We start from the raw sequence: 117735 nt of genomic DNA, 5'->3' as shown, positions 1-117735 counted from the left end.
GCTGGAGTTGGGGTTGTGTCTCCCACTCCAGAGACATGTTAGAGAAGTGACCCCACAGGACCCTACATCACGCTGGCATACATATCCCATGAGATAGCAGTCATTTAGGTTTATGTCCAACAAGGGCACTGCCAGCAGGGTTGTATTAACCAGAGAAGCAATCATGGCTACCAGAGAATTGAAGTTGTACTTCCAGAAAAAGAAAAACATTTGCCCTGCTTCCCTTCCCTCCCTGAGCGTCTGTTACTGATGCAGATAGAACCAGAAAAGGCAGGAGAGGAAGAAAAAAACACAGACACTGTCCTGCTTCTCACTTTGAGCTCTTTAGGCCAAGGAGCTTTTTCTAAGTACCTGATTTGTGCTTAGAAAAAGGGAACTAGAGCTTTCAGTTGCATACAAAAGCCAGGTCTATAAATTGGACTAGACTGGCTGGAGATTTTAGTAACAAAAGTGATCAGAAACTGTGGAATCTGCCCTAGATTCATAACAGAGTGGCAGAAAAGAGAGTTGACAGAACACAGTTGGTCTAGTAATTGAAGAAATTTAAAAATGCGTTATATTTTTGCTTGCCTCATGTAGTTTGGATTAATAAACGCTTTATACTTAAAAGTTGACTGCCAAGAAAATGCTTCCTTGTTCAATTTTCCTGGGGAGTTGGAGCAAGATGGGGATGGGGGGATGAGAGAGAAAGATAGAGAACCTTCTATATGATGCTTTCCCTTCAGATTGAGCCAATTTAGGTCCCATGTCTATTTCTGAACTAAGTGCTCTAAAAGGGAAAACCAAACTCTAATGGGCATAGTCTAGTCTGTGTGCACCCTGGGAGCTGGGATGGAGTCAGCTTCTCTTATGTCACATTGGTTATGTGGAGGAAGGTAGATTCCTACCAAAAAATCAGGTAAAGAGGAGAGGGGGAAGGCATGCTGCTGACTAGGCACCAAAGCTCTACACTACATGGGGCCACCATATGTGATAGTCATCTGCTTTCATCTTGGCAATGACCCATGTGGCCCCGGGTAGTGTTGACTTATTTCCTTTGGGTTACTTCATGCCAAAGAACTCCTCCATTACTCACATTCACTATCTATGCCCAGATTGGGATAGGACAGTTGTCAGTTCCAGCATGTAACCGATGACCAACAGTGGCATTGTGGTCACTTCATCATCCACAGTCCTCTCCCCACTGGCTTGCCTCAAGGGAAGGTTCCTCTAACTCTCAGATCCATAATGAATCAAACTCGGCATTTGTTACTTTGTAAATAACCTCCTGTTATTTTTTTTCCTCTTTTTTGCTGTCTCCTGGAGTCAAATTCTAAAAACAGAATTTAAAATTCATCTCCCAGGGTGTTTATGATTTGTTCATTCTTCCCATGCTGAAAATGTGGCTGATGCACACTTCCTCTGTGATCCACTCAACAATTCTGCTTTTGAGTTTGCTGCTTAATTTTTCATTTTGAACAGATGAATGGCACGGCATTATTGGTTGAGTATTTAATATAATATTTTTAAAAGTTAAACATAATGTAATATTTAAAAAATTATAAAATAAGCCAAACTTTTTTTTGGCACTTTAAGAGGAAACTTATATTGAAATTTTAAGGTTTTGGAAAATATCTTATGACGTGGTGTTCTTCCAGATTGAGGGCATTTTACATGTTGCAGTAAAATGTAGTATTTGTCTAGAGGCAACTTCTATGAATGATCTGGAAGTATGGGTTCCTTCCCTGGGTGTGCTTTCAAACTGTTAACCCAGCCTTATAAATAGTCGTCAGTCCCACTTTCTCAGATTTAATTGCTCTTAATGTCAAGTAAATAACACAGAATTTTGATCATTGTTCTCTCCTCTTACTTTGGAAGTGTCATGATAGCTGAGGACATATATGGTTGAATTGATCAAATGACTTGTGGTTTGTGGTGCTACTTCTTTTTCCCTCTGCATGTCTAGCTTTGACCTCTTTTGCTTCTCATGCCTCCAACTGATGCCAACTTAAAACCTTGCAGCAGAAGTTAAGAGTGCAGGCTCTGGAGTTAATCTGCCTGGGATAAATCTTACTCTGCCTGTTTCTAGCTCTGTGACCTTAAGCTCCTTAACTCTCTTTGTACTTCAAATTCTTCAATAATAAAGTGATAATAGTAACATCTATTTTAGAGGGCTATTGTGGAGATTCAACATATGTAAAGTCAACATATGTAAAGCATTTAAAATAGCATCCAGAACATAAAGTGCTCAAACAAATGTTAGTTATTTTGTCTTTGTTGCATTACTCAGATCCCCTCACACCTCTGAATCTTGATGTTCTTACCTATAATATTAAGTTCACAATTTCTTCTCATATTTAAATAAACTACATGGACCTGAACAAGGAGCACAGAGGATGAAATCATTAATAAAATGTTGGCTAATTAGCATCAGGGAGCTTCTTGCCAAGACTGTCCTGCAATTCCAGAAGCATCAGAAGGTGACCCTCCTCGGACTTCTGTGAGATGTTCATTAGCAGCTGTCTCTATCTTTCAACTAAAAGGGCTCGCCCAAACCTCCAGCTGAGTCGGGAAACTGCATTTTCTTCCAGGAACAAATTCACTTGTTATTAAATGTTATTTATTCATCAGTCCGGGGAGTTGCAATGATGACAGCATTGCCCTTGACATTCTGAAAGACAAGACCCCATGACTCAGGGAGCAGTCTGCTCGTGTGTCACCCACTCAAGTGCTCAGGCAGGGCAAGTCTAAACGCAGCTTGTGGGGACAGTGAGAGCTGGAGAACTCAGAAAATGTCATAAGGAAACGCGTTGGCATCTTCGTTGAGGGTGGGTCAGATATATCGCCCGAGAGAAGTGAAGGCAAGAGGAAAAACTGCCAAAGAGTAGGGATGTGTTGGCTCCGTGCAACTTCTGTCCTTTCACACAGTTTACTCTTTCATCTCTGTTCTCGCCATTGTGCTTGGGACATTTGTAAAGTTGCACTTGTGACCAGCAAGCTCAGACCCCCTTAGCTGCTGAAGTGCAGACTGTAGCTGACTTTATCACCACTTCTTATTTGGTAACAAAAATCACGTTTAGATTAATGAATGCATAAGTAGTCAGGGACCATTTCAAGTGATGTTTTTTGATTTCTTGAGAAACTTTCAAATTTACCTAAAGATGCACTTGGAAGCACTGAGGGGAGGCAGGGTCTAAATGAACACTTCCCACCACTCTTTAATCCTTGCTTTGTTTTTTAGTTACGTTTTTCCAGCACTTTTCACTGATGCTCTGTGTTCTATTAAGATTTATATATTCTATTTTTGTTATGGCTCATCATCTGTATCCCTTACTAGCGTGAAAATTCTGAAACGTCAAAGACCTTGTCTGCTCTCTGCTGCATTTTCTCGTGTCACATGGGACGGCGCTTGGCCTGCCCGGTGTTGACCCAATACCGCGGCATGAGTGGCTAACTGTGAGGGCCCATCAGAGCGCCAGGCGTTCTGCTAGTTCCCTTTCTTGGCTCTCTTCTCTGCAAGTTGGTTACTGGGCCTGCTATCATGCCAAGGCCTGTGCTTTAATGCAAAAACTGCTTAGCCAGACATGAACAGGCTGTTTAGGGCATAAGTTACAGCTTCTTATTTCTTCAGAGGTATATTTATGAAAGTTGTTTTGCAACTGGTGCATGTTTAACTGAAAGTAATACATTTCATCTGCTTTGAGTGGCAGGTGGTTAGAACTGTTATCTCTGTTTTCAGCAAATGTAGAGGAAGGAAAAATAAATGCACGGGGTTTGACTGGGAGCGCAACATCAGGACCTCACCCCCCAGCAAGTGAGGAGAACTAGATGTCCTTGATGTTGAATGGAAGCCTCTTTAGGGGTCATGAATGGGGCCCAGTGCTTTGACTGAAGCAAGAAGTAGCCCATGTGGGAATTTTATCTTGGCATGTATTAGCTGTGGCTTGTAGTATAAACTAAATTCTGTACTTCTACTGGATTTACAATCATCATAATAATTAAAAATAAAAAAAAATATTTCTTCAAGGATTACATTTTTATTTTCTCTTGCTTTCTTTCTTCATGAGGACACGTTCTGTTAAAAAATATCTTTAAAATAACCCTCTTTTTGGTCATATCTGACCCTTTTGACATACTTTCCTTATAAACATATGAGTCTCAGGAGGGTAGGATTTCTTTAAGCCAATGTGTATGGGAGGATCCACTAGGCACCAGGATAGTGCTGGGGGAAGGTCTAGGTGTGAGAGTAAATGAAGGAGACATGCGCTCTACTTTCCAGAAACTGGAGCTGAATTATGAAAAATGAAGGAACCAGCCCCTGAAACTATCCGGACAGTCCAAGAATTGTATGTGTGCAGCTTTTCTCAGGTTTTCAAAAGAGGCTACATCACAAACATGTTAAGAATTGTAGCTACGTTTTTTTCTTTGTCTCACTGAGCACTCCCAAACATTTCCTCACCTTTTTAGCCAGAGTTGTCCAAAATTCGGTTTCTCTGTACCTTTTCCCAGGTACCCGTAGGAAGCAAATAGACAAACTGCTGCCGGATGCTTAACGGGAAGCCTCTTCTGATCTTCACTTCCCTGAGATACTGAACCCCATTCAATTGCTTTGCTCCCCACTTGCTGTCCCCTTTATCCTCCTCTCTGCTGAACAGCAATTTGTAAAATGTTCCATTGGAAGTAGCCTCATATATCATGTTATCCACACATTTTAATTGTTATATTAAAAAAATTTTAAACCTCTAAGTTTCAGAAACATTTGGTAATATGCTGGAGAGTCCCCATAGCTGGGACTGTGAGTTATTGCCTTTTGTACTTTATCCCCGAACTCAAAGTTTAAAAGAAAATTCTGCTGTCAAATATACAGAAAGAAAGAATTGATCTAATTTAGTGAGGAATTTTTTTTTTTTGACATTTCTGTGAGTTTCATAAAAGGTCAGTATGTGGTGTACCGACTTTATGGCAAAACATCGCTAGGTTTAAAATAATTGTCCTGTTGCTTGAAATAGTAGGCAAGAGTACCCTTCACAAATGTCACACATGGGCGCGGAGAAGAATCCAGGGCACTGAAGACTAGACACTCTCTTGGTTTTATCTACCTTCCTTCCATCTCAACAAACGGCAGCCCATTCTGCTCTCCTTTGTAGAGAAGAGAAAGGCTTGTTTCTGTTTTATCTGTGCTGCGTGCTGTTGTTTGTGATTTGACACGAGAAAGATATGTTGTGTGTGTGCACGGATCTGGGGGCCAGGTGTTCCGCCCAAGGACAACACAATTTGCCATGAAACAATCTTTGCACCTGGGCTTTGTGTTCTCAGAGCGTCACAGTAGAATCTGGAGTTCCTGCCACGTTCTGGGCCAGAAATAGACAGAGTGAAAAGTGTTGTAATAAGTGGAATAGAGTCCAACTAAACAGTGGATTCTTCCTAAGGCAAATAATAAATGTTGGTAAGTGCATAAAGAAAGGCCATTTCCAAAGAACGAAAGGGCTTCCCTTCTGCTTTCGTGGGAAGGAGCTGTGGAAACTGAAAAGAAAAATGTGAGCCTGAACAGAGGACTTTAAGGAGGGCATTTCTGAAGAGACTATTTAGGAAAATTTTAGATGGTTGAAGGATCTTTGTAACAATAAAAGTGGATGAACAAAGAAAATGGTAATCCTTCGACCTTCTAGATTCCCTTTTTTTACCTCATAAATGATCAGTCGAACTGTTCCCACTGACCAACTGGAGCAAACTTGTTAACCAAACTTTAGCTACATTTCTTTTTTTTTCCCTGAGGCCCGTGAGCTTTGGCCCATCCTCAGCCAGATCCAGCGTTCAGCAGCCCTCCTGCAGGGCCCTCCTGAGGCTGGGCTGACCTCAGCCTAAACCTTCTCTGTCTACTGTCTGGCTACGCCACCTCACTGGTCCATCTTGTCCCCCCATTTCCCCACACTTGGTTCTGTCTAGCTGTGTTTACTCCTCTTTCTAGAAGAAAACCCCTCTGTGCCTAGGCCTTGGCACACTTGCAGATCTCCTGGTCAGAGTGTTCTTGTTATTGCAATGGCTCCACCCTCCACTGAAATAGTCTTCCCCCGGCCCTTGCAATTATCCTTTTAAATAAAGCCTCTCCTTACCAATGTCTACATTCTGTTTTTATTTGATAATATCCTCTGGCTGACTGGAAAATTCTTTGTATATAAGCATGTTCATGCCTCCTTATTCTTGAATAAAATAAAGTACCTGTGATTCTCAGTGCCTTGTTTGCATAAATGCTAATAATCCATTTCCTGAATTCAAAGAGCATTCATCCATTTACCCCTAACCCTGATGAGTTTACTTGAGTCTAGGTTGGTTTATTCCCAGGTTTGAAGGGTCCTTGTGTGTCTTGTGCCTCTTTTTCCTGTCCCCCTGACTTAATGTAAAGGCCACATGCCATGGGCCCCAGGAGGGGATGCCTGGTTTTCAGACTCCTACTGGGATTCTCTAGACTAGAGGCTCCAGGCTCCTCCTTCTGTGCACTGACAACTCATGAGCCTCAGGTCCCGTTTCTTCAGTGCATTATTTACACCCGTGCTCCTCAACCAGTGATGATTTTGCCCCTTATAGGACATTTGGCAACACGGGGAGATATATTTTTGGTGGCCACACTGGGAGGAGGCAGTTATTGCATCTGGTGGGTAGTGGCAAGGATGCTGCCAGGCACCCTGCAATGCACAGGACAGTCCCCTGCAACAGAGCATTGTCTGATCCCAAATGTCAATAGTGCCAAGGTTGGGAAATAGTGTTTTTCAAGAATACTACAAACTTAGTAAGTCTTAACAAACCTAGTCAAAGAAAATTTACTTATTCAAAAATTGAAAGCAGAACAGCAAAACCTGTCTAAGGGATTTATCTATCCTCCTCTAATCACACTGTGACTATTTTTTCTATCAGGTGCTTAAAGCTCTTGGAGAAAAAATGATCAACAGTTTGGCAACAGAAATTTATTGATTAGTTTGCAACGTTAGGTACAACATAGATAACTTCATCACATGGTTACAATCCAGTATTTGTGCTTTGTAAGATAAGTAAACATTTATTCGAGCACAAGAAAACTTTAAACACAATATTCTGGGACTGTTTAAAAAATAAATATATCATTTCCCATTTTTTTAGCACAAAGAAGCACATTTTAGCTTGAGATGATGGATATATTTTAAAATTTGACATTTGGTTAATGTGTCAAATTAAACACAAAAGCTAAATTTTGACTATTTGTGTCATAAATGACTAATGAGCACTGGGAAAGATTCCTGGGGTGGGTGGAGGGAGGAAGTATAGCTTAGGAGGGAGCTTTCTCGGCATTTCAAGATTTGGATGCTAGATCAGATGAGGCCAGCATTGACGGTGTGGGGTCTTGTTCACATTTAAAATTACTTCATGGTCTTTAAAAACAGAATAAAAGTATGGTATTTCTGGAAATCCTTAATAAACACATCTTTGATCAAGAAAATAAAAGTCAGTGTAGTTCATTTAGTTGGAAGGAAAGAAGACTTATTAGGGATACATTTAGATACCTTTGTTTTCCAAAAGAGTAAATCTCTATTATTAAAATACTTAAAATATGATAAAGTCTTCTTTCCCCCAAATTGAACACTAATAACTTTGAGTCAGGGACAGTCTGTGATCCTAACTGGTCATGTCAAACACAAGGCTATTACCCGGCTTCCATCACCATAAATGTCGTTGGAGTGGCACGTCTGCCGTTCAGGAACCAACACATTCATAAAGAAACAAACCACTGAGCTCAGTGTCAACATAGGACTTTAGACCTCAATCTCTTCATATTTTGTGAAACTCTAAGCTAACTCAATATATTATTTAAGATAACAATCTCTTCATAATTTACAATAAAATAAAGTGAAAGTTTATATTTTATATATTTCAAGACACAAGCAGATTTAATCTCAAAAGATTTTTTTTTTTTTTTAAGTAATAAAGCTTTCTGTTAGGGTAAGAATTCCGTAATCACGTTACCCAAGTAATATAGTGATGGAAACAAGACAACCTTCGATATCCCTCTCCCTCAGCTGAATGCCAACAGGTTTCTGGCTAAATAGGAGCCCAGATATTGTAGGGGAGAAGTGGGATGTTTATCAGCAGGTTGCAGTGTATAAATAAAATCACCTCCATAGAGGACACTGATATCCGTTTATCAATATCCACTGATACTGGTCTGAAAGTGGAAATCTTTTCTATAAAGGCCTGGGGATTTCTTACCCATATCTTAAGTGTTTCTCTGGGCTGGCAGCCCCTTAATATGCTCAGAAAAGTAAAATATAGGCTACAGCATAGTTTATAAATTATTTTGACCAATCTGTTTATTTCCAGTTAATTTGCCTAATTGGAGACATTACAGATCATTTTATATGATTAAACATAAGTGAGTGTAGCTTTCCTGGAGTTTGGGCCTCATGATGAGCAAATTTCTCTTTTTCCAGCCCCTCTAATGCAAGCTCTTTGGAACTCACCCATGAGTTGTATGGGTTTTGACGGACCTATATTTTGTTTTTCCTTAGATTTATTCTGTGTGCAGTGAACTTGAGTAGCAGATTTTTTTTTTATAGCTCTGCTAATGTGATGTGATGTTTTGAGAACATTTAGAGCATCTAGAACAAACCACTGTAATATAAGCTGGAACAAAGGGAAGGAATGCTCTACAGGGTGGCCTGCCTTATCCCAGTTCCAAGAGCCAGTCAAAGAGACTCAGGCTCCCATCCTTCCGCTCCTCATGCATTTTGCAGTACTGGACAACTGCGTGAAAGATATCCCCCACTTTCCAGGACTTCTGATGAACCAGCCGCACGACATCTAGAAACTAAAATAAAGCACAGAGTTAGGACTCACGGATCACAGAGGGTCTTCAAAGTCATCTCATTCAACCACCCTTCCAAAGCTGATGGCTCTCCAGCCTATGTTTGACCATCTCTGGTGTCAGGGGACTATTTTCCAGGATAATCTATTTTCTTTTTAGACATTTTAGATCATTAAAAAGTTCCTTGAAAGGAACTGGAATCTTCTTCACAGTAGTTGCCATTCATTGATTCCAGGGGACTACATGGAATGAGACTAATTCTTCCTTCAACAGTCTTTTAGATATTTAGTGTTTTCTCGGGTCTGCTTTTCATACACCACGGGTCGCAATCCCTTCTGTCTCTATCACAAATAATGTTTCATTGTATGTGTGCATTTAGGCCAAATAAATCAAGTGCTGAACTTTTAGGGAGGGCCACCTATTGGCTTCTCATTCCCTCTTGAGAAGCAGCTCCCTTGCCTTCCATGCTAAGATCAAGCACCAAGAGAGGCTGACTTTCCACAAAATAGGAGCAAGAAAAATCAAGGGAACACCCCAAATTTGTCACCTGGCTATTGACATCAGCTTCAACTGGCCCTGGAGAGAAAGTTCTGGACTACAAGTGAATTGTGGGCTTTGAGGAATAGAAGATGGGGGACATCATTATAGAGATTATTCTCGTCATGAAACTGTGCGATGAAGTCCAGCATGAAGGCCTCTCAAACTCCTTAGGTACTTTTTAAGGAAAGTAACAACTAATGAGAGCTAGAGACCGCAGGAAGTTCTTTCGCACGTGGAATCTCATTCAATTCTGTCACAACCCCGTGAAGTGGGCATTTGCAGATGCAAAAGTCGTGGGCTTGAGAGATGATAAATTGACAATAGGGTCATGGTGTTCTAATACTCCAGCCCAGTGCTCTTTCCAATGCAATACCTTTCTACGCTTTGGTGGCAGGAGAACATAGAATTGATACTCATTTGGAACACTGCAAGAAAGAATAGGCTGGGAATCTGGTATCGTTTTACAAAGAAGAAAATTCTTATTTGTTAAAAACACGAGGACTGTATTTCTTCATTGTTTCCTTCTATGATATTTTTAAATCTAAGATTTTATTTTTCTTTTAAATCAAGCGTTCTTATTGCATTTGTTTGCTGAGACGTTCCCGATCAGCCAGAAACTGGAAAGCTAACGTCTTTCCAGTTTGAATTTGTTAATTCGTTTCAATTATGGAGAAGTTGTCTTACAGAGATCCACTGTTAAATTATGTTTCTTCTCCCAGCTGTGATGGTACCAACTATTCGCACAATTACAGAAATCAGTGCGTTATTGTACTCGCTTGCCTTGTATTGACTTAATCAAAATGAAGTAATTTTCTAGGCTGGAAAATGACATACTTAACTTTTAATACCTAGAAACATAAACATTGTCTTAAGGAGTTTTAGGATGCTGTGAAAAGGGAGCCAGATGGAAGGCAGATGGCAACCATAGATAGTAATCTCTGCAGGGAAGGACAACGTCTTAGCCATCTTTTCATATCTTGTGCCTGCACATAGTAAGTGCTCAATGAATATTTGCTGAATAACAGAATGGATGGGAGACCAAATGTGAGTCAAATACATTCAAAGTTCTCAAGAGGCCTATTTGAAACGTGGATGGACATCTAGTATCATTGAGGATGAACCTTCACTAAGTACTCATTTTTGAGTTTTAGGTTATATATTTGTGCATAGGGCAGTCTCTCACTGTGGTGATGACCACAGGATGGTGCCAATTGACCCAAAGTCGTCAAAACCCCCACCACGTAGGCCACTGTTCCAGGAGTTTGTGGTATGATCACAAGCCAGAATCTGTCATGATTGCTAAGTCCAGGCTGATACTCTAATGAAGTGGCATTTAAAAATCATCTGGCCCTACTGAACAGAGCCTGCTCTGAGGCTGTGATGACTTAATCTTGGATAGTGAGACCTTGAAATATCTTTGAAGGTGATGAGCAGGAAGGTTTCATGTTTTCTTTTCTTCCTTCATTAAAAAAATAGATAAAAATGAAAAAGAATTGTGAAGAAGCGAGAAAAGGACATTTCTAGTTCATTACTATAGACAGACTTTCAAAACCAGATTGTGGTTAGCACCAGGCCCTAGAGCTATTCTCATGCCTGCCCATGCTATCGTCTTGGTATTTAATCAGTTTTAGCATGTCAGGGATCTGGGTTTTTCTTTCCACTGCATGGAAAGATAAAAAAGAAAAATTTTCATTTACTGCCATGTCACAATCAGTAATAATTAGGTTCCCTTCCTATAGATCATACTTGGCATTTCTTTGAGCAAGTGTTTTATTTTAGGAAACTAGAAGGATTTACAATCTGTTGTGATATATCACCTGTAGACTCATTTGAAGAAAGACTATCACATAGGAGATGAGTTTATATTCACAAGTGCATCTAATAAATTAGATTCATTGTTCACAAAATTATATTGTGGAGTCTATGGGAGATGTTGCGAGCTGTGCAATTTTTTGGAAACATTCAACTTAGATTTCTGAAAACCACCACCTTCTTTTGCTCCAAGACAGAATTAGATTTCATTAAAGTGAGTTGGTCCCCATGTTATTCCTGGAATTATGGCCTGTAGAGCCACGATTCTCAGCCTTGGCTGCACCCTGGAATTCTGGGCACCTTTATAAAACCCTGATGCCTGGGCCTCATCGTCAGAGAAAATTCTGATATAATTGGTTCGAGGGTCGGAGTTTGTAAAAGCTCCCCAGGTGGTTCTAACACACACTAAATGTGAGAATCCTGACTCAGTTCAAGACACTATGTTTACAAATGAAGAGCCTTAATATCTAATTCTTCCTAATTTTCCCCTTTGCTGGTGACATATTTCTTTGAAACTTATACTTTCACTGTAAATATTTTGGATACTTAAGTTACCACACAATATCATCAACATTCTTCTCTCTCATTCTCCTTCCACCACTTTGCATGCAGAATACAATAAGAAATTAGAGGGGAGACCCCTTCTGTCTTCTGACTCTTGCTTTCATAAGAATGTAAGCATATATGTTTCCTCTTCCTGCACATTTCTTTCTATGCACTCCCTCCATAAAAAAGAAATAATTCTCAATGCAGGCTCAGAGATGACAAGGGCACCAGTTTATTGTGAGAAGCCAGTCATCAGCTACTCCAGCTAACAGAACCTCCTGGAATTTAAACAGAAGAGAAGGAGCTGGAGAGCAATGATCTTTGCATCTAAAAACTGGGATGATTAGCCCATTATGTGCCTTTCATTTGGTAACCAATTGCTCTCATGATTTTTATTTTTTGCCCTTAACTAGATTAAATTGCACTGGTATCCAGGCTTACAGACTGTTTTAGATTATTGAGTGTAGGGTTACCAGCAATCTTTCCCCTAGAATTTAGCATGCTTTAAGGCCACTTCAAATTCCGGCACTCCTTCGTGATGTTTCTTCTGGAAGGGAATCTCAAGCTTTAGTGCTCATTAGACTCGTGCACTTGAGAGAAATTGTTAAAAATGCATATTTCTGGGTCCTCTTCCCAGAAAGCGATCAGGGCCCAAAAGGGGCTTAGGAATCTGAATTATGGGTAAGTGTCCCAAGCCATTCTGTTTCATGCCCATTTGGCTCATGTTTGAGAAATACTCATTTCTCTCTGTTCCTTATCTCCCCGGTCCAGAATAGGTTCCCATCATATCTCAAGATCGCTATTTATAGCCTGAGCCTCTCTTGGTTTACATTCTTTTTTCCTCGGCTTCATCCTAAACTAGAATGTAAATTCCAAGAGGGTAGGAAATTTTGTCTCTTTTGCTCACTGTATCTCCAGAGCCTACTACAGTGCCTGGCACGTTATAGATATTCAATTGACTCTTGAGGAATGTTTTGAACTTACGACTTTTAAGTGCACTTAGCATTTTAATCATTAGACAAAACACAAATGAAAGAGAAAGTTTCAAAATGAAGATGCCATTTGCCAGGAGAGGAGTGACAGTACCTTGGGCACCCAGAATATTTCGAATTTGCCTTTGGAGTTGAACTAAGGCTACAATTAGCTGTAAGTTGTCGTTAAGTGGCCTCCAACCCCAAGGCCAAGTTTGCAGGCAGTGATGGGAGGGTGAGCCTCCTCATGATGAACTCACGACTTCCTCTTCCCCTTCAACACAATCCTCTATTTTCCCAAGGCAGGAAGGTGAGTAAGTTGGGAACACCATAGAGGGAAACATGTTGACTCAACTAATTTGTCCAAAAAAATTTCAGAATTCACACAAATAGGAACTCAGGGTATTTATCTGTGAATGTTGTTCAATATCCAAGTGACAGTGGGAAGATGACATTTTCTGAACTTAACGGAGACATTTCTTCAACCTTGTTCAAGCTGATAAGGAGCTAAGGAGACACAGCCTCTGTGAAAAGACACACTTTCTCTCTTTTCTACACCACTTAAAAATAGCCACTTAACTAACTGGCTAATTAAAAAACAACCAGAATGAGGTCCCCCAAAGGCACTGCTGATAGAAAGAATATCAGAATGTCGCTTAAGAGTTTTCTTTATTTAACCAGTTTAGTCATAGACATCAAATGGTGCATATTTATGGAAAAGCCACTACATGCAAAAAAGCCTTAACTGACTCTGAAAAAAAATGAGGTTTTTTTTTTCCTAAAATTACATTATTTAGAATTACGGTCCTTGAGGTGATGCTAGTGGAATAAGCAAAACATCATTTAATAATGTCTTTCCTGATAACACTAGCGGAATGTTTATTTTTCTCAGAAAAATAGTTATGAGCAAAGGCAAGTGTTCTCTCTGAGAACTGAAAACCAGGTAGGGATAAACAAATATCAAGTCAGGGCATGATTTACGCAATCAAGATGTTAGTGAAATACCCTTGTACCTAATGACGATTTATGATATATTCACATGACATTATTGTTTCCTCAAAAAGGCGAATTGTATAAAAATCTATTCTAAAAATGTAGCATGGGGAGTGGCTACAGATGAAGTCATCTTTCATTTTCCCATGAACCTGGGAATCCACTCCTTCTGAGATTGTGCTTGTCCTCTCCCCATGGCAGGGCGTCTTTGGGACAGTGTATGGCATGGGGTGGGTCCAACTGCAATTATGCCCGTTCTCTCTGCCCTTTGCACTGGGCAGCGGGGTGGTAAGGCTGGAGGAGAATCACTTAGTGAACCACTCATCACCTGGCTAACAACAATATGACAAGTACAGGAGGGTACCTAGAATTCACTGGGGCAGGACAGTAGGAGGCCTAGACGTGAAGAGAAATGCAAATTACTTGTTGGAGAAAGGCTGAAGTGGGAGAAGGCATGAAAAATGAATTAGGACTCCTCTTCAATTTTTCCAGTAGCCAATCTCATTGCCTGGTGATACAGAATGGGGAAGCTGTTTTAATTACCACGAGCATGGCAAGAAGGTGAAGGACATTTCATTTCAGGCTGCTAGAGTTTGGCACAGAGAATTAAAATGCAATTACATGTTAAAAAAATCCAGATTGTAACCCCAATTCATTTAACTTGACAGAGACGCTTTTTAACTAAAGAACCCTAGAGAAAGTAGGGCTCCAGGGACTAGGCTCAGGTATTGCTACCTGAGGAATCTCTCCAAGTCCCAATTTACTCATTCGTAAAAAAGGGGCAATAATACCCATTTTACTTTTCTCTAAGGACTGTTGAGAAACAAGTCTGATGCGGTACATGGAGGCACCTTGTGACAAGCAGACATGAAAGAGCTGCCCCATGGCTGTGACAGGCGGGATCCTAAAACAGCCCCCAGGATTTTTCACCTAATCCTGGGACCATGAATAGGATGAGATGTCCTGCCCTGCCTTACATGGCAAAAGAGATTCATCAATTAGCTTTGCGTTGATCGAAAGAGAGACTATCAAGTGATCTTGACCTGATCACAGGAACTCTTTAAAAGCTGAGTTTACTCTGGCTGGTGGCAGAGACATCAGAGAGATTGACAGCAAGAGCATGAGGGGGCCGTGTGGCGAGGGATGTCGGGCAGCCTCTAGAAGCTGAGACTGGCTCTGGGCTGACAGCCAGTAAGAAACGGGACCTCAGTCCTACAACTGCAAGGAACTGAATTATGACAACAAGCTGACTGAGCTTGGATGCTTATTCTTCCTTGGAACTTCCAGATGAGAGCCCGGTCAGGCCGATACTTTAATTTCTGCCCTGTAACACCTGAGCAGAGATCACAGTCAAACTCACCCTAACTTCTGACCTACAGAGCTGTGTGTTGTTTTAAGCTGGTAAATTTGTGGCAGTCTGTTACGTGGCAATAGAAAATGAACACAGCAACATTATCATTAGTTTGAAATCATTTAAAAGGAGTATACTTATAAACTATGGGAAATTGATCTTGAAAACATTGGTAGACAGATTCATGCCTCGATACCTGAGATTCTATCATAACTAATGGGAGGTCCTAGAGACAGGGAATGAGAGTGATAGTTGCTATTAATTTTAACATTCACCAAGGATTTCTTCCCAGCTTTATATTTCTGGTAGGTGGAGAAGGACAATGAGAAAGTCTCCCTGATGCAAACACATTTGGCAGGAAATTAAAAATGCCTTTTCTTGGATACCAAGCCACAGCCTGTTTTAAATATCAATGTGGCCTCACTTTGGTTTCTTTTATATATCAAGTCCTTTCCTTCCATCTTTTATTTAATGAAATGTTATGAAGAAGTTTGTCCCGGAGCAAGAAAACACCAAAAAATAAAAGACTCTGAAAAAAAGTTCCCATTTCCTCAATTTGCTTTCCTCACCACCACCAACAATCCAAGACAAACTGAGGATCAAAGAAATAGTGATTATGATTAGATTTTTGCAGGTGGAAGATTCCAAGCTTCTAGCCACAATTTTGAGGTCAAGAAAAATCAGGATCACATAATTTAAATTCAGATAAAGTGGACATTTACTGAGTTTCTAGCAGTGATAAAAACACAAAGCTTTATAGATATCCCACCCAAACACAGAACATGGTACCTTTTCAATTCTGTTTTCCTGAGATTTCTTAAAGTAGATGGTGGGAATCCCAAGTTCGGAGGCAGCTATCCACTGCAGAGTGGCTCGAAGCTCAGCATCCGGACACTCTGGCTCCAGGTCAAAGTTGATCACCAGCAGACTCCTCTGGGGGCTGGCTGGTCCCACAGGCAGATTGGAGGCACGTTCTGAGCACAGACACAACCACAGCCTTACTCCCCTTTCCAAAGGGATATATCCCAAGCAATTGTGTGTCAAAATTATGGGAATGTGGCTTACCCTCTATGTTTTCTGACTGTCCTTTAAGAATCTCCTTTTCTTCTACTAATTCACTTTGGGAGAAAACAACAGTATATGGTTGGTAATATTTAGGAAGAGTAAGCTGTAAATGGAAGATGAGGTGATGGGTCTTACTGATCTAAAGGCTTCTGAAGTTCTGGATTTATGGTTCATGTGATGTAATGCGGGGGAAATACCAGTGTGGCTGTTACGTAGCATTACTGGGTCTGCAATAAACATCCCCCTCCACCAGCAACAAGAAAGGCCAGAGAGCCTGAATGATTTTAGTTGGGATAATTGTTGTGGGAAACTGAGAGATGATTCTTCTCTTCTCTTCAACCTCCCTTCCATAAACCTTCACAGGTGTGAACAGTCAAGGAGAGATTTTTGTAGGTAACTAGTTCTGATTTGGAGATTTATCCTTCTCCTGCATTTTACTTGTCATTTAATGGATTATACGTTTCTATCTTTTCACAATATTTTTTTCCTATATTGTGATAGCAACATAAGCTTGAATTTTAATATAGAAAATATATTTTGCATGCATATGGTTCTTTGATCTGAAATAAGAGAAAAGACAGTCAATGAATTGCAGAAATTAAATTGTACAGCAAAATATCTCAATTAAAATTTTTCTTCTCTTTATTGGGGAAAAGTGTAGTAGGTTGAGGGTGGTCTAGAACAAGGGACTTGTAATGGAAGTATTTCATTAGATACAGTAATGTTTAATGTTAGAGGTGTTTGCATATAGTATATACTTATTACGGAGCCTTGTACCTTGGTGGGAGGACTCAGTAAATGCTTCCAAAGTGAGAACATATGGCCAACTGCTCAAAGGATGTGACAATCTTGAGAAGCCTGTGGTTGTCCTATACTTTTATCCTGTATAGAAATCAGAGTACAGATGCCCTTCAAAAATGTGTCTTTTGATGATAGAGGATTCTTTCTTATTCTCTGCTACTGCTAAGATCTGGCTGATAAATTCCATGGAATTCCTGATGTTGAGAGAAAGAATACAGTCACTCTTTCATTCATACCTAAGTATTTGTAGACATGATAGTTTTTTAGGGCCTAGATTTTGTTCTAGATCTCTGTGTGAGTGACATAAGTGATATGACAAATGGCAGGTACAGTTTCTTCTATTAAGGAGCTACAGGATCGTGAGTATGGGAGGTAGTAGTCTTGGCTCCCCCTAAATACAGGTTTTCCCTGGGGTCATAGGCTCATACTGCAGAGAAAGTTAGAAAAAGTAGCTACACAAATGTTTATTGGAGGAAAAAAATAGATTTACCTTAAAGTAGTTTTTGTTTATTATTCGGTCCCCTTTAAAAACAAAACAAAACTAAACTAAAAACAAGATAATATGTACGTTCATCTCTGCTTGTGAATAATAGGTGTGTGAAACAACAAAGGCTGCGTTGCAACCTTCAATCACTGAGGAATATACCTGATTAAATGGTGATATAAAAATGCTTTCAATACGGAAAGTGGTCAAGGAAATAGGTCAGAGAGTAACTTTAATCTTATACCTATTTATTATTTTTCTGAAATTTCAGAAATTTCCAAATCGTAAGCTATGTCATAATAATAAAAAATATATTTCAACTCATTTAATTTTCCAGAGTAATCACAAGTTCTAGAAGTAGTCCTGACCTCATGTTGCCCTCTTTTTTGTGCTGTAGTTTATGAAGTACCTGTCTTGCTTCTCTAAGTGCTTTCTTCCTTTGGTATTTCAGAAGCCCCCAGATTACGGGAAGTGTAGTTGCTGAGTGACAATGACACATCTCCATCATGGCGGCTATTTGAGATTTGACGTATTTCATGGTAATAACCCCACGTGTCTACATGTAAAGGAAAAGCTGTTCACACTTAATTCTATTGAAGTGACTACATTCTATAGTGAAGACTACGGAATAGTCTCCTTTGATTGGCATGGTACAATTTAAATGGATTTTTGCTTCTTTGTGTCCAAGTAGGTAAAATGACATACACCTCTGTTCTATTGATAAGCTTTATCTAAAGTGATTATTCAATAGGGTGCAGATTTTTTTTTTTTTTTTTTTTTTTTTTTTTGAGACAGAGTCTCACTCTGTTGCCCAGGCTAGAGTGAGTGCCATGGCGTCAGCCTAGCTCACAGCAACCTCAAACTCCTGAGCTCAAGGGATCCTCCTGTCTCAGCCTCCCGAGTAGCTGGGACTACAGGCATGCACCACCATGCCCGGCTAATTTTTTCTATATATATTTTTAGCTGTCCATATAATTTCTTTCTATTTTTAGTAGAGATGGGGTCTCGCTCTTGCTCAGGCTGGAGGGTGCAGATTTGAAAAGCAGAAAGCAGGTGGTGGCAGGGTGGGGCCTATTCTAGGCCTGCAATCTTGCTCCAGTGACATGGAACCGCGGCAGTACAGACATGATGAATCTGGTGGTTGGGCACAACCTGAATGACCAAAATGGATTGCCAGATGGAATTGGAGTAGTGGTCTCACAATCACTGCATCTCAGTGGCTACTTACTTAATCATGGGAGGAGATGGCATGTTTTCCTGATAAATGTCCAGGTCCATAGTGCCAAGACTGCTAGTGGCACTACTGTTGCCATTGCTGACAAAGCAAAAGTTTACACATTAATGCCCGTCTCCACCCCCTGGCCATGCTGCCGCTGACACTGATGTTCCACTGTTGTACCCGGTCTTTCCTTTGGTCCCCAGAAGAATATTGCTTTGTGTTTGGGACTCCTAAATTCATATTTATTTCTGACCAAATCAGGGGAAGACATAACAAGACACAAATTTAATAGGCTAAGCCAATAATAATAATAACAAATAAAAATTTGTAGTTTCTGAAGCTATGTCACAACTGGTGGATCATATTTAATGGGTAGTAATCAACATGCCTTTTTTTCTTCCTCATTCAGTTACAGTGAAGACATTTAACTATCGGCAAGAGGCTTCTTGCTGTTGGTACACCTGCAGAGATGAAGAAGCTTCTGAATATGCTGACTGGGGAGATACCAGAATTCTTATCTACCTGTTTCTTGGATTTTGATAGAAACCAGTGGGCTCATGGTCTCCGTTTGCCATTCATGGAATTTTTCTCAGGGACATTCCATAGGACTTCATAGCATGTGCATCTGGCTTGTTGTTTTTCTGTGAGACTATCGAATTTACAAGTACAAAGATGGGTAATATCAAAGTTTTACCATGCCTTTATATTACTATCTTCAACAGAGCAACACTTGATACCTTTTGTATTGTAGAGAAGGAGGACCACATATGGCATCATTTTTGGAGGCTGCATGATCAACATATGGTCTAGTTACTAGCCTAGAACTTACTCACTGACAAACAGTAGAGTTGAGCCAAGTTTTAGTGGCTCTATCTGTGTTGTAAAATGGAATGTACCCAATTTTACCAAACCCACCAAGTCTCCTCATATCTTTTCTATTTTCAAAGGTGTCTCTTCCAAGCAAGATTTTCAAAGGGTGGGCAGTGGTATGTCTTGTAATGGGACAGTCTTCCCTTAAAAATACCATGAGTAATCAACTAGACTCCCTCAGTGTTAAATTATTGTCTTAGGTTTTGGGTGGGGCATTGAATATATTGAAAGATTAAAACATGATGACTCTAAATTGTACTGGAGATAATTAACTCTATAAACCTCTGCTGTGAAGTCCAAAGATTCAAGTTCTCTTTGCTTTTTGTTTCTATCTTGTAACATTTACCACTAGTTTTTGGGATTTAAGACAAATTGTTTAACATTGTGAAATGTTCTTAAATATAAACAGACTAAACTGCCAGGGATAAAACTTTCAAAGAATCATACATACACCCAGATGATTCCGAATTTCATTTTCTAATTGGTCTCTCTGGATTGTCCATGGACTTGTTGGTCTAATATCAAAGAAAACTTTGGGCAGAAACATACAGATTCTTTTAGAAGTTCCACCTCACAGAGAAATAATTTTTAGTTCATGTCTCCTGATTGTCTTAAGTCTTTCCAAATCTGATCTCTCCTAAGCTTCCCCTCCAGCATTTCCAGAGGAACAGTACAGAGGCCAGGGGAGATACCGGTTAGGAACAGCCAGGCCAAACAATACAACACAGTGTGGAAACACTTGCCTCGTGTAAACCCAGCCTGTGTTACATCGGAAATACAAATGAACCAGGAAGTATAAAACACACCAGGTGCAATAGCAGCTCTCCATTAAAAAAAATCGCCATTGTCATCATTGAATGCACTAGCTGCGGCTTGCAGGGAAGGGAAAACACAGCTAATTCTTAACCTTGGCCAAGGTAATTTAAGCCATAACTGGATATTACGATACCTCTCAGCACAAATCATGACAAGCTGGGACTTTGACCTAGCGGCAGCTTTCCTTTTGGTTCGCTCTCCCCCTATTAGAGACCCTTTGTAGAGAACCACTAAAATGCGTTTTTGGAATCTGTGTTAAGACCAATTTCCCTGGAAGTGAAGTGAAGAGCAGGTACCTCAGGGATCGCTCGCTGAGCTGCAGAAAGCTACTTGTGTCATCTGGGTTGTCATCCTCGTTGGCCAGCTGGGACCAGCTGCCTGTGCTCTCCTCGCTGCTGCTGGGAGGGTTGGGGAACTCGTCAGGGGCTCTGGCATCTGTAGACACTTCTGCCTCTGGTACGTCTCTGGCATCAAGGCTGTGACTGTGGACAGCAAGATACTATTACCAAGAGGGGAGGCACAAAACCAGACTTTTTACGGAGGTCGCTCTGTTGAGCCCAGATAAGCAGGATGTTGTTGGACACAGGTGGAGTCTTTCTTTAGGCTGACCCTTCTGCTGATGCCCCAGGTCCCAGTTTGCCTTTTGGGGATACTCTCCATCAGCCAGGTTCTTATCTCTTCTATGGATCTCTTTCTACTGACTCTCTCCATGCATTTGAAAAACAGGTTTGCAAGCATCCTGGCTTGCAAAAATAAGAACTATTGAGGGACAGTGATGTTTAAAAAGAAGATATGCAAAGTATTTCCCCCAGAGATGATGATTCAGAGGTTCCTGGGAGAGAAGCCCAGAAATCTGCATTTTTAATCAACCACCCCTGGTGATTCTAAAGCAAGCGGTGGTATGTGGGAATGCCCTGTCCAGTTTGGGTGCTTTACCAAGTCACTTTTCCTACAAAGTCCTCTTTATTTTGAACTTGCAGCCACCTTTTACTCCTTCCCCTCCCTCTGAAACCAGTGATTTATATTAGCACCACCTTTCTGAATTAGTGCTTCATTTTTAGACCAAGTAGCTGTCCAGTGCTGTTTAACCCTTGATCTGACAGGCCTTTTTCTTTCTCGATCTCCTCCGTGGCTGCCCTGGGAATTTCTGCCTCTCTGGTCCCCTCCTTGCCTGGAATCTGGTTCTCCATTTTTCCTTTAAGTGTAGCTACAGCCAGCTCCGATTCCCTGCCCTCCTTTCCACAGTCTGTCTCTAAGTGCTCACATCTACTCACCTGTCTATAAAAATAGCTTCCCAATCTGGGCCTCAGCCAGGACCCTCCTTTTTCAGTTAGTCTTCTGCATCTCTCCAGTCTGTCTCATTAACATCTCAAGATCAATAGATCTAACGTGAGTTCTAATCGCCCTCGCACCCTCTTCCTGATATTAAGGTGTGGCTACGTCCAGCAGGCTGTGCTGCTGACACTTCATGAAAGAAGGCCCTTAATAAGCTTGGTTTTCCTTTCTGAAATGTTGAGATTTTTTTCCAACATGGGCAGGCAAGAAGCGGGGGAATAAATGCCATCAAAGACAGTAGTTACTTAAATTCAGAGGAAAGAAAGTTCATTGGTAACAAATGGAAACAATATACGTATTCCCCCAAATTCTGTTAACACCAAAAGTATAATGAGGTTCATAATTTGGAAAGGAGAGCTGTATTGCTCATAAAGGGTCGCTGCCTGGGGTGGCCGTTCCCGCAGGCTGGAAAGCAGAGCCCCGGGCCACAAGCCAGGAACATGTTGTTAGAGGCAGAGACAACGGGAACAGGAATTTACACTGAGTAGGGTGGCCAACTATACATATTTAACAAGCCATAGGAGCTATGGGGGGGTTATGAATATTTATGAAAAGAAGAACACGGGCCTGTGCAGTCATGCTTTATACCCCTTTATGGGGTCCATTCACCTAGCAGGGGGCTTAGGATTTTATTTTTAGTTTACAAAGTATAAGTGAACCAAGGCCTGGACACAAAAAAGAGGGTTCCAACGTCATTTGTTTGCCTAGTTAAAAAGTAATTTTCTGGACTAATTCCTTACTAAATTAGAACCTTCTGTTATTACAAAAATTTGTTCCAAGATATTTCTTACTAAAGAAGTTAAATCTCAGTGATTGACATTGAACATTCCGATTCAAAAATGAGTCTGTCAGTGTATTTTACTTTATCTCAATTTCATGCTCTATTTAAAGTAAATCTCATGTTCCATGTCACATAACTTGGAATTGAGAATGAATAATCATTATCTGAAACACCAGTTTTCATTTTCTTTTGAGAGAAATTTATAGTTTTGCTCATTTATTTATGAATAATGCACAGATTTGATATGCAGATGTATGCAGATGGCTTCCTACTTCTTACTTTACAGTTCATACACAGAGATTTAGAGGACCTTATATCCTGTCAAATTCAACTGTATTATCTCTCACTGGCAGGGACTTCAGCAGTTATCTAGTCTATAGTTTACATTAGGGTTCACTTTTTCCATGTTCTATGGGTTTTGACAAATGTGTAATGACATATATCCACCATCATGGTATCACACAGAACAGTTTCACTGCCCTGAAAATCTTCTGTGCTTCACCTATTCATCCCTCCTACCCCAACCTCTGGCAACCATTGATCTGTTTTTGCTGTCTCCATAGTTTTGCCTTTTTCGAGAATGTCGTATAGTTGGAATCATACAGCATGTAGACTCTAAAGATTGGCTATTCTTAATAATATGCATTTAAGGTTCTTCTGTGTCCTTTCATTGCTTGATATCTCATTTTTAATTTTTTTTTAGTGCTGAATAAAATACATTGCTCGGATGTACCATAGTTTATCCATTTGCCTACTGAAGAATATCTTGGTTGCTTCCAATTTCTGGCAATTATTAATAAGGGTGTTATAAACACCTGTATTCAGATTTTTGTGTAGACGTAAGTTTTCATGTATTTGGGTAAATATTAAGGAGCATGATTGCTGGATTGTATGGTAAAAGTCTGTTTAATATTTCAAATAACTGCTATACTGTCTTCCAAAGTAGCTGCTTCATTTTGCATTCTCACCAGCAATGAATGAAAGTTCCTATTGCTCCACCTCACTGTCAGCATTTGGTGTTGACAATGTTTTGGATTTTGGGCATTCTAATAGGTATGTAGTGGTATCTTATTGTTGTTTTGATTTACAATTCCCTAATGACCTATAATGTTGAACATCTTTTCATATGTTTATTTGCTCTGCGTGTGTGTGTGTATGTGTGTGTGTGTGTGTGTGTGTATATATGTATATATATTTGATGAAATGTCTGTTCACCTCTTTGGCTGATTTTAAAGTTTTATTTATAATTGACAAAAAATAATTGCATATACTTATGGGGTACAATGTGATGTTTTAATACATGTATACATTGTGGAATGATCAAATCAGGGAAATAGCATATCCATCACCTCAAATATGTGTCATTTCTTTGTTATAAGAACATTTAAAATTTTCTCTTCTAGCTATTTTGAAATATACAGTACATTAACAATAGTCACCTTGTCGTGCAATAGAACACTAGAACTGATTCCCTCGTCTAACTGTAACTTTGCACCCATTGACCAACATCTCTCCTTTCCCCATCCCTCATCCCCCAGCTGTTGGTAACCAATTCTACTCTCTACTTCTATGAGTTTGACTTTTTTTAGATTCCACATATAAGTGAGATTATACAATAATTGTCTCTCTGTCCCTGACCTATTTCTCTTAACATGATGTCTTCTAAGTTCATCCATATTGTTACAAATGACAGAATTTCCTGTTTTAAAAATATATTAGAAAGCTATACATGAGTGGATTAATAAAATGTGGTATATGTATACCATGGAGTACTACTCAGCTATAAGAAACAATGGTGATATAGCACCTCTTGTATTTTCCTGGATAGAGCTGGAACCCACTCTACTAAGTGAAGTATCCCAGGAATGGAAAAATAAGCACCACATGTACTCACCATCAAATTGGTTTCACTGATCAACACCTAAGAGCACATATATGAATAACATTAATTGGGTGTCAGGCAGATGGGAGGGAGGGGAGTATACATTCATAATGAGTGTGATGTGCACCATCTGGGGGATGGACACACTTGAAGCTCTGACTCGGTGGGGGGGCAAGGGCAATATACGTAACCTAAACTTTTGTACTCCCATAATACGATGAAACAAAAAAATATATTAGAAAGCTATAATAATTAAAACAGCATGGTACTGGCATAAAAACAAATACATTGACCAATGGAATAGGATACAGAACCAAGAAGTAAACCTACACACCTATAGTCAACTAATTTTTGACAAAAGTGTGAAGAACACACAATGGGAAAGGATAGTTTCTTCAATACATAGCATTGGGGAAACTAGATATCTACATCTAGAAGAATGAGAATGGACCCTTATCTCACCCCTTATGCAAGGATCAATTAAAATGGATTAAAGATTTAAATGTAAGATTTGAAACTATAAAAATACTAGAAGAAATCATAGCTGAAAAGGCCCACAATGTTGCCCAGTTTTTAATCAGGTTGTTTATTTTTTTAATTGTTAAATTTTAAGAGTTCTTCATATATTTTGGATACTAGTCCTTTGTCAGATATATCTTTTAGAAATATTTTCTCCCAGTCTGTGGCTTGTCTTCTCATTCTCTTGACAGTGTCTTTCACAGAGCAAAATTTTTAATTTTAATTAAGTCTAGCTTATGAATTCTTTCTTTCATGGATTGTGTCTTTGTTGTATCTAAAATGTCATCACTATACCCAAGGTCATCTACATTTTCTCCTACATTATCTTCTAGGAATTTTTTAGTTTTGTGTTTTACTTTCAGGTCTGTGTTCTGTTTTGGGTTAATTTTTGTGAAGAATGTAAAGTCCGTGTCTAGATTCATTCTTTTGCATATGAATGTTCAGTTATTCCAGCACCATTTGTCAAAGAGACTATCTTTTCCCCATTGTATTGCCTTTGCTGCTTTGTCAGAGGTCAGTTGCCTCTATTTGTGTAGGTCTATTGTTCGGCTCTCTATTCTGTTCCACTGATCTACTTGTTTTTTCTTTTGCCAATACCACAATGTCTTTATTACTACATCTGTATAGAAAGTCACGAAGTCAGGTAGTGTCAATTTTCTGACTTAGTTCTTTTTCTTCAATCTTGTGTTGATTATTCTGGGTGTTTTGCCTCTCCATACTTTAGAATCAGTTTGTTGATATATGCAAAATAACTTGCAGGGATTTTGATTGCGATTATGTTGGACCTTAGTTCAAGTTGGGAAGAATTGATATCTTGACAATATTGAGTCTTCCTATCCATGAATAACCTTTATTTTTAAAAAAATATTTTTGCTGGATAAAGTATACTAGGTCAACAATTTTTTTCCTTCAGCATAGTAAAAACGTCATTTGTCTTATAGCTTATATTATTTTATTTTTTTATTAATTTTTTTTATTTCATCTTATTATAGGGGGTACAAAAAGTTCAGGTTATATACGTTGCCCATGTACCGCCTTTCCCCCCAAGTCAGAGCTCCAGGCGTGTCCATTCTCCAGACAGTTTGCATTGCACTCATCATGTAGGTATACACCCATCCTCTCCTCACACCCCCCCTCCCCGAGTCAGTATCTTCAAGCGTGACCATTCCCCAGACGGTGCACAATGCACTCATCATGTAGGCATACACCCATCCCCTCCCCCCACCCCCCACCTCAGTCTGATATCCGATTGGTATCATTCCCAGATGTGAATTTAGGTGATGATCAGGGAAACCAATTTTCTGGTGAGTACATGTGATGCTTGTTTTTCCATTCTTGGGATACTTCACTTAGTATAATGGGTTCCAACTCTCTCCGGGAGAACCAAAGAGATGTCGTATCACTGTTTTTTCTTATAGCTGAGTAATACTCCATGGTATACATATACCGTAAGTTACTAATCCAATCATGAATTGATGGGCATTTGGGTTGTTTCCATATCTTTGCGATTGTGAATTGTGCTGCTATAAACATTCGGGTACAGGTGTCTTTGTAGGAAAGACTCTTACAGACATTGGCCTAGGCAAAGAATTTATGAGGAAGACCCCTAAGGCAACCACAGCAACAACAAAAATAAATGAATGGGACCTGATTAAATTAAAAAGCTTCTGCACAGCCAAAGAAACAGTCACGAGAATAAACAGACTACCTACAGAATGGGAAAAAATTTTCGCATACTACACATCGGATAAAGGACTGATAACAAGAATCTATTTAGAACTCAGGAAAATCAGCAAGAAAAAAATCAAACAACCCTATCAAAAAGTGGGCAAACGACATGAATAGAAATTTCTCAAAAGAAGATATAAGAATGGCTAACAAACATATGAAAAAATGCTCAACATCCCTAATCATCAGAGAAATGCAAATCAAAACCACAATGAGATATCACTTAACTCCAGTGAGAATGGCCGTTATCAAAAAGTCCCAAAACAATACATGTTGGCGTGGATGTGGAGAGACAGGAACACTCATACACTGCTGGTGGGACTGCAAACTAGTGCAACCCCTGTGGAAAGCATTACGGAGATACCTTAAACAGATTCAAATAGACCTGCCATTCGATCCAGCAATCCCATTATTGGGCATCTACCCACAGCTTATATTATTTTTAATGAGAAATCTGGTATTTTTGTTTGTACATCTCAGTATGCAATGCTTCTTTTTTTCTCAGCTGCTTTTAAAACTATGTCTTTATCACTGGTTTTTACTAATTTGATTATGATGTGTTTTCATGTGCTTGTCTTTTTGTTGATTCTACTTAGAATTCATTGTACTTCTCAATTTGTTAGTTTACAACTTTCATCAAATCTCATATTCATGTGTATCTTTAAATCTTTGAGCATATCTCTAATAGCTATTTAAAGTCCTTATCTGCTAATTTCATCTTCTCTGTAATTGCTGGATAGTTTTTATTGATAATTATACTTCTGGTTATAGATGACATTTATCTGCTTCTTTGTATGTGAAGCATTTTTCTTTTCTTGGATGTTACATTGCAAATTCATGTTGGTGAGTGTTGGATTTTGTTGTCTTTCCTTCAACAATGTTGGACTTCATTCTAGGTTAAGTTAGATTCAGTTCAGCTTGATCTCTCTACTTCTTGCTTTTAAGTGTTTTTGAAGAACTTTAGATAAGCCTTTATTGTTAGGGCCAGTTTAGCCCTAATTCTATGGTGTGATGCTTTTGATGTCTCTACTAAATGCTATGTATATTTAACATGGATTCTTAACTTTGGCTAGTTGGAACTAAATGTCTGCCAGTCTTGTGTGAGCGTATGGAACTATTCATCTTACAACTCTCTGGCTTCATGGAGTTGTACTTATGTATGCATGACTCAGTATTCAGCAACAGGTTGAGGGGATCCTGTGCAGATTTCTGGAGCTCTTTGTCTGCACATCTCCCTCCAATCTCTGTTTCCTCACCTCAGAGTGCCCACTGAAGTCTGCTCAGGTTTTCCCTTTTTGCACTGAAGTCTGAAAAGGGAATCCAGGCAGAAAGTGGGAGCCATTACTGGGCTCACCATGTTTATTTCCCTTCTTTCAATGTGCTGCTTGTTGTACAATGTACAGAACAGTTGTTTCATACATTTTTCCTGTCATAGAATGAGCACTCAAATATTTGTTGGATGAATAATTTCTTTCTTGACACAAATGTAAATGAATATGCAACTTAAAAATATGTTTCTCAAACATAAGATTATGTCAGCAAGTATTTTTTTTGTAAGAATTATGAATATGTGCCTCAGACAGTGGCCTAAAAATGTATCCAGGACACGACACCCCTCTACCTCTGAACAGAATTAAGAGTGTGTATATCACTTATCATATTCTTGTGTGGAGGTGGGTAGAACTGTTTCACAAGGAACTGAGTTTTGTATTTAGCTATTTTGACTAATCAAATCATATAATAACATCTCAGAGCTTAGAAAATGTAAACTAAATATGGCTAATTTTATCCCTGGCAAATCCTGGGAATTCTCTTGTTTTAATAAAATTCTCATACTGTTCATGACAAATTTCTCTTGGAAATGGTCTCCTGGAATAAAGGTAACCACATGCCCTAACCCCAAACGATGACAACACCAACCATAAATTAAACACTTATTGAGTATTGACAACAGGATAGGCACTAAGTTAAGAGCTTTATTTGCATTTCTTTATTTAAAACTTAAAAATCCTCCTAGGATGTAATTACTATTATTTTCCCCACCAACAGGTGAGTAAACTGAGGTAAAGAGATTAGGAAACATTCTGAAGGTGACATAGTTATAAAGCTAGTTAGTGAAGTCCATGTTCTATAACAATTCTTTATATTAATTCACAAAGAAAAAAATATGAAATATTTAGTGCTTATGTTTTGGAAGCAGACCCAGGTCTTGAGTTTCTAGAGCAGATAATTCCACATGCTTTTTTGCTTTATTAGTGGAAAACCAAATCAGAAGTCCCTATCATGAGTTGAGAGGATGTGTTCTTGGGTCATTATATGGAAAAAAATCTAAATCAGTTGGAGGCTTTATTCAGATATATTTCCAAATTCTTTTTGAAATATCCCTGGGTTGTACCTATTTTAAGGATAGTATCAGTAACATTTAATTCAAAATTGTATAATGAAGTTTTTTCAACTTCAGTGACAATCACAATTTGATTTGAGCCTACAAACATGAATCGTGTTGAACTATGAGCTTATGAATGTTCCCTAAGTAGGTCACCTTTTTGTCTAAAAATTTCAGCTGGGTTATGATCTCTGTGTTTAAGTAGACTCTAAGTCAGGTACCTGGATTCTATAAGGGGTTTCCATTTGCTTGTATTTCAAGTAAGGTAAATTTAAAGAATTACACATTGGCAATTTTGTCTCTTTACCTCGTTGATCACTTTTTAAAAACTTGTAATTCTCCATACTACCTGGATCAAAGTCTTAAATACACATTGTCTATCGCTGGAGAATGACTGATATATAAAAACTTGTCTTCATCAGCTCAGCCTACTGCATTTGATTCAGCTTTGTGTTATTTTGTTTGTATGTGTTCATGCTTTTTCCCTGTCACACCCTTTCAGGGTTTCATCCAGTTGGAAAGTTAAGTTCTTAGTTCTAAGTGGCTAAGAAGGATATCCTTAGATCCACCTGAACTATGTGCCAAATACACCCAACCACAGCTGCAACCTGTCCTGATGCCCTCTGATAGGGAGCATCAGAACATGATGATAGAGCCTTTCTGCTTCCCTAGAGAGCTGCTGAGACGTGGTGAAGGCTGTGTTCAACTTGCTGACTGCAGCTAAACATTTAAAAATCACAGGCTGTTTGTCAATAATGAACAATAGGCATATGCCTCTGAAAAAACAATACAGGCTATTTCTCCAATGTATGTTTTTCAAGGCCAGTAGCTTAATTTTTGACTTTGTTTTCCTGTTTTGTTTAACTTTAAAAGGCGAAAGATTTATACGATCTGAAGAGAAACCAGAGTATTGTTTAACTTTAGATATAGACAAAAAATAAAGAAATGATATGATGGTCTCATATTCAGGAATCTAACGAATTTTCTACAGAAAATGTAAGTTGTAAAAGGAATTGACACTTTTTTAAGCAGCCTGAGAGAAATAATTACCTTGCTTCAAATTCAAATTGCATTGTCAACTACATTACAATTTTCTGGAAAAGAACTGTCGAAATGACAATACTCCAATGTTGCTTTGCACTTATACTTGCAGAATTACACCATGCATCTGAAGGGCCAGCCTTTGTGGGACATGGTGTCCTTGCCAAGATCTTTAGAATAAGACAAAAAAAGAAAAACTTGAAAGAAGAGACACTAGGGAGAAGAAAAATGAGGGGAGAGAAAAATGATGCAAAAATATTTAGTGTCAAATTCCCATGCTAAAATTTATTTAAATTTAGCTGTTTTCAAATGAATAAGTTGGCATCATTAATTATTAATTATTACTTGCTTGAAAATTGCCATGAATGAATTTTAAAAGTTAACCATGGGGGGAGATTAATTTTAATGGGAAGAATGATACTTCTGTTATATAAATGAATTCAATCTGTTTTGGAGATTTTAAAAAGAAATTTACTTTCCACTTTTTGTTACAAGTGCATATTAACCCTGGTCATCATTTTTTCCCCCTCTGGAATTCAGTTCTTGCATCAGTAAAGTTCCTTTATGTCTAAGATTTAGAATAAATACTAATCAAGATGCACACTCCAGTCACACGCACCCTCTCTAGTCCAAGAGATGATTCACTCACCTGTGGTTTTGACAGACGCTCACATCTGCGTCTCCACCTCTCACCCCATCTGGGACTTTTTCTTCATTCAAATGCTCTTCGGCTTCCTCTAGGGGGCTGCTTTCGGAAAGGCTGTGTTTGGGTTCTCCAGCACAGGCTTCCTTCTGATCTGTTTCTATCTGAATCAAAGGCACTTCCCTTGAGCAAAGAGATTGTCTGGTGTGGTTTAGAGGGACAGCATCATGACACGAGGAAGTTTCCTTTTTAGCATCTAAACTGCTGTGGCTTGTAAGAGGAGCAGTTTTGCTTGGACATGACACTGGAATATGTTTGCTTTCAGTAACGGAGTCTCTCCTGGGGTAATCGACAGGCTCCTGAACGCGCAGGGTTGGGCCGCTGTGCACCCTGCTCGCGGCTAATTTATTTGCACATTTCTCCCCTTGTAAGGGACCAGGCACAGGCTCAGCAGCCGCGGCCTCTGCGTCATCCACAATAATTTTGTTCTTGCGCATGAGGGCCTTGATTGAGCTTGTCCACGTCTCGTGAATTAGCATGTTTGTGATGTGATCAGTCCCACCTCTCCGATACAAGCAGGAGTCCGATTGGCAGAGACCCGACGAGGAAGCGCTACCGACTGGCTGCACGTTTAGGAAATCTTGCGGGCAGCTCTGAGCAAAGCCGTCTAAGGAGTTGGCTTTGATGGGCGCGTTGACTGTCAACCCGGCACATGGGGACCTGCTATCCGGCACCGACGACTGTCTGTAACAAAGCGGGGACCGCAGAGAGGGGGACAGCAAGCCAGCCGTCCAATCCTGGCTGCTTCGTCTGGACGAGGCGCTGTCCTTGCTGTCTCTTTCGACGTCCCTGAGCATGTACCTATAGAATTCCTCGGTGATGCTCTCCGTGCTGGACTGCTTAGAGGGGCAGCTCGGCCTCACGCTGAGATGGTCGCTTTTCCGGCATGCCTGTTGCATCGCTGAGCTCAGGATGCTGCTGGCGTTCTTGCCGGCGTAGTAATCCAGCAGTAACTCAAACCCTCTCCCTTCACTTTCCATCTGGTTCACCATGAACCGGGAAAACTCGTCGGTGATGCTCTCGCAGCTCGACTGTTTGGAGACCGAGCTGGCCCTGCTGACTGGCTGGCTTAAGGTACTCATTAAGCCCAGGCTGTTGACATAGGCCCTGGCTTCCGAGTCCTCCTCGGGGATGCTTTCGCAGCTGGAGGCCGTCAGCCGGCTCCACCTGTCCCCACTCAGTAACCGATTCCGGGGATAGCTCTGGGCTTGCCACACGCCGTCCACCATGGAGAACTCCGTGAGGTTCATGATCTTGGCGGTCACTTCATTTGCAAAGATATTGACAGAATCCGGGATGTCCTCAAGGTTCATAGACTCGTCCACAACCCTGTTCATAAGCTTCTCCTTAAGCTCAGGGTGCTCATCTGTCTTCCTCTTGATCTCACTGAGCCGGGGCGGCTTGTGTTTCCTCACAGCAGCCCCACCCGCCTGGCTTTCCTTCTTTCTCTTCAAGGATCGGCAAGATGCGTTGGGTGTAACCAGAAACTCACTCCCTCTTTTCCATGCACAAAACCAGGGTTGTTTCCCATTGGAGTTGTCAAGGCAAATCGCTGCTATTTCGGTTGCCATGGAGACCACCGTCTCGGCTAATTCTTCGGCAAAGTCTGCAATGCAGTAGATGTCTGCATGCTTTGCTTGCAGCATGGATTGAGCAGGAAGCGGCAAGTCATCCCCTAACAAGGACAGGTTACCGTGAGCTTCGTTGTTTAGCGGTGTGGCACAATTGTACTTTTCTTGGGCATCTGGGTTGATACTGTCCTCAGCATCCCGGGAACCACTCCGGCACTGGCCTACTGTCAGTGACCTTTCTGCTTTGAAACAGGCTCTGCATTCATTGTCACCATGACTGGGTGTCTGATGAGGGCTTTTTGTATCCTCTGCCACCATTCCTTTCAGGTGTATTTCCTTGGGGGATGTTTTAGCAGCCAAAGAATCTGGCACTCCGTGACTACATGATAATTCAGATGGCAGCATGGGGTTCTTGAAGAGACCTGGCCTCATGCCACCCTTGCGGTCTTGCTTTGGATACATGTCATCCACGAGATCATCGCTAGGTGGATAGCTGCTGGAGTGTTCAGTGGCTTTTGTTCGTGCTTGACCAGCAGCCTGATCCGATGGGTGGTAGCCTAGTTCTGTCTCCTTGGAAAGCACAGTGGAATGTTCACCAAGCTGTAGGATATGGCTCATCTTCTTGAACGTGAAGCATACCACATTGAAGAGCAGTTGGTTTGTACTTTCCATTAAGGTGTCCAGAGTTTCCGAGGAATGCCTGCCATCATTGGGGTCGATTATTTGACTTTTCTGGTGAACTTCATCAATGGAATGCTTCAGGATCACATTGGACAGGGTCTGTGCCAGATCATTCCTGAGGACATTTTCTGAGCATAGGGTCTGAGGCTTTGAAGCAGTTTCTATGATTCTCCTGTTCATGGATTCCATGAAGTCTCCAATGCTGTTGTAGGTGTTAGGCCTTGTTAAAACCAGAGCAGCTTCCTTGAGCAGCCCCTCCACAATGACTTCCTTTCCCAGCTCCATGCCTCTCCCTGTTGTTAAACCATAAAGTGGCGGGGTTGCTTCAGAAGACTCAGTTGTAGGTAAGAAGCCACTTGGAGCCACAGGGCACGTTACCTCTTCTTTTTCACCCAGGCCACAGACAGCAACGGCACTCGCCACCTGAGTCATGCCACACAAAGCAGATGGAAAGGAGTATTCACTGAGGGAAGGCTCCTTGGCTGCAGGGGATGCTTGAGTTTGCAGTGCTTCACTGTCACCCAGTGGACAGTGTGATACTAGGGCCTCTTGCTCCATTTTGAGTCTTTCTGTGGCCTGTGGACTGGAAATGGTTCCAATTACAGTGGCCGCACAAGCTAATGCTACTTCTAGAGCACTCTGGGGATGTCTGCTGGAGTTCTCTCCAGAATGGACGCCTGAGGTTTCCACAGAGACTTCCGTCTCGGGCGACGAGGAGATGCCTGGCTCCAGGGCAGCATCGCTGCCATCTGGACTCTGGACAATGACAATTTTGGGGAGCTCATTCCATGACCGAGGGACCACAATATCTTTCGTGGAACAGCAACTGGGAAGCAGAGCACTTCCTCCAGACACACTGACTGCAGATTCCTGGAGTACTGTAGGCTGAGACTGAGATAATCTAATAAATGCATCTTGCAGCACGGATTCTGCTAAATTTGTGGCATACTCGCCAGTTGCGACTTCTCCGTCTTGTCCAGGAGGAAGAGAGTTTCTTGCATCTTTCTCGTCTCCTGGGTCCAGCTGGCTGGCCTGCTCAGTGACAGTGCCACATGCAGAAGGTATCTCTTTAACCATCATAGAGAAATAAGCATCACTTGGAATATGCAGTGCCTGTGATTTTTCCACTTGACCTTTAAAGATTTCTGAACAATAACAATTTGTGGCTGGTCTCTCATTCCCCACAGCCTCACCTTTCCTCTGTGAAGACTTGGCTGAGGGACCCAGACCCTGCAAGGGCGTGTTCTCTGCTAGGTTTTCCGGAGATCGTTCTGTTTTAACAAACGGTGTATGATATTTTCCAACGTATTTGTCTTCCAAAGTACAAAGCAACTTTGCCCTGTAATTCCATTCCTCCTGGGTAGCTTCCTTTGGCTTTTTACTCTCCAAAACATTGGCTGAGACATTTATATTTTCATAACCTAGTGCAGAGAAAATGAAGATCACTATCACTTTTTGGATAGCAGGTTGTCATGAATCTAAAGTAATAATTACTTTCTAAAAATACCTTAAAGTATCAACTATCTTTTTTTCTTCAAGTATAGCATTTTGAATATTTGTTTAATAAAAGTGAATCTGAAAAGGCTTTAGAATTTCGTTATGGAATGCCAGCCAATAAACTGGCTATCAATGTGGGATACATATGCAAGCCCTAGAGTAGGAGAAGTTGTTTGGGCAACTGAGGGCTCACTATTCTTTAGGGAAAAGCAACCCAAACAACTGCATCTTAGAGCTTCCCACTGGGTACAAAGGGAGGAGGGAGGATGTTTAGAGCAACATAAGTAGTGGGACCTGTTGCAAAGATTTGCTCTAAAGTTTACATAGGACTTTCCCCAGGGATGGTGACAACAGCATCTGGGGTATACCTTTCTCTGTGGCTAAAAGTGAGGAAGAGGAAACCATTGTTTATTGAGCTTTGTTAATCAGTCAACAGAAAGAGCTGAATAAATGAGTGCTAAGCACTTTCCTGGGTTATCTCCTTCTGTCCTCACAAAAATGGTTAGCTATAGGCACTAGTACACTCCCAAATTACAGATAAGGAAACTGGGGCTCAGAAAGATTCCATAACTGGCCCCAGGTCTCACAGCTGCAAAGTGGCAGTGCTGAGATTCAAATCCAGGCCAGCCCAACTTGGCTCCAACTAAAATATGGCTTGTATGGAAATCTCAGGGAAGTTAACTTTCCTCCCAGTGATCTCCCCCATCTCTTGGCAGGCAGGAGGATTTCTCTTTAAAGCACACAGATTTCCTTTGGCATCCCTAAGGCATCCTTGGGGAGTCTGGATCCATCCGACCATTAAGTCTGCTAAGTGCATTTGTCAGCATCTTCACCGGTGTGCTCTCCTCCTCCTTCCTTCCTTAACATTTAGCAAGTAACGATTGTGATGTGTCAGCCAAACTGACGGGGCCTGAAACTTTTCTGAAATCTCACCCAGACATTTTTATATGGTGACTAATTTCAAGATGCACATTTGTTTTATTGGAAAGTTCTCACCATTCCTATATTCTTCCACCTCGCTTTCCTCCTCCAAGTGCTCAGACGCGGTGAGAAAGTCTTCCTCAATTGAGGATAAAGAACAGTTTGTGTCATCCTCCAGTTTCAAGACGTTTGTTTCCAGGTGGAGCTGCCGCTCCTGCACCAGTTCCAGACCAATCAAAAATTTGTTGATTTCAAAGATGATGCAATTGGTACTGTTTGGTCTATTACCTCTTGCACATTGGACCAAGCAGATATCTGGCAGCCAAGGGCACTAAAAGTGGAGAGAAAAGAAGGCATTTAAGGAAAATAAAAGACTATTGCCTCTGACCTTTCTCTTTCCACCAACCTCTCCCGTTAAAATGAGTGGGGACCTTTAAAATATTTGAAATATCTTCTGAGCGTATATTGATGGATTGCTAGGAAAAAATTCAAGTGTTTGTTTGGGAACACAGGGTACCTGGGAGAGAGTTTGATTTAGGGGAAAATAGACCAGCTGTATTATATATTTTAGTTTCTCCTGGTCATAGCAAAAATTGCACTGGGCAAAGTTAAATAGGCAAGGAAGATTTTATTAAAGGCTATTGAAATAGGGAAGAGAGGTCAGAACTGAGTTGGACCACAACTTCATTGAAACAAAAGGCAACATGGTGGCTTTATTCAATGGAACAGTAAACTTGTATCTTCACAGCAGGAGGCAGTTTTACAACTTGGAGCAAGGCTCTCACAGACGTTAGGCTCCTGTGTGCCCACAGAGACTGGGAGATCGGGCACTATCTTCCTTGATGATTTATATTTCAGAGACAACTTCCAGGTCCAAGTTTTACACACAATCCTGTGTGTGAAGTCGGCAAGAGGCTTTTGGAAAAGATTTACCTTTTAAAGGGGCAGGGAAAGGGAAGGAATTTACAATTATATGTTTGCTAGGTTGAATGTTCTAAGAAAAGGGAGGTCAGGGTCTAGAGTTGGGAAGAGCCTGTCTAGAGCTTGGTCAAGCTGAGGCGAATGTTAAGGTGGTCTTCGTCACCTCCCTTGATGGATGGAAGATCTTCAATGTGTCCTTGGCAATTCAACTTTCCTAATCCCAAAGAATATCTGTGTTGCTTTTGTGACCCAGCATCATTTACTCTTCTTGTTCTCATACCCTGGGGAGCACCATTTTCTTTCTCACTCACAGTCCAAGTAATTCGCACAGAGTTAACTCACCCCCAACTCTAGAGGCAATCATGTGACTCAGGTCTGGCCATCTGAACAATGCATTCCTCAGGCCATAATGATAGGTTCAGAAATGGGCATGTGACATATGACAGACAATAGGACACAAATGAAACTTCTGCTGGGAGCCACTTGGGAAGGACATTTACTTTCTTTCTCTACTTGACTCCAAAAAGATATATTGCCTCCTTGTGGGAAGAGCTTGTCTGATAATGGGGCCAAAGGAGAGAAAGCAGGAAAGAGGCCACAAGAAAATCCATGTCCTGATGACATTGTTCAAGTCCCTGTATCTAATCAACCCACTGGAGACTTTTAGTTACCTGACACAATGCATTCTCTTTGTGCTTAAGCCAATTTCCTGCCATGTTTAATTAAGAATCCTAACTGGGATTAATCAGAGTCTAGCAAGTTTATCTCAAGGTCAGATGTAATTAATGTCCATACCAATTTCCATAGAGATAGTGAAAGAAAGCTGGGATTTCCCAGTAATACGTGTACTTGCCAAAAGTTAGGGGAAGTGCTCTATAAAGCAGAAGTGCTTTTAAATAAATGTTAATTGTATAAAGAAAAGGGAAATAAAATCTTCACTCTACTCTATTTCAAAGGCAAAATATACAATTAGTTGACAAATCACAAATTACTTAGGATTCATGTAAAATTTATGGTACACAAGCCTCATGAGTAGCTGCAAAGTCAGGAAGATCTGATTACCTAGAAATAAAGCCTCCTCATTTATTAATTGTCTTATCACTTTGCTTTAAAAACAATTATTATGTACTTTGAAATTTGGAGATAAAGCATTTTCTCTGAAATAAGATTTTCCAGAGGACAAATATAATTTCAATTGTATTTTTTTGGAAAATGTTGGGTTTCTTAAATTATTTACCCTGCCTCCTTTTTAGTAACAAAAACTAAAATTTGTTTTAGACAAAGTGCTTTTTACCTATTTCATTTCATTCTTCAAAGTAATCCTGTAAAGTAGAAATCATTATTATCCTGATGTCACAGATGGGCAAACCAAGGCTCAGAAAGATCCAGATCCTCTGGCTTCAAATCCAAAATGACATTTATTTTGTTTTTTTTGCTTCCCTGGCTAGCAAGATTCAAGTTATAATAAACAGTGGAATTCTTGCTTTATTAATGAAAACTGTGACACTGTTATGCAGATATTTGCTCAGGCCAAGGGCCAAGAGATATTGCTTGTCTTCTGCCTTAATTTAGTAGGAAAGGAGCAAAGCTTTTGACTCCCAGGAGAGTTAGTTTTCTACTTGGGCTTCTCTATCTGAAGTTTCATTTGTTATATTGATGAGTATTGCCCTAGATGAAGCAAAAACATTTTAACTGGTTGGTAAGAGCTTAACGCCAGGGAGTAGCAGCAGAGGAAATATAAACACAAGTCTAAATATTATTTCTGGTCATCATGGCTTTGCCTAACATAGACAGAATTTAGGACCATTTTCTGTATTTTTTTCAGAAAACTAAACTTTTCACTAAGGAAAAAATATTATTAGATTGATGTCTTTTTTTTTTTTTTTTTTTTTTTTTTTTTTTTTTTTTTTGTTGAGACAGAGTCTCACTTTGTTGCCCAGGCTAGAGTGAGTGCCGTGGCATCAGCTTAGCTCACAGCAACCTCAGACTCCTCGGCTTAAGCGATCCTACTGCCTCAGCCTCCCGAGTAGCTGGGACTACAGGCATGCGCCACTATGCCCGGCTAATTTTTTTCTATATAGATTTTTAGTTGTCCATATAATGTCTTTCCATTTTTAGTAGAGACGGGGTCTCGCTCAGGCTGGTCTCGAACTCCTGACCTTGAGCAATCCACCCGCCTCGGCCTCCCAGAGTGCTAGGATTACAGGCGTGAGCCACCGCGCCCGGCCTAGATTGATGTCTTGATTAGCAAATTGTAATGGGCTGTGGGTAGATCTTCACAAAACATCTGGAATAGAGCACGAAATAGTGGATGATCTTCTGGGCTTTTTGAGATTTTGAAGGGTTGAAGGATAAAAGAAGACTTAAAAACTGATAGCAAAACTGAAACCCAAGGAAGAACAATTTGATAGAAAGTAGATGCCCATCATTTTACTTTGGAGCTATTTTATATCACTATAATGTACGTTATATATATTTGTCTTGTAAATTAATTAAACAAGTTTACCTATTTACCTATATTTCTTCAAAATAGTGTTATAGCGATTTATGCAATAGGAATGAACATTAATGCATTGAATGATAGTGATAGTATTTTAGTTTCTACTTTATTTTTAATAACATTACTTTTTTTCTGTGGATTTTATTCTTTGGGTCCAGGAAATTCCCTTTCCATCCTTGGGGCTGCCATCTTGTATACACTAACTTGGCTAGTTTGATATTTCCTAAGGAATAAAGTAACATCCAGAAAGATGATATTGTGGGATTCTGGGATCACATGGTATGAATAAGAATTTTGGTATTGTTACTAAAAGAGAAGATTATTCTGTTTTTGATTATTCAGTAGAAAAACCAAGCTAACTAATGAATGCCTACTGTGTCTAGCAACATAAATTTGAAAAGATAATAGAATGTAGGAGTTGATATAAGGGAAGCTCTGTCAAACTCTAAAGGGCAATATTAGTGGAAATACAAATGAAGATTATTCTTGAATACAAATACATTATTGATTCTTCTTCACAGAGCTTATGTGTAGCATCTGTTTTGGGTTCATACTAACTTATGCAGAGCTAACTATAGATAACTTATCATTAAGTGAATGGCTTATCAAGAACTTATATTTCGTACCTGTGAAACTTCAAAATCTGCTTGGAGATTGCCAGATGCTAAACCACTTAGGAGGACAATTTCATTTTCTTTTGGCTGTTGCACATTCATGGAGCTGATAAGTTTTGGAAGATCTGGTGAAACGTTGACCAACTTCTGTAAGGCAGGAATCTTTATTAGTTTAGATGATTTCTATTCACTTCCAAAATGCTACTCATAAACTACTTTACCTGCAAAAATAATTTACTCATAACTGTTCATACTACAGATTACATAATCTACTAAGATTATTACTAGAAGAAATTTTATAAAATTAAAGCATAAGCATTTAGATTGGAATAGAAAATTTAAGCTTTAAAAACTTTAGTTGTAATTTTCCAAAGTAAATATTTAGTATTAATAATTACTATCACACCATATGTATAAACAGTACTTTGGAAAATTTTCCCTCTTAAGACCTTGAATAAGATAATTGTCTACTAATAATCTTCTGTTATAATAAAGTCAAAATAATTAAAAATTATGACTAACATTGATTCACTCTGATTATATACCAAGCACTATGCTATAAACTATATTTATGTTAAACCTTACTTCATTGAATCCTCACAACAACCCTGTATAGATTAGGTACCATTATTACTTTCATTTTACATATGAGCAACCTAAGGCCCAGAGAAGATTAGCAACTTGCACAAGTTTATGTAGCTAAATCAGTGCCAAAGTGTTTGCTCTTAGTCATAGCAGAAGATTGTCTCAAATCACTCATGTAAACAAACACACCATTTTTAGATGCCAATTTGCTTTGGTCCTCCCTGCTCTCTCTTTGATGAATTCTGTACCATAATTCTATCAAATTAAATAATCTGTACAATTTCTTTTGAAAATCTCTCAGTACTACACAGATGATGCTATTTGGAGCTTGCTGAAAATGTGTAATGGTTAATCTGTGTGGGCAGCCGGGTTTGAGAAGTTTCAGGTGCGGTGGTGTCGATATAGGAGTGACTCAGTAATTGCAGGTCTACTGTTCCGATAGTCAAGCTGCAATTGATGTGCTGCTAGACAATAAAGAGCATTACACCAAGCGATGAGCTCAAACCATCGTCAGTGTTGTGCATGGAATCACAATCATACCACACCACTTAATTCTTCCCATTGTATCAGCAGGCTCTGACTCCAAAGGACTGAGTATACTTTCAAGTCCTTGCATGTTTTTGAGGATTCACATCAGGGTCCTCACAACCTTGGATGCGCGTGGGAAATTTAGCTGCTACAGGGTGCAAAAAGTTCAAGCCCCAGATGAGTGTAAGACAAGGAAACCAAGGTTAAAGATAAAACATTTGATGAAAGCAGCAGGAAGATGCGAACCTGAGAGACAGGGAAAGGGGGGCTGGTATCAAGCCAGTTTTGGAGAAATCTCAGAAAAGTCATCTCAGACAGGGTGTTTTAGAGTACAGAGGAAGGGAAGAGCAGAGAAAGCCACTTTGAAGCACTGGTGGGCAAGAGAAAGTGAGGCTGCTTGGACAGTTCTGCCTCCACGGTAAAGAAAGCAAGCTTCACAAATGTAAGAAGAATGAACAGGAAGGTAGCAGGGAAAGGGCCAGGGAAATGAATGGGCTACGATGAAACCATCTAAAGAGTCTCCTACAAAATGAGCATCATTTACAGTTGAAATCATGTTGCATAGCCCTTGTGATGAGCTCCTGGACAGCTCGAATTCCAAATGTTACCTGCTGCAGGTGCTCTGTGCTGCATTCATCCTTGTTCACATCCAGGTTCACAAAGCAGACCTGGGAAAGAGGACAAAAACAGTTAATTAAGGGAAAAACCCAACAGGCCTTTTAGAAGAAAGAAAGCAGGAATCAGTTTAGGGCAAATGATTTGAGAGTCCTATGCAGTTTAGATAGTTTGGCAAAGAAAGTCATTTTGCCTTTGGGCTTCTATGTAGATCTCTGACACCCTACTCAGCCTCCCACTGGTCCTAGCAATTGCCCTCTTCCTTCCATGGCCGAACACTAAAAAAAGTCTTGGAGTATTCGAGACAATGTAACAACAATATCTTTAGATTTATGAGGCGTTACTGAATCTCATGGAATAGGAAAAAAACTTCATAATGCTCTAAGCCTCTGTTTATATTGCAATGAGCATTCTCTCAATTTTTATCTTTATTCTTCTCACTTCCTGCTCCCTTTCTCTACCCACTTTTAATAAAGTGCCTAACAAGTGGATTTCTCTTTGCCTCATTGTTTTAGTTATTTTAATTTATTTAACCATGTTATATAATTGGCCTCTTGGTTAGCCATCTTAGATAAATGTCTGAAGAAGTTAGTCTAGAAACAATAGCTACATTATTAAATAATAATCTTGAACAACAATGAAAGAAGTGCATACAGTCATGAGCTGCATAATGCTGTTTTGGTCAACAATGAACCACATATACAACTATAGTTCCATAAGATTATAATACTGAATTTTTACTACACCATTTTTTTATGTCTAGATGTGTTTAGACAGACAAGTACTTACCATTGTGTTACAATTGCCTCCTGTATTCAGTACAGGAACATGCTGCACAGGTTTTTAGCCTAGGAGCAATAGGCTATACGATATAGATGTAGCGTAGGTGTGGCGTAGGCTATGCCATCTAGGTTTCTGTAAGTTCACTCTGTGACGTTCGTACAAGCACCTAATGACATAATTCTCAGAACACATATCCCTGTTGTTAAGTGGCCCCTGACTGTAATTTAAGTCCCAAACACATCACACAGACAGAAAACTACTATGGCCATTCAAATGGGGCAATGGAGAAGAAAACTTAAGAAAAAGTTTCAAAGAGGTAAGTTATGTTTTTGAAAGATAAAAAAGGCTTCTGGTGGGCAAGGGATGGGTTAGAGAGCATGAGTGATACTTCAAGGTGAGAAAGTGAACATACTATCAAGAAACAGGGAGTGAGAGAATCTGATTGCAAAGTAGACCTAGAGAAAGGGAAGTATTAGAAATAAGGTCGGCTGGGTGTGGTGGCTCACGCCTGTAATCCTAGCACTCTGGGAGGCCGAGGCGGGAGGATCGCTGGTGGTCAGGAGTTCGAGACCAGCCTGGGCAAGAGCGAGACCCCGTCTCTACTAAAAATAGAAAGAAATTAGCCGGACAACTAAAAATATATAGAAAAAAATTAGCCAGGCATGCGGGCACATGCCTGTAGTCCCAGCTACTCGGGAGACTGAGGCAGGAAGATTGCTTGAGCCCAGGAGTTTGAGGTTGTTGTGAGCTAGGCTGATGCCACGGCACTCTAGCCTGGGCAACAGAGTGAGACTCTGTCTCAAAAAAAGAAACAGAAAGAAGGTCTTGCTAGGTCTGTGTTAAGGAGATAATGTGAATGAGGTTTTATGTAATATTTTGCTAAAAATCATCCAAAGGTTTTTATTTCTAACTAGTTCATTTGATCATACAAAACTAGAACATTAATTATCTAGAGTTTAGTTAGAAGTTTGAACGTATTAGATGCTTGCAAACATATGGTGTTTTCTGATTTCAGTTACTGTTTGGGGTCATGGTTTCTCAGAGTCCATCCTTTTTCTTTTGAGGTTAAAAACCATACTTGAAAGATTTCATGAGAGGCTTTAAATGCTAAAATAGTTTATGCATTGCTGAAATGTAAGATCACTACTATTTTCTTCCCAGATAATGGGAGATTTCCTCAAGTCTCATGGGCTCATAGGATAATCCTTGCAGCACATGCCCGGGATGCAGCATCGGCTTGTTCAGGACAATTCGATGGGCACTGGGGAGCGGGAAGGGCATGAGAGGACCCACACTCTCATTCTCAGGTTCTTTTCCTCTTGCTTAATAAGATGGGGAGATAGGGAGGACCTGGACCTGAGTCCCTTTGCAGACAGTGCAAATGCAGCATAAATGGTAGATGGAGCTCAGAAGCAGTTCATGATCTAGAGCAGTTTGAGAATATTCATACAATAACTGAAACTTTGCCCTTGGAAAACTAGGTCAATATCCATTGGTACTGAGGGACTTTTTAATAACTTGCAGCTAGGACTGCAGTTATTGAATTGATGAGGTGATTTGCCATTCACCTTAAGGAAAGTCCCATTACCTTGCCCCTGGGCGTCAGACAGCTCTTATTATTCTGCATCACAGTGGGAGAGGGCAAAGCAGAGACCAGAGGCCGGAAGAAGGCATTTGTTAGAATGATTTGTCTGCCCGCCAATATTTTCTTTAGTTCTCTGAGGATGAACTCTCTTTTCATGCATTCTGGGCTACAATATGAAACTCTGCCTACATCTAGAGTTCATCCTACACATTTGCTAGCTGGGCCAAGACAGGAACAAAGCTAGACGCAAACCGACCACTTGCTCATACTTGACACACATATCTTTCTATATCTTGGTGGGAGAGGATGATCCAAGATTTTTGGAGGCCTGATGTGCATACAGTTTGGAGAGACCTTATTTAAGAAAAGGAATGACAAAATTAAAAATTCTAAATTAGATGTGAAGATGAAAATTTATTTATTTAGAAGGGAAACCGAAATCACAACAAAACTCAAATTTAAAAAGGCTGAAAATACCACAAACATTAAACCTTTGAGAAAAGGAATATTTTAACTAATCAACTGCCCAGAACACTTCCATAATACTTATTTTTTACATTTTGGCTCTATATTCTTTATCATCTCTTCATATGAGAGCAGTTTTGAATATTTTCTCTAGAGAAACTAGAAACAGAAGCCAGTCTTCCTCTACTATTGTTGATTGAATTTTTTCAACTTCCAAATTTTTATTGATAATATCTTATATGTTTTTCAGCTGATTGTCAAATTCAGTGGGAAACTATTATATAATTTCTTTCATACATGAGTTGCTATAGGCATACTCACTTTTTGAAGTATAGTTTTGTACTCTATAGATAAAAGGATTTGGATTGATTCTCTTTTGTGTGATTACCATAAAAAACCATGCATGGTGCTTTTCTAATTGTCAATGCTGTGTTGTCAAATGAATGCCTGCCAGGAGAGAACTTCTGGTTAACTAGGCATCAATTAGAACCCAATCTTGTATTTAAATTCTACGTGTCTTATGACTGGGAGGATTTTCCATAAACTAACTACTAGCATGTAAATCTTATTTTTTCTCCTCTACCCACATATAATATTTTTGGTATCAGGAACTGTAGGATATGCTCATGCGGTGGTATCCCCAACCTGACAACTTCGTGTCGCAATGTCTCGAGTTGCCACTCTCGATGGTAGAAGTATTCCTGGAAGTCATTCCTACGTGTGGATGGCTAGCAATCACTTAACTGTACATAAAAGTGACCTCAAGCCACATAAATATGTCTCATGTAAACACAACCCTGCTCAGTCTCCCTTGAGCCAGATCCCATAATAGCCACGCCAATGACTCTCAACATGAGGGCAGATAAGATGTAGTAGGAGTCTAAATGGGATGAGACAGTTGTAGTTAAAATATCCTACTTTCAAAATTTTTACAAAAGCATATAGCCATGTGAATACATTGCTAGCTCCTGTCTGAGGGCCTTGAGTGGTGGCCTGTGTACCTAAGAACCCTGAAACCTAAGTCTTGATAGTTTTGCTAATATCCACTTCTGGTGAAATGGTCCATGTAGCCTGATTGCTCCTGGCAAATTTTCAGTCTCTATGACCTTGGGCTGTTTACTTGAGATTTAGACATCCACTAATGTTGAACTCCAAGTAGAGAATATAGGACAAGCCTCTGGTGGGTATAGGTTAGGAAGTTTTGATGAGGAGACGAAGTTTTCTGTGTCTCCAAGGTGTGTGGTCTTGGTGCTGTGTGCTGAGAAGACAAACAATACAAGGCACTGCTCTTGCCCTCAGCAAGTTTTGATCTGTCTAGAGGCAGGATACATCTCTAAAAAAAATAATAATAAAAAATTATGGGCTGTGTGTGCTGGATAAGGGAGTTTGGAGAACTGGATCAATAATAGACGACATCTCAGAGAAGCCTGGATTTGAGATGAGCTTGAAGGGCAGGGGGGACACATTTAAAAGCAAAAAAGGGAAAATTGCACTAAAAATGAATGGGTGCTTTTCCCCAGATCAGCACCTGTTGATCAATGACCTGGTAAGAGGCTCTGCATTAAGTAGGAGGTGAGAAGGAAGCAGAGGCAGAGGAGTCTGAGGCAGGAGGTGCTTCCTAGAGGAACTCCAGGAGTGAGATGGAAGCTGGTGGGCAGAATGCCTTTCCTCTTACACAGCGAACACCGAGTATCATTCAGGAGACTTTTTGTCTAATGAGAACAAGAGCTGGATGAAAGAGGAAATTACAATTTTATGATACACTCTCTGTGCAGTCAGGGTTGAGAGAGGCCTGCCAGTTAGAATTAGATATTAATATTTCCCTCCCTATCAGTGAGTCTGCTCCATTATCACAGGAGGTTATGCAGGAAACTTATGGTAATGAGAAGTAAGGATAAAGGTTTTGTTTTAGAGGGGAGCAAGGAGGGTTAGGGTGAGTGTTATGTGTGACTAACTGAAAAAGCCGGGGAGATTCTGCTTTCTGGTTCTATGAGCTGGAGGGCACCCTGCAGGTGGGGAGGCTGGGGCTGTGCCCCCCACACCAGCCCGGGAAGGATAAAGCACAGACTGCGGCCCTGACCCTTCACCTCCGTCCGCAGTGATGCTACTTAGTTACCTGTAAAATGCCGGAGTGAACAAATCCAAATATGCCAAATGACCCAGGGAAGGATGTTTCTTAAAGCACGTGTGTTTATGTGGTCACCTTTTTTCTTGAACATACAAGTAGTCTATGTTCCTTCAGCTTTCACTAGATGTTGGTTCACATGGGCAGGCCCCGTTCCTCTCTGTACCCTCCCGGCTTAGCATGGTGCCAGGCATTTGTTAGATGCTCAATAAATTCTTCTTGGTAAATACATAGGAATAAATGAAGTGGCAGCACTTTCTCGGGTTGATAGTGTATAAGAGAGGGACACTAGGAATAACTATTTCCCTTATTTATGGGATGAATTCCACTGCAGTCGATAAACACAATTTTCTTCCAATACAGACATAAGGGACTATATGGGTAAGTTAGAGGAGAATTAACTGAGCTAATAATGCAGCTATTGACTCCTATTTAAAGCACTTAGATTGGCTGCTGCTTCTTGCAAGTAAGGATTTGCTAAAAAATAGAGAAAGACAAAATGTTGAGAGCCATAATTGGTAATAAAGCCACATAAAAGGTGTTAACGGTTTTCTTGGAATAGAAGCTCCTTTCTCTTCTCATAAAATACATTTGGTTTGTGTCTGCACATGTCCTTGTTTAGACCATCTGCAGACATCCTCAGCCAAAGCAGATGGAAACACAACATCATCCCAAGGGAGCACAAACGCTTCTTTTCTTACTTAACAAAGCTAATTTTGTGGTTGTACTCTAACTTTTATACTCCAATGCTGCTCTTCTATCATTATTATGGTTTTAAAATGAAATATTGTGGGAACAAATATGGAGAATATCATGCTACTTTATGATTTTGACTTTCATATAATCTAATAAAATATTCTTGAAAACTGTTTATACATAGCAAAAATGTAAATGTCTCTAGGCGATATGCTGGTTTCTCTGTTTAGTATGGGTTATTTAGTGAAGCAATCTCAATTATTTCTTTTATTTATAACTCTTTTCATAAATGAAGTTCCATGTAGGTATTTGTAAAAATAAAATTTTACTGTGATATTTTATTAGCTAGTGATATAAAATATATTTTTTGTGAAAAACTAATGTGAGAAAGAGGTTGATGTTAAAATCTAGTGAAACAAGACAGAATAGAGTAATTTTTAAATGGATTGTAATTCATAGCAACTTTTGTGAGGTAACTGTATTTGCTAAATAGCTGTATTTAGATAAGAATTAAGTCAGACAAAAATAGTACTATTATATCAGATAAAAAAGTTTGACTTTTTGAATTGAAAACATATAAAAAAACTGATGATGGTAACTGTCAGCATCCGACATGTATCGCATGTGGATAGCTTTATGTTTTCATGTGCTAATTTTAGTCAACATATTAGACTGTTCTGAGAGTCAAATGCAATCATCAAAAAATGTCATTGCATTATGCATCCACTAAGGGCCAATCACTATGCAAGAAGTTAGATGACAGCAGGGCTTTGAACCTAGAACGTGAGCCCTTTGACTTCCTCTGCTGGGAATGTTTTTTTTTTTTTTTTTGATTCCTGAAGTCAGCTAAAATTTTAAGGACATCATTCTTAAAGAGATCCCATTTAGAAAATATTAACCCAAAGCATGATGTCAAATTGCCTTTAAATTCCAGGCACTTGTGTGTTGGATATGATCAAATATATGCTTATAGTTTTTCTTAGAAGAAAACCAATTCCTTCTTTCAGCAGCTTCTAACAATGCAGCCATCTGGCCGTGTGGGATATGACAGGATCTCTTAATTTGGTGTTATCAAAATGCTGATCCACAAAGCTTCCAAAGAAAAAATTGTTTCCTTTCTTCCAAAAGACTTCTGTTAGATTCAAGACCCTGGACCAGAATTGTCTTCTAAAGAATATGGCATTTTTTGCTGATTAGTCCTTTAGGCTGATGATACTAAAATGGCAATTTTTTCATCAATGTTCTGCTACCATACTCTAGACATTCTGGAACACACCTGACCACATGAGAAAATACTGCATTTGTATCCAGTTTTTGCTTTGCAATGATTGCAGCAATCATGCAAAATGAAATATAAACTTTTACTTACACTTGAGACTGTCAAACTTCTCTGCTTTTTTTTTATTGCCAATATATTTTTAAAAATCTTAGAAATGTAGTTTTTTGGGGATAGTTATTCAAGCCATTTGTGATAAAAGGCACAGGAGAGGTATAGAAATTTCTAAAAGATGAGAGCTTTTTTAACTAAACATACATCAGCCAATTTTATTGCTAGCTTAAAAAATAAATTAAAAAACATAAGTATGCCACTCAAGATTTGTTTTGCCACAAACATTTTAAGATGTTTGCTGTCTTAAAAGCCATTCCTTTTGAAACAAGAGGGTATGTAATGTCTGATGTACATTTGCCAGATAAGTAACACATACTATTTATTTTAGATTTCCATTATAAGTATTTGTTATTAGCAAGTGTTTCCTTCTTGCAAGTAAGTCCTAGGTAAGTATTAATATTTGGACTAGATGAAAGCCAGAAACTCCATAGATCAATGCATTTCTATATTTCACCTGCTTGCAAAAATGTTCTCTGGGTCATACAAAAATAAAGTGATAACAGAAAATTACTATATTTTAAATACATAATACCATAAGATGTTTTCCTACATGCTTTTTTAGAACAAGCCTTTTTGTGATTGATGAGACTCTGGCAGTTTCTCCAGGGTAGCTATTCCCTGCTGTCCACCAGTCAGCAATCATTTGTTGAATTCCACTAAATGCCAATACGAGGCTGATCATGTGAGGACCTGTTCTCCAAGTTTAAGGAAAACCTGCTAGCCACTAATTTTTTCTCTGGGATCAATATAATTTTTACTTCTGAGGGTCTTCAGGAAGGTTGAATCAGGATTCTCCAAGTATTTGTTTATGAGAAGACAGTTCTGTTTTCCCTGACACCTTACAATCACTAAAGAGGGAATAATCTTGGCAGAGAGTCATTGTACAACGGATAGTCGTACAAATAGTTGCCGGATGAATCTGGATGGTGAGGGTGGAGCTGAGGGTGCTGGCCGGGGAAGGGAGCCTGCAGTGGCTGGCTCTGCTCCCAGCTCCCGCGCTGTCTTGGGGGAAGGAGACGGTAGCCAAGTTCAATGGCTTGTCAGTTGTCAGGGGACTAGTTGGGAGTCTTAAGGCTAAACAGCCACTGTGAGGACTACTCTGATTTCCTGAAAGAGGGAGAAGAAAATGCAAGTGGAAATTCAAGTGCCCAGAGTAGGAGAGAAAAGAAGTGAAAGAGAAAAAAAGAAAAAAAGGAAAAACAAAATCCCAGGCAAATAAACAACAAAACAACAGTAAGGTATAACGTTATGTACTGGCTTACTGCTGGAATGAACTGTATTCCAGGTTGGAAGACTAAGCTTACACTTTTGTTCTGCTTCAAATGGGCTTTACGACTATGAGCACTTAGCCCTCCTGTGTGGCACATCAAAATCACTTGGGCAGAATCCCTGCATTTGCATATTCCTGGGCTTTCCACCAGAGCTAGGCAATCAAAATCTCTTGGGTTAGGGCCTGAGGATATTTATTCATTTATTTTTTAATTACTTCTACTGCTATGTATATATTTTTTAAAGATAACTTTATTGAGATATAATTTACATACCATATGATATGCCCATTTAAAGTGTGTAACTCAATGGCTTTTAATATATTCATTGTTCCCAAAAGAAGCTGTACCCATTACCAGCCACTCTCCATTACTCCCCAGATACCTTCTCCCCAGCCCTAGGCAACCACTAATCTACTTTATATCTCTATAGATTTGCCAGTTCTGGACATTTCATGTAAATAGAATCATACTATATTTATATTTTTTGTGACTGAGATAGAATATTTATAAAGAACAGCTATTTCTGAGAATGTAAAATAACTAAAATCTGTCTCCTGGACCGTAACTACTTTTTCTGCCACCCAAGTTCTATTAATATGTATTTGGTATAAATATTTATTTCAGTTTAATCATGTAAACATTATTTACTGATGAAAACATTAAATGGCTTTTTTCTTTTTTTTTTTTTTTTTTTTTTTTTTTTTTTTTTTTTTAAATAGTTTTTTTTTTTTTTTGTTGAGACAGAGTCTCACTTTGTTGCCCAGGCTAGAGTGAGTGCCGTGGCGTCAGCTTAGCTCACAGCAACCTCAAACTCCTGGGCTCAAGCGATCCTACTGCCTCAGCCTCCCGAGTAGCTGGGACTACAGGCATGCGCCACTATGCCCGGCTAATTTTTTCTATATAGATTTTTTTAGGTGTCCATATAATGTCTTTCTATTTTTAGTAGAGACGGGGTCTCGCTCAGGCTGGTCTCGAACTCCTGACCTTGAGCAATCCACCCGCCTCGGCCTCCCAGAGTGCTAGGATTACAGGCGTGAGCCACCGCGCCCGGCCTAAATGGCTTTTTTCTAAGCCTTTTTACTTATGTATAAGTACAGAATGTTACTTTGTTTTTCAAGGCAATGGATCATTTAATTAATGACTTCCCTGTTGTTCCTGGAAGCGTTGATGACTTAATTCATCTAAATGCGCACCAGCGTTACGCACGCTGCCTATTATCGTGTGTCATAATACCAGCGAATGATTGCAAGAGACATGAAATAGATATTCAACTACATGTATGGAAGTACAAAAAGTTATAATCGACAACAGAAATGTAGACATGTTAAAAACAACAACCATTCCTTAATCGTCATTATTTAGTAAATTTCTAAATATTAATAGTGCTGTTTGAAGGGAACTTGTAGAGCTGGAGACAACGGATCCTTTATTATTAAGAGAAAAAAATACTGGATCAGAATAAGTAAATACCACTTTTTATATGCAGATCAACCAGTTGAATCCAATGTATAATTTCAATTTCTCAACATAATGTATGAAAGGTTATATGGGTTAGTTTTATTGTAAACATTTTAAAAGATTCGTTGACAATGCACTTTTCATTGATGTTGACAAGCTAATCAGTTAATTAACAAAAATCTTCCTCGGTATGATGAGGTAACCCATTTTTGACTATGATATGAAAAGAAAAGATGCTATAGACATGACATGAACAAAAATATTACATTTTAAAATTGTGTAGAATTTTGTGCTTTAACTCTTCCACTAGGCTTCCATTAAAGATTATTTCTTTTCACCTTTAAAGTAATAAAATGTCATAACCTCCAGTGGTTGCTTTCTTCCTTTTCTTAAAGTCCTATACATTTGCACAAAGAAAACATAAAAAAAATAGAAAGTCATGTTTGTAGTCTGAACAGCTCAATTATTTTAGAGTGGATGAAAGGCAATATAAACACTGTAAATCATGGGAATAAATGATAGTGAATCTAATTTTAACAGGCAAAAAACTTTATATACTAGACATCTAACCTGCATATCTCATATTTTTGACAACCAAAATGCTAAATAACTCCAAACTTTACCTCATGTATACTTGAGTAAGTATTTTGTGCATCTTTAATAATTAAGTGATGCTGCAATCCCGCTGACATAAATAAAATGTATGAAAAATAAAAACTCAAAACGATTACTAAATGCACATTTGAGTGATTCTACACAGGGAAGTGGAGTCAGATTAGAGGATTTTGTCCTTGAATCTAGCTGCAAAGAGAGGAAAGGTCCTTCTCTTTTTTTGAATAGAACTATCCAGATTGACTATTGATAAAAGGCATCAGAAAGTGGTGCGCTGTTCCCCTAGGACTCCCAGAACCACTCTATTAGGCCTGTTCTAGGTTTGTATATGAAGCCATCAGCCCAAGACATCATCCGAATTATGGTTCTTATGTTAATAGATTGGATTCACAGGACCTGTTAGAGACTCATTAATTTAAATTTTCTAACAGACTGGCAAATGTTGAAAAGTAATCTCCTTTTTAAATAAATGACCGTTGAATTCAAACTTTTGAAAAATGGAATTTTTAGGTCCGTAGTTTCCACATAAATAGATAAAACATTTAGAGGAAAAAAAAAAGACAAAAGAAAATCTGAGAGGGAACATCTATTACAGTGAAAAGGATAACAACTAATTCTTCCTATTTGTTTCCTTAGACAATGATTCTAATTAATGACTACAATGGAAGCTGGAGGACATTATGCTAGGTGAAATAAGCCAGACACAGTAAGATAAATACTGTACGATCTCACTTACTCGTCGGATCTAAAAACATTGAACTCAGAAGCAGACAGTCGAACTGGGATTGCCAGAGGCTGGGTGGAGAAAATTGGGAAATGTTGGTGAAAGGGCACAAGCTCAGTTTTAAGTTGGATAAATTCTGGAAAGCTAATATGCAGCACAGTGACTATAGTTAATAGCACTCTATTATTTACTTGAACTTTGGTGAGAGAACAGATTTTAAGTGTCCTCACCCCCCACCAAACAGACAAATGGTAATTGTGAATTGTGATGGATATGTTAGTGAATTTGTAGTAATCAGTACACAATGCATACATATATCAAATAATCAGGTGTATACCTTGAATATTTATAATTTATATTTGTCCATTAAATATTTTTACATAATTTAAAAATTAAAAAAAATCTAAGACTTTTTGCATGATGAATACTCTCGGGTTGCTTTTTTTTTTTGTCTCTGTGGGTAAATATGATATATATCCGGATTTCTGAAATTTTTGTACACTTTACTCTCTTAAACTTCATTTGGGCAATGACTTTTGGGAAAATGACCTTCACGATGCAGGTTGTAGTTTGTTAGCTCAGGCTTGTTAACAAATCATGGCAAATAAATTTCGCGCTTGAACTCCAGTTGTGGAATCAAGTGTTCAAAATAGATAGGAAATTCAGAAACTTGCCAAACAGTTTATATTCTCCAACACTACCAAATATCATATACAGCCACAGGGGAGGGAGCTGTTTTTTGCTTTTGTGAAGTTTCATATTTCAGCATTTCTGACTTTACTCATTGAAGCACCCATTAATCTGACCTCATCATTTACAGAAATGAAAAAAGAAGAATTCTTTGTAATACCATTATATTTTTCTGTCTGAGATTTAAAATTCCAGGTTCCACTGTGAACTGTCTACGTGTAGCCTTTGGAAAAGGCTCAGAAAGAAGCCCCTCCCTGTGCAGGGAGAGACGGCACTGTCTGGGCAAGGCCAACTGAACGGTGAAGTGCATCCTTCTGTCAATCCGAAACCTCATCATCGCTCCACATCTGTTGCCAGCTAACACTTTCCCACTTGAAAGGAAAGCACAGTAAGGCATAAAAAATATTCTTGAGCTTCAGATAGCTCTTGCCAAATACATTTTTATTTCACTATGAGTACGTGAATAAGATAACAAACAAAAGTGGAATAACTCTCCAAAATATAAGTGCGAATATATACAGGAAAACGTGTTTCTAATGTTTTTTATTTTAATATAGAGTCACAAAATTTTAGAGCAAAAAGTGACTTTAAAAATCATCTGATGCTGATTTTCCTGAGTTCTACACAGATTCTAGTTATCAGCCCTTTATCGGATGCGTAGCATGAGAATATTTTCTCCCATTCTGTAGGTTGTCTGTTTGCTCTTGTGATAGTTTCCTTGGCTATGCAGAAGCTTTTTAATTTGATCAGGCCCCATTTATTTATTTTTGTTGTTGCTGTGATTGCCTTTGGGGTCTTCCTCATAAATTCTTTCCCTAGGCCATTGTTTATATTTAGGAGTGATGAACAGATTAGAAGCCCCTGAGTGGTGCTTGGTAAGTACTGGGTTTCTCCGCAGGTCCATTAGAAGGGACCCCGCCATATTCTTGGAAGACTTGACACTATCACTGTGCATAGCATACCAGTCTGCTCAGGCTGCCATAGCAAACTACCCTAGACTAGGTGGCTTAAACTATAGAAATTTATTTTCTCTTAATTCTGGAGCCTAGACATCCTAGGTCAGAGTGCCTGATGATTTGATTCCTGCCAAGGGCTCTCTTTCTGACTTGTAGGTGGCTACCATCTCACCACGTCCTCACGTGGTGGAGAGAGAGCTCAGGTGGTGTCTCTTTCTTATTCTTTCCTTTTTTTTTTTTTTTTAAATAAGGACACCAGCCCTATAAAATTAGAGTCCTACCCTTACGGCTCATTTAACCTTTGAAACTTCCTGACCGGCTCTATCTCCAAATATGGTCACATTGAAACTTAGGGTTTCAACATATTAATTTTGTAGAAATACATTCAGTCTATAACAAATAGGTTGCAGTCCCTGCAACCAATCTATTTCTCCAGAGATAAAGTCTTCGATTTATTGCTTGGGATATGGTATTAAAAATCTGGCTATCAACGTTCTTGGATCTTAGGAGTATGAGGGTCTTATGCGTATAGATTTTCACTTAAACTCATTTTTCAGTACTATAATTATCCTCTACCTTTGTCTGGAGCCTGACTAGTGTTACTATGGAATACGCCTTGAGTTCCATTGATTTATTGAAAAACCGTGGGTTGAGTGCCTACTACGCACCAGTTACTGTGTCAGATGCTAGAGGTGCAGCAATGAACAAAAACCTTTTGCTGAGATGGTGGCCTCTTACGTAGGATCAGAGAGGGGGTTTAGAGTTCTAATTCTTCCTTGAATAGACTTACAATGAACACCCCCATTTCAGCCTCCTGCTTAACTTCCTTCACTATGTTTGACATCTATTTTTAATTATGAATAACTTCCTGGATTTTGAGATGTGAATTGACTTGGCATTCCCCACTGAAGTCTTTTAGTATTCAGTGTTCTGCTACAATCTGTTTGATTTTCATTTTCTGAAAAATTGACATCTCTCATCTATTGTTCCATTTTCTTTGTCCTTTTTGTTCTACTTTAAGTTTGATTTCAAAAGAGAACAGGGAGAAGTCATGTATTTAATCATCTGTACGTAATGGAACACCTTAACATTTCTTCCCATCAAAGACAAGATTTCTTCAGAATGGAATTTTGGTGCCAGCTATTATGCTAATAATTTTTCTTCATTTATTGCCTTGGCAGTGATGGGGAAGAGGAATACAAAGGAAATAATTTGATATAGGCAGTAGAAGTGGCCAAGGGAATAGAATGGAAGGAGGAAACAGGCACTTCAGAGACAGCCTGGAGGGGATCGATGACGACATGGATGTGAGGGAGGGATGAATGATGGAAGAGAATGTACGGGATTTTTTTAAGCCAGCGTTATTCAAATAATATTTCATTCCAGGTAAAACACATTTGAAGGTGAGGGCAGGGTGTTTTCTTCAGTGGGAGAAAGCAGGAAACTGATAAAGGAAGAGCAAAATTCAGGAAATTGTAGGGATTAGGCAGAAGACATTGCAATGGGTTGAAGAGCTGTTGGGAGAAAGTAGTGTCAAGTGTAGAGAGGGGAGGAGTCTGGCAATAAATCACTTAATCGTAGACTGTTGAGACCAGGTAAACTTAGGGATTAAATATTAATAATTTAGCTGTTCTCAACTGGGCAATGGAAGGGAGGAGGTATCAGAATTCCCTAGGGAGATTCATAAAATATACACATTTGATTTCACACCATCCTCCACAATCAAAATTAAGCCTATTTATTTACTAAAGTGACTCAGTCAATGGGGAGGGAGAAATAAAGAAAATGAGAAAGAGGGGATGAATGGTAGAGTAGTAAGAGTAAGAGAAAATGAACACATTAAATGGAAAATGAGACAAAATGATAGTATGAGCATGAGATGTCAAGTATTTAATGCAATGCCACCTGCCTGCTTCTGGGATTACCCCCACCCCACTGGGAAGTCCATTCCAAGCCTGTGGTTCATGCCATCACTTCTCTTACATCTGGAAGGGGAGCCTCAAGGAACAAGGTGGCTGGCAGGGGAGACTCTAAAAACTTACTGCTGCTTCTGATGGCACAGTAAAGATTCCTACTCCCCCTGCATCTGCCATGACTACAGAAAGGATTGGTAGTGGTGACAGCGGAACCTCAACTGAGAGTTCCAGCTCAGAGGCTAGGAGGAGCTGGGACACCCTTTCTTAGCAAGTGCTATTGCATGCGGATGACAGCTGGCGGCACTGGGATTTCCAGTGGTGGGAGCTGAGGTTGCCACCTGAAATCTACTGCTCCAATGAAAGCTGTGCTTTATGGCAAATCTCCTCCTGCAAATGCCAACAGCAATATTTAAGAGCTTACTTACTATAAATCTTCAAGACCCCAGGATTCTAAATTGCTACTTCAGTTTCACTCGATATATTGCTGCTAGTGTCTGCAACAGTCCAGGGACCCTGGGAGTGAGAAACTGCCAATGTTAGTTTGATGAGACAGTTCTGATGCTGCTCTCAGGTTGGATTTTTATGGTGTGTGCAATAGATCCCCCCATTCCATCTTCACTGATAGGCAGAAGCTAAGAAGTGGCCGTGCAAATATTCCCTCTCACCTTTCAGACCTCCTCTTAACTGCTACCACCTCACAGTAACCTTTCCCAACCACCCTGCTATTGTTGTCTCTTATAGCACCTTGCACCTGTCCTTCATAGCAGTTATCACAATTTACATAAACTTAGTTTATTTCCTGTTTTTTCCTCACCTAGAAGGTAGACTCAAAGAGAAGGTCATGGTCTATCCCTGGTACCCAGCTTCTATCAAAGTCATGGCACAGCAGGTGATGAGTACATAACTGCTAAATGATTGAGGAATGACCGGGTCATTGATGGACATATGGAGATACTGAAGTGACCAGGTCAAATGTCCCACTTTGGTGAAAGTCTGTGTTGTTTTATTTTCTAAAATGTTTAATTTTTAATTATGAAGGGTACGTAATAGTTGTATATATTTATAGGGTACATGTGATGTTTTGATACAGGCATATAATGTATATTAATCAAGTCGGGGTAATGGGAGTATCTATCACCTTAGGCATTTATCATTTCTTTGTGTTAGGGATATTCTAATTCCACTCTTTAAGTTATTTGAAAGTATACCCTAATTTCTTATTGATTATAGTCTCTTTGTAGTGATACCAAATATTGCTCGTTCTATCTACTGTGTCCTTTTAGACCATCCCTTCCCGCCCAGTTTGGTTGGCAGAAATGTTACAATGAATCCTGGCATAACGTGGTGATCCCTGCTTTCCCTAGGCACTGAGCTTGCAATTCTCATCTTTTTTGACTTGAGAGCTCCTTAAAAGTTTCTTTTTCAGTTTAAAACTGAACAAGAGAATAAAGTAAATAAGCCAGAAAATTTACTTTGCTCCCCAGGAAGTATTATGTAATATATGAGCATGAGCCAGAGAAAATCATATTTTCACAGGGAGGAAATAAAGTCAATAAAAGTTTGCTTATAGAGTATTGACAAATGTGCTTTTAAACCAATTATCAGACAGCTTTGAAGTACGAGTGGACAGAATCGCCTTTCCTCTCCTTGTGGCTGGTATTGGAAAGGCCTTTTTTCCTTTGAATGGCTGCATGTGTGTATATTCGTGCATATTTTAAGGTGGGTTGGCCTACCAGTGTAGCAGCTCGTGAGAGCAGCTTGGATGGCCCCCAGGGTTGAGAAAGAAATAAAATCACGAACTATCCGTGCTCAAAAAGGCACATCTGACTTGTTCAGTGGACTGAGAAAGTTGCATTGAATATCTGCACCTGACAACTTAGGCCTGTGCTCTCAAATGCCACTGCACAATTGGGAAGGCAGGCAAGACTGAGAAAAGAAACTGGTTTGACTTTATCTCCTGCTTCTTTCTTTAAAGTCCTCTTATATACTACGAATGAAGAAAATGTTCTGATAGTATCTGTTAGTATTCTATAATATCATAAGAGAATATATTATGAAAATAATATGCTATAAATCATGCTTTAGGTAATGAATATTAAAGAGTTTTTTGTGTTCATATAACTCTCACCTATTATGAACTCAAAATATCTCTACATGCTATCATTGAACTGACAATATTTTTATTGAGGGTAGTAGGCAGTAAAATCCTCAAACGCTCAAGCAGAATGCAAGCAAACTCATTTCTTTCAAACTCTATCCTTTCCTAGTGTTCTTTATTTCTACATGATTGTCTGAAGTTCAAAACTTATAATTTGTTTTATTCATAACTTGAGGAAATATTTGAATGCCCAGTGAGTAATAACTGTGAAATCACAAGTGCAAGGGGCAGTCCCTGGCCTTCAAAGAGTGTGTGCCAGATGACACTGAACTGATAAAAGAGGAGAGAGAAGTTTGAGCAAAGATTTGGAGGTCTCAGAGGCAAGGCGGGGGCGCATGGGGGACAAGTGCAAGGCGGTGAGGAAGGGAGAGGGTTCCAGGTAGGGAGCAAGTAGCCTTTGCCAAGGCTTTGTGACCAGAGGGAGCACGATGCTGAAAGGAAGAGCAGTCAGAGTGTGACGAGTGAGCAGAAGAATGGTGGATGTTGAAGCCAGAGGGCTGAGCAGGTTTCAGATTATGCTGGGCCTTGTAGGTAACTGTAAAGACCTCATCTTCATCCTGAACACAGTGGGGAGCCAAAGGGAAGAAAGACCCCAGACTGGGGGAGGTTGACATGATGATGTGGGCAGTTTCTGTAGCCTGCACTCTACTCCCCTCCCCAGCCCCGACATCCCATTAATAATTAGTCTCATTTAGTCTCCGTTCCTTGTATACCTACAGAGTTGCTGAGTTGCCGAGTTACGGGCTTACATTTCACTTTTGTTCCTGCAGATTGTCTGATTCAGAACCTCATTCCCTGTGACCAGGAGCAAAAGCCTCCAATTGATGTCCTCAACTCCGGCTCCCACATTCCAGTCCATTATGCACCCTGCTCCTCCCAGAATAACAAACTTCTATTTTTTCCTAATGTCTAGGGAAATCTTAGCAAAGGGTGTGAGTCATTCCATGTGCTAACTGCCTCTGGTACATTATCTCACTGTACATATATTATGTTACACTTTGTAGCCTTTAACTCTCACACGCATTATACCATTACACACACATTAGACCACACATTATGCCATTTAATCTTCATCACCCCCAGTTAAGATAGGAATCATCATTTCACTGTGCTATGATTGTGAACCCTACACCTTAAACTCTGGCCAAACCTGACCAACAGTGTTTCCTGAACGTGCCCAGTGGGTTCTTTCCTCTGCACCTCTGCTCACATCGTTAGTGCTGCTGATGGCACCTGTTGCCTGTGCCCACTCCCCACCCCCCAATCAGAACATCATTCAGTCTTTAACTAATGTGCTGACTCCTTCAATGCCGACCCTCATAGATCTCCTAGTGTTCTGTGTTCCCCTTAGCATTTGTTAATAAGAGCTGTTAGGTAGCCTTATAATATTTACATAGTAATAAATAAAAAAGCCTTTTTTTAGTAGTTTATAAGTTCCCAAATAGGAGAATTTGCTCATTCCCTTTACAATTTTTTTTAATTGTAAATTTACACAGAGTAAAAGCTCACTGTGTTTGGTGAACAGTTCTATGAGGTTTGTTTGATGCATGTGTAGATTCTTGTAACCACCACAGGATACAGAACAGTACAAACACTCCAAAGAATTTTCCGGTACTGGCCCTTTATAGGCAAACCCTCTCCCCACCCCTAACCCCAGCAATCACTGATCTGTTCTCTGTTTGTGTGTTTTTGCCTTTTCTAGAATGGCCTATGCGTGGAATTGTATGGTATGTAACCATTTAAGACTGGGTTCTTGCACTCAGCAAAATGCATTTGCGATGTATCCATGTTGTGTATCAATTGTTTGTTCCCCTTTAATGCTATGTAGTATCCCATTGTACGGATGTACCATGGTTTGTATATCCATTCACTCATTCATCTAGTCACTGTGCACAGGTTTTTGTATGACTATAAGCTTTCATTCCACTTGGGTGAATATCTAGGAGTGGGGTTACTGGGTTGTGTGATAAATACATGTTTAACTTCTAAGAAGTTGCAAACTATTTACCAGAATGGCTATAACACTTTTCATTCCCTGATTATTCACTTTGTAATTTTCTTCATGTACTTGTAAAAAAAGCTCTCCACAGACGTTTTCTAAATCGATTTCTACAAATGGTGAGGCTGAGCTGCAGTCTTGGTCTTGTAGAGGAAACTGCACGTGCCAGCTAAATATGCCAGCCGGTGACTACAGATGCTGATATAATAGGAGAGAGAGAGAAAGATAATTTTTTTCCTGAAAAATAGAATCTTAAGGTAGACCAGGAAATATGTGTTTATTATTTGCTACCTTATCCCCCTATTCTTGTTTTAGGTGATGTGAAACTTAAAATACAGCAAAAACCATTCATTCAATGCCACTGTATGGAATTTATGGTAAATTTTATCTTATCAGAATAGACTAACGTTTAGCACAAGTACAGAGGGCACTCTACTAGGTGTTATGTGAGATATAAAGATGTAGAGCACAGGATCTTTTCCTTCAGTGAGTGTGGTTGGCGTGTCTTACTGCCATCTGTGTTGATAATTATATTAACAGCAACAGCAGTAAAAAGCTTTACAATTTATTGAGGTCTGTGCTGAGTGCTTGCATGTACCTTAGCTCACTTAATCCTCAGAGCAACCAGATAAGCTTGGCACTGACACCGTACTTAGATATAGATGAGAATATTGAGGGGCAGAGAAATTAATTAATTCCCCAGGGTCACAAAGTCTATGAGCAAGAGAATTAAAAACCTGAAGACAATTCTGATGCTATAGTCTGTTCTTTTAATCACTACATCACCATGCCTACCCTACGAGAAAGAGCTCAAAAAGGAAACGAACAGAATAAATAGGACTGAAGGGATGTGTCTAAATTTTCATAAAGATCAAAAGCTTTTAAGGACATAGCCACACTCCTTGTTTGTGTAGAATAGACTGAATACATTCTTGGGCCTCTTATTCAATATAGAATTCATGGTCCCTGTCTGATAAACTAATTAATGGAAAATTATTAAACATAAATTAAGACCAAAGAAATCAACATTTCTTTTCACTCATTCAGGAAAGTAATTCATTCCTGGTTTGCTAAAATTGTGTATCAGTGACCAAACTCATTTTTATATTTAAAAAGAATAATCCCGAGGCCTTTTGTTTTTACCTGATTGCATTAATTAAATAATGAAAGAATCATTACTTAGAAATGTGAAAATAAAAATGTTCGTTGGGTTTAAAGTGGACCAACACATTTTGCTGAGTGGTAGAACCGTCTTAAAAGGCCACAATGTTTTTAATCTGATTAAGAATTGGATACATTCTTAGCATTTCTTTGTAGTAGCCAAACAAGGGTGCTTTTTTTTTCTTTTTAACCATGACAGTGATAGGAATGTGATATTTACTTCCATGACTTTGACATATTTGCAGTCATATTCATGATGGTTGTTGAGGATCCTTCACTACAACAGGCATCTAACGTTGGGCTCAATTGGTGTCTTGAAGACGGCCACCAGGAGCCCAGAAGGAGGGGCAGAGCTGGGGAGAGCCATTGCCCAGGAAGACAGGAGGACGTGGGGTTTTTCTTGGGGAGAAGAAAACTTCAGAAGTTTGATGGGTAATCAAGAGAAGACCGTGGAAGGAAGAGACCTTATCAAGAGCAGCATAAAAGGGGAAAGCAGTAGCTTCATCTCTAAGAGGAGAACACAGGCTGAAGCTGGTGACAAGGGCTCCTTGAATCACCCAGCATTTGGGGCAGACGTTGAAACTTTTAAGGCACTTGAAATACTCCATTTTCACATGTGTGCTTCCAATGTAACAGATGTGGATTTTCCTTTCTTAATGTTAAACCTTCTCCATAACATAACATAATAATAGGGAATCACAGGAGCAGGTGAGCTCTACTGGTTCAAGATATGTGTACCTAAGGGACAGCAGGATCAGGGATAAGAACAGAAGCCAGTTAGCATTATTATTTTTCATTATTGTCATTATTATCACTGGTTAGACTCTCAGTTTTACTCATTACTTGGTAAATAAGAGTTTACAATATGAGACTCAAATAAGGAAATTGCTTGGCAATGGTAATAGCTGCAATATTTGGGCTGAGGTATTTATGCTCTGATTACTCAAGAAATGATTTTTTTTTTGGGTGGTGTGGGAGAAATAGCATCAGCTGTGGCCACAACAACAACAACAACAAAACCCCACAGAAAATAAAAACAAAAACTATTTTCATTGATAAACTAACAGATCTTCTAGTGACTGAATCTAGACTCCACCTTTATTAGCCTGTGAGATAAGGAATATCACCCAGTTCCTTTCAGAGGTTACAAATGGGCGTTCTCAGGTTGAATTTAGCAACTATACAGTCTGGAAAATGTTTAGTGAGGAATAGGGAATGTTTTAAGTGAAATCAAGGTAACAATAAACAAGTGGGTGATTTCACATAAAGAAATCTGGATTTCTGGCCTCTTAAAAAAACAAACCCTGGGGACAATGAGCCTACATTTCTTCAGGGCAGACGTTTCCCGGACCTCTTTCCATGTGGCATGAGCCTCCCTGTTCCCCACAGTCTCAGCCACTTCCTAGTGTACCCTGGATACTGTGATCTCATGGAAAATGCCTGTTGTCATTGTTTTTGCACAGCAATTTATGTTAATAATAACACATGTCTCTGTACCATGTTTCTATTAAAAATGAAAAAAATAAAAATGCCAAGACTATGAGTTTTTTAAAAAATGGTAGAGAGCCTGTTTCTTTGTGAAAGTGAGTACTAGCTCTACCTGTTTAATATGCAAAGTGCATCTGTATTTAAAAGAAACAACATAAAATCATAAAATAATATTACAAAACAATCCATCATAAAGAACTATACAGGTATAAAGAAAAGATGCATGATGAAACAATTGGTGATCTGTAAAAAAAAAAAAAGGAATGAAATTTTAAAAGCATTTGTTTTGGATGTGAGTAAAATAATTTCTTTTGTGAAATTAGTTATGCTTCAGGGAAAATAACTTGCTTGGGCAATTGCTTTTTACAGATGGTAGGTTTATTTAATAAAGCCTGTTGACTACAGCAGAAATATGTGTTCTGAACAGAAACAAGCTTTTATAAATAAAATTATAGCAGGGAATACTGTTGCTTGGCATGTTAAGCTATTGGTGAGATTTTATTATTTATGATTTTATTACATGGAAAATCATTTGCGGCATCTGCTGAAAGCACAGATTGATTTCTCTCTCTTGCTCTCTCTGTCTGTCTAGTTGTGCCCAATTAACTATTTAACTGTATTTTTTCTTGGTGTTGATGCCAATTTTTATTTAACCTAGGAACTTTTGGATATAGCACCTCTGATCACATATGTCATGAAATGACTTATTTTGTATATTGAGAGAGGCTCAATATCTTATTTCAGACTGGTCAAAATTAGTAAGAGGTGGTGTCCCTGCTATAGTTGGAGTTAAAATCAGATTTACTATGAAACTAACATATACAGTGACAATGATTTGCAAGAATGTAGAATTTTAGTTCCTATATTACATTATCAACTAGTTTTTGTTTTTGTATTTTTTTGGTTAAAAAGTTATAACTGGACAATAGTATGAACATAGCAATTAATTCCATGAACTCAATATGCTCCTATAGCTTTCATCTAAGTAATATTGCTGGATGAACTGAGGAGCACTACAGAGTTTAGGTGGCTTTGTTATGATGAAGTGCTGAAGAGAGTTTTAACTGTTGAAAGACATTACTTATTCATGCATCCATGGTTGCAAAGATTGCATTAAAGATTTGACTACTTTAATTGCCAGTATAACTGGTCTAACCATTGAATAGTTATAGGAATGCATTATTTCCTTTGTCCATTCATCCTGAAATTATGTATTTGGGAAGAAATAAACTGGCTCATGTTTGTATGTTAATATTAGTTTCCCAAATGAAACTGAACTATATTCTCCATGCTATAGATTTTAAGGTTGAGTTTTAAAAATATTACTCTGATTGATGTTAAACTGCAAGTAAAATTATTTGACATTGCTCAGCTCAATTTTTCTCTCTTTTAATATTTAAATTGGGAAGAAAGAACTACCAGTGGAGGTTACTGAAGTACAAAAATCATAAGTCCTAGAATCTAAAAATGAAAACGTTGGGATACCAGAATTCTATAACTCTCCAAGGCATAGCTACCTTAAATACAAGAAGCAGGAATCTAGTCTAGCACTTATGGCTCATTATAAAAGCAGTGAATTCTCCAAGCTCAGTATTTCTTGGCTGTGATGCAGTCTTACCATGTGTGTGGCATACACCTAGGACCCAGCTGTGTCACCCCTGTGGTTTTTGGGAGGCAAGGGAAACCAACACGACCATGCTGACTCGAGCTACTGCCTGTGCTGTGAGTAATAAAGTCCTTTTTCTCTGACCTACAAGTCTCATGTCTTTTTCTAACAATCACGAAATAGTAACAGACTAGTTTATTAGCTTGAAAGTAGGATAACATCTCAGATTTTTCACAATCTTTGACAAGACAGAGGTACCAGCATAGCCAAGAGGTCAAGTAACGTAAGGATGAAAAGAAAGTCTATTGGTTCCTGATAAATTTGGCAAAGAGCAGTTTCCACTGAGTGCTGAGAACTGAAGCTTAATTGCAGTGGGTTTCGTTGCTGCCGTGGAGACACCAAGTCTAAACTATTTCAAAAAGTTTGGCTATCCAAGGAGGCAGAGGGTAATCTCTAAAAGAGAACATGAGTTCAAAGGAGAATTGTATTTTAACTTTTTTGTTATTTCATTGTGCCTGGCCCCCTTAGGCTTTCGAGTTTGTGATTCTTGACTTAGGGCTACTGCTGATGGCTGTGCACTGTGTAACTTCAGGGGGCTCCACTAACTTTCTCATCATGGAAGAATTGCAGGGTCCTCATAATCATTTTCTGGAGAGAGGCTGTGCATGGATTTGAGAAAGGGCTGCCCTTTGGGTCTGAGCCAAAGCTGCCTCAGGGCACTCTCGGGATAAGTCTGTCACTGAGTAAACCAGCCCCAGACTGTCGAGATGATTTCCTTCCCAGCTCTCAACAAAATTATCGTGAGTTAACTCTGCACCAGAAACAGTACTGGCGTAGCACATGGGTGTAGTTTGTGCAAAGACTTTGAGTTGCAATGATTCAGGTGAGAGAGGCTCAGGAGCAGTGGAGTGAAGCTTCAAATGACATCCTTTATTCCAGGAGACCCTTGTGGTTCGGCTTTAAAGGGCATAATTCACAGTGGAGCTCAAATACGCTCTTAGAGGCTAAGAAGCAAGCAAAAACCTATAGGGTTACCAGAAAGAAGGAGAGAGGTACAATTAATTTTTTCTAATAATTAAGCAATTGAATAAGTGCCAGAGAAACTTCCAATGGTTCTTTTCCATTTTTTCTCAGTCTTTCCCTTGTCTTTTTTCTTCAACAGATTTTCCAACAAAATGTGGTTTATTCTACTGTTGAAATAAGCCTGTGTTCAGAAACTTCAAAGAACTGTGGTCCCAGTGCCCATGAACATCTGACCCCCTCATCAGCCACAGGTCACATCCTTTCTGTACCTCCCATCCTCGTCTCTCTCTTTGGGGTCTCACCTTGACACACAGTAATTCATTTTCTGGAAAATGGTAATTTGTGCCTATCTGAAGTTTATTCTCTTTTAAAAACGTTATTCATTTACCCTCTGCCACTTTCACAGTCAAGCTGTTTGAATCTACAGATGCAAAGGTCCCCCTGCACCTTCCAGGGTGAACTGACAGCAGAGCAGCCAGAGCCCTCCTGAGCCCCCAGCCACGTGGGGACGGTGGGGCAGTGGGGACAGTGGGGCAGTGGAGTCAGGGCCCAGGGCTGCAGTGAGCTCACAGTTTCTTGGTTGCACGTTGCTCAGACAGTGGCAAATCACACTCATTTTAGTTTCCGTGCCAAAGGAAACGCATTTCTCTGCTGGTTAGAGCAGTTTGGAGCAAAAGGATCATCCATTCTTCTATAATAAATTTTCATTACAGCACAAACTTATCAGAGCAGATAATCTCTTCAAATCCGCCCACTGTTTTTAGCACCCATTTAAACTGAGCTAGTAAATGGAAGGCGTAGTACTTCAGAGAGTGTAAATGTGTTTTTGATGGATTGTCTGTTACGCTTCTCTTCCTTTCTTTATTCATCCATCCTGTTTCATTACCTTTACTTTTTTAATGTGAAACATCCAGGATTATCTTTCTTCACCTAGTTTGAAAAGTCAGCTCCAAAAAAGTGACTTGAAAAGTCTATGCACTTTTTAAAATGTAAGTGATAGTTGAATTAATAATGTCAAGTTTATTGCTACAAAAACAAATAAAATGTATTACTTTTTTCAGATACTATGCTCATTATAATATTAGAAGCAAAAAAATCAGTAAAATATATGTAAAGTTAAAGTTGATCAGCTGTATCCTCTCTGACCTCACCTGTCCAGTACCCACACTCATGTGGTTATCAATTTTGACAGCTTAGCGTGTATTCTCCTACACCTTTCTCAATACATATCTTTATCTATCTATCTATCTATCTGTTTATGTATGTATATTCACAGATACAAGCATTTTATTAAACTGTTTTGCAATAATGGAATTTTATTAGATATATTACATGCTTTTTTCCCACATGGACACTCATGTGTCTTTTTTTACAGTACAATTTTCAATAGATGGGATCATAATATATACTGGGTTTTCCATTTGCAACTTATGAGAGAGTGTTTTCTTGGTGAGTAGGATGAGGAAAATGCAGTCTTTATACTTTTGCTTTTTACTTATTAGGTCATTAAATATGAAATGTCCAATTTCAATTAAAAGTTTATTATATCTCAAACAAGAAGCAATACAATTAATCAAAGTATGTGCTTGAACTATTGACACAGTCTTGCCATCTTAACAGTAGCTCGGTTATACCAGCAGCAAAGAAGCCTGGAGAGCGAGTGGCAATGAAATTGTGAAAGGCGTCTTCCACAGCTTGTTGAGAATTGAATATGTTTCTTTGCAAGAAGTGATACAAAGCCTTCAAGAAGTGATAGTCAGTAGGTGCAGCGTCTGGTGAATACGGTGGATGACAGAGAGTTTCCGAGTCCAGCCTCTGTACTTTGGGCAGCCTTATATGTTTGACACGTGGTTGGGCATTGTCTTGCAAGAGAATTGGCCTGTCTCTATGGACCAATCTCAGCTGCTTAACTGCAAATATCCTCATCATTTCGTCCAGTTGGTTGCAGTAGACATCTTCTGTCATTGACCAGGTTTCATGAAGCTGTGGTGGATAATACCAGTGCTGAACCACCAAACAGATACTGCTCATCTCCATCAGGTCATCGTCCATCAGTTCTGCTAATTTCTCCCCACCTTTTTTGTCATATCCACAATCTCTTTCATGCTTTCCTTGATTGGCTCTGTTGTAAATCTGTGAGGTCATGCACAATGTCTTGACACAGTTTTCTCCAGTAGGAATTTATTGTTTTGAGCCTGATGCTTTCACAGCCTTTTTTTTTTTTTTTTAAACAATAATGATGACATCTTCAGTGGTGTAATCCTTCCAGACCTTCTTGATGTTCTCTTTATCAGGGTTCTCTTCCATTCCATTGACAATCCTTTCCGTAGAGTACCCGTGTAACGAGCCTTAACGGTTTGTGTGATCCCCTGGGCTAGACACCGAATTAGAGATGCTGCATTTAGGGCAAGTAGAACACTTCAACACTTTTGGTATCGAGCTATGTGGTCTGGGTGGCTAGGGGCATTGCCCAATAGCAAAAGAACTTTAATAAGCAGTTCCGTACTGGCAAGTTACTTTTTGACTTCAGAGACAAAGCATTAACGGAACCAATCCAGAAGAGGGTTCTCATTGTCCAGGCCTTTTTGTTGTGCAATGAAAAGACTGGCAGCTGGTGTTTGTCTCTTATCCTTCAAGACTCAGGGGTTATCAGCTTTATGGATAAGGACAGTCCTGATCATAAACCCAAATGCATTTGCACAGAACAGTAGAGTTAGCCTATCCCTTCCTGCTTAAAACTTGGTGCTTGCTTCTTTTCCTTACTAATAAATATCTCTTGTGGCATTTTGTCCTCCCAAATAGGGTACTTTCAACTGCATTAAAAACTTGTTCAGGCAGGTGGGAGGGAGGAGGAGGGGATGAGTAAGTTCACACCTAACGGGTACAATGCACACTATCTGGGTGATGGGCACACTTATAACTTTGACTCAAACTGTACAAAAGCAATATATGTAAACAAAACGTTTGTACCCCCATAATACTCCAGAAAAAAAAATACTTGTTCAGGAAGAATATCCTTTCTCTTCAATGATTTTCCTAATGGCATCTGGGAACTCCTCTATAGTTCTTTAGTCAGAAACAGCTGCTTCTCTTGTTATGTCAAACTTCTTTCTAAAATTAACAAACCATTCTTTGCTGGCATTAAATTCTTCAGCTTTAGATTCTTTATCTTTCTTTTGTCTTAAGTGGTCATAAAATGGCTCCACTTTTTCTCAAATCACATTAGAGTCTATAGGTATGCTTACTTATAGCAATCTTGCACCCACATAAAAGCTACATTTTTAAAATGAGAGAAACAGGTATTCCACACAAAGTGCAAGGTTTTCAAACTTGCTGGTGTAGCTGAGCTGCAGTGATGGCTTCATGAAATTCCTTTTGCTTTTTTAAAATCGTCCTTACGCTGCATGAATTTATTTTGAAACAGCGGGCAACTGCAGCTACAGACCTCAATCTGTACATATATGGCAAGCAATTCAACTTTTTCTTGTAATATCATGACTTTTCTATGCTTCTTGGGAGCACTTTCAGCATTTACTAGGGGCACTTTGTAACATGGGTCCCATGGTGTTATTCAAGGTTTATGGTATTGCCCTAAACATGATGAAAATTTCATGAGATCCGTGAGAGATCACTTTTTACTGTGACATGCAGTATACTGGAGAGACAAACTCCTCACATGAAGATGATTAACATCACACAGAGTTTTAATAGGTACTTGCAACACTTGAGCTTACCTCAATAGCAACAGGAGGTGGCTACAAAATTATTACAGTAGTATAGTATGTACTGTAGTTAATTTTATGCAGTTATGATTTAATGCTGCATCTTTACATTTGTTTACATTTCTCTTGACTGCAAATGGCATCACGTATGGTCTGCAAATGTTTGTGTGGGTAAGTTTTAATAAATTTTAACTTTTTAATAATAGATTTGAATATATTATATAGCACTAAATATTAAAATAGACTAGTATCCACATATTTTATACATTCATGACATACCTATCTTTTTCTTAATTTTTTTTTTACTTTTCTAGGCTACATGGTTTGTTTGTGAGTTTTTCCCAAACTGTTGCAAATCTCGAAAACTTTTTCCAATATATTTATTTTAAAAAAATCCATATATAAGTGGACCCTTGAAATTCAAACCCATGTTGTTCAGAGTCAATGGAAAACACTAATAGCTTGCCTAAACATAGGAAGGTGTTTCATTTGCTAATGAGCCAAAGAGACCTCAACAGCAGTGTGGTGGTTAATTTCATGTGTCAACTTAACTGGGCCACTGGCTGTCCAGATTGCTGGTTAAACATTATTTCTGTGTGACTGCCTTCCACTCAACCCAGCTGTGTATGTGAGGGATTTCTGGAAAGGATTAGCATTTGCATTAGTAGACTGAATGAAGCCAAGGGCCTCTTCAATGTAGCTGGGCATCGTGCAGTTGGTTGAGGGCCCTAACAGAATAAACAGGTGGAGGAAGGTGAATTTGCTCTCTGCCTGACTGAGAAGCTGAAGCTGATCTCCTCCTGCCTTCAGTACTCCTAGTTCTCAGGCCTTCACGCTACAACCAGAACCTACACCATCAACTCTCAGGCCTTTGAACAACACTACTGGCTTTCCTAGGTCTCCAGCTTGCAGACTGTGGAACTTCTAAGCCTCCATAATGACATGGCCCAATTATTTATGTAAGCAGTTATCAATAGTTATTTACTGTGTCTACTAATTATTATTATTTTTTTTTTTGAGACAGAGTCTCACTCTATTGCCTGGTCTAGAGTGCCGTGGCATCAGCCTAGCTCACAGCAACCTCAAACTCCTGGGCTCAAGCAATCCTCCTGCCTCAGCCTCCCAAGTAGCTGGGACTACAGGCATGCGCCACCATACCTAGCTAATTTTTTTTATATATTTTTAGTTGTCCAGCTAATTTCTTTCTATTTTTTTAGTAGAGATGGGGTCTCACTCTTGCGCAGGCTGGTTTCGAACTCCTGAGCTCAAATGATCCGCCTGCCTCGGTCTCCCAGAGTGCTAGGATTACAGGCATGAGCCACTGCACCCAGCCTGTGTCTACTAATTATTCTTTCAACTAGCAACATTAATTTTCTAATATAAAAATTCAAGAAGGTAGAAACAATGGTAGATTGATTCTATCCATACCAGACCAAAGATATTGAGATGCTCCCTTTTACATGATGTGACAGTGTATTTTCCAGAGGTGGGGACACCAATATATATCACCTTACGTGCTCTTTCTACAATGTACCACTGATGCTCCTCCAAGAAGAGGTAGGGTCAGTGTTCCCTCACCTTTTCTCTGGGCAGGGTGTATCTACAGTGGAAATAACTCTGGTGATTTCTGAAAATAGGCCCTAAAATGTGATACAACTTCTACCCGGTTATTGGGACACACGCCTTGGGGACCCTGAGCCACGATGTATGAATTCTGGCTTCCCTGAAGTCCCTGTGCTGGAAAGACCACTTGAAGGGGCCACAAAGAGAGATGCCCAAGGAGCCCCAGCTGTTTGAGGCCCCAGCTGCTTGAGTCTTTGAAGCTTAGGTGTCAGATATGTGAATAATCAAGTGTTCAGATAATTCCAGCCCTCAGTCTTCCAGCCAACACAGCTGATGCCCAGTGGAGTCAGCGTTTGAGTCTTCCAGGTGAGTCTCAGACAGTAGGGAGCAGAAAAAAGCCACCTGCCCTGTTCCATATTTGAATTCCTAATCCACAGAATTTGTGAGCATAATGAAAGTTTGTTTTATGCTATTTAATTTTGGGGTCACTTGTTGTACAGTCCTACTAATTGGAACAGTTAATCAGAGAATCATAAACTCTCAGAGATGGAAAAACTTTGAAAATAATTAGTCAAAGCAGTTTATTTTACATATGAGAGAATTAGTTCAGAGGGGCAGAATAATTGACCCATCATCTAACAGTTCATTAGTGGCAGAGGAAATGTTCTTTTTCTCCTTATGATGTCGGGAGGACACTGGTCTGGCATGGAACATCCCACATGACTGAATTGGGATAAGGCCTTTGGTTTGAATGAATGTTGGTTCATATATTAATAACTCCAGATACTCAAGATGGATACAGTCAGGACCAAAGATCTCTAGCATTGCCTGCCTTATAATATACTCTGCAGAGCCAGTCTAGAAAAACAATAATTGTATGTGTATGTGTGAGTAAGTGGGTATTAGGTAGAGAGCAGGAGGTGGAGGACTCTTTCCAACTCTGATTCAACTAGATTCAACTATAAGTATTAGGTGGATAGTCTTGAAAAAAATGCATCACTAATGTAATGCTTAACGCACAGGGAGTATTAAAAGACTGTGACTAAAGCCTGAGATCACAGGAATCTTCGTGTGTCAATATATTGCTTAGATTTTAAGCTGTGCTACAACCCTCTCCAAGTTAAAACAACATGTCAACAATCACATAATTTCAAAGCAGACTATTCTGGTAAATCCTTTAGACCATTGTCACATGGTTTCTTCCCTTTATCTGTTAACAGACAAACCTGCTACTTTCAGTACCACATGGACTGAGGCTTTACGTGCGTCAGTCCCTCTGTGAATAATTTTGATAAATGTGACTTTCACATTTACTTCTATGAGCACTTAAAATCTTTTTTTTTATAGCATAAAATCAATAACTTGGATCTGAGGTTAATTGTGATTCAGTGCCATGAGGAAGACCAACCAAACAACTGCTCCCAATGACTTATGTATGGCTAATTTAGGAGAGAGCCACTTTATGAAATATTATAGACAATATACAGCAGCAGCAAAGCAGGGTCAACATTCAGTTTGCAGAAATCTCCATACAGGTGGACAAGGATAAAGTGCTGCAGATTTAATCTCAAGGTCAAAGTTTTCATAATGTGCTCCCGTGACCTTAAGCCAAGTAATCGTCTAAGCCAAGGCAGATTGTATTTTTGATAATTTAAAAAGAAGTATTAGCAATGCAAAAAATTACTGTATTGTATAATGTGACTAAAATGTATTTTTAAGTGCAAAAAATCTATATGGCTGTAAATTTATATAATTCCAGAGCCATGATCTGTATTCTATATTAATGCCCATGAGAAAATTAATCTGGAAATATTCAAAATGGGCAGAAGTATACTACTGATAGTATGTGACCCTGCTTTAATTTTATTTGAGTTTTCTTTCTTTCCTCTCCTTCTCTTATTCTCCTTCCTTCCTTCCTTCCCTCCTTTTTCTTCCTTCTCTCTCTCTCTCACCCTCCCCTCCTCCCTCCCTCTTTCTCCCCCTCCTTCTCCCCCTCTTTCTCATTAGTCAAAAACATGTATCCCTGCCAATCAAGTTTCTCTTCAGCATGAGACACACAATGTTTTCAAAGAAAAATTAGGTCATTTTATTCCTTTGCCAAGAAAATTTTGGCTCTGAGAAGGCAGATGCTATGTCTACCTCAGTCACCACTGTAGCTTCAGGGAGTAACACGATGCCTATTAAAAGTAGGAAGAACATAATTATGGAAGTAAATACAAATTACAGAATATGTTCACAAAAATGGATCTCAAAGATTAGAAGGTTTTTATAACTGCATTATTTCTCTTGTGCCACAAATATAGCAGCTTTTGAGCACATGTTTTTAGCATATGCAGATGTGTCTGTTTTTCAAAATTAATAGTCCCATAGTTAAGGCTCAGGTGCATGTGTGCATGCCCCTGTGAACTTACTTCCTGAAATCTGAGGCCCAGCAATAGGGCAATGTATAATATACTCTGATTACACCCTCTTTGAATTACACAGGACTTACTTTTCTTTTATAAAGGGCTGACCTGTGTTTGATCCTCTCTCTGAGTTTCAAACCACATATGAAATTTTTTCTGGTAGCTTTTGCAATTTCTGGTAGGTTGTGACTAACAGGCTACAGTAAAATGGGACGGCAAATTAAGGTTTATAGGACTAAAAATATGGTTCATAATTATAGCTTTGAGAAAAAACAAAAGCTAGATTTATATAGGAACCAATATCTTTCTTGCCAAAGATGCCAGATTACTCTTCAAAAGGAAAAGAAAAGGCAATGTAAATGTCTAATTTTCAGATGTAAGTCAGGGGGAAATGCTGTAAAACATGTAATTTCTTAGAACACTTTGAGTAGTTAAATTAGTAAAGCCTAGTAGAAAAAGCAAAGAAAGTTTGTACTAACGTGAAATTACAGTAAGAGTGTATGTATGAAATTGTTACGAAATGGTTATTTTGATAAAAATTTCAAGGCAAATAACACATTATTGGGAAGCAGAGACCAATGAATTAAAGTCTTGATGGTTGAGAGTGAAGTATTTCAAACACTTGATGCAAAAAAAGGCCAGAAAGATTTCTCTGGTACAACAGGAATAGTTTTCTTTTTATCCATACAAAAACATCCATGCAGAGAAGTAGTATTTATCTTTCAAAATGTTGGCTGCTTGCTCTGGAACAGATGTTGGCACACTTTTTCTGTAAAGGACCACACGGTATTTTAGGCATGCAGGCCATAGGGTCTTTGTTGCACTTACTCAACTTTTCCATGATGGTGGGGAAGAAGCCAGAGACAATACATAAATTAATGGGTGTGATTGTGTCCCAATAATACTTTATTTTATGGACACATGTCAACAAGACAGTGGACTAGGACTCTCAGCCTCATCCCCCCTCAACAGAAACACCAATTTGAACAACTGTCCACACGTGAAAATACCTTTACAAGAGCTAAGGAGAGCAGGTGAGAGATTACAGCATCTGGTGTAGCAAAGAAATAAGAAAAGACCCATTGAAGAGTGTAGGAAGGATAGTTTTACATTGCTCACATCATCTCTCCCCCATCCCCAGGCAGCACAGAGTGGAGAGAGGTATTCTCAGAGTGTGGGAACCAGAGAGGGAAGAGTACACCAGGTGTTGCCTCAGAACTCAGAACCAGGCCCATCCCAGAAAAGCCCAGTACCAGACAGGCTGCCACAACCCTACAACCCAGGCTATACCTGTGGACTGAGCCCCCAGGCCCGCCCTGGAGCCAGGTTGGATCCCCTAGTCCCAGTTCCAGGCCTATGTGGCAGACTTGGTCTCTGGTTTCCCGTACCACCAGGCTGACCCTATAGCTGCCCCGTCTGTGGGCTGCCCCCAGCATTGGGCTGGTCCTCAGGGCCCCAAGCTTTAGACCTGCCCCAGCAGACCCCCAGGGCAGGATGGACCTTATGGATTGAAGCTCCAAGACCACCCTTGCAGACCCAGGCTCCAGGCCAGTCTCCATGGACCTGGGACCTAGACCTGCTCCCATGGACTCAGGCTCCAGGCCCTCCCCAGCACCAGGCCAGTGCCATGGACTCATTTTTCCAGGCCTTTTCCAGTGGTCCCCAGTGCCAGGCTTGCCCCAGCACCAGGCCAGCTCCTATGGACTCAAGCTCTATGTCTACCCCAGTGGACTTACGTGCGAGGGCCAGCATCTACAGACTTATGTGCAGTTTCTTTTTGAGGTGACAAAAATGTTCTGAAGTTGACTGAGGGGATGTATCCACAATTACATCAACATGGTAAAAACCAGTGAATCGTAAACTTTAAACTGGTGCATTGTATGACATGTGGATATCTCATAAAGATATTAAAAATAATTGACTCACTTTTCAGACATGTAACACTCATTTTGTGTGTGTGTGTGTGTGAGAGAGAGAGAGAGAGAGAGAGAGAAGATAAAGAAAGTGGGCAGGGGGACAGTAGCTCTTAGACTCAGTTTGGAGGCTACAAGGAATATTATGGGGGCTGCTAGTGAGCTGTTAGTTACCTGCCCTACTCCAAGGGGTAGGCCATCCGCAGTTCTAAATGCTTGATGACATCTTGAAAAGCAGAAATACTCCTGTTAGTTCTGAATTTCCAAGAAAAGCAGAAATATGGATTTTTATTTTAAATCTCTGGAAATACAGTCAACTAATTCAAATATTAAAAACTACCATGTACATTAACACTGTGATTTGATAAGCAGATAAGTTTTTTGCAAACATTCATTCTTGATATTTGTCAGATAATTTAACTCTTAATTCCCTGCCATCCAATTTATAAAGATTTAGTGGAGAAATTCCTAAATCTGTAAGGTCTGTTCATTTCTTCAGATTAGTGCTTCCTAATATTTTTTTGAGTAATAGATATTTTGGAGAAACTGATGAAAATCCATATCCCCCCCCCCCGACATACATTCAACATTTTCATGTGATTTCAGGGGTTCATGGACCTCATAATAAGAACTCTTAGCCTAGAAACAGTACATCTTCCTGGATTAAGCCAGCTCGTAGGGAATTTGTATGTGGATGCATTTGAGTCCCACAGAGAACTGCTTTCACTGATGGTACTTTTGCATCTGGCTATCAGTCAACATTAGGGACAGTTCTAAAAATAGCTGTAGGGACCTCATTGTTGTGAAGATAATATTGACATAACAAATAAAATGAACAACGTTATGGTGACTCTCTCTGAGGATTCTTAGTACAAATTTTCCAAAGGTCTTAGAACCAGTAAAAGTGGGGTTGATTTAGAGTAATCCGTAAACTTCTGTTGTGTAATGGAAAACTCACTCCTTCTCTGAATTGCCTGCCAGTAAGTGCAGAGCAAAACTTTGCAATGTTGCAAGGCAAAGGTTTTATACACCAACTGTCCAAGTATGTCCTTGACTTCATATTATTTTTTTTACTCTTAATTTTCCATTTTTTGGCTTGCTTATTTTTCATAATTTCTTAATCTTTGTTATGTTTTATGACATTTTTCACCTGGGAGACACTGTTGCAATGGGGTGTGGCAGGTCTAAAGGAGTACGTAAAAATAATGAATACATTTGGCAACAAAGCCTTACATTTAAATTTACTACCAAGAGCCTCACATTGTCAAATGAGCCATTTCTGTTGTGTGTATGTCAGGCGGGAGGGCAGAGTGGGGACCGAGGTGGACTACAGGGGCGAGGATTCATTTGTGCTTGTTACTGCATGGAAGAGAACGTCATTATCAGATCATCTCAATCTTCCTTTCCAGTGGCATTTCCTCCTCTTCGTTCCTGTTCTGCCACCTGCCCTCCAACACTATTCCCTGCATTACTCCACTTTTTTCATACTTGGGACTTGCCCAAAGTATTCCTGTTGTCTGGTTTTATCTTCTCTCCATACCTCCATGCATCTAAATCCTACATTTTTTACAAGGGCTGTCTCCAATACAGTGCACACTAGGATTTTTTTTATTCTAATTCTACTGTACCCAAGCAAGACTTAATCTCTCCTTACCCTCTACTTTTCACCCTCATTTTTCAGCCTCCTCTAACTCATAATTTTTACACTGTGTTGAAGTCATTATACTGTAACTGTGAATTTATTAAGATGCAGAAATCTATTTTGCCCGTATTGCTATAGCCCTCAGAGATTCTGGCACCATAGTTTGCACATCATTAAGATCAAATAAATGCCAGCTGGGTAATTAAGTGTAGGTATAGTCTCATAGGATGACTGAGGACAATGTTGCTTTGGCTTGATGGTACAGAAATATCAGATCTTAATGCCATTTATGCCTGTGGATGATATAACTAGGTATGACCTGAGAGCAATTTATATACAAATGTGACAATCTTGAAGGTATTGAAAGTAATCAAAAAGCTAAATACCTAGGAACTTTTCAATAATACTAATTTTAGGTCTTCAGAATGGATTAATGAAAAGCTTTTAAGCCTCAAATAAACATGATAATCCTATAATGAAGAAGCTGTACCTTTTGTGACATTTTCATAATATTTGGTTGGGGGGGAGGGAGGTATCCACCAGAATATTGAAAAAGTGCTGTACAATTGCATTAAGAGTTAGTGAATTTGAGCTTCAGACCTGGATTTGCCACTGATTTACTCTGTAGGCTTGAGAAATATCTTCTCTTCATTATTATTTTGTTTTCTCACCTGAAAAATAAGTAGAATGGGCAATATATCTTTTCAGGTTTACTATAGCTTTTGGGTTCTGTGATTTTGCAAATGGAAGCTTAGTCACTTACTTTGGCAGAATAGGAGAATACTCGTTTATTCTGTTTGTTTAGCAGATGGTGTAAATACATTCACTAGGTGATATTTTATTTTGGTGCTATCACTAGGCTCTGGCATATGAATATTATGAGACTACTTCCAATGTCAAAGTGTGCCAGTGTCAAAGTGTTTTCACTGCCCTGGCATTTTGCATGGCATTTTTAAAATTAGGATAAAGATGATGAATCGGCTCCTTTCGAATTAAGATGCAGTTCAATTAAAAATAAGAGCCATGCTTCTTAAATTAGATACTGAACTGACTCAGCAGCCCCTGGAGGAATTATGTGACACTGGGGGTGGCGGTGGGGGGGTGGTCTGGGAGTGTAGTCATTCATATAACCGGAACCCTAAAATAAATCTAGGAATTAGGTGCTGCAGAATTTCAGGGAAAAAAAAAGATACCAGGAGCTTTTCAAGATTGTTGGGGTCTTTTTGCTTTTTTCTGCATTTGTTTTCTCTTGATTTTTGCACATTAAATATTTAGAACAAATATGTGGGGCTTTAGGCAATAAAATAGTGACATTGGAGCTGCAAAGGCATAGCCAGAATTGAAAAATCAAAATGGCTTTGATAATCAATTTGAGATGAAAGTGAGGGAGAAAGTGTGATTCTAAGGGTTATTGCTTGAGGAAAATGGGTAGATTTCAAAACTACCAATAGAAAGGAAAAATTTGGGAGGCAGAACATATTTTTGGACCCTTACCTGTTGAGTTTGGGATATTTTTGAAGGTTCAGGTGGGTGTCTCTAACAGGCACTGGGAAATAGTTCTACAGCCTGGAAATGGTCATCGTGAGCTCATAGCCCTGGCTAAAGCCATGAGATAGGGGTGAAACGGCCCAGTGAGAGCAGCGAGCAAGAAGGGACCAGGCTTTTCGACAGACCTTTGGGAAACACCACATTAAAGTGCCTGGTGGGGTGAGTAGAAGTCCAGGATGAAGACAAAGAAGTGATCACCCCAGAGGCAGGAGAAGAATTAGAGGAGAGACTAGTGTTCTTAAAGCCGTGCAGAAATAGCTGGTTCTCAGAAGCTGGGTGGGGGTGAGAGTCCACTTAGTTCTACCAGGAGCTAAGCAATGTAAGCAGTGAAACAGGTCAGTGGATTTGGTGACACTAATGAGAGCAATTTCTTCAAAATGGTAAAAAGCGGAGGCCAGAGAGCAGAGACAGTGTACTTCTTATTGGTTTTTAAGTTTGGGGGTAGAAGGAGGGTCATAGTGGTGGTTTGACAGGAAGAGAGAGGGGAAAGTGATTTTTGTTTTGTCATCTACTTTTTAAAGGCAAGTTGGAGAAATATAAGTATAAAGGTGGAAGAGAAGTACATACAAGAATAGAAGAGTGCAGTGGTGAATAGCACTTTTATTAAGAGCGAGGATCATTCGTTCTCTTTTATGACAAGGCAATTTAAAAGGAACACAATATTGAAGTAACTGAGAAATCAGCTGTCAGTTCCAAATAAAGTAAGAAGTGTAGGAAATTACAGTAAGTTTCCCAGTAATTAATCTGAAAGAAAAAACATGATTTGTTTTTCCCTGAATTGTCCTGAATAAGAAATGCTTTGAAGTTTTAAGTAACGTTTAAAAGTTTTTCACACACATAGGTGTACTGAATAAGAAATGCTTTGAAGTTTTAAGTAACGTTTAAAAGTTTTTCACGCACATAGGTGTACTGAAAATGTCAGTAAGAATTTATGAGGCAGCAAGTAGGTTCCAGGGTGGTCTAGACAGAACAGCAATCCTCAACCTTTTTGGCAGCAGGGATCAGTTTCATGGAAGGCAGTTTTTTCATGGATGGGCGTGAGGGGATGCTTTTGGGACAATTCAAGCCTATTCCATTTATTGTGCAGTCAAATCTCTCTGCTAATGGTAATCTGTATTTGCAGATGCTCCCCAGCGCTAGTGTTACCGCCTCAGTTCTACCTCAGATCATCAGGCATTAGAGTCTCATAGGAGCGTGCAACATAGATCCCTCACATATGCAGTTTACAGTAAGTTTCGCCCTCCTATGAGAATCCAATGCGGCTGCTGATCTGACAGGAGGCGGAGCTTATGCAGTGACGTGAGTGATGGGGAGTGGCTGTAAATACAGAGGAAGCTTCACGCTGGCTTGCTCACCTCCTGCTTTGCGCCAGGTTCCTAACAGGCCGTGGACTGGTGCTGGTCCATGGCCCGGGGTTTGGGGAGCGTGGGTCTAAACTAACGGAAAACATGAGCAAAGGAACACAGATGTCTGCAGAATGGCAAATATTCTAACAAAACTGGGTAAAGGGCAGTGAGGGGGAGCGAGGGCTGATTAGGAGGCAAAGTGTGGACAGGGCCGATGTAGAGGGTCTTGAATCTGATGCTTGGATGCAAATATACCTACTGGATTCACTTTATCTTTCAGTCTTTTGGATCCCTCTTTCATGGTTGGGTTGAACTTACTAGTACCATAGTTTCAGCAGAAATATATATATTTATACATAAATGTTTAAGTATATACACACACACACACACACACAAACACACACACACATATGCAATTAAGTCCCACCAACATCATGTCACAGATCCTGTGGACCAGACAATGTGCCAGGTGCTATCTGGAATATAAGGTGAAGGCTGTCTTTGGTTTATAAAAAAGTGTAATATCCACTATGGAAGGGCAGAAATTCTGCTTCTTCTTTTAGCGCTTTTTCATCTCCTAATAAACCTTTAGGTTGAGCTTGTCTCGTTTTTACAAAAGAGAGAAATAACAATCCAGAGACTCTAAACTTAAAAAACAGGTAACCGAGGGTGGTCAGTACCCAAGCTCACCTTTTAATTTCTTCTATTTTTTACCTTGAGACTCTAAGTTGTTAAAAAAAAAAAAAAAAAAAAAAAAAACTATTACTTTTAACTAGTTTTCCTGGGATTTTGGAAGAACCGATTAAGAAAGACATGTTAATTCAAAAAAATAATTATTTTAAAAAGAAATAGAAAATTATGTAGTCAATATCCTGAAAGCTTAAAGGTATTTTAATTGAGACACATTGTTTATTGTTGTTGGTTTTCCTTGATTGACAGGCTTTCTCCTCAGAGGAAAATTGCTATAATAACAGAAATTGTGCAAAATTTGAAACTCAAAGCTACTCTGAGCTATTTTAATAATGGATTCTTTTGTCAAAATGGATTTTAAGAAAGTTAAGAAATGGCACAAACACCCAAATTTTAAGAGTGCACTCAAATCTATTCATCTAATTGTATTTTTAGCAACAAAAATGTCAAGATACATAAAATACTTCATTCTGTGTTTTAAATGCAGGTTCACATGTTAAAATAATACTCTCTGGCTATTTTGGGAACCCTATGACATGCAGATCATTAAGTATTTTTTATGAGAGAGCCCCATGACTTAAGCCCCCTTCTCCATCTACACATTCCCCCAGTTGGTTGGTTTCTACTCCCTGAGGGTCACCCTAAAGACCCTTAATCTATTTCATGCTCTCATCTTGTCACCAACTCCATCTTTACACCCAACTATTAATATTTACCTGACTTCTCCACTGGAATGAATAAAGGACATCCAGCATCATCCCCCTTCCCACCTCCAACCCATTCTTCCCTCCCTTAGTCTTCCCCAACAGAGTAAATTACACTTCCATGCACTTAGGAGCTCAAGCCCAAATCATTGGATTTGATTTCTCTCCTTTCATGTAATCCACTAACATGTGCTGTTTAGTATATATGTACAACTTTGTAGCCTATCTTTTATGTACAGTTACATTGTGAGCCTTTGTTTCCATGTGCTTAAATATTTTTTGCAAACTTGGTTTATAAAGGCTCCATAAGTAATCATGGTGTAGATGTTTTAAGTTTATTTAACCATTCCTGTACTGCTGGGTATCTAAGTTCTTTCTAAGTCTTGCTATCACATGCTGCTAATTTCATTGAACACTTATCTGGTGCTTACTGTGTGCAGGCACTGTTCTGGCATTTTATAATACAAGTGATAACACATTTAATCCTTACAACCTGTGAGATAAATACAGTTATCATCTCTGTTTTGCAGAGGAAGACTCTGAGGCAGAGAGAGATTAAACTTGCTCAAGATTATATAGCTGGAAAGAGGGTAGGCTGGGGATCAAATCAAAGTGGTCTGAGTCCAGAACCTGTGTTCTAAGTCAGTCCACTCTGTTATCTTAGACACATCACTTTGTGCTTCAATTGTATTTTGCACCAATCTGCATGTAACTGATCATTCCTTCAGAATTTATTTTTAGAAGTGGATCAACCAGCACGAACATTTCAAATGCTTTGAATAGAACATATTACAAAATTACCCCCCAGAAAGATTGTACTGACCTTATCAATTAACACTCTCAATGTCTGTTGCTGGATGTCCTTTTTACAGCGCTTACATCAATATCGGGCACAATAATTTAAAAAATCTTAGGCAGTTTATTCAGAATAAATTGTATAATAGTTGCGGTTGCATCTATTTGATTACCAGAGAGGCTGATCTATGTTTTCATGAGTATGCTAGCAATTGTATTTTTTTATTTTATGAATTTCTTACATTTGGCTTTTGACAACTTTGCTATTGGAATTTTCATTTCTCATACTGAATTATAGAAACCATATATTGAGATTAACACTCTGAGTTTGTCAAATATATTGCTTATGGTTTTTTTCTAACACAGTTGTCATTTGGTTTTTTTATTTTGTTTATGTTGTTTACTGAAGCCTAGACATTTTAAAATTGGTTTCTGTAGTTGCATCAAGCTTAACCAGTCATACAATTAATCACCTATATTTACTTCTGAGTTGCTTCTCCTATTATGAATTATTAGAAGTCTCTCTACTTATTTAATGCTTAGATATACATTGTAATTTCTTGAGTCAGAAAAAAATTAATGATCTCAATTTTTATTATGTATAATTTTACCTACAACATATGAGCTAGAATTTGGACTCAATTTGAATGAAAATAAACTTGTAAAACTTTTTCTTTAATAGTTTCAGGATCTGAGACATTGATAAATGCATAGACTAGTTCGAAGGCCTATACTATATATAGTATTTATATACTACTGCTACTAATAGGCTAGAAATTAGTACTATATTATTTGGCCATGCATTTTAGCCTTCTAATTATTTACTAAAATCTCCTTAATTGCATTTATCACTTTTCTTGGTTTCTATTTCTGCCACCTTCATGGAGGTAGAGCAACCTAATTACTTCAATGTGTGACTCTTCTCCACCATCCCTCTGTGTCAGGCTTCCCAATAAAATGACTTTTCTAATTCATTAGCTTCAGACAGCTTCATAAGGTTTAGTAGAAATTTCATTTGACTGAGAGTCAAAAAGTTTTCTCCAGAACTGTTGACTCTCCCGAGGTGCCTCTGGAGCTGCTGCACAGGACGAGGTGCGGCTACGCAGACAGGTTCTAGGTTTCCTGCTGATCTTCACTCAGGGCTGCCTGGCTTTCTCTGTTTTATCTAGAGCTGCGTTAAGAAGCGAGCCTCCAACGTAGATGCCTTCTGGACCTATCTAAGGAGGATGGGCATTAAAACTCCTGGAAACATCTTAAGATGGAAGAAATGAGCTTGCTCTCTAAGAGCAGTACTAGATGAAGTTGGAAGGAATAAGTTCCTGGTGGTGGAGCCTGAAAGCTTCCTCTCACCCCCTCCTGCCCAGGAGGCTACTTGCTCAAGTAATCCTTGATGCTGAAACTGCTTTCTAAACTGAGTGGGTCTGCTTAAATATAGGGCCTTTATTTTGCTCACAGGCTGGCTGACTTCTGCCAGCATTTAATTTTTTTTGTTTAAGCTTTCTGAAGACAGCATTCAGCTTCTCAAAAACTGTTGACTAAATACTTAGAGAGTGTCCTTGTGCCGTGGGTACTGAATTAAAAGCCTGATCAAGGATTTCTGCAGGTTTGGGTTCAATCCTGGTTTTAAATAGTCATGTTCCATACTGAAGTATGTAGGGATAAGGAGTTATCATGTGCAATTCATTCTCAAAAAGTTCAAAAACAATCATATATGTATATTTACATACAAACATATATACACAGAGAGAAAAGGATAAAGCAAATTTAGCAAAATGTTAGCATTTGGGGAGTCTGGGAGTTCTTTGCACTCTTCTTGCAATTTTTACGTAAGTCTAAAATTAAGGAATTAAATAAGTTCCAAACTTAATATTTTTAAGAAAAAAAAATTAGAAGCTGCTCGAAAACTTGGTAAATATCTGAACTAGCTAATTTAAAATGTCTCTACACAGTTCTATAATTATGTATTCACTTGATCCTGTGAGTCTAGATTCTTTCATAGAACAACTTATCCAGTGGAGTATTTGTCAAATATGGTATAGATATATTTGGAGAAATAACATAAAATAAAATTCAGTCATTTGAGATGTCATTTTGTCATTGTCATCACTGGGTTGCAATAGCATAGGAGACCCACAGAATAGTTGTAAAACTTCTTAGTTTTACACTATCATGGGTAGAATGTGGAAGGATACTTGAGAGCTTTATTATTTATTTGCAAATATAAGACATTTTTAAATACTATGATTCATCAATTAAAATGTATGCTAGAAAGAAGGAATAATTTGTTTTGAGGGTAATAGATGAGCATCTTAAAATGATCTGTAAGGAAAGAGCCTGACAATAACCACAAATAGAAATAATGTGAATGGTCAAGGTAATGTTAATGAAGCATTAAACCAAAAGATGTTTCCTGAAAAATCAAAAATTAAATTCCAGTAAATAGCAAAAAGCAATAGAGGATTAAAAAAGACTAAGTTAGTTTTTAATTTAAAAAAAAATAAGTCAAGAGAACTGAAAAGTCCAATTCTTACCACTTAATTAAGGACCTCTATTAAGATAATGTCTCAGCTGTTGGGTTTTGGAGATTGGCCTCCAATTCCATCACGCTCTTCCTCAGTTCCTTTCTTTAAATAACAAGATTTTAAAAAAACATGCACACTTTGAAGATTAGTATATATATTTTTCAGAATGGCAAGCCAGAAAGAAAATAAGATTGTATAGCATGATAGGCAATTACCTGGAAACACATAAGTGCAGTTTTCATATTCAATAGCCTCAGAAAAGCTATTGAAGGTTCTGTTTAGTGTGCCTATCGTATTTCTGGCTGCTCTAAATTGCTCTTCACCAAGACTCATATTAACTGTGAAATGAATGCAGTTCCCTACTGAAGAAACAATTAAAACTCATTATTTGATGCTCAGAAACAAATAGTTGTACTGAGATATACACACAACACCCTGAATGTTTTCTAAGCCTGAAACTGTCCTTCAATAAAAATTTTAAGTAGATGTCTTGAATTCAGAAAACACTGGTACCACTGAGGTACTTGGTTCTAAGAATCCACAAATCTGAACACTATAGAAGTTCATTATAATGAATTCCAAACCAATCAAAATTGAACATAAAAAAGTTGGCCACTAATTTTGGTCAGGAAGAAATAAGCTAAAGAAGGAATGATTAACTTGGAGTTGGGTCCTCTCGAGTTATGAACAAATTACAAAGTAATACAGAACAGCAGGACAGCATTGATAGGGTTCCTCAAATTCTGGTGTGATTATTTGTAAATAGACTTAGGTTTGGGATGATTTTGTGAAGCTATTTTTTTAAATTAAACTTTTATGAGGATATTATTTTAAAATACAGCCTTTTATCCCCCTTTAAGTTACACTTTCGTTTTCATGCTGATGTGGAGAATCGGTTTTGCAAAAGAATTAAATACTTTTTCCCTGATCATTTTGGCTCCTCTTTCTGTGTGCCTACTTTGCTCTCAGTTCCTTCTCCTGGTCCACAATCTCTATAATTCAGTTCTATTTCTCCTGCAGCTAATAGTTTCTCTCAGTAAATGCAACTCTAGAGGCTTAACTTTCATTTACCCATCCTAGAAATCTGTGCCACGCCAGAAAGAAAGAGGGTTTAGAAATTAAGAAAAAGTGACTATGAACGCTTTTGAGAGATTAGGGCTAGTTTTTCATAGGGATCCTGAAATTTCTTTTAGGTTTAGAGTCCTGTACAATTTTTTTTTAACATCTAGTTTTATTTTTTTAATTGAAAAATAAAATCAAATATATTTATTGTGTACAACAAAACGTTTTGAAATATACAGTATATATATTGTGGAATGGCTAAATCCAGCTAACGGACATATGCAATTAACTCATATAGTTATCATTTTTGTGTTGAGAACACTTAAAATCTATTCTCTTAGCATTTTTCAAAAATATAATATATTGTTATTAACTATAGTCACCATGTTGTGCACTAGATCTCTTGAGCTTATTTTTCCTAATTGAAATTTTGTCTCCTTTGACCAACATCTCCTCAACCTCCCCCCACCCACCACCGCTACAGTCCCAGCTCCTGGTAACCACCTTTCTACTCTCTACGCCTATGAGTTGGAGTTTTTTAGATTCAATTTTTAATGTTTGTGCAAGTTCCAATGATTACAAACTATTGGTAGGGAATGAATCTTCCAATATGCTTTTTATTTGTGTATAGGTTTTTCCTCTTTTGGAAAGAATAGGGAGAACCACAAATGGAGGATAAATAGCTCAACCTCACTGTTGTCATCAGACACTATACAGGGACAAAAGTTAAGGAAGTCATATACCTTTAAGTCTAAATTTGACTCTATTGGGATTTGTTGGGAAGAGGGGAGTTTTCTTGCACATAGGAAGAGCCAATGGTAATCCTTAAATTTGGCTATAAAAGTTAGCATTTCTAATTGTAGACCTGAAATCCAGAGCCCCAAACACGAAGTTTAGAGAAGAACTCTTTGCCCTTCACTACACAATGCTTAGTGTCCCAAGTCTCATGAGTTCTCTAAGTGAGAGACTTTTTAATAAAGGAGCGGCTTGAATGACAACTTTGACCAAAATGTGTCCACTGATAGCTTTTCCTCTCCATTTCTCTCCTTTTTACAATGTATAGTTGTGTAGAGATCTGCATTAGAAAATGCCTGAATTTTCCAACTCAGAATTGAATTTGCAAACAAGGTATAAATATTAAATTACTTGTCACCTAATCCTTTTTGTTTTCCCTGAAGATTCTTAGCCAGCAACCAGTTTTCTGGATGAGGGATCAAAAGTACTAAAAATAGCAGCATTATAATCAATTGCTTAAACAAAGAGATTGACTTAAGTCTGTTGAATGGCCTCTGCATTTCTTGTGCAGTGTGAAATGTTTTACATCCTCTGTTTGCCAGTTCTGGTTCTTTAATTCTGCTCGTTATATATATAAAAAGCCTCTCATCCCATTTTCAGCTTCCTTTTTTTTTTTTTTTTTTAACAGAAATGCTGGCATGCAACTTACCTCCAGGAATAGCTCAGAGCTGTTGCTCTCAATTTAGTCATGAGAATTACATTACATTTCTCTTTGGAAACACTTTCCCAATCTCTGCAATCATGACCCTATAAGAGCTAGGTGATTTCAGTCAAAATGAAACATATATTTTTAAAGAATATATAGGAAGAAGAACATTTCATAACAATATCTACTGACATTCTAAACTATTGGAATTATATCGTTTATCTATAGGAACACGTCTTCCTTTGAAAAAGAAGGCTTTGTATGTAAAGCTCAGCTCCAACATATTGAAATCCATGCCTGAGTATTAGGTTGAAAAGATTTTCAAATAATGATGATAACATATAAGAACGGTGGAAAATTTTCATGCTGGAAAATACCTACTAGCAGGGGTTATAATATATATTGAAAAGAATCCAAGAGAGCTGTTGGATGGTCTTTTATTTCTCACCATACAGTTCTATTTCTGAAACTTTTTCCCAGTCATTTTTTTTTTAATTTCAGCATATTAAACGTTTTTTTCTTTTCAAAGAATTTATCGGATTGATGTACCTGTTGAAATGAGCTAGCCAACAGTAGCAACATCAGGTCTGTATGTTATTTTGTTAATGGTCCATATAAGCCAGTTATGTATTTTCAAAAGAATGCTTTCCAGCCGTGTATTTAATGAATTATGGAACTTTATCAGACAATATCTTGAGAATTCTGTATACTTACAGAAGCACAGTTTTCAGACTTGTCTTCTACAAAACCAATTTGGCAGGGCGTCCTCTGATTCTGCAACCAGTAATCTGTTGACTCAAGCAGGCTATTACTGCAAAGAACCTGGGAAAACCAAGAGAAAACCTCAGGGCTTATTCAGTAAAGCTTTCTATTTAATCAGGCAGCTCTTTAAAACAAAACAAACAAACAAAAAAACCCCATAAAACTTGCAGGTGTTTTTTTTTTTTCCCTAGGAGCATCTGTACATTAGAAAAAATTTGCAGGATAATAGCAACTATAGAATATGTAAAATATCCAACCAAGAACTGGCTTGAGAGGAATACATTGATCTTAGTACAGATATTTCTTCTCTAGTCAAATCCAACACCTGGAAACTTCAATGTATGTGTGACTTTTGCATAATTTGCAATCTCATGATTGTTTTGAGGTCTGGCTCAATTGCCAATGGGGATCAAACTTCATTTTGTGTTAGTGTTCTTTCGTACTCTTTTTGAAATTTTTTTATTTAAAAAAATATAGTGGTTTTCTTTTTGGTATGATATTGATTCTTCAGTTCTTCAGCTCTGCTGGTATGCTGAAATACAAAAAAATAAATAGTACAGATTTGAAATAAGGTATGATTTTTCTAGAATACCTAGGGTACCATGCTAAATTTAAGAAGTATTAGGAATAAGTAAATTGCATTCAAATAACCATTTTCTATAGAGAAGTAGTATGACAAAGCAAAAGGAATTTGAAAAAAAAAATATATATATATATAGACAAAACCAAATATGATACAAAGGCTTATTTCTGGGCTTAGATTTTTAAAGCAAGGAAGAACAAGCATATTTTGGAGCCAAAATATTGTGAAGACGAAAATATTATAAATAACAAAATGATTCAATTTAAAACGTGTCTTTACATTATCCAAATACTGTAAATTTTTTTTTCTCATCTTATTTAAGACTCCCAATGCTTTTCTGATACCCTCTACTTTATTAGGGTACATGTATGCTGATATTTGACTACTACTTTCACTTAAGCAACATAACAAATTTAATCACTTTAGTTAATGCCACTAAAATACTTCAGTTACATTTCATTTGTACAACAAAGGACTGTCTTGTTTTGTAAAGATAGAGATACATTAACTTTTGTCTCTGTATAGAGTTAATCTAATATAATTGTAACACATTTTTATAACATTTTTGTTTTAGAAGAGTATTATTACTTTTAAACCTTTTCCCACTCAATGTTTATTATTACCTAGTGATGGTAAATTTCCATCATTCGTTTCCAGAACAGTACAAAGAGACACTTTGTGGATGAGGAAATAATTGAATGATGAACATGGCTTATTACTGCAGACAGATACTGGCTATGGAATTTCTCAGTTCTCTTAAAGATTTCACCTAAACTGTGGTTCTTACAGTGTGGGCTAGGACCTCTAAGGGCCCCTGAGATCTTTCAGAGGGTGCAGTGGTCAAACTATTTTTATAATAGTACTAAGATGTTATTTGTCGTTTTCATTCTCATTGTCTCATGAGTATTCCATGAAGTTTTTCAGAGGCTACATGATGTGTCATAGCACAACAGACTGTAAAAGCAGCTAGGGAAGCTCAGCTGTTTTCTACTAAGTCAGACATTAAGAAGATTTGCAAACATGTTAATTTGAAGTCACTCTTCTCACTAAAAGGTTTTGTTTTGGAAAACATAAATATTTTGTATAAAAATGTTATGTTAACGTGTTTATTATTTTGAAATTATTTTTAAAATAATGTTATTGTTATTTTAAAATTTTCATTATTTGAAAATTGAGCAAATAAATAAAGATATTTCCTAGTTTTAATTTGTAATATGAAAAATAGCACTAAGGGTAATCAGTATAAACAAAATGTTCTCGAAGTCCCTAATACTTTGGTTAGAATGCAAAAAAATTTGGGGTTCAAAAAAAAATTGAGAAACATTGACCTAGATGAATTTTATTCACAGTAGAAAAAGGGTCTAAGTCCACATCCCTCATTGTCCTTTACTTTTAATTGCAGCATAGAATAAAGTGTAAGAGTATGGGCATAGGTGGTCTCACTGGGATGACCTTGGGCAGATCACGTTAACTCTGAGTCTGTTTCCACACCTGTAAATGGGCATGAAAATACCCACCTGGTGAGATCACTGGGTTATTCAGTGAGATGCTATGTGTGAAACACTGAAACATGCAAACGGAAGGTTATCCTCTCAGAACATGGTTTCTGTTCTCACTATTTGAAGGAAACTGCAAAGGACAATAGAAAGTTGGGTGCCTTCTGCCTGAAATTAGAGGATTGAAAGTATTTTAGATGTGTTAAGGCAAATTTTTTTTAGCAAAGATTCTGGTCTAAGGTGTAATTTTAGTTATGCATTTTGTAGTATGAATAGTTACAGCTACTATTTTTGCATGCTTGGAATCTTCCGGGAATTGTGCTAGAATTTTCATATATATACTTTTTTACTTTTACATTTAATCTTTCTTGCAATGTTATGAGGTAGGAATTATTTTAAAGATAAGGACCTATACAAAATTCTCATTTTGAAGATGAAGACCTTGAGACTCAGACAGATTGGAGTTTCTGTCCAAGTTGTTTTGAGCCTGACTTTGGATCTGGTCTTGAAGACAAGAAGACCCACGTGTGAAATCACTTAACAGGGCGTTCTTCCATCCTCATACCAATGGGTCTGATTTGGGGTGTGTTTCTGAAAACTTATGTGCTTCTAATTGTTATAAATAAAACTACATTTTTATAGACTTCCATGTTAAAGTTAGTTTTCCATCAATGAAACTGTGAGGTGACATTTTTCTAGTAGGAGGGGAAATTTTTTTCCTCCTACAAGGATGTGATGTAAATTATACAATTGAATTGATCTACTTGGCAAGTCTTATCGGTATTTCAGTTTCTCAAGGGAAAGCATGTTTTACTTCTATCTGAGTTATCATGAGACAAACTGATGTCATTATGCTTCTGCGCCTTGCCTCCCCTTAGAACTCAGAACACCCATCAGTACAACAAAGCACTTATACTATTAATTCTGCATCATAAGAACTTTAGAGATTTAATACAACCATCAAATGATCATACTGGTTGATAAAATGCTTCACAATGCAGTTTAATAAATCTTTTGATTACAATCACTTCTTAGTCATTCCAAAGCTCACCCTCAAAAGTCAGGCCCTGGACTCTGTCTGTATATGTTCTAATATATTCAGGGCACATGCTACCATGGTTGCAACACAATGTCAACAGAAAAAAGCAACTGTCACTTATTAGCATTTGACTTATTCTTGTCTTAGGTCAGCCTTAGGTAAGGGACAAAGTTCAAACACAATTCCCTTGGGGCTTTTAGGAAGACAGTGGGCGGAGTGAGCACATTTTCCTTGTAAAAAACCTAGAGGTGGAGGAGGAGGTGGGAAAGCCATCAGTCTGACACCTCACACTTCGAGATTCCTACAGATGGGAAAGGGGCTGTCTGTGGAAGAGGCTGGCTGAAGAAGAGCTGCCTACCTGTGGGCTTTCACCTGCATTTAACTTCTTTAGCAGAGGGAAATGTGCTCAGAGGGGTGAGTCTTTCAAGCCTTCTACTTTAAAGTTATTTGGGTTTTTGCACCTACTTTTAAAATATTAATAAATGACAACTAACAATTTACAAAGATCCTGTTCTGTCCTATCCAAGAAGTGAGGAAAATGTCAAGTGATTTATGGAACCACTCACTCGATTGAAAATGCTAGAAACACTTCTTTTTTGGCTTTCCATGTCCCTTGGGATACTGAGTATCTTCCCCAAGGCACATCTTTGCTTTTGAGGAAACAGAAACAGATGAGTGAGGAACTGGAATTTAAAATAAAACCTAAATCTTTCTATGCTTAAGAAGAAATGTTTTGAAGAGAGAGCTTCTTTGTTTGGGGAGAGTATTCATTCACTATGTAACATTAATATTTCAATTTTATCCTCATAATTAAAAATCAGTTCATCTGATTAGATCAATAATTAAAATAAGAAATATTTCCCCATAAATTTCATTAATATGTAGATTATTAATTATTAAACACCCTTATATTCTTTAATTATTGGCCAAATAATACTACTTTTATTGAAAACTCCCTGGACTAAGGCCCTAATATACTTTATCTGATTTAACTCCTAGATTTGTGAGGTAGAATCTAAGGGCTAATATATGTGAAGTGCTTAAAACAATGCCTGGCTTATTGTAAGTGCCCAGTAAAAGTTATCTATCATACTGTTATTCCCTTTGCCCAGGCTTAGAGGGGTCAATAAGTTGTCTAGCTACTGAAGAACTAGAATTTGAGTCAGGCTGTCAGATCTTAGAGCCTACACTTAAGCAATGCTCCATTGCATTTTGGTGAAATTACATAGTTTCTTATCCTCAGGTTCTATTAAATCACGGTCTGCACATCTATCCATCCCTCTCTGAGCCCTGGTATGGATGATGGGGGTTTGAGTTCCAGTCCTGACTCACTGTTAGCTATCTGTGTACTTAAGTCTGCCACTAGCTTCCTGCCTCCGCTTGCCTTTTGTAAACAATCAAAGCAAGAGAACTGAAGGCCCCTTCTACACCAAACATTGTGTGATTCCTTCTCCTTCCCCTTTTGCTCCTCCTGCCTCTCCATTTCCCAGATACATTAACAGGCAAATAAACAAAGATAATAAAATGCAGGCTTCCATGAACCACTTAGCATGGTATGTTAAGCAATTCCAACCTGTGAAAAGCTTTTGGCTTAATGGGTTGGAGAAATCATTAGAAGAGGAGTGCTTGAAGGAAGACTATGTGCTTGAGAATTTAATGATTTTGAAGCTCTGTGAATATAACCTCCCCATTGAGTCACTTTCTCAGGGGGTGGGGGGTAGAAAACCTCACCAGGCTCTCAATGGCTCATTTATTTATCTGCTATTTTTAGTTGTTGGTTTACTTATTTAAGAAGAAGAGCTAATGATGAATGTTCTATGTCTTCATACGTTTGAAATAATAATGGCACATTTTTCTCTTAAAATTTCGCAAGTGTCCTAAATAAGGAAGAAAGGTCCTTTTGCTCCATGTGACAGTTACATTCCTTTTTATATAGAGAACCAAGTTGCAGGAATTTAGTATCGATATTAGACAGAGAGGGACAGATAGACCCTTTGTAAGTCAGAAAGAGTCCTAAACATTTCTAAGTGATACCCTATATTTTTTTAAGGTAATTTAGATTGGAGAAGAGAGTGACTTATGATTAGTTACAGAGGTTTGGAGGCAGAACTGAAACTGAAATTCTATTCCATTTCATCTCTTACTGAGTGAGAGAGTCACTTAACTTCTGTGGGACTTAGTTTTTGCATTTATCATATGAGGGCAATTAATTCTAAACTACTTCAGAAGATTGTTCCAAGGATCAAGTAAGACAATGTTTGTAAAGGGGTAACCTATTAACAGACTGGGCAATGGATACATGATTGTTCTTAGTATCAGAAATGTAGTAAAAATTAGACAGTGTCTTTTCCATCTCAACATTTTCTCGACCTTTTCACATTTGACAATTCCTCTTATTTTATTTATTATTTATGATATGCCATTCTTATTTCTCCTCTTCCTTCTCTACTTGGCTGCTTCAGTCAGTATTCAGTCCGTAAATGGTCATTGAGCTCTTTCATTCTGAAACACTGGGAACATTAAGGTGAATAATAGAGAAAGAACAAGCACTCACAGGACTGTAATAAAGGAAAACAGGTGCTTTGATCAATGACAATCCAGGTCAGATATCACTAAGGATGGAGCGGTCAGTTCTAGAGGTGGGAAGAGATGACAAAAGACTTTACCCTTGACCAGAGCGTTGAAAGAGGAATCTGAGTTTCCTGGAGGTGTTAGGGAAGGTGGGGAAGCCATGTCTCCCTTTTAAACTAGGGTTTCCTCCTCTGATGACCAGTGATAAGTATTCGCTATAATTTAGCCTTCAGTGTGTTGCTCTTTCATTCCCCTCAATCATTTTCCTTGTCTCCTAGTCACTAACGGACTCTCAGGGCATTAATGACCACCTAGAGGGATGACTCACTCATCTGTAGCTCCAGCTTTGACCTTTCTCCAGAGCTTGGCTTTTCACATTTCTAACTGTTAGTTGTTCCCCTTGGATCTCTTGCTGTCATCTTGGACTATTCCTTTCCACATTCACACTCCCTCCCTCCCCAATTCCAGTGCCTAAAAGAAACCCGACTCCCTGACTTCTCTATTTGCAGTTGATGGCACAACAATCCTCCCAGTTACCTGGCTTGAGACTTCTGTGCCATCTGGAATACCTCTTTATCTATTTTTGGCCTTACAGTCTGCTCTCCAAAGTTTAATTTGTTCTCTACAGTGGTGACTAATACAGAACTGGTCTTTATATTTATGGAGCTTAAATAAATAAAGAAACATTAAAATACACATTTAATTACAAATGTGGTAGGTGTTAGAAGATAAAAAGGATGAAGATTGCTATGGTCTGAATGTTCATGTCCCTCCAAAATTCATAACCCCAATGTGTTGGTATTAAGAGCTAAAGCCTTTGAGGAGTGATTAGGTTAAGAGGGCTTCACCCTTATGAAGGGGATTAGTGCTCCCATAAAAGAAGTTTGAAAGAAGGTTTTTGCCCTTCCCCCACATGAGGACAGAGCAAGAAGTCACCACTATGAGGAATGAGCACTCACTAGACACTGAATCTGCCGTCACCCTGATCTTGGAATTTCCGGCCTCTAGAACTGTGAGTAATAACTTTCTGTTGTTTGTAGGTTACCCAGTCTAAGGGACTTTGTTATAGCAGCAATAATGGACTAATACAGGGATAATACTTGGGAATGGAAGTTAGGGAACGCTGGACATACACAGGGGCCCTAACCATTCATATTTAATTCTCTCTCTCATCACTCTTTCTCCCTTAATCCTTACCTCTTTAATCTATCTAGCTCACTGAAACCACATTAAGGAATAAGATTCTAGGATTTGAAGACATACCTGGTTTCAAATTCCAATTTTTCCATTAATTACCTGTTCAGCCAAGGCTTCACTTCACCTGTAGAGACTCAATTTTCCCACCTACAAAATGAGGTGGTATTCCCACTCACAAGGAGGGATCTTTTATGGATACTAGAAATAATGAATGCACATAGCATATGATTAAGTGTTTGCAAAGAGTAGTTATCATTATTATTAATATTAATATTACTCATGTTATATAATTCTCTCCCAAGACCTTAACCTCAGTTGACTGACCCAGCAAACATCAGTACGGATCTTCTAGTACTATCACAACCTAGGCTAGGCCCTACAGAATGTGGAAGAAGGATGATATTTGCTGTGGGTGAGGCCCCCAAATTTTATGGGCTTGTTGCCAAACAATGGCCTAGCATTCAAGACAGATCCTAATTAAGCTCCCAACTGCTAATCATACAATGAATAGTTATTAAGCTCCAATGACTAAGATATTGCACTTTTCCCAATTTAGGTGTTTTCTAGGCTTTGTCTCTGATTATTCTACTCTGCTATAATCCACTGGTTTACTGAAGAGCTTCACCTCACAGCCTTTATGATGCAAACATTTTTTCCTCACATCATTCCACCTGCCCCTTGAACATTTCATCAATGTTCTTCTCCAGCCATCAAGATCTAACTGAAACCAAGTCCCACTTCAATGTCAAATATTTCTTAATTTCTGTGAAATATTTATAATGAAAACAAAATTTCTACTTTAGAATATTGGAATGTGCATGCAAGTCTTTTCCTTCCCAATATATATGAGTATTAAAGTATTTTATTCAATTTCTATATCACAATTTTCTCCCAGCATATTGTTGGTACTGAGTAACTGTTTGTTATTTGACAACAAAGTCTCTTTTATTTGATGTAATAGAGATGTATAATTTTCCTTTCCAATGATTGTGTTTCCAAACAAAAATCTGTGAATTTGAAAAATGATGTGGTATATTCATTATGAAGAAAAGTTATATCTATGCACACAATGATGTTTTACATTTCTGCAAGGCTTTTATTTCCCTCAAGAATTTCATAAAAAGGTAACAAAGAATTTTAATGTTGAGTAGGATCCCTACTTTCTAGTCCTATACTATCAAAACATTTCATTTTCTGATCATTGTAAGCACAAAGATGTGAAACATCGTCAAAGCTCTTAAGAGAGGGAAATGCCATACACAAAATACTGTATTTGCTTAATGTATGTGTTGTGATTAATGATAGAATCCTGCTTAAAATTAACTACATAAGTTATCAGAACAGGGCACTTACTCTTCTTCTAAGGAAGAGTAAATTTACTTTCTTCTAAAGAAATTTATCTTTTTGCCCACCCCACCCCCAACCAGCTGGATTCAGAGAAGTTAAGATATATGGAGATATTGAGACATAGATGCGTACTCTCAGCTGTCTGGAGACTACAGGGCCTGGGGTGCCCAATCTAGGGCAAGAACGCGTGGCTATCTTCTTACTGAAGGGTTCTAAACAAATATTTGAACACATGTCATCATGTGCAAATGGTTTGTAAGCACTGTCCAAAGGAATATGCTTTTAAATTTATTTTATCCTTATAGTATAGTTTGAAGTCTGATAATGTGATGCCTCTAGATTTGTTCTTTTTGCTTAAGATTATTGCTTTGGCTATACAGGCTCTTTCCTGGTTCCAAACGAAGCATAGAATTACTTTTTCTAGATCTGTGAAATATGACATTGATATTTTGATGAGGATTGCATTGAATCTGTACATCACTTTGGGTAGTATGGGCATGTTAACAATGTTGATTCTACCAATTCATGAGTGTGATATGCTTTTAAATTTGTTTGAGTCATCTGCAATTTCGTTCCTCAGTGTTTCATAGTTCTCTTTGTAGAGAGCTTTCACTTTCTTGATTAAGTGTTCACAAAGAGTAGTTATCATTATTCTTGATTAAGCATATTCCTAAGAATTTTATTTTGTTTGTAGCTATTGTGAATGGTATTGAGTCTTTGATTTGACCCTCAGCTTGAGTGCTATTGATATATAGAAATGCTACTGATTTCTGTACGTTGATTTTGTAACATGAGTGTTTGCTGAATTTATTAATTCTAGGAGTCTCTTGGTGGAGTCTTTTGTGTTTTCTAGATATAAGATTATATCATTAGCAAAAGGCAATAGTTTGACTTCCTCTTTCCCACTTTGGATACCCTTAATTTCTTTCTGTTGCCTGATTGCTCTGGCTAGGACTTCCAGCACTATGTTGAATAGAAGTGGTGACAGTGGGTACCCTTGTCTTGTTCCAGTCCTTAATGGGAATGCTTTCAACTTTTCCCCTTTTGGTATGATTTTGGCTGTGGGTTTTCCATATATGGCTTTTGAAATTTTGAGATATCTTCCTTGTATGCCTAATTTTTTGAGGTTTTTTTAATCATGGAAAGGTGCTGAATTTTGTTGAATGCTTTTTCTGCATCTATTGAGATGATGGTAAGGTCTTTGTTTTTGCTTCTGTTTATGTGGTGAATCACATTTATTGATTTACATATGTTGAACCAGCACTGGGATGATGCCTACTTGGTTGTGGTGGATTTTTTTAAATGTATTGCTGAATTTGGTTTAATAGTATTTTATTGAGGATGTTTGCATCTATATTCATAAGGGATATTGCTCTGTAGTTTTCTTTTTTGTTATGTCCTTTCCCAGCTTTGCTATCAAGGCAATACTGGCTTGATAGAAAGAGTTGGGGAGGATTCCCTCCTTCTTGATGTAATGGAGTAATTTCTGCAATATGGGTACCAACTGTTCTTTGTAGGTCTGGTAAAATTTGGCTGTAAATCTATCTGGTCCTGGGCTTTGTTTTGTTGGAAGATTTTTTTTATTACTGTTTCAATCTTGCTGCTCATTATTGGTCTGTTCAGGAGATGTGTTTCTTCTTGATTGAATCTTGGGAGATTGTGTGTTTCCAGGAATTGGTCCATTTCCTTCACATTTTTGAGTTTATGTGCATAGAGATATTCATAGTATTTACAGATGATATTTTGTATTTCTGTGGTATCAGTTGTGAGATCTCACTTTTCATTTCTGATTGAGCTTAATTGGGTCCTGTCTCTTCTATTCCTTAATAGTCTAGCAAGAGGCCTAACAATTTCGTTTATCTTTTCAAAGAACAAACTTTTTGTTTCAATGATCCTTTATATTGTTTTTATGTCTTGCATTTTGTTTAGTTCTCCTCTGACCTTAGATACTTATTTTCTTCTGCTGGCTTTGGGTTTGGTTTGCTCTTCCTTTTCTAGTTCCTTGAGACATGTCATTAGATTGTTAATTCATGATCTTTCTGTCTTTTTGATATAGGCATTTAAGGATAGGAATATTCCCCTTAGGACTGCTTTTGCTGAATGCCATAGATTTTGATGACTTGTGTTCCTTCTGTTTTTCGGTTCAAGGGATTTTTTGTGGGATCTGTGACTGGCTCTAGGCCCTAAGGTGGAGCACTGAAATACCCCAGGTGGTAGGTCCTAGAACTTCCAGACAAGTCTTTATTCTCCATCACAGGAGAGGTGTTTGGGGGAGTGAGACTCAGCAGGGCTGGGTTGGGTGAGCCTACCCTCAGGCTCCTCAAAAGCTATAAGGTAGCTGTTTCAGTAGGGGTCAAAGCTCCACTCCCAGGTTTCTGGGGAGAACCACCATGGAAGGGCTGAGGTGGACCAACCCAGCCAGAACATCTGCTTGTAGGTGACGGGCCATCTGAGATTCACAATCTGGCTGCTGGGAGCAGGTTTTTCTCTTCTTTCTACTCCCCTGCTCTGCAGTCTTTCTTGGTGTCTGCCTGCAGGCAGGTTTGAGCTCCTCCACTGCGGTGATGCAGGCTGGGACCTTCCCTGTCCAGGATCCCACCCTGGACTAAGAGCATGGCTTTACTGTGGGGGGCAGGGTGCTCCACGAGTGCACTGTGGCTCCACACTGCAATCTCTTTTCAGTTCTGCCCAAGCAGGCTCCCCCTCCCAAGATTAGTTCACAAATCTCCCCTCCATGCCCCCGAGCAACATGCTAGAGTCCTGGGGTATAGGATCTGGCCTGTGGGCCTCTCCCTGAGTCCCTGAAGATCAATCTCTGATGTGCCAGGGTGAAGTGTGCTGGTCCTGAGTTGCCTATGGGGTGCTCAAGCAGGTTTTATGTCCTTCCACTTTGACATATGCCCTGTTCTGATGGACCAGCCAGGCAAGCAGCTCTGGGTAAGGCCAGTGAGCAGGGAGCTCACAGTCTGAGCATCCTTTAGTCCACCACAGGTCTATAAGAGGAAATGTTTGAGCCCCTCTCTCTGTGGAAGCCTCAGTATGGTGTATGCACCAACAGAGGAGAAGCAGTCACTTTTGAGAGCCCTGGCTCAATCTTCTCTCTCGGCAACTGCAGGGGAGGGAGGGGATGGGGAGGCAAAGAGTCTGGATGGAGGAAAGCTAGCACTCTGATTGTCTCTGTCACTCTCTCCAGAAGCCAGCCTGCCCAGAATGTCCAGGCTCTGGGGTCACACAGGTCCCCCAGAGGACCCATGGGCCCCTCTGGCTCCTGCAGTCTGGGCTGGAGTTGGGAAACATTTGTGTGGGAATGAACAAGACAGAAACTGAGGGTCTGAAGTCCCCTGAGGAGGACGAAGGTGCACGGTGGATTTAGAAACAATATGGTGCCTGCTGTCTTGGTTCAGATCTGTGGTGGCAGGAAGGGACCCCAAGGGGGCTGGCAGCCTGGCACTTTGTCCTCACAAAGCTCCCAGTTCACTGGCGCCAGCACCTTTTGGGCTCTTGAGAGTAGAAAGGCTCCCCAGCAGCTCCAGAGCCTGCTGACTGCCAGAGATGGGAAGGAGGGAGAAACAAACCACCCCACCAGCCCTTTTCGCTGGACTCCAAGCCTCTTGGGGGTTGATCTCTGCCGATATCTTGCTCCCTCTTGTTCTGCTCCACAACTTCTTCCCATGGAATCTCTGGTAGGTTCTGGCACTTTTCCCTGAGAATTACACCCGATTTGTTTGATTGTTTTCTTTTTTATCTAAAACTTTTCCTTCTTCCTGCAATGATCTGGCAGCTGACGTCTCTGGTCAGCCATCTTGTCTCTGCCCCTCCCGAACTCAAGAAACTTTTATCTTTCAATGAAAAGAAATCAATTGCTGACCTGGGCCAGATATTCCTTAATGTCTCGAAGCACTCTGATTCTACAATTTTTTTTTAAGTTTGGAAAGTTTCGTCACTAGCTTAATTAATGTTTAATTGCTGACTTAAACATTTTAAAATAGCTTAAAATTTAGCATCATGTATACACACACATACACACACGCACACACACCCCACACATACTCATGCAGGACTAGAAGTCCTAAGATTTTGTGTAATGTTGCACACTAACTTCATGTTGATTTAACCTATGGCATAGCAAACTTTCTAAGAATTCTGTAGTCTTTTATTTTCAACTCTGGGATATAAATACTTTCCCATTGTTTCATAGGGAAACTGTGTAATGCCTATTTAAAACACACTGAAATACTGAGAGAGAAACAATGACATAAACTGGAAATAAAATTATTGTGTGGAAGAAAAAAATTGGCATCAAACCCCCAGTGTTTTAGTCTCCATTTCTCAGAAGGTTTAATTAAATGTTAAGATAAAAATATTCCTTTTAATGATGATTTTGCTGGCTGACTGCCTGAGTTCTCTTGTATTAGCCTCCTTTGACATGAAGGAGAAACAGTTTTCAAAGTATGAAGAATTATGTTTCATTATTATTCTGTAATTCTGTTTCAATAGAAAGCATTTTTATATTATGCTATTGACACCTACTAAAATTTGGAAATCTTATAACTGATTATTAGAAATGTATTGGAAAATAACAGAGTCTTTTAGCCATTGGAACAAAACAATTCTCCATGATCAAGGAGAATTCACCAGATCACAGGCATAGCTGGTTGGAAGTGTTGGGAAGGAAACAGTGATGGCCCCAAAATTCATTCTCCCCTTTCCTACAGAGGGAGTGGGAGAGAATACCTCTAGCTAAAGAAGAAGGTGACATTGTCACAGGTGATGATGAACATACTAATAACTAGCCTCCACATAAACTAATTGTACTTTTCTGGCAGGACAATCCTTACCTCTGGAGTGATTTTTGCAATATATACTTGGTCTGACTAAGCTTACTTCTAGTAAATAAATATGGACTGCACTGATTTATGGAGTATTCATCACTGACAAATGTCACACAAGGATGCAACTGAGTATAAAATGGAGATGTTTCATGAACAAAAGGGCTCCTTTCTTTGAAATAAATGTCTTCATATACGTAATTTAGAGACTTTTTATGTTAACTGGGCCAAAGTGCATCCTAAGAAATGAACTACACGGCTTCAGTACAAGCTCAGATATCTCACTGTATTCTTTGTGCCTCTTAGTTGCTTGTACCCTGGAAGCTACACTGTATCTCAATGTGGTCACAAGGATATAATAAGCACAAAGGACAATTCAGAGCTTGGGGAAAGATTGAGATTGGTAAAGAAGTATCAAGCCACACTTATCTACTTCTGTCCTATCACACAGATGTCAGCTGGCTGAAAAATTCTTTGAAAGCTTATCAGAGCTTTTTCCACATGAGTATGATAACTGAGTTTGAGTCTTAAGTGAAAAATGCAAGAGTGACAAAAATACTCAGGAAATGTAAATATAGTATAATTTATGAATGACCAGCAATGGTTTAAACAGAATCAAGTTAGACATATAAATAGAAGACGGCTGATTAATTGCTGTTTAATTGCTATTTAGAGTCAGTATAATGCTGTCATGGTTACAAGATCAGTGAAGGGAATGTAATTTTAATGTGAGAAGAAGCAAAATACAAGAAGAAACACACATGCAGAAAATTATATTGAGTGCATCAAAGCCTACTATTGATTTTGGATTATTTTGTGTTGGCATGTGAAATGCAGGCAGTGCAGAATTTGCCACTGGACAAAAGGACCGTGGATTCAATAGCCATGTATCACGAGCATTGGTGTATGCCTCTGGTCTTTGGCAATTAAAAAAAAAGTGACAATTTTCTTTTCTCAGACTCTTCTCTTTGGGGGGAAAAGCTACTGGAAACAACTACCTTTTAAGATGTATGCAGATGAACACATAATTTGCTGAGGGATGAGCCTGGCAGGATACAGGAAAGACGGATACTCTTAGGGCTGGTGGGGAACATGGTGTCTACACCAGACTACTGAGCTGAGAGGGTTTCTTAGATCAGGAACTGCAAGCAAAGAGAGGAGGCCCCAAGGCTAGTGATAGGAAGCAGGGTTGGCTAGTCTTTCATTAAATATCCGAAGATAGAAAGGAGAATTTTGAATGCCAGATTAGATATTTTTAAAATTTGAGACCCCTTCCATTCCTGAATAGAAATATTTAATACATAATTTAAAGAAAGTTTGGGGTAATTACAATAAGAATTCAGCAAAACAGATCATTTGCTTAGTTCCAGCAGTGCAGTATTACTCTCAATTCCACAAAATGTGCCAAGCTATTTTAGGTTTTAGAGTCCTACTTTTTGGTTAAGAAAAAAAAAAAGAAAGAAAGAAAAGAAAAGGCATGAGAGACGCAAGATCCTTCCAGGAGTTCTTCACACATAGCAAAAAGGACATTCAAGGAACTGAGCTGCGGAAAATAGAACACAACGAACATTGGAATCTTAAACACCATATAGCAAAAGTGTTGGAGGCAAAGAGAAGTGGGGCAAAGTCCAGAAGTCCTCAAAATGCTGACATTTGGAATAACAAGCTAAATCATATTCAAAGTGCAAAATAAGCCATAATTGAGAGTTTTAAACAAAATTTCCCACATAGGATCACCACGCTGATATTTTGCAAAGAATGAACTCTCCATGTAGCACACGCAGCCCACCTCTCTGTTTCTGTGTGGACCCGGCTGCCTTAACGTCAGAAGAAGACATTCAGCTTCTAGACCTGCTTTTGCTGAAGGCAGAGAAAGTGGGTCTCTGCCAGAAGCCGTCATTATTTGTGTTCTGTCCTCAGTGCAACCCTGAAGCCTCCTAGATGTCCATGCGGCTCAGCGCATACACAAGTTTCCTTAGACAGTGAGTGAAATTGTCCCCAGAGGGAATTTTGTGGCTGGCTCTTTAGATGCAACTAGGCTGCATCCAGACTCATGGCTTCTCCTCCTCTCTGCCTCCCAGTCCCCCTTCCCAGCGGTTGGGGTAGTACCACCGCTCATGAATATCTTAGTCTAAGTAGTCAGAGTTCATTCTTCTGTTTAACCCTCAGGGTCACAGAGTCCTACTGATCTTGACTCCCAAATGTGTCCCACCAGGTTCCTTCTCCTCTTCTCCTACTGCCCCTATCCCTGCTCTACCTCTCTCCCCGCCCTCCCTGTCTCCACCAAGTGCGCCCCTCCTGGCATCCCAGATTCCAGTGTCCCTCTGCTCTAAGGAATTCTTTTTAGAACTACCAGATTAGCTTTCTTTAAATATCACTTTTAGTTAGATAATTGTCTATTTCTTTTCTTTAAAATACCCCTGTTCCTTCAATGCTTCTGATTACTGTTGCAGAATGGTGATAAAACAGGACATCTAGCTTATTTGACAACGTTGGCTCAGCCATTCTCTGCTATCAGAAGCTGGCCTGAAACCATTAACAGGCAGCGTGATCAGAAGAGAGTGTTTGTAGAGCTGAGAGTGGTTTATACTTCGGGGGAGAAATCCTCGTGTCTTCCTTCTACAGAAAGGTAGATACAGCTCAATCACACTGATTTTGTTTTAATTTACTTTATTTATTTTTAAAGTTCTTCCTTCCTTGAAGGAAACCGCCACTACAAATAAGGAATATTATACCTATTTTCCATCATGTGAATATCTAACTTTTAAATGCAGTGAAATTGCTTCTTAGCTTCTTGGAACTATTATTGGGGCTCTTGTCCAAGAGCAACACAATTATGACTAATAAAAATGTCTTTAGAGATATGGACCAGATTGTGAAAAAGCCTTCCAATTTGTATGGCTGTGCCTGCACATGTTAATTAAATTGCTTTTGTTAATTACCTGTCATCAAAAAGATATGGGCTTAGATAAAAGTGTATTTTACACAATAAGGTGAAACATCAAGGGATCTTCCTTCCGTCATTCTTCAGGTACGTCTGTGCCACTGTTGACAGCAAATTTAAGTCAGTTGAAAGGGGGCCAGTCATGGCCAAGAATGCTCTTGAAACTTCAAAAAGCTGTTCAGATGTCATATTAAGATCAGACTCTGCCTCTGGGAACCTGAAGTGTTTTCGGTCTGCTGCCTTTGATAAGTCCAAGTTTAAGGCGGATTTAATTAACACAACATAAAAAGAGAAGGATATTTCAGGTGTTCATTTTGCTCCTCACATGAATCTTATTAAGAGGCTTGTTTCCACTTTATCCCAGATATCACATCTTCAGTCTGTGAAGTAAAGCATGGACTGAAATTGTCCGGCTGTTGTGGAAAAATAACATTGAATATAATGCTTTCAAAGCAGAGGAAAATCTAAGAGGTATTCAACATAATGAGGGCACATTGCATGCTATGTTAACATCAGTTTTTAAATTCTATTTAAATAAATTTTCCCCTTATTTAAAGATTATTTGGAATCAACTAATATTGATGGAACATCAACTATGTGCCAAGGGCTTACACAAACCTTTTAGTATGGAAACCACACCGACTCTAAGGAATGAGTCAGAGAGGTTATATCACTGGTGTAAGATCACACAGTAAGAAGAGACTCCTGGGATCTTATTCAGGTTTTTGGATTTCAAATCCAGGTTTGATACACATCCCACTGCCTCCCTAGAGATGAACAGTTTTTGATTTATTATAAAGAGACCATCAAGACCTTTCACTTAGTGGTTAGCAAATATAAAAGGATAACATTTATTAGCTTAGTTCGTAGAAAACCCCTATGATTCTGTTTAACGATGGTTGTATTTGTCTTACAGGAAGGAGTGGTTGTATGAGAAGGGGCCATCAGGCCATGTCTGTGTGAGATACAGTTCAAAGGATATCAGGGGAGAACTCTAGGGTCCCTTCCGCATCAGCAATTTTTTCCCATTTTTTTCATGTAATATCTTATAATTTAATCATTTAAAATGTATTATTTTGGAGAATCACATTGCATACATTAAAACTGCCCCTGGGTCTCAGGGCTCATTAAATTAGGGTGACATAGTGGTTAGCTGACTTTCCAACTTGGTTGAATTAATAGTGTTCACTTGGAGCTTATAATAAGTAGAACTCTGAGGTCATGTCCAGGTTCAATAGTCTCAGTTATCAGTGTCAGTCAAGGCAAAGGGTAATAGCAGTAGTAGCAAACAGGTTTTATTTGTCACCGCTATGTTAAGCTATGCAATCACAAATACCTCAGTGTGAATTTACCTGATAACTTTCCTAGCTCTTAAAAGACAGGGAGAAGGGAGAGAAAGGATAATTCTGAAGCTGGAGCTAGGATGACCATGTAACTTATTCTGCGTACCAAAAGTTTTGAGAGCAAAAAGGTGTCTATTAACAAAAACCAGGACAATGTGTGCAAACTGCCACTGTGTGGTATGGTCAGCTGAGCTCTGGGGAAAGGCAGTCTCTCACTACCAGAAACATACTGAGGAGCTCCTCTTTCAGCTAAGTGCACTGATGTCTTCCTGATAATATGGCTTTTTCACAGCCATGGCTTCCAGTGACCATGTTTTCCCAACGACAAAGAGGAACTGAAGCAGTTGTGTTTGGGGAGGATTCTCAGAACCCCTAGAGATTCACTGTGAAACGCATGAAAGAAATTCAGTCAATTTACCTTTTTTTCAGAGATTGATTATCCAAGTAAGGCATTACCTTCTGGACCCTTGTTTTATCTCTTCCACTGGTTAATTTAGCAATATGTCAGTTCTAATAAAACGAGTTGATGGGGAAAAGATGAAGCTATTCCGTGAAATGAGTTTGGGGAATTGTCAATAGATTTCAAATACCCATGTTACTATCAGTGAAGGTTGATTGACTGAAGAGTGGTGATTCATCGGGACAGCCTTGCTGCTTCCAAGATATAACTGTCCTTGCTCTTTTTGCCTCTTTTGTACAGAACGTACATTATATGTGCATTTATGAGCATACAGATCCTCTCCCTCCTAGTCCCATTACCTGTGATTAACAGTATTGAAGAAAATTGATCAATAATCATTGAAATTAGCTTGCAGTATTATTTAATAATAAAATAATTAATAAACATATGAAATAATTCAAGATTCAGTGTCTTTTCCCCCACAGTTTCCTACTTTTCAAAACATTCAGTGTCTTTTTATTGAGGACCTTGGTTCTGGATACGAAGAAGAAGAAAACATTAGTGTGCTACTCTTTTGAAGGGAGGGCAAACCATTACTGCCCACATAGTGTGTGACATGTAGCACACTCAGCAACTAAATAGTCTTTTAAATGCAATTATTATGTAAACTTGAGAGAATATTTGAAATGAAAGAAATGTGCTATGAATATTTAAAAACATATTACCTATACAGAAAGTTGTCAGTTCCTTCTGCATTAACTTGCAACCAGCCCTTCCTAAATTTGGTTGAATATTTTCTTTACATATTCAAATCTGGATCATCCTTCAGAATGTAAATTAAGATCTACTTCCCTACTGAATTTATTGCTGTGTATTGCTGGTCCAAGGTCTCTCTTGGCTCTTAGTTTTTAAAGCCCAAAATACTCATTTTCACCCAGTTTATGCAGATATACCTCCAAAATATAGTGGTTTCAGTTCCAGACCAGCACAATACAGCAAATATCACAATAACACAAGTCACACAAAATTTTTGGTTTCCCAATGCATATAAAAATTATGTTTACACTATGTTGTAGTCTATTAAGTGTTCAATAACACTATGTCTAAAATAATAATGTGCATACCTTAATTAAAAATACTTTATTGCTAAAAATGCTAATGATCATCTGAGCCTTCATGGAGTCCTGATCTTTTTGCTGTGGAGGGTCTTGCCTTGAATTTTATGGCTGCTGACTGATCAGGGTGGTGGTTGCTGAAGACTAGAGGACTATAGTCATTTCTTAAAATGAAACAACAAAAATGTTTGCCACATTAATTGATCTTCCTTATATGAAAAATTGTAGCATGCGATGTTGTTTGATAGCATTTTACCTATAGCAGAACTTTTTTCAAAGTTGGAGTCAATCTTCTCAGACCCTGCTGCCAATATGTCAACTAAGTTGATGTAATATTCTAAATTCTTTGTTGTTGTTTCAACAATATTGACAACATTTTTACCATGAGTAGATTCCATCAAAAAAAAAAAAAAACACTTCCTTTGTTCATCCATAGGAAACAATAGATGCTCATCCATTTAAGTTTCATTCTGAGACTGCAGCAACTCAGTCACACCTTCAGGCTCCAGTTCTAATTCTAGTTGTCTTGCTGTTTCCACCACATCTGCAGTTACTTCCTCCACTGAAGTTTTGAACCCCTCAAAGTCATCCATGAGGGTTGGAACCAACTTCTTCCAAAGTTCTGTTAATGTTGATATTTTGACTTCCTTACATGAATCATGAATGTTCTTCATGGCATCTACAACGGTGAATCTTTTCCAGAAGTTTTCCAATTTACTTCACCCAGATCCATCAGAGGAATCACACTATTTATGGCAGCTATAGCATTACAAAACATATTTATTAAGTAATAAGATTTGGAAGTTGAAATTATCCCTTAATGCATGGGCTGCATACTGATACTGTGTTAGCAGGCATGAAAGCATTAATCTCCTTGCACATCTACATCAGAGCTCCTGGGTAACCCAACGCATTGTCAATGAGCAATGATATTTTGAAAGAAATCTATTTTTCTGAGCAGTAGATCTCAAGAGTGGGCTTAAATGTTCAGTAAACCATGCTGTAAACAGATATGCTGTAATGTAGGCTTTTGGTTCCATTTATAGAGCATAGACAGAATAAATTTAGTATGATTCTTAAGGGTCCTAGGATTTTTTTGAATGGTAAATGAGCATTGGCTTCCACCAAAAGTCAGCAGCTGAATTAGCTCTTAACAAAAGATTCATCCTGTCCTTTGAGGTTTTGAGGCCAGGCATTGATTTCTCCTCTCTACCTCTGAAAATCCTAGATGGCATCTCCTTCCAGTAGAAGTCTGTTTTGTCTACATTAAAAATCTGTTGTTTAGTGTAGACACCTTCATTGACATCCTTAGCTAGATTCTTCTGGATAACTTGCTGCAGCTTCTCCATCAGCACTTGCTGGTTCACCTTAAATTTTTATGTTATGGAGACAGCCTCTTTCCTTCAACCTCATGAGTCAACATCTTCTAGCTTTAAACATTTTTTTTTCCTGCAGCTTCCTCACCTCTCTCAACCTTCATAGAATTGAGGAGAGTTAGGGCCTTTCTACAAATTAGATTTTTGCTTAAGGTAATGTCACTGGTTTGATCTTCTATCCAGACCACTGAAACTTTCTCCATGTCAACAATAAGTCTGTCTCACTTTCTCATCATTTGTTTGCTGTTTGGAGCAGCACTTTTAGTTTCTTTCAAGAACTTTTTCTCCACATTCACAATCTGACTAACTGCTCAGTGCTAGAGGCCTAGATTTGTCCTGTGTTGGCTTTTGTCATGCCTTCCTCACTAAGCTTAATCATTCTGAGCTTTTCATTTAAAGTGAGAGATGTGTGATTTTTCCTTTCACTTAATACTTGTAGGCCTGTGTAGGGTTATTTATTGGCCTAATTTTATTATTGTTATGTCTTATGGAATAAGGAGGCTCTCAAAGAGGGAGAGAGCTGGGGAACTGGCCAGTAAGTGGAGCAGTCAGAACACACACGACATTTATTGATTAAGTTCACCATCTTATATGGGCATGGTTTGTGATGGCCCCAAATAATTCCAATAGTAACATCAAAGTTCATTGATTGCAGATCACCATAACAAATATAATAATAGTGAAAAAGTTTGAAATATTGAGAGAATTACTAAAATGTAGCACAGAGACACTGAATGAGCACGTTCTGTTGGAAAAATGGTACCGATAGACTTGCTGGACTCAGGCTTGCCTCAAACTTTCATTTGTAAAAAATGCAGGATCTGTAAAGTGCAATGAAGCAAAGTGCACTGAAACACGGTATGTCTGTAGTTATCTTACATACTATTTTGACTCATAATCACTGTTTGACTTTTTACTAGAGAAACCATTATTATTTCCCAAACCATACTGTGTAAGGGTGGGAGTCACTTGTGATCTATCTTTATATCTCTCCCCAAGATCTAACAGAGTTTTGAAAGTGTTTAGGTTGAACCATATGAAATTGCCTATATTTGATCATTTTTGATCAGTAAAAAAGGGCAATTTCATATGATTGAACTTAGTAACAGCTACTCTAGAAATATAATTGTGGAATGAGTGGGATCATATTTAAAACTTTAAAGTCTTACTAATATATATGTTTGTTTATATACATACACATACATGTACATATCTACACACACAAATATATATATATATATATATGTATGCCAATGAAGTTATTCAGAATTGAAGTTATTCAAGAAAAAAGTTTCAGTTTTAATTTTTTGAGTGGACATCCAGCCCCAAACAGCTCTTTCAGTTCAGTAGCTTCCAGACATAATTATTTTTCATAAAAGAAATAAATATAACCACTTCTTTTCCAGGGAAATAACTTTAGCTGAGAAAACAGATCATAAATCCTTAACTCTCGATTTAATAAATATTGAATTATTTTTCTGGAACTATCTACTTAATGATAATATTGTTATGCTGTAGAATGATATTAGTAATAAAAAAATCTTTATTTTCATTGCTTATAATATACCAGGTACTGTTCTAAACATTTTACATCTATTAATTTATTCAATACTTGCTTCAATCCTGTAGAATAATATTATCTTCATTTTTAACATGAAGAAATTGAGACATGAAAAAGTAAAGTCATTTGCTTAAGATTACATGATAAGTAATGGTGGAACTAGGTGTCAAATTCAGGCAGCCTGGCTTCAATTCTGTTCTTAAATACCACTAAAATTCTAATCAATAAAAATATACTTATTTTTTAAATTAGAATAAATGAAAAATCATTTAGCCTTGTGAAATGCACAGTACCTGGTGAAGACTTTATAATTTTGAGTTAGAGGGTTGAACAGAATATACCTAAGGCTCAGAGACCTGCAGTTTTAGCTCTTTTATAAATAACTCAAAATCATTTTGAATTATAGATCCTCAGTTTCCTGCATTAAAAACTGGAATTTATAGCATTGACTCCCCTATAGGAATTTTATAAGAGGCAAAAGAACAATAGATCATATAACAGATGCTGAGAACCCTTAATTAGGCTTATTTTTATATTTGATTATGAATGAATATATGCTAATACTTTCATAAAATTAGGTTTAATGTTACTTTTCTGTAATAAATATGTTTTCTAGTGCATATATTTGTTAATTTCTTTAATACTCAAAAATTAGGAAGTTATACAGAAGTTACATAAGCAGAGAATAAATAGGTTGCTTAACTATGTATAGAATCAACAAATTAATATATATTAAGTTTATGTATACACATGCATGTATATAATGAATATTATATACATATACATAATACATACACATACACAATATGCTTGGTAACAATTTGTCTTAATTTACATCTCTAATATTTTTTATTAATTTTTTTGCAATAAATGAAAAACAATGTGATTTCTTCTACAGTTGGATGAGAAGAAACACATTCTTCTCTGGAATTCAGTATCAAATAGTGCCAGAAGCATTAGGTGGGAATTAAGATCTTGGGTATTTTGCTTTAAGTCTCTGGGTTTTAGTTGGATTGGCAGGGAAAATGAGGTCATTAGATTAGCTGATTTTATGTTGTTTAGATGACGACTGTCTGCAAGTATCTTAAAGTAAGATTGTTTATCAGCTCTCAAGTCTAAATTTTAGGAAATACAATTGTCTTTCTCCTAATAAAATAAGCCAAGCATACCCTTTGCTTTAGGAAAATATCAAAAGCAGAACAGCCATAAAATTTTCTTAGATACAGACGTAGGAGCTTAATATAATAATTTGAGTCATTCAAAACCTGTGAAGATTTTTTCAAGAAGGAGATCCGAGAAGCTGTTATCTACGGCTAAGTTTGGGAAGACACACTGGAGAGGAGTTCGGGTTGAAATGGTACGGCAATGGAGGCTTATAATTTCAAGTTGTACCTTTCTGAACTGCTTGAGTTTTCCAATCATTTCCATGAATTGCGTTTTTAGTGTCATCAGGGTTTATTCGGGAAAGCAAAATGTGGACCATTCTGTTGTTTTTATTGTTGTTTCTACTTTAGAAAAAAGTCCTTGAAAGGTCAAACTAAACTAGTGCTCAAGTTCAACTGGAGAGGAAACTATGGTGTAAGGCAACCCTACCTTCTTACATGCGGTGATCGAGCCACCCAGGCTGCTTCCGGAGCTGCCGTTGCCACTGCCCTGCTGCGGTTCTGAAACTTCATGCATCAGTGGTGACTCCAAGGTGCTATTTGTGCCCCAAAACACAAAAGAGAACACATTCCAGTGAGTCATCTCTATATTTAGAAATGAATGAATGAATCACTACGTGGCTTATCAAAAACCATCTTTTCAGATTGCATTAAACACTACAAATCCCTCAGCTGAAATTTGCATTTCTTTGTTGGATACACCTTTGGAATTGGTGGAACAACTACAGACAATCGTCTTGTGAATTTAAAACTGCAACCCAATGCATTCCGCAGTGCCTTGATAGACACAGTTGCATTTGTCTGACTTGCAACTGTGTTGCAACTTGCTAACACTTGCAAAGATGCAGTGTTAGCATCTTCTTAAGCAAGCAGTTTTAATACTCAAATAAAGTCTTCTCAATTGCCATGTTAATTCAATTCTGCCAATACCAACACATAATAAAATACTTATTGTATTTTTTAAAATGAGGGTAAAACATAATTTTATTCAGGAGGCAGGATTGTACCATGAAAAATAATGTGCATTTTAGAAAGTGCAGGTCATCCCTTTACCACCTCTGTGACTGAAGACAGTCCATTAACTTGTCTGTCTCCAAAATTCTAGACTTATACCCACCCCCATCTGTGTCAAATCTTGGTGGGCTTGACTACGTACAGGGCTCTATAAATATTTTTAAAATATTTAAAATTATTTCTACATCTTTATGAGGTGATAAAATTGAAATTATTATCAAACCTGAATTTTATGATATGATTGGAAATTTAAAATTGACCTCATTTAAATCTAAAAAGCCCTCCGTGTCTTTTAAGCATTTCTAAATATTTCTTTTTTGGAAATATGATAATTTAGAATTTAAAAATGTATTGATATAACAAGTCTGCATGTTTCATTTTTGTTATTGACCACAAAGAATATGCACTTCATTAACATATATTTTCGGACTCTGATCTAATAGTTTTGTATATAATTTTCAATGCAATATATAGATTTTTTTTCTCCTAAAAGAAGTGCCAAATAAAAGATCACTTAAATAAACAAGGTATTTCTAACATATAACTCTCATGTTTCAAGCTCTGAATTGGTTAATTTTTATTGCATTGCAATTTGCCGTAAGTCAAATAGTACATTAATGTAGTCTGTTGGCATTTCCATTATTAATTATTATAAATGACATTTTAATAAATGACTACTGATGGAACTACGTAACAGTAGATTCAGGTGAAATTTGCACAGAATAATGCATGTAAAATCTGTTCTGTTTTAAATTCTCATATATTATTTTCGGAGTAATTGTTACCTTGAGGACTAGATCAAACCTAATGTAAATGAAAGGATAACACCTGTGTTACCTTTGCTTAACTGGGGAAAAAAAGTGAAAGAGAGAAGAAATAAAGAAGGAAAGGAGAAAGGAGAGAGAGCAGGGGTGATGCAGGGAAAGAGAGAAAGGAAGAAGGAAGGAAAAGAGGAAGAAAGCAAGAGAGGGATATCGGCTCCATTTCCTGGCTACCAGTCCCTACCTACTATGCCACCCTGCCTTTCTGCATCTCAGTCTCTTCATTTATAAGTGACATGTTTGGAGTAAAGTCTGTGGTTCCCTCATAGCTCTGGAAGTCGCTTGCAAAATATCACAGAGGGCCTGAGTTTCTAGTCCCTATTTTTATAGGTTTCCCACTATGTGAAGCCTGTAACTTTTTAAGCTGCCATTTCCCTCAAACCATTCCTCTGAGTGCTTTCCTGGCCACAGTACAATTTGACTTTTACCCAAAGGCCAAACAGCTACTGTTCTTAGGTCCCAAATAGCTTACGTGTGGAAGATAAGACCATAGACCAAGCTAACTTTGGCCTATAATAACGTGGCCTGTGAGTTGAGGAGATCACATACATAATTCTTTCTAGGAGGAGCCAGCCAAGGCCCTGTGTGCTGTAGGGTCCCCCAGGCAGCTCTGGTCAGCTAGGGGGCCACTTCCATCTGGGCCATCAGGAGTCTCATGTCCAGTGTTAGGACATCTCCCACATATTTCACAGGGTTAGTGATCCCACATGTGGGAAGTAGGCAGGATGAGTAGGTAGGAAGGCTGCTCCCTCCTGATATAAAACAGTAGAAATAGTACTTCACCTGTCTCTGATTGCTCTAGAGGGGAATCACATTTAACTTGGGCAGAGCTAGTTAGGTCCAAAACTGGGATAATGTGAAAATAGAGAAAAGAAAAAGATCAGCCTTGAAAATTACTTATTTACCTATAAGGAACATTTTATATGGCTTTAGCTAGACAACCTGCTACAGTACTCTTTACACACCCAAAAATTGAAGAACTGTTCGACTCATTTAGTAGAAGGAAAAAATGACATGTCTACCCACAGATATTTGGTAATGAATGTCCTTCTACCTTTAAGATTATATGAGATCCTAGCTGGAAGTGGAGGTGCAGAAGAGAATTTAAAGGTTTTGTTGTTTCCCTGCAAGGCTCACTCCATTTGGTCTAATGCTAAGTCTATAGAGCATTATCAAATAAATTTAACCCTGTATATATACATATATGTATTTGCTTATGTTGTGAGAATTAAATGAGGAAATAGAGACACATGGTTAGGCAAAAATCAATGCATTAATTAAGAAGTGTGATACAATTTCACGTAACCAATATTCAAAGTAAATGCATCTTTTCATTCTAGAAAAACATTATATATGATGTGTTATAATCATCCCTTTAATCATGTCTATTATCCAAAAAAAGTAGGTAGGCTTATCTTTCAAATCATGTGATATGGGTATGAATTTCCAGCAGGTGACTTTGCAATATGGCTCAATCTCTTCCCATGCCTTTGAGATAGAGATGGAATTTTCAGGGTATTCACAAAGATGCTGTGTTTGGTCTCTAGAGAAGCAGAATATTTGCTGCTACAGGATGAGGGAGAGATGGCAGTGACATGAGACTCATGCATTTATTAAAATGAGCTCAAATTGATATTAAAAGAACTGCTGTCAAGATACAGTACAGCTTTATAACTTGCTCCTAATGGGTAAGGCTGCAAGTTCTTCCCTGGGACATTTTCCTTTGATTTTGACAAGTGTTGACAATATTTATTAAGCACATCCTTTCAGACTGGTTTCATGCTGAAACTGTTAAATGTGTTTCAATGAGGAGTTAGATAAAGGTGGCAAAGAAGGTACAAAACAGAATTTGAAGTAGTGGCTTTAAAGCAGAATTCTAAAAGGCAGCCTTCTCTGTCAAAAAATTTCATACATAAATAAATGAGATGCTGAGTCGCCACTGTATTGCCATCATCAATGATTCATGCAGTGTGAATAACTAGGTCACCATCAATGGTGAAAATGTCCCAGGGGATATTCAGTTATTTCCCCAGAGAGAAAAGTGTCTGGTTACTGGAAATTGAGTTGTCTGTATATTGCTACTCAAAGTTTGGTCCATGAACCAGCAGTGTTGGTACCACCTGGGAGCTTGTTAGGCACCCAGCAACTCAGGTCCCTCCCTAGGACTACTGAATCAGAATCTGCATCTTGATATTAAACTCAGGCAATTTCTATGCCCATTAAAGTCTGAGAAGCACTTATCTAACATATTATATTGAATATACATTCTCATTTGCCCTTTGCACATGATGTTACTTCTTTTAGGAATATTCTTCCTTGTCCCTCTCCTCCCTTCTTGATAATTTCTACTCTATTTTTTGGGTTTAAGCTTATAAATAACCTCTGGTACCTTCCTTCCCCTTCTCCTTGGCGAGGAGGCCACTACTCCTCTCTGACATACCTCCAATGCCCATGCACACGCACACACACACACTCACACACACACACACACACACGTACACTACTTTTCTCCCTCTCCCATATTCCCAGCCCCACCCCAATCCAGCAAGTGAGAGAGACACTCTTCATGTGCATTCCAACAGCACCCTGAGCCAGACCTTGTTATACACTTGTGAAAAAAGTTAATATAATTTTGTAATATTTGTCTGTCTCCTCTTTAGGCTGTAAATTCTAAAAGGGTAGGGACCACTTAGGACTCAGGATGGTGTTAGGCAGTGGTAGGTTCTCAACAAGCATTTATTAAGAGTGTTTGTTCCTATCTTTCTGAACATCCTGATTAATCTCAAATGATTAGGCAGAAATAAGCATTTGAATTTAATTCTAAATTTTCTGCAGTGGTGACAGATGGTGGGATAAGCCACATCTGAGAAGATAATTTAAAGAATTTCCCAGGATAGTTCTAATAAAAAGAGATCCTGCTGCAGTGGTTGCTAAAATGTCAATTAAACACAGTATAAAGTTAAACAATTTTAACAGATTCTAAAAGATAAGATTTGCTCTTATCTTCCCCCCACTTAAAGAATGCTCTTGGTAAAATGCGGCAATTATCTTTCATTTGATTGTCTCAATCCTGTTAAGACTATCTACTCTTGATCTTTATATAAGTCCTTTAATCTCAACATTGGAAAAAAATAAAAACTCCGCATTTATCCAAGGAGATCTTGAGCAAGGAATTGAGATGCTCTCATTAAATTCAATTTAATAACAAACTTCAACAAAGAATGTAGAGGATTTTAAAATATGCCTTCACACAGATCAAAATCAAAGTTTATTCAGTCAATGTCCTTATTTTACCCTCATCCAAAGGGATTTATTTACCGTTACATGAAACTCAGGGGTTTAGGTTGATCTTGCAAAAACTGATTTGTTTTAAAAACACATGATGTGTTAGTGTCTACTACCTTCATTTTCTGACCAATCTATTGACAAAGACTCCTTCCTTAACCAAACTTCAGTCAGGCTCCTCTGAGCCGTCTTCTCGACCAGGCCTATGGAACTCAGTTTTAGAAAAGAATCCTCCTAAGTCAGTTTGGCCAGAATCTGCCCACCTTGATATCTGATCAACTCCCCGCGCAACGCGCCCCCCCCCCCCCCCCCCCCCCCCCCCCCCCCCCCCGCCTGCCGCCGTGATAGTTAAGTCCCTGGCCTATCTTTAGCCCATTGGTTATAAATCCTCACTTGTTCCTGTTGTATTTGGAGTAGAACTCAGTCCTATACTGATGTCTCTCTCCCCTACTGCAGTAACTTGCATAAAGTCTGTCTTGTCATTTTTTTATGTTTGTGCAAATTTATGGGACACATGAAAAATTTTGTTACATTTCTTGCCATTTTTAACAAATATCCAATGAAAAATTTTTCCTTTACACATGTACTTTTCTGGTTTCATCTCCTAGGTAAGAAGCTTATGTGTCTTTCTGTGTTGTTTTGTTTTCTAGTTTGGAGACATCATGTCATCCATGAAAATTCCATATGCCACCAACTCATCAATTGCTGAAAGACCTATAAAGTCCTCACTAATTCTGTAGACTTTTAGTAAATGTATTATAGGAAACAACTATCAAAACCTTGAAAATATTTAGAAACCACTATGGTGTATCCTGTTTATTTAAAGGTGGCTGAGTAACTACAAAGTGAATTCCAGATTTTTGAACCCCTACATCAGTAAAATAAAAATAATAACAATAACAATGTTAAAAAGTACCCAACCTTTTATTTCCCAAGTAAGGACATTAAAAAAATCCCTTAGTACCTCTGTTTTCATTGTTATTCTTCAAAGAAAGTATATTACAACAATGTAACAGAAACTATGATATATTATCTAAGAATGAAGAATATTTCTTTTTAAGAAAAAATAGTTGACAAACTTTTGTTATTTTTGTTCTCAGATAAGTGAAAATACGAGTTTTGGTACCGCCTCTGTGCGGCATTGGTAAGTGACAATATAAAGGATATAAATAGGCCACTCTTTATTAACCATAAAAGAATGGGCTCATTCTTGGCACGAAAAATGGCCTCAAATTAGCTCTACCCTAATTCAATCTTGACTATTAAAAAAAGATGAAAAACAAAGACATGATTACAGTATTGTTGCTTCATTTGGGATAAAATTTATAAACACCAACAGCTGGTAAATTCTTTATTTTCGGAAGTAGTTGTGCTGAAATCTTGTATACTGAAAAATTATATTGAATATTGTTCAATTAGAAGATTTTTATTTGGGCAACTCTAAATCTATCAGATATGTCCAATGAAACACGAAATCTCATGTTAGATACAGTGTAAAATAACTGGATTATAATAGAAATGCAATCAAATAGTAAACTTTCTAATATAAGAAAAAATCTGTACTTTCAAACAGAATGTTATTGGTAATTATATACACAGTATAAAATAAGAGGTTTGAACAATCTCCTGTGTGTCAGATACTGTGCTTTGCAAATTCACATATTATCTCTCATTAAGGAGGTGATGGCAGGTAATGTCCTCATGGATTTAATCCTTACTATGTGGATTTATTAACTTTGTATCTTAAAAAGCTCTTTCACAATCGCAGGCTACACCAAAACCCCTACTACAACCCCTTGTTCAGAAAAAGGATCAAGCAACAGAGCCTGATGGCTTAGCTTTTTTAATTCCTTTTTTTAATGAGGGCTATGGGGAAATTTTTTCAAAATGTATCATAGAAATGGTGTGTATAACATAATTTGAATGTAAGATAGAAAGTACACATCATGGTTGCTAAATGAATTTTGCATGAATATGTCCATATTTATACATGAATATCACTAGATACTACAGATATATTTATTCTTAAAGGTCTTTGTTTCTAAAAAAAGTTTTAGTTGTATGTTTTTTAGATGGTCAAAAACACGCAAGTCACTGCTGCCTGCTGCATCTAGACTTTAGTTTAGATACATCCAGAATATATTAATATGTTACAGTAACTGCTTCATCTGTTTCTGTTCTTCCATCAAACCACTTGGGCAGGGGTCTCACTCTGTTATACAGTCTTTTCTATGTTACTTTTAACAAAATGTACCATCATTTATTGCATGTTATTTAATGTTTAGCCCTCTATGGTATGAGTTATATAGTCATTTGATTATACCCATTTTATAGATGAGAAG

General features: G+C 38.5%; 1 protein-coding gene across 1 annotated transcript; it reads right to left on the bottom strand.

Moving 5' to 3' along the window:
* Window positions 1–8671: 8671 nt before the first annotated feature.
* SPHKAP (SPHK1 interactor, AKAP domain containing) lies at window positions 8672–110856 on the bottom strand. Its single transcript, XM_069474064.1, has 11 exons — window positions 110704–110856; window positions 87262–87369; window positions 41082–41141; window positions 39373–39507; window positions 35401–35656; window positions 30602–34328; window positions 20577–20762; window positions 18604–18690; window positions 16091–16143; window positions 15815–15999; window positions 8672–8815 (listed from the first exon to the last, which is right to left on the bottom strand). Exons 1-11 carry the CDS (start codon window positions 110854–110856, stop codon window positions 8672–8674), a joined length of 5094 nt encoding a protein of 1697 aa, XP_069330165.1.
* Between the last annotated feature and the right edge of the window lie 6879 nt (window positions 110857–117735).

The sequence above is a fragment of the Eulemur rufifrons genome, chromosome 1, assembly GCF_041146395.1.
Source record: "Eulemur rufifrons isolate Redbay chromosome 1, OSU_ERuf_1, whole genome shotgun sequence".
In the NCBI taxonomy this organism is placed as follows: Eukaryota; Metazoa; Chordata; class Mammalia; order Primates; family Lemuridae; genus Eulemur; species Eulemur rufifrons.
Note: the sequence above shows the minus strand (reverse complement) of the source record. Positions and strands in the feature narration are given on the sequence as shown.

Excerpts from the sequence above, each read along its gene's own strand:
- SPHKAP (XM_069474064.1), bottom strand. The coding sequence starts at position 110,856 with ATGACTCACTGGAATGTGTTCTCTTTTGTGTTTTGGGGCACAAATAGC. Across the intron at positions 87,370-110,703 it reads CGATCACCGCATGTAAGAAG|GTTCTTTGCAGTAATAGCCT; the intron begins GTAGGGTTGCCT and ends TGGTTTTCCCAG. Across the intron at positions 34,329-35,400 it reads GGTGGAAGAATATAGGAATG|GTTATGAAAATATAAATGTC; the intron begins GTGAGAACTTTC and ends TCTCTGCACTAG.